The 129,227-nt window shown below is 39.2% G+C and overlaps 9 protein-coding genes, 2 long non-coding RNA genes and 2 pseudogenes across 14 annotated transcripts; 6 read left to right on the plus strand and 7 right to left on the minus strand.

Moving 5' to 3' along the window:
- Positions 1 to 3,313: 3,313 nt before the first annotated feature.
- On the plus strand, positions 3,314 to 7,952 carry LOC116303708 (uncharacterized). Its single transcript, XR_004197987.2, has 2 exons — positions 3,314 to 3,569; positions 7,571 to 7,952. It is a non-coding gene; the product is annotated as an uncharacterized LOC116303708 (long non-coding RNA).
- Positions 7,889 to 13,979, minus strand: LOC116303707 (uncharacterized). The gene is made up of 3 exons (XM_089030706.1): positions 13,732 to 13,979; positions 8,914 to 9,859; positions 7,889 to 8,394 (listed from the first exon to the last, which is right to left on the minus strand). The coding sequence occupies exons 1-3, from the start codon at positions 13,794 to 13,796 to the stop codon at positions 8,110 to 8,112; spliced, it is 1,296 nt and encodes a 431-aa protein (XP_088886832.1). The 5' UTR covers positions 13,797 to 13,979; the 3' UTR covers positions 7,889 to 8,109.
- On the plus strand, positions 12,943 to 17,019 carry LOC116303709 (uncharacterized). Its single transcript, XR_016119877.1, has 3 exons — positions 12,943 to 13,112; positions 14,979 to 15,520; positions 16,884 to 17,019. It is a non-coding gene; the product is annotated as an uncharacterized LOC116303709 (long non-coding RNA).
- Positions 17,020 to 17,211: 192 nt separating this feature from the next.
- On the minus strand, positions 17,212 to 33,792 carry LOC116303705 (PP2C-like domain-containing protein CG9801). Of its 4 annotated transcripts, none has more exons than XM_089030183.1 (3): positions 33,435 to 33,792; positions 19,315 to 20,341; positions 17,212 to 18,813 (listed from the first exon to the last, which is right to left on the minus strand). In XM_089030183.1, the coding sequence occupies exons 1-3, from the start codon at positions 33,536 to 33,538 to the stop codon at positions 18,412 to 18,414; spliced, it is 1,533 nt and encodes a 510-aa protein (XP_088886309.1). In that variant the 5' UTR covers positions 33,539 to 33,792; the 3' UTR covers positions 17,212 to 18,411. The 4 variants fall into 4 exon arrangements, with proteins under 4 accessions (XP_088886309.1, XP_088886308.1, XP_088886307.1 ...); XM_089030182.1 differs by lacking the exon at positions 33,435 to 33,792 and adding an exon at positions 31,056 to 31,360; XM_089030181.1 differs by lacking the exon at positions 33,435 to 33,792 and adding an exon at positions 23,918 to 24,543.
- Positions 33,793 to 34,892: 1,100 nt separating this feature from the next.
- LOC148911035 (uncharacterized) lies at positions 34,893 to 38,094 on the minus strand. Its single transcript, XM_089030185.1, has 4 exons — positions 38,053 to 38,094; positions 37,795 to 37,950; positions 36,954 to 37,013; positions 34,893 to 35,108 (listed from the first exon to the last, which is right to left on the minus strand). Exons 1-4 carry the CDS (start codon positions 38,053 to 38,055, stop codon positions 35,058 to 35,060), a joined length of 270 nt encoding a protein of 89 aa, XP_088886311.1. The 5' UTR covers positions 38,056 to 38,094; the 3' UTR covers positions 34,893 to 35,057.
- Positions 38,095 to 38,323: 229 nt separating this feature from the next.
- On the plus strand, positions 38,324 to 52,854 carry LOC116303711 (peptidylprolyl isomerase domain and WD repeat-containing protein 1). Its single transcript, XM_031713298.2, has 19 exons — positions 38,324 to 38,451; positions 38,594 to 38,696; positions 39,374 to 39,474; positions 40,114 to 40,209; positions 40,412 to 40,499; positions 41,186 to 41,288; positions 41,449 to 41,592; positions 42,095 to 42,169; positions 43,218 to 43,298; positions 43,712 to 43,805; positions 44,853 to 44,906; positions 45,648 to 45,691; positions 46,555 to 46,626; positions 46,921 to 47,039; positions 47,261 to 47,327; positions 47,801 to 47,886; positions 48,085 to 48,197; positions 50,338 to 50,489; positions 51,120 to 52,854. Exons 1-19 carry the CDS (start codon positions 38,346 to 38,348, stop codon positions 51,264 to 51,266), a joined length of 1,845 nt encoding a protein of 614 aa, XP_031569158.2. The 5' UTR covers positions 38,324 to 38,345; the 3' UTR covers positions 51,267 to 52,854.
- A 2-nt stretch (positions 52,855 to 52,856) lies between these two features.
- Positions 52,857 to 71,224, minus strand: LOC116303703 (dynein axonemal intermediate chain 4). The gene is made up of 25 exons (XM_031713293.2): positions 71,100 to 71,224; positions 69,733 to 69,901; positions 68,899 to 68,963; positions 68,735 to 68,783; positions 68,207 to 68,271; positions 67,368 to 67,471; positions 66,713 to 66,774; positions 66,180 to 66,299; positions 65,970 to 66,077; positions 65,402 to 65,471; positions 64,526 to 64,666; positions 64,014 to 64,138; positions 63,258 to 63,360; positions 62,435 to 62,577; positions 62,258 to 62,344; positions 60,315 to 60,392; positions 59,694 to 59,767; positions 58,902 to 59,056; positions 58,495 to 58,642; positions 58,307 to 58,394; positions 57,454 to 57,582; positions 56,893 to 56,990; positions 55,852 to 55,927; positions 55,686 to 55,769; positions 52,857 to 53,233 (listed from the first exon to the last, which is right to left on the minus strand). The coding sequence occupies exons 1-25, from the start codon at positions 71,189 to 71,191 to the stop codon at positions 53,138 to 53,140; spliced, it is 2,529 nt and encodes an 842-aa protein (XP_031569153.1). The 5' UTR covers positions 71,192 to 71,224; the 3' UTR covers positions 52,857 to 53,137.
- On the minus strand, positions 71,127 to 74,530 carry LOC148911036 (uncharacterized). The gene is made up of 3 exons (XM_089030212.1): positions 74,392 to 74,530; positions 73,967 to 74,101; positions 71,127 to 72,828 (listed from the first exon to the last, which is right to left on the minus strand). Exons 1-3 carry the CDS (start codon positions 74,506 to 74,508, stop codon positions 72,736 to 72,738), a joined length of 345 nt encoding a protein of 114 aa, XP_088886338.1. The 5' UTR covers positions 74,509 to 74,530; the 3' UTR covers positions 71,127 to 72,735.
- A 20,736-nt stretch (positions 74,531 to 95,266) lies between these two features.
- LOC148911037 (histone H4-like) lies at positions 95,267 to 95,578 on the minus strand. Its single transcript, XM_089030793.1, has one exon. The coding sequence runs from the start codon at positions 95,576 to 95,578 to the stop codon at positions 95,267 to 95,269; it is 312 nt and encodes a 103-aa protein (XP_088886919.1).
- A 220-nt stretch (positions 95,579 to 95,798) lies between these two features.
- On the plus strand, positions 95,799 to 98,433 carry LOC116303405 (histone H2A pseudogene; annotated as a pseudogene).
- LOC148911038 (histone H3) lies at positions 96,078 to 96,488 on the plus strand. Its single transcript, XM_089030422.1, has one exon. It carries the CDS (start codon positions 96,078 to 96,080, stop codon positions 96,486 to 96,488), a length of 411 nt encoding a protein of 136 aa, XP_088886548.1.
- Positions 97,383 to 97,757, minus strand: LOC116290453 (histone H2B.2 pseudogene; annotated as a pseudogene).
- A 10,752-nt stretch (positions 98,434 to 109,185) lies between the features above and the next one.
- LOC148911039 (uncharacterized) lies at positions 109,186 to 116,270 on the plus strand. Its single transcript, XM_089030165.1, has 14 exons — positions 109,186 to 109,208; positions 109,466 to 109,491; positions 109,740 to 109,787; positions 110,026 to 110,053; positions 110,475 to 110,509; positions 110,594 to 110,662; positions 110,813 to 110,881; positions 111,010 to 111,078; positions 111,219 to 111,318; positions 111,787 to 111,846; positions 112,141 to 113,128; positions 113,477 to 113,826; positions 114,005 to 114,169; positions 114,635 to 116,270. Exons 1-14 carry the CDS (start codon positions 109,186 to 109,188, stop codon positions 115,914 to 115,916), a joined length of 3,312 nt encoding a protein of 1,103 aa, XP_088886291.1. The 3' UTR covers positions 115,917 to 116,270.
- Positions 116,271 to 129,227: the final 12,957 nt, after the last annotated feature.

The following is a 129,227-nucleotide window of genomic DNA, read 5'->3' on the forward strand; positions in this document are numbered from 1 at the left end:
CCGGTAACCATTTAGTAAAGGCGCTATGGCAAAGTATGGCTTCATGCGCTGTGTATTTCAGGAGTTTACGCTCTTCAAAGAACTTTAACAATGGCACTGGTATCCATTCTTTCTCTTGTAGATGCTTCCCGTACCATGCGTAAATTATGGGGTGCAAGTCTTTAGCCAACTTCCAAGACGTTAATCTGACGAACCCCGTAGCTGGCGCGTCGTAGCTGCCGTCTAAGGACACACGAAAGAACTGTGAATCTGGATGGCCGTAGCGGTCGTAATATTCCTTACAATCCCCCAGGCCTTTAAATGACGCAGGATAGCAGTGCTTCATGTCTAAGGACATGTATTCTTCCTCGTCGTACTCCATGTTCCAAAGACCGCCGTGGCCGTGTTCTACGCAGGCTTTGGTTATGTCTTTGAATTCTTTGGGGGTCGGTTTCCACCCATTCCTTCTTTTTGCGGCTAAGAAGTCCAAACTACGAGAGCTGAGGACCTCGTCTGAGAAGTCTTTCCCCAAGGGTTTCACAGGCGCTTTGGATGCGCTGGTGTTCGATTTCCGGGCGATACAAAGTGCCGTCTTGGGTCATAAACTGGCTTCCTTCCGAATCCATTAACCATATTGAGTTCTCATGAATCAAGTTCATCAACGGGGAGGTTTCGTAGACCTTGGTTTCTTTCTTTCGCGGGAATCGAAGTTCTCGCCAAGCGTGTCCGTTATGCTGGTAGATGACTATAGGAGCACCTCTGCCGCCGTATTTATGTGTCCCAGGGTAAATGTACCCGTCTGTGATGTCTTTCACGTGTATGCGCCTTCCTAAGGCAATTTTTAATTTCTTGATGTTGTCTATCGTAGCCCCAGCTTTGTAGGTGGCGTTTTCCCATTTCCTGATGGCTTCTTTTCTTTTCGGAGTTAACTTACCTCCGCGGGCGGAATCTTCAAAGAATTCCCTTACCAGTTTCCCGACGCAGTTGCCGGGATGTCGCATTGGCTTGAGTTTCCTAACGTCTGGCTCTTTGATCTCATACGCACCGTAGATAACTACCGTAACAGGGTAAGCAACCTCGTAGAACAGCGCGTCGATGCCTACCAGCGCTCCGGGGCGCGTTTGCTTATTTAAGACAAACAGGTTCTGCTTACCAGACGCCCGAATAGGGTTACGGCCTCTTTCTATTACCCAGTCGCCGTCGTAATACTTTATAAACGTTAACTGTAAACGGTAGTTACCTTCAGGCATCGGGTCTATTATCTTTTCGGCTCTTTCTTCATCCATGATTTCTTCTGTGTCTCCTTCTGTGAATGTCGTGAAGACGAAGTCGGCGTCCAAACGATCCAATACCTGGGTTCGCAGCTTGCGTACAGTTTTGTTTTGAATGCGCGCGATGTTGCCCATCTATATCTAGGAAATATTTTAACCTTCGTTTAAGACCCTACGCGGACGCATCCAATATTTCATAGGACGACGTCTAAAAGCAGGTTTGGGAACCGCGGGCTTTCTTGTCAACTCCTTTACGTATTCCTCGCGCGTTGTCGTACAAGTCGTCACAATCTCACAGGGATCCTTCCTGCGTAGATGGGAAATCAGACCACACTTTGTGAAGCTCTTGCTACATCTTGGACAAATAAGCTTACCACTCATCGTATACTTAACGATATTTTGTCCTCCATTAGGGGTAATATTTTAACTTAGTAATGTGGGGCACCAGTAAAACCCGTAGAGAGCTTTTCGAATCGAATTACGCAGGTAATACCCAGAACGACCTTACGGGTAATACCCGCGGCCGACGCACGTACGTGAGCGCGGGGAATACCCATGTAATTCCGGGGGGTGGCCGCGAGTCTGCCTTACTGCTGCTAAAGAAATAAAAAACTTGCTTACTGTGCTGTGTGGAGTTATAAAGCACTTGGAGATTGGCAGATCACTCGTGAAGTGTCGAGAACTACTCCGCTACGCGTCGTGCTTCTCCTAAAACCTTCTCTCGTGTTCTGCCAGCCGGCCCCTTGCGTGCTTTATAGCTGCACACAGCACGCACCCGCGTTTTCTATTTCTTCATTTTTCTCATCATCTTCGTGGCTAGTGCCTTCTAAAGAAGCCATAGAAAGTATGCCATTGTGTTGTAAGAATGTCTGTGACACTACACAGGAAGTCAAAAAGTACCTGGCGTACTGAAACTTCGGAACCAATCATCGCTCAAATACACAAATCTTGTATTAACGCATGTGATCAGGAATTAGCCCAGGAAATATACAACTCTTCGTTGATGATCGAAGATGCTCCATTAGATACATATTATTACTGAAGTCAATACTAATAATCCGCCTCCAAACCATGTATAGAGCTCATATTCAGATAGAATGTTAAAACGGTTGAATTTTCAATACTTTGCTTACTCAAAATCAAAGATACTTTTGGATTTGAATGAAAGACATTCAACTTAAATTCGACTAAACCTGGTATTTTATTTTGTTCAGTATCTGTGAGTTATCTTTCGTTTTCCAAAATTAACCAGCAATTCAAATCATAAAAATGAATGTCAGCCATGTTAAACTTTGCCGAAATTTTTCCAAGAACGAAACTAAGGGGGATACGTAGTGGATGGCGGGTTGTATGCATGTGACAATATTCCTAAGTGGGAAAAAAGACCAACGCGAAGAAAATAATGTAGAGCATGTAGTTCAAATATTGATCGATTTAATTATCTTAAAACTTCATATTCATGGATTCTGTCACAGTGCTGAGTTTGAAGAAATATATCGAGCGCAAGTAGTTGTGTGGCAACATGAATAAACCGAGAAATAAAAAAAACTTTTTCCTTTTTAAAAATATAATGCGCTCGATTCGTCAAATTCGGCAGAAAGAATTCATGACCATTCTTTTTATTCGTTAAAGGCTAAATAATTGAGCTAATACAGGTGCTAAACTACGAATATCCGAGTGTTAGTAGCACAATACGAGCAATAAAAAAACCGTTAAATCACACTCGCAATTAAGTCACCTTCAGCGCGAACATGAAACGAAAACCAATTATAAAACTTACAATTCTAGAACTCAATTGAATCGATGAGTACATGATTTATGGACAAATTTAAGTTTGAAATTATCCAACACATTAATGCACGTGTACCGACTTCCTCTAAAAATACTAAGCATTCTATGATAGAGAAAGGAAATATCGACCAGATACTAAAGTGTTAGCCAAACTTTTTAAAGAATTATCATTGGTACCCCTTTCAAAGACCAGACGGACGTAATATTTGAATATTTTAAAATCACTTGTCGCTCGACCAATTGCAGCGCGCGAAACTCTATATTAAGTCAAACATTTATATGATACTATACAGTTAATCCGTCGTAGAGCACGCAGATTGTTGAACTAAAGTCACAAACTCCTGAAGACCAAGATAAACAACTAATTGGGCCAAAATGAAGGGGATTTATTTAGTAGCGTTTCTATTGGTTGTGGAGATGAATTTTAGGGCAGGAGATGGAAGCATAGTATGTTGCCCAAAAACTAATTGCCATTATCACTGTGACTGTTGCTACGGGAGTCATGGTTCGGCTTTCATTAGACGAGACGTAAGTTATCTGTATTTATGGTTATTTAGGCCATTTTGTAGTTCATGAATAGACTCACTCACTATATGTTTATTTTTTTATATTTGACCGCAGCGGTTCAAACCAAACATGAAAAGCTTCTTACTTTGAATCCGAAATGAATTTTTTAAAATAAGCTTCAGCAAGCATCCATAAAATATGGCTTTTAAATTGCAGTATATATACATAGTTTAAAAAAAAACGGTTAATATCAGCACATGCTACAAAAACGGTACTCATTGCTCTAAAAGTTTCAAAAGTTTAATCATGATCGAGTTAAGGGAACGCTATTTAGAGGCCTGCTAATGTCCCGTTCTCACGGCTATGGCCTTCGGATTCACCATTATGTGAGTAGAGTTGCCGTTGGTTCTCTTCTGTTCGTTATGGGTTTTTCTCAGAGTTCTCTTGTTTTCTTCAGTCCCTGTTGGATTCTAAAAGACTCACGTTAAAAACTACGGCGATATGTCATAAGTAGTGTTTAAAAAACGAGTAGGAGTGTTTTATGTACTGTTTAATAAACGAGCAGGAGTGTTTTATCGGGTATAAAACACGAGGCGTAGCCGAGTGGTTTTAGACCCGATAAAACACGATCTGCGAGATTATTAAACGGCTTAGAAAACTCCAGATGTATGTTCTCATATTGTACCGAATTCTTTACGAATTGAACCAAGTTTGATAGAGAAAATCCAAGTTAAAGTTTATGCAAATGAAGACGAATCTTTATCCGATTTAAAATCACCTTCATGGTCATGATTTCTATTGTGTTTTCTTCATGAATGATTAATGAGTTTTCTAACAGGTATGAAAGCACGAGGCGTAGCCGAGTGCTTTTATACCTGATAAAACACGATCTACGAGTTTTTTGAACTGCTTAAAACACTCATGAACAATTTATAAGATTTTGGTTCAACTGGAGCCACCATACACGTCACGAACATGGATTTTTATACTTCGATAGACATTTGACGTCATGGGCATGCGCAACCAGATTCAATAGAAGTTCCCACACGTTGGATATTGCGTGCCAAGGCAAAGACAGGCACGTTAGTCAAAGATCATTAGGGCTGACTATGACCTTGATGAAGCTCTATGTCTTCATCCAAACTTGGATGCATACTTCATCCCTGATGAAGTCATCCTCATAGTATTCGAGTGGTCTTTATATAAAGATCACATGTGTCTTTATATAAAGACACATGTGTCTTTATATAAAATCACTTGAATACTAATGAAGAGGACTTTATCGGGTATAAAGGTTCATGCACGTGACGTGTATGGTGGCTCCAATTGGACCATAAGCTTATGAATTATTAATGAGTGTTTTAAGTATCAGATATACAACCACGAGGTGTAGCCGAGTGATTGTATATCTGATACAACACGGACACGAATACTGTATACACTTATTTCAATAAAGTTAGTCACCAAAAACCTAGAAAGCTGAGATCACTGAGATGCATCATGGGAAACTTTTCATATAAAAAGAGAATATATATACAAAGCTTTTTTGATACAAACTGCAGCTCGATGATGCTCAGAAGAGGTGAAACTGTAACCGGTAAAAGATTGGCAAGTCCATGAACAGTTATCAAGCCGTTGAACGTGTAAAATGAATCTACCCATAATCCTTGTCGGCCTCAGCTTTATAGCTTTTCAGGTGACTAACTTTATTGAAATAAGTGTATGACTTATCAAACGTCTAGGTTAGTTCCTTTGTGTTTCACTAAAATTTTCAAAATTAAAGTGAATTTGGCCAAGAAAATCCAACTTAAAGTTTATGCAAATGAACACAGTTTTGTATCAGATTTACAACACTCTTCACGGTCGTAATTTCTGTTGTGTTGTCCTCATGAATTATTGATGAGTTTGATAAATAATTATTAGCAAACATGATGTAAACTTTAATTTTAGTTTACATTCTTCCAATATTTAGCCATAAAACAAAATCTCCCCTGAGCAATCTGCAATGCGAGGCTGAACGATTTCTATTTTGTATTTTGGTATTTTCTTCATTTCATTAGAAAACGTTTTTGCGATTGGGTATAAAATAGTGCAGAATAATTTTCTTTAAAACACTCATTAATAATTCATAAGCTTATGGTCCAATTGGAGCCACCATACACGTCACGTGCATGAACCTTTATACCCGATAAAGTCCTCTTCATTAGTATTCAAGTGATTTTATATAAAGACACATGTGTCTTTATATAAAGACACATGTGATCTTTATATAAAGACCACTCGAATACTATGAGGATGACTTCATCAGGGATGAAGTATGCATCCAAGTTTGGATGAAGACATAGAGCTTCATCAAGGTCATAGTCAGCCCTAATGATCTTTGACTAACGTGCCTGTCTTTGCCTTGGCACGCAATATCCAACGTGTGGGAACTTCTATTGAATCTGGTTGCGCATGCCCATGACGTCAAATGTCTATCGAAGTATAAAAATCCATGTTCGTGACGTGTATGGTGGCTCCAGTTGAACCAAAATCTTATAAATTGTTCATGAGTGTTTTAAGCAGTTCAAAAAACTCGTAGATCGTGTTTTATCAGGTATAAAAGCAAATGTTTTAAGCAGTTCAAAAAACTCGTAGATCGTGTTTTATCAGGTATAAAAGCAAGTGTTTTAAGCAGTTCAAAAAACTCGTAGATCGTGTTTTATCAGGTATAAAAGCAAGTGTTTTAAGCAGTTCAAAAAACTCGTAGATCGTGTTTTATCAGGTATAATATATTTATACCTGATAAAACACTCCTACTCGTTTTTTAAACACTACAAGACACGGACACGAATACTATATATATTACTTATAATTTGCTTGACTATATACCTTCTTCCAGTTAGGTGTATTCAAAAGACATGTATTTAGCTATAATAGGTATTAACAGGTTTAGTCTGGTTTTGGCTCTAAAATTTAAAGCCTCTTTTTTCTTCAAAGTACGACAGGTGTTTCAAAGTGCCGACACCATGTTTTTTAAATTTCAAAGTGCAAAGTTTTATATATTTAAGAGTGCAACAAATTTTATTTCAGAGCGCAACAAGCTTGATTTGTATAGTTAATTTGCCGAGGCTTAGCCTAGGCGAGGGAAATTACGCAGATTTTGACAAACACAAGTGGAATTTATCCCTAAATTGTCGAGATGCAAATGTGATTACCAATTAATAGTAAAGGACGAATTAAGGCAGAGAGTTCTGGCAGTCATAAGCTTAATTTTATTTCATGGTAGAATTTTAGCCTTATCGATGAACTTGAAAAAAAATTTTTTTCGACCACTTTAAGATATATAGCCACAGCATCAGTATTTTCAGTCAAAGATTAAGCACGCTTTTTATAGTTAGAAGTACAAAAGTCAAGAACACACAAATGTTTTAAAGTTATATTTTTGCAAATGACTATACTTTACAAAAAGTCTAGCTTCTCAGTGCCGTAAAACTTCGGCTCTCAGCTTGTCCAGCTCATATTTTTCTGGGAGTTTCTGACTTTTTTTATCGTCTCACCAGTTTTGAAATACTTTCCATCAATTGTCGATGCTGTTTTTTGGTATTTAAATTTTCTACTGGCTTTTTGGCGATTTCGTTTTCCTCGTCTTCGCACTCGACAATCTAGATAGACGCCATTTTGCTTTGAAAGCTGAGAAAAACACATTACCATGGCAACAGTGAAATTTCACATGCGAAATTACGAATTAAAGCTGTGAGTTATTTGTCACTATAGTATAACAAAATGCAACAAGTTTGATTTCAAAGGATAACAAGTTTGATTTCAAAGTGCAACCAGTGTTATTTCAAAGTGCAACAGATAACATTAGTTAGTATGTAATAGTGAAATGACAACTCTGAAAAGAATACATGGAATTAGGGTCTACTAATTTGTATTAGTATCGTATTGTGTATTTCACAGGTTAATGAAAACCACTCTAATAAGTCGTAAAATTACTAATCTATGCCTACTCTATACCTACTCTACCTAATCTTATACAGAACCAGAAGAAGACCATGGCCAGTCGACAACCCGATCTTTGGTCATTCCTCCAAGGACAAACCTCATTGCAAAAGGACAGTTCAAACTAACAGAAAACAGGAGAGTAAACTAAGTAAACAAAGAACGTTTAAGGAAAGGAAAGTGTACCGATAAAAAAATAAAATAAAATACACTATTCCAAGGACAAACCTAATTGCTAAAGAGCAGTTCAAACTATATAGCAGAAAATAGGAAGAGTGAATTAAGTAAAGAAAGAACGATTTCCTGTTCTTTCCTTAACAGGAAAGGACAGTGTTCCAATAAAAAAGACAAGAAAATAAACTACGAACTTGTGTAATTAGGATGAAAAATTCGAATGAATTAAATTACAATTAAATGAAATGCATGTATTTGGAATTCAATCATTTGTTTAGCTGCTCATGTACACTGTTATGATGCTCTACACTTTCGAATGTGCAGGCACCGAGTCTAAAAGTATAGATAGTCTTGGAGCGCATGCGCAGTAAGTGAGACTGCTTCACGTGGTTATCGTGGCCACCTACGAAACGTGTACTTTGTTTTGACCCGAAGGAACCATCTTCAAAGGTTCTGCCGGGAATTCTCCTACTTCGAATGCAACAACAGCGGCGTGATCAAGTTTTCCTGGCAATTCTCTCATTTCTGTTTGTCTGACACTGCGAAGAGGACCAGGTCTCAATTCTTCTCTATCTACGCGCTCAAGGAAGTTTCGCTTCGAAGCAGTGCACTTACAAACGTAGCTTATCAAGTTAGCACAGAGTCCTTGGGCTGATGGAACATCATCTGGACTTTCTTTTTCAATTATCTGAAAGAAGTTGAAAAAATTGACCATAAGTTTATTTTGCCATTTCAATATTAAATAAATACTTTATCTGCTATGATTACGAAAATAATGAGGTGGTCGGTACAAATATCAAAGATGAATATAGATAATAGATGGTGATGACATGGTCTTAATTCTAGAGGTGCTTGCAATTCAATATTTTGATGATTGATGACGTTTATGGCAATCGGTAAACGACTTCAACGAATAGAAGTGGATAACGGATGCTTTTGGATCATCAAAGTGAATTACGGTGATATAACAAGGATAAAGGAGAGAAAAAAGAAAATACGTAAAAATCCAAATATCCATTTTGAAGTTCCTCAACGACAGTTACATTTCCCCCTCGACCTACCAAGGCCCCTGGATCCACCCCTGTAGTACATCACTGATCATATCTGTGGTTACAGCCCCCTCGACCTACCAAGGCCCCTGGATCCGCCCCTGCAGTACATCACTGATACGTAACTGATGTCAATGGTGTTCTAAGTTTCTACATACCTCTTTCATATCAGACAATGCACGAACATCCAACTCAGAGCAAGAACTTTTATCTACCTCAATAGAATCCATACTCAGACAGGAATTAAGATGTCCTTGACAGTGACTGCATTGAGATACAACCGGATCGAAGTTGTCCGACACACCATCGCTTGTCAAAAATACAATATCTCCGGTAGAAACTCTAGTGTAAGAAAAAGTCAAGTTGCGCAAATCGGGATTGTAGCCATCTACGGGACCTAAAGAGCCACCGGGACATCGCATGTCACGAAGGGTTGCATGTGATCCAATAGTAATCTCACGAACACCGTCCTTTGCATTATAGACATATCCTAGGCTATCTCCTACGTTCACCATGCACAAAGCCCATTCGTCACTGCCTTTGACTTCACAAACAACTGCAGTACAGAGCGTTGTCATAGCAGCTTGCTTTTTGATGATGCACTCTTGTGCAGCTTCGAATGACTGTAGAAGTAACTGCATGACTTGGTGTGTGTTAGTGGCTGTACTTAAGTATTGTTGGAGATACTGAACGGATCCTGCTACAGCACAACGAGCAGCCAGTCGAGACTTCTCGCCCCAGTTCACCCCATCCGCTATTGACAAAATACAACTGTTTGGACGCGCTACGATTGCATAAACGTCTGCAATTGGATCCCCCTCAAAGTGGTTTTTAGTTTGATTGTATTCATATAATGAAGTAGCCATACCGTAGGCTCTGCCATGTCGTTTGGACCATTCACTGATTGGTCTAAAGTGATGGCTCCCACTTGTTTCAGGCCGAAATGCTTCTATACATTCTTTTGGAACTGAAACGTTTCGAATTCCGTCTCCAGGGCCTGTGGTTGCCACAGTGACTTGCTTGCAGAGGGCAGCCAGCTTTTCACAGGGGAGGTCTTTGTAGGCTTTGCTCCAATGCACAATATCCTCCAATTTCATAATATTCCTGAATAAAGATAAAACTAAGTGAGCTACGTACGTCAATACCTTTGGTTAATTAAAATGATCTAGTTCATGTTCTTTTGCTTTAAAAGATCAAAATCAAAAGTATATCAAAAGTATATCAAAAATTATGGGATATCATCCCTGTATCGGATATCATCCCTTTTTTTCCAGTAAATAAACAGTAAACAAGGGGCAACACAGCTGCAAACATGCGTAACAGCCTCATTATAAGTATTCTACAACTTCGTAAAAAAATTGTTGAGAAATGATCGAAATCACTATCTTTCATATACATGTATATATATATCCAAAACATGCCGAAGTATATAATGAGATCCAAGATATCAAATAAGATGCAGAAGGTAAAACATGCTTAAATACGATTGCTTAGTCACGAAATTTTGTGGAAAATACTTTTTAACTTGACTTTGTGCAATACTTATGTCTCTGTTACAACAGAAGATAAATAACACCAAATAAGTTACTTTTTAAGTTTTGCATCTCTACATATCTTGTATCTCATCAGATATTCGTATAAATGTATAATACAACCTTTCTACAATATATATATATACATATCATGTTATTTGTTTTAATCGCCGATTTAATCACGTGTCCTTTTCTTAGGTGTGTCGAAAACGCAGAAGTCGACCACTGACTCAGACATGTACAGCTGACCTCGAAAACACAAACCTCGTGACTCATAATGCTCGTACTTTTCGGCGTGACCATGGCCACGCAAAATGTTTAAATTGAAAATAAAATAACACGTTTCCAATTTGTTTTTCACTAATCTTAGCGTTTCGAGGTCTGCATTTTCGACACACCTATTTAGTTCTCGAGCGTGATTATATCCACATTGCCGGTGTATTTCCGAAAGGTGACCAAGGAAGTCGTTTGTTTTACATTTAGTTCTTGCAGTTAATTGTTTAAATACTGAATCTGATTTTGCCAAACTGAATGGCATGTGTTTTTTAGTTGTTATAGTTTAGAATATCTCTAGAATCACAGTATTCTCCTTTTTGAGAAATAGGAATTGCAATTAACTTCACATTTTTTCGACGATAGCGGCAATTTATTTTCTAATTTTCAGGCATTAGCGCCTACCTTCAAAAGGGCTCTCAAAGACTATAATATATGGTATCATAAAGCATGTTAAGGCCTGGGTTATGAACCAATTCATTATCAAACCATTAAAAAATCATTTCTCTGGTGTTTCTGCTTAATGTATAACCAGCTTTATCAAACTTTCTTAGATCGTGGTTCTTTACAAATTGATTCCAATAAATGGGAAAAATTTAGGTCACGTGACCACGAAATTTACATAAAATTTACATAAAAATTCATTTTAATAGTAGGTGCTCAATTTAAGTCTTTGCTGAACGTTTTCGACTTCAATTTATTTCTTTTCCTGAAGTCGTTCAATTGACGTTGAGAATGGTTGGCTAAAGTTTTGTGTTAAGGAGATATTTTACAAAACAGGTCACGTGACCTGTCAAAATATCCTTTATGCCCTTTTTTCTCCTTTCGTAAACATTTTGGTCAACCATTCCAAACGTGAATATTTGTATCTTTGTTGCTACTCTCAAACAAGCTAAACAAATCTCACAAATAATCTAAAACCATCACCTAGTTTTTAATTTAGCATTTTCCCTCTTTTAAGGTTACGTGACCACCTATTATGCAAATTTATTCATACAAAAAGTTAAGCACCCTAAATAAGGATATCTGTTGCAATCTCATTCAATTACATTTAAAAATGAGGATTCTACAGTGAAAAGTAATTTTTGCCCTTTTGAACAAAATCCCAGGCCTTAACATGCTTGAGGTCATATCATAGTTATGTGTGGTATTATGGAGTCATATCAACTCTCACGTGACCCAGTTAATTTTAATCCATTTTTCAATCAATAATACGGGATCGAACGTCTGAGCTAAGAGCAAATCTCTAGACAAAGGTTAGTCCTGCAATATCATGCTTGCATTAATGTTCCCCCCCCCCAAAAAAAGGTCAAGCCCAAACAATACAAGCTTGCTACGTTCGTGGTGAAATCAAAGTTCAAAAACAAAAGTCAACTCGAAACCATTGATTTTTAGCGGCCCCTCTGGAGGCATAATAATAAGATAGAATTGCTATAGAAGAAATTGGGATCCCGTCCCAAAAGAGATTAAGATATACACTGATACACGTGAAATGGCGAATGCGCATGTGGTAACATGTTTCCGTATCTTGTTACTTTAGTAATAGATCTCGCTGGATCCATCTCCCGTCGGCACATCCCGTGATGTAGTCCCTTGAGAATTGTTCTAAATCATGCGCAATTCGATTTCGTTCGAAGATGCCAATAAGCCTGAAGCGAGATGACGTTTTACCCCCGACTCTATACCATAATAGTCTTATTTCATATTAAAATTTTTGATTCCTTAGAGAATACAGAAACAATAGTCATAATTAAAGAACAAAAGCAGTGTGAAAAGGATTATGGTCTAGAGACGGGGGTAAAACGTCATCTCGCTTCAGGCTTATTAGTGGGAAGGAAATGCTACTCAAATACACGGCTTAAAAACTTAGGATACGTAGAAGTCCACTTTCTTACAGGGGCGGCGAATTTTTTTGCGGGGAATTGCCCCTCCCTCCACAAAATATTGGTTCACATGAAATATAAATGCATAGATTCGATTTTTAATACTGTTATTAAGTTATTGTTGTGATTTTTTCCAGTGCCCCCCCCCCCCAAAGAATTTTTGCGGCCCCCCCCCCCCCCCCCAAAGATTTTCAGCTTCCGCCGCCCCTGTCTTACAGCATCTATGAGTTGTAAATAAAACCTAATAAAACCACTACAAATAAGCCCTTGAAAACGGTCAAATAAATTGCATGCGTAGTGCCCAATGGGTCGTGGGAAAAGAGAAGAGAGTTCCTGGCCCCTCTCTGGCCAGCACTAGCTATGCAAACATTTGTACCAAATTTCATAATTCGTAGAATTGAAGCTAGCCCGAGAGAATGTGGATAGAATGCCCGAATAAACATTCATATGACAGCAGAAACATTTTGTCTGAAAATAATAAACAGTCACGGTACGTAACTCTCTCGTTTGTAATTTTGTACTTTGGGTATCAGTGATTGTCATATTTTCAGCGTGGATCAGTTTGAGAACTTCAGTAAGTCTGTGGGACAATGAAAGCTGCAGACATTCTACTCTTCAAACTGAGGGACATCTTGAACACTTGAACTCGTTGCTTGGATTAACATAAAAGTAAGCTGTCAGATCGATCAATCACGATTAGATCAAATTATATGTTTGGATTATTAACACTGCATGTATTTCATGTTTTTCAGCGCGGAAATTATCTGAAACAAATGACCTGAAAAGTCATTATACTGCCAAGAGTATCTTGCAAGTCTAGTTTAGTCTTGTATATCTTTAATATAATGCTTTAGCCGAATAATCCGCCGGGCCATAACATGTTTTCAACCAAGTCTGACTTTGTTGAGGAAGTTGATAGACGCATAGCGTGACTCACTGCATCTTCGAATTTCAACACCAAGTATTAAACGAGAATGGCGGGTTAACGGAACTAGATTAAAAAGCTACTGTTAAATAATAGCAAGAATGGATCTTTTAAACTGTATTAAAGATTGGCTACAGTGTATATACGAAAAATGACGTCATTTGTACGAATCGTACATCACGTATCCGAGTCCCTAAGTTCATGGTCACATGGATTTCTTATACAGTTATTATTTCATATTCTCATCAGAAGCAAGAACAATATACTGTGATATCATTAGCAACCGATAGATTTTCAATTGGCAACTGATGCCTTCAGATTAAAGAATTATGTGCAATGAATCAACCGGGTGAGTTTCAATACCTGAAAGAAGAAAGGATAGGAAGTGAAAGTCTTCTATGGAGGCTTAATGGATTTGAACTCGCCATCGCCACTTCGGGTATCGACTGAATCTCACATTCCTCAACAATCGATTTTCCGAAAATTCTACCCTATTTAGCCAGTTCAGCGGACAGTAATGTTGCCAGCTACTTGTAGAAAATTGTTGAGTAATGGTTTTCCAAGCGAACGGGAACAGAATATGATTCGTTATAGACAGTGTCAATCTCCCAATCCCCGGCCCTTGGATAAACCATGAGGGGGTCCCGTGACCGAACTCTATACCTCGCAACGACAAAATGAAAAATAAAAATTCCCCTTAAAAATTGCATAGTCTTACAAATTTGAAGTATTTAAAGATTTCACTTGAGATCAAATTATTGGCGACCTTCTATCGTCAGCGATTCCACATATTTTATATATGGGAGAGTAAAGCTCCCATTACGAGGTGACTGCCCGGCAACGGCGCGTCCGTCACTGAATAGCTGCGGCTACACTAGTCCTATGACCTAGACAAGCCCTATTACCAACGACACTGAACACACACTGCCACACTGCACTGCCTGGCAAAGTATTCCGTCATTAACCTTTATGCTTTGTTTCAGGCTTATTTTTGACCTATTAAATTGAAATAAATGAATATTTTTACAATATCTTACAAATTTCTCGAGCGCTGATTGGTTTTTTTTTTTCATCAACAAGACGAATGACAAATAAACGAGCGCGTGCTCTTTCCGTTGGTTGTTTTGATTACTAAAAATGAGAAGTTTGATCGTTTTTGTTATTGTAAAAAACAAATAGACATAATTTTTTTTGTCTGTCCTATTATTGACGATAAAGTTCGTCATCACATTGTCAAAGTATGCGGATATACTAGGCTACGCCTCATGAATCAACACTACTTTAACAATGTGATGACGCAATTATTTATCGTTAATAAGAGGACACACACAAAAAACTGATGTCTATTTGTTAATTAGATGCACTGATTTTATATTCTGCCCTTTAGTGCCATTGACCATTGACTACACGCACTTGAGAGATTAAGGCCTAAGGCAAACGTCGAACTTTCCATGCATCGAACTCATTAAAAACAATGGATATCGGGTAATAATGAGTCGGCATTCTTTGATGTAATTAAGTTCGGTGCATGGAAAGTTCGACGTTTGCCCTAGGCCTTACTGAAATAAATGAATCATTTAGATGCACTGATTTCATTTTTTGCCCTTTAGTGCCTCCGTCTTCAATCTAACGTCGTAACCGATTCCCAAATAAGTGCTTCGTCAGAAAGGAACGTCGCTCACCGGGCAGCAAATGCAAGGCTTCATTTCCATGCCGGTGCAGGGAGTACAGGAACGTGGTCTTCTTGCTACAACAAATTAAGTTGATCAATTGCTCCAAGTGGATTTCAAGACAATTGCTAAAGTAACTAAAATTGCAACTCAAGGTCGCCAAGATGCTGATCAGTGGGTGACCAGTAACTCGGTTTCTTACATCAGAGATGGTGTGTTTTGGAAAGCACTATCGTGAAATAAGTCCATAGAGCAATTCTTAGAGGGGCTCCCGCGCGGGCTGACGTCACTTCCGTCCGTCCGTCCGTCCGTGTACACAAAACAGAGATCCCGAATGATGTCAAAGCAAAACTACTCGCAAATCCGGCTCTCAAATAGGAATGCACAGAAAAAATCGCTTTAGGACGATTTATAGACCAAAAACAAATAAAAAATGTTCATGTAGTCAAAGATGGATCAAGAAGTGTTTTTCAAGTATTCAGGTGTGTGTTTTTTAGCAAACAATCGTACATATATGTTGTTTTTTTTTTTGACAAGAATTTTTCTCGACGAATCGACAAATCAAAGACTTTCTCTCAAAACCTTTAATATTTCTATAGATAAGATTAATTTATAAGTTAATGCCGGAGGAAATATAACACGGAGAGCATATTACGACAACAAATATTCGTCCTTAATTTATCTTTAAATCTTTATCAATTCGGTTGTTTTAAACCAACTATCGCTAAATATGTATATCGTTCAAGAAAAATGCTCCATCGGCAAAACAAAGAAGACTTTCATTTAATAATTTTATATCTTTCTACAGATAATTCATCTAATTGAATGAAATATAAAATTACACCAAACATTCAGCTGTTTATTAAGCTGTTCGACCTAGTATGATTATACAAATGAGCTTAAATTTGTGTTGTTGAGAAAAGTTATTGTATAAAGACCTAGACTTTCACTTTAAAAAGCTAAAAAATATTCAAAAACATTTACAAATGCCAATTTACTGACAAAGAAATTAGTCATGTTGTATTTTGCATTGCAGTTTGCATTATCTTCTATTTTGTCTCAGTTGTTTTTTTAACAAGTTTAACTGAATGTAAACTTTGTTTTTCGAAAACTTTTCGGTCGTTCGTCTTAACTTTCTCGCGCATGAAAACAGATGGAAAAAAAATCGAATTTAAATCGAATTTAAAAATCTAGTATTTACAGCTTAAGTTTTCAAGCTTATCGAAAAGTAGTTAAGGCTTATATAAAAGGAATCTTATTTTCTTAATTTAATTGCGGTAAAAATAGGTTCTTATAAAAACCTAAACTCTTCATATGGATAACCAAACATTGTCACGTAAAAGAAGAAAAAGTAAACTTATGTTTTGCTTACCTTTTCTTAAGCAGTTTTCTAGTCTGTCTTTTATATGCCGTGTTCATTTGTCCATAAAAAGCTAGGAATCTCCGAAATTTCGATTTCAATGAAAGACATCCAAGGGAAATTTCCCTAAACTTGACATAGTGTGTTGGATTGTCCGGTCTGTAGTTATCGTTCGTTTTTAAAAGATGTAGTGCATTTCGATTCGATTTCAATGCATGGTTTTTATTATGGGTATTATTGGGCTACCTGTGACTTTCGCATCGGGAGCTCCGCTTTTAGGGAGTGCCTAAATGTATTATACTTAATGGAACTGCATCTGTGCATAAGGGCTTGGTGCTCTAATCAAGGTCATTAATCCAAAATGTCCATGTCTTAAATAAGGAAATGGCGATGCCAGTGTGTTAGGTGAAATAAAGACTTTTCCGTTATGTATAAATAATAAATGGAAGTATTGATCGAAATCAACCATGTTATTTCTATTCCAGGTGTTTCCTGGAAATTATGATCTAGGTACTGTTGTCAGTCGTGAAATGGAATGAGACATTTGCGCTCAATTTCTGCGCATTCACCCACGAGCATGGCAAGGACACACCCCCTTAAGAGCCGAGGTTTACGGGTGCACTACAGGTAAACAATTAGCAGAGAGTTTTAACGAGAACTAATTGCAGCATTGTGTACATGATGTTTCTTGAATGGTTCGACGTCTTGGCCAAAATTAAGAGGCTTTGCTTCAAGTCATCAATCTTTATATATTCCAGTTAATAATGGTCAACAAACCAGAATTTTTTAACAACAAAAGTAGTACAAATAGTCTTTAAACCCATTGTCTTCTCTTTTATTTTAATCAACTATTACTAACAAAATGATCATTTCTTTCTCGGGTTAAATAAAATCACTTTATAAACTCCAGTAGAGTGCAAACCTTATATCCGTGAAATAGTACCAAACTAATTACTACAAAATACCAATAAAGTAATTGAAATCAAAAGAAATAGATATGTTTAGTGCTATTTAGTAGTTGTGCCATTTCACGAATATATGGTTTGCACTGTATCCTGGTTCAACTAGTTCATGGCCGCCATGTTGGTTGAGTCGTAATTAGAAAATATAAATTGGTGTTGACCAGCATGGCGGCCATTTGGTGATGATTGCTAGCCATGTATCTCAATGTAATGTGAGTAAAACATATCTTACATTGTAACATCTAGTGCTGGCACATGAAACAAATGAACGAAACGGAATTCATCACGAGTCATTATAACACCAGCATAAAAGTAAGGCCCAGGGTTTTCATTACGTTTTGAAATAATAGATTATAAACTGCCGGAGAATCCTGGGGACCAAGTGAATATTTTACAAAGATTAAGATATTAACGGTAGTTTAAGCCGGATAATTTTGATCAGTTACCGGAGCATTCTCATGGTCACTTTAAGCTACATGGCTATCAGTCACACTATTATTATTATTCTTATAATTATTTTTTTTAAATTTAATATTTTGATTTTTACAAATTTTCATTCAATTATTTTTTCTTTTTTTCAATAACTTTTGATTATAATTTTTGATATCTAATATCTCCGATAATATCCCTTTTTTTATATATCTGATAAAAGACCTTAGAGATCCAATATCGCATTAGTTACATCAGGGAGGTATTTTCTACAAACTATGCTACATATATATATATATATATATATATATATATATCAGTTTTAAATGTTTAAATACATTTGAGATATGAATGACAGCTTGCAACAGGCAGCCATTGATTAGTGAGCAAATTGATTGATCATTGATAAGTTGAAGTTAAATCCTGTGGATGATTATTCGGAATATACAGATCCATACAACTGATACTAGACACGTAAATACATATCGTGCTACTTCAAAAACTAACCACATAACATGCAGAATAATAAAACTACAAAATAAATACAAAATGCATATTTTTCAGCATGTCTGCAAAATGATTTTAAAAAGTTATTTCCTTGTTGTAATTTCAGAAATTATTTCTATACTGGCATATTAAACAAATTGACGAGCTCAGTCTTGGCGTCGTCCGGACTGTGGGGGTGAGTAAGATTTTGTACTTTTTCTTTGATCTTTTCCACTAACGATACCCCCTTGTTATGCAAGACAGTCCCTTCAGAAACCATCTTCAAAGGTTCTGCCGGGAATTCTCCTACTTCGAATGCAACAACAGCGGCGTGATCAAGTTTTCCTGGCAATTCTTTCATGACTCGACAGATTTCCGTTTCTTTGACTCTGCGAAGAGGATCATGTCTCAATTCTTCTCTATCTACGCGCTCAAGGAAGTTTCGCTTCGAAGCAGTGCACTTACAAACGTAGCTTATCAAGTTAGCACAGAGTCCTTGGGCTGATGGAACATCATCTGGACTTTCTTTTTCAATTATCTGAAAGAAGTTGAAAAAAAAAAAAGACATTAAATTTCAACATTAAATGAATACTTTATCTGCTATGATTACGAAAGGAATGAGGTGGTCGGTACAAATATCAAAGATAAATATAGAATAAAATACATAAACATCCAAAATATCCATTTTGATTCCTCACTGAAAGTAACCGCCTCTGTAGTACATCACTGATCATATCTGTGGTTATAGCCCCCTCCACCTACCAAGGCCCCTGGATCCACCCCTGTAAGTACATCACTGATCATATCTGTGGTTACAGCCCCCTCAACCTACCAAGGCCCCTGGATCCGCCCCTGTAGTACATCGCTGATCATATCTACTGTGATTACAGCCCCCTCGACCTACCAAGACCCCTGGATCCGCCCCTGTAGTACATCACTGATCAGATCTGTGGTTGCAGCCCCCTCGACCTACCAAGGCCCCTAGATCCGCCCCTGTAGTACATCACTGATGTCAATGGTGTTCTGAGTTTCTACATACCTCTTTCATATCAGACAAGACCTTCCGTTGTCGCAATGCAGGAACATCCCACTCAGAGCAAGAACTTTTATCTACGTCTGTCTTAACTTTCGTGTCCTCTTTAGTAACCGTAGCATTACTTGAAGTTTTAATTTTATCATAGATAGAATCCATACTCAAACAGGGTTTAAGAAGTCCTTGACAGTGATTGCATTGAGATACAACCGGATCGAAGTTGTCCGACACACCATCGCTTGTCAAGAATACAATATCTCCGGTAGAAACTCTAGTGTAAGAAAAGGTCAAGTTACGCAAATCGGGATTGTAGCCATCGACAGGACCTAAAGAGCCACCGGGACATCGCATGTCACGAAGGGTTGCATGTGATCCAATAGTAATCTCACGAACACCGTCCTTTTCATTATAAACGTATCCTAGGCTATCTCCTACGTTCACCATGCACAAAGCCCATTCGTCACTGCCTTTGACTTCACAAACAATTGCAGTACAGAGCGTTGTCATAGCAGCTTGCTTTTTGATGATGCACTCTTGTGCAGCTTCGAATGACTGTAGAAGTAACTGCATGACTTGGTGTGTGTTAGTGGCTGTACTTAAGTATTGTTGGAGATACTGAACGGATCCTGCTACAGCACAACGAGCAGCCAGTCGAGACTTCTCGCCCCAGTTCACCCCATCCGCTATTGACAAAATACAACTGTTTGGACGCGCTACGATTGCATAAACGTCTGCAATTGGATCCCCCTCAAAGTGGTTTTTAGTTTGATTGTATTCATATAATGAAGTAGCCATACCGTAGGCTCTGCCATGTCGTTTAGACCATTCGCTGATTGGTCTAAAGTGATGGCTCCCACTTGTTTCAGGCCGAAATGCTTCTATACATTCTTTTGGAACTGAAACGTTTCGAATTCCGTCTCCAGGGCCTGTGGTTGCCATAGTGACTTGCTTGCCGAGGGCAGCCAGCTTTTCACAGGGGAGGTCTGTGTAGGCTTTGCTCCAATCCACATTATTCTCCTGTTTCATAATATCCCTGTAACAAGATGAAACTTAGTGTGAGCTACGTACGTTCATGTCTTTGGTTAATTAAAATCTTAGGTCACAATTTAAGAACCATACTGTTAGCCTTGGTCAAAATTCTTTCGATATCGACGTGATACGATAATAAATAAATAAATAAATAAAATAAATAAATAAGTGAATAAATAAATAAATAAATAAATAAATAAATAAATATATATACTGCGGTTTGCATAAACTTTGACCATTTGTGCATATATACAAGTATATCAAAAGTATATAAAAAATTATGGGATATGATCCCTGATATTGTTTTCTAGTCTATCACTAGGGCTTTCTGGAAAAAATATCAGGGATGACATCCCATAATTTCTGATATACTTTTGATATGCTTGTATATATATATAAATGGTCAAAGTTTATGCAAACCGCATTTTATATATATATATATATATATATATATATATATATCATATTACTTGTTTGTTGTTCGCTGAATCAATCACGTGTCCTTTTCTTAGGTCTGTCGAAAACTCAGAGCTTTTAAATTCTAAAATAAGACTCAGACCACTGGCCTCGAAAACACAGACCTCGTGACTTATAAAGCTCGTACGTTTCGGCGTGACATTCGGACCTTCGTCAAGCAAGATTTTTAAATTGAAAATAAAATAACACTTTTCCAATTTGTATCCCCCTAATTCTAGCGTTTCGAGGTCTGCGTTTTCGACACACCTTCCTTTTCTAAGCATTCCGATTAATAATAATAATAATAATAATAATAATAATAACAATAATATTATAATAATTAACATTTATATAGCGCCATTTCCAGAAGCTCATAGCGATTATACCCACATTATGTATTTCCCAAAGTTGGCCAAGGAAGTTGTTTGTTTTATATCTAGTTCTTGATTTTGCCAAACAAGTGTTTTTCAGTTGTTGTTGTTCAGAAAATCTAGAATTGTAGTTCCTCCTTTTCAATGATAGGCAATTTATTATCGAGCTTTCAGGCATTAGCGCCAATCTTCAAAAATTACAATGGTATTCTTCCTCATATCATCTGTTACTACCCGGTTACTCGAAATCCGATTTTTTAAATCAACAAAACGGAATCTCAGCTAAGAGCAAATCTATAGACAAAGATTAGTTCTGCAATGTCATGCTCGTATTAATGTTTAAAAAGCTCAAAACAAAAGAAAATCGAATGCACTCGGTGTTAGAATAGCTAAGCGTAGTAGAGCGAATAACAATTTGTGAAATATAGTTTTTACCTGACACTAAGTTTTGGTAAGATTCCTGGCATGGCTGGATACCACCGACAATTTTTATGGTGCTTTGTTTTTTGTTTTTACAGTACTAGCTATTACAGTTTTTAAAAACTGTGGTCTTTGAGTGAATGACTTAAAAGCCTCACAACAAATAAATAAATACGGTATGAGGTTACTATTACATAAGCGGCAAGGCTTTTGATAGTATGTACAGTGAGACCGGTCACGTTGTCTGATGTGTTATGTAATAATTGTCAGCACGAGCACCCAAGCATGTGACAATGGATGTTTTTTTTTCTCCATCCAGCACCCGGTAGCCTGCGCGCAGCCGACCTCTAACTCTAAGGGACGGACCATTAGATAGTTGATGGGAGGGTGGGTGGGTGGGGGGGGAAATCCCTCCAAAAATATCGAGCAAGCACTTAAACCTCAAAAAAAAAAAAAAAAAAAAAAAAAAATCGTGCAACTTCTCCTGCTAGAAGAAAAATATCCAACTGTACGCAAAAAAATAACGTGCAAGGGTTGAGCCAAAGAAATAAATATCATGCAACCAAAATTCCTGCATTCCCCCATCAATTATCTAATGGTCCATCCCTAAGAAGATTTTGCGTCCAAAAAGAGGTTATAAGATACATACACGTGATGGCGAATGCAAGTGGTAACACGTTTTCGTATCATGTTACTTTAGTAATAGATCCTGCTGGATCCATCTCGCATCGGTACATCCCGTGATGTAGCTCCTTGATGATAGACCATTTCACAGATCCCGCGGTTCAACCTCAGCCTCGTCAGCGTGTAATATATTCTTTAGAAATTGCCTACAACCTGTGAAATTTTTGTTTCAATTGTTCGTTGATGTGTAAATTCCTTTCATTACTGCGGACTGTAGTCAAATTCTAAAGAACAATTACACGCTGACGAGGCCGAGGTTGAGTAACGGGATCCGTGAAATGGCCTATTGTTCTAAATCATGCGCAATTCGATTTCGTTCGAAAATGCCAATAAGTGGGAACGAAATGTTAAATACACGGTTTAAAAACTAAGAATACGTAAAAGTCAACTTTGTTACAGCATCTATGAATTGTAAATAAAACCACTACAAATAAGCTCTGGAAAACGGTTAAATAAATTGCATGCGTAGTGCCCAATGGGTCGTGGGAGAAGAGAAGTGAGCTACTGACCCCTCGCTGGCCAGTAGCTATGCAAGCTACACTTGTGCCTCCTTCCACCGGATCGAGAAAGAAGACAACTGATTATATTGACACATAACATGGTCGATCAAATATCTCTCATCGTCTGGCAGAGCAACCTCCGCGGTTATTATCAGTCGCCATTAAAAAATGGCTGAACAAACATTCATATGACAGCAGAAACATTAAAAAAAAACCAGTCACAGTTTGAGAACTTAAGTCTGTTTGACAGAGCTGTCACAGACATTCAAACTGAGGGAGGACTCGAACACTTGAGCTCCTTGCTTGGATTAACATAAAAGTAATCTGTCAGATCCATCAATCACCATTAGATCAAATTTAATGTTTGGATATTGATGCTGTATTTCGTGATTTCAGCGCGGAAATTATGTGACACAAATGAACTAAAAAGTGATTACTATCAAGTGTATTTAAACTAGTTTAGTCTCGTATACACTTAACTGAAGAATCGTTGTCGGGTTCAGAAACATAGAACATAGAAGCTGAGACCGAAATGGCACATGGGAAGTACGTTAACTAGATGCATGCTGTGACCGGCGACCCGTGGCATCATCCTCTGTTTTTAATACGCGTTAGGCATTCTAAACCGACTGCATGGATGGCGCAAATGAATAGATTATAATATAATTATGTCATTTCCCATGTGCCAATCGGTCTCAGCTTTCATATTCTGTTTCTGAACCCGACAACGATTCTTCAAATGAGTGTATATGTAATAGGGCTAGTATGCTTAAAGCTCAGTAATCCGGGATAACATGTCCCAAACCATGTATAACTTCATTGAGGAAGTTGATCGACGCATAGCGTGACTCACTCCATCTTCGAATTCCGACACCAAGTATTAAACGAAAATGCCGGTTTAACTTAACCAGATTAAATAGCTACTGTTAAATAATAGCAAGAACTGTATTAAGGTTGGCTACAGGGTATATTCTTAAATGACGTCATTCTTACAAATCGTATATTTATTTATCTGTATCCCTATAAGTTCTTGATCATCTTAGTATCTGAAGCAACTGTGATATCATTAGCAACCGATAGATTTTCGATTGCCAACTGATGCTTTCAGATTAAATAATTATGTGCATTGAATCAACCGGGTGAGTTTACCTGAGAGAAGAAAGGATAGGAAGTGAAAGTCTTCGTGCATGGCGGGTTCTTGGTACAGAAATATGTTCAAGCTCTTGAAGGCTTAATCGCTTTAGACTCGTCATCGCTTGGGGTATCGACTGAATCTCAGATTCCTCAACCATAGCTTTACCGAAAATTCTACCCTATTTAACCAGTTCAGCGGAGACGAATATAGCCAGCTACTTGTAGAAAGAGTCGACAGGTATGCCCAGAAAATTGTGGAGTAATGGCTTTACAAACGATCGGAAACAGAATATAATTTATTATAGACAGTGTCAATGTCCCAATCCCCGACCTTTCAGTAAACAATGAGGGGGTCTCGTGACCGAATTTGAAACCTTACTTAAAGAAGAAGAAAAAGAAGAAGAAAAAGAAGAAGAAAAAGAAGAAGAAAAAGAAGAAGAAAAAGAAGAAGAAAAAGAAGAAGAAGAAAAAAAACTTAAAATTCCCCTTACAATTGCATAGTCTTACAATTTTTAAGTATCTAAAGATAAATGTAACATTAAGATGCACTGATTTTATTTCCTGCCCATTCCTTGGAATAATCTAAACTAAATAACTAATGAACAAGGGCCATTAACTACACGCACTTGAGAAATTTTTAAGATGGTCCATTAAATAAAAAAATTGACCAAAATAGTAACAGTTCCAATATGACACAAAGTTCAGTGGACTATAAAGGAAGAACAAACGGATCTGCCTAAAGTTAAGCAGACTTTATTATGAAACTAAATCCTTATTTAAGCTTGAAAAGCTTTTTTGTTTGGCCGAACGAAAGTCGCGTACGTTGCGAGGCGCGTGATGTTTTCGTTGTCGTTTTCTAGTGGGCTTCACGTGAGGGCTCCATAGTCACGGGATGTTACCTGTACTAGTCCTGACTTCGCACACTTAAAAGCCAATATGATATTAAGCATTTATCAATTTTAGATATTTTATTTCGCTCAAATCAAAACTGACTTTAAGAGTAAAAAATTGATTAGGTCATTTGACATTTTCTTCAGAAAAAGTTGTCAACTGGTTACAAAAAGGGAAAAAAGTTTAATAAAATAAAATTGAATATTCCCGCGTACAACCCCATTTAAATTACAACCTGTTTTTGAAGCATAGATCTATGAAAGCGCAAAACACAGATGTTACCGAATAATTTACTATTTTAAGGATCTGATGTAGTTTTGTTCAATAGTCGCGTTAAGCTTGTTTCAGCCAGGGAACATGAAACATTCGTATCCGATGAAGCAGGCATACAGCTGTAAGACCTGTAGTAACATCATCACTGTAAGCAGAATACTTGGCTTTGTTGTCTTTAATAAGCTACACAGAAACAAAACGATACAAGAAATCCACAGTATATATCGAATTTAATGTCAAAGACAACTGGTAAAAGCGGCGATACCTAATCTTGATTTACAATATCCTCTTGGCATGGTTTAGTAGTACACGTCACACCATGCAAAAACATCACGTACATGTACAGCGTCATGTTGTAAACACTCTTGAAAGTCGTCACGTACCGGAAAATATAGCACGGGATGTGTTTAGTTGCTGTTGTTGTAGGGGGTACTACATGTTGGAATTTGTTGGTCAAGAAGTGAGGATAAAAATGAAAGTATTTTTGTGGACTTAAATAAACAAATAAATAGATAGAGTGCACGCACTAAACCCATGAATAATATTTAGTACTAATTAGTAGTATTTCATACAGAATCCTTTGTTTCCTATTGTTTGATTATCACTATTTAGTACTAAAAATTAGTATTGGTTTCACGGGTTTAGTGCGAGCACTCTAATGTTTGCAGGCTACTAACGAGAGTCACCAAGCATGTGATGCCTTCTCACATATATTTCTTAGCAAAAATGCTTAGTTTCAAATATTCATATCTTGGTCAGTTAAAGGTCAATGTTTATGAAACTGCATTTTTACTGTTATAAGTAAACTTCTTTTTCTGATAAATCAAATACAGTAAAAACCCGCAAAAAAAAAAAACCTATAACATGTTCGTACTCGTGTTTGTTAAAGCCTCATATTTTTCCCACAAGAACCTGTCTCATTTTTTGGTGCTTTATTGGCTAAATTTCAGCCTGGGGTTCTTAATATAATCCATTGGTTCTTTTATGCGGGTTTCTACTGTATCTTGTTTGGTACCTTGTAACGTCACCCTAGCGTGATATAGTTGTATAAATACGTTTTATGATCCTTTATAAGCTATTGCTTTCAACTATTTTATGGAAGGTTGCTTTTATTACCAACTTTTCTTTTCTTTTGATACTTAATCTATTTTCTCGCGGAAATGTTAAAATATTAGAAACAATGGAAAACAATGTCAGCATAGTTAATAGATGTAATATATTATATATCTTATAGAGTGATTTTATTCAACCCGTGAGAGAAAAAAAGACTATTTAGTTAATTAGTACTCGTTTATAATAAAAAATAAAAGTAAAGGAATAAAAAAAAAAAAAAAAAAAAAAAAAAAAAGCAATGGTTTTAGAGTCTACTACTAACTATTATGCGTACTACTTTTTCACGGGTCTAATATTAAACATGTCACTACGACCTCTAAACTATAATCTACATGACTTCATCCAAAATACTATTTTCCTATCAATACAAGATGTTTTTTTTGGGCAGTCAGGGTGCTGTTCAAAAAATTGAATTCTACTGCAAAACGAAACAAAACTTCAAGTTCATATCAGTAAATCGAGTCTTGCTTTCTTATTGAAGTCATTGTTTGAGTCACGACATTTTAGCAAATACCTCAAGCGATAATATTAACGAAACTATCATCAATAACCAAAACTCTGAATACAATTACATAAGAATCTAACGTTTTTTTAGGATTTAACTATTGTACACACTACGAGGAACTAAATGACGAAGCAGAAAAAGATATATTTTGCCTTGCAAAATTTTTCCAAAAGTTTTTTAAGTGTTCAACTAGAGACATCTTCGCATTAATTCCAATAGAATGAACCACCATCTTTTCGAGTTTTTATGAGAGATGAGAGAGCAGCTTGCTTGTTATTACTTTATTATATAGCAGATTATATATTCTGCTTCCTATAAGCTCCGATTGGCATCCTTTTTAGGCAATATTCCGTCTATTTTCGGAAACGGGCAAATATCCCTTACCCCAAAAATGTTTAAAATACAACTAAGATATAATGGAGAACACCATTTTTTAAAATCAATATTACCTAAAATTTAAATTTAAACAAAACATTTGAATGCTCTGGATCTTTATTTATCTTAATAAAAATATTAATAGGGATTCAAATTTAGCAATGAAAAATAGTCACTAATGGTTAAGAGAAATTGCAATATCAAATATGACAATAATTTGACATTAACAAATCTGAATAAGAATAGACGCCATAAATCATTGCATTTCATTCTGAGCCATTTTCAAAATATCTATAGTTTAGTATATATAATACTAAATAATAATAATATATTTATAATACCTATATATTATCAATCTATTTCATTTTAGTTTTAGGTAGTGTCCTCAAATTAGTTTTTTAAACTAAATCCATTTACACTTTCAATAAAGTTATCATCATCATCATTATAATCATCATTATCAATAAAAATAATGGATGGTGTAGCTGTGAATCAGCACCTGCCTCTCACCAATGCAGCTAGTATTCAATCCCTGGACTACTATATGTGAGTAGAGTTGTTTGTTGGTTCTCTCCTGTGTTTCAAGGGTTTTTCTACAGGTTCTCTGGTTTTTTTCCTCCGCAAAAATCAACTTTTAAATTTCAATAGAGGTTTTACAGCATAACATGCCCATGCCCATACTATAGCTCCGGCTGCCTGTGGTTAGATGGCAGAAAAAATAAAATGCCTTTGCTCTCGGGAATTGAATTCTTTCTCAAGTAAACGATTGTTTTGTCACTGCCATCTAACATGGCTGCTGTCACGTGTTAGTGCAAAACCTCTATTGGAATTTCAGTGGATGAAGAGCCACTCTGTGGAAATGCCACTGCTAAATCCTATTAATCCCATTTATTATTTATCTATATATTTATACATTGTAAAACTATAGACCATTTCCAAATTCCAAATTAACACTGTGTTCCTTGATTGTAGACTCTTTTACCCAGGCTTAGCCTTGTATCAGTGTCTAAATATTCACAAATACCAACGGTAAAGTAAAGAATGCATAACTTCGAAACTACAAACACTTTGAAATTGCACGGACCTTCCCTGGATCACATGACTATTCTACACAAAATCGATACTAATCCTAATAAGCAACAGAGAACATGAAACTGGAGTATTCAATCTAGAAGAGCTTATACACTAAGTAAATTACTTTGTGCAATAATAATTATTATTCTAGTGACTCTAGTTTTTGTGTGTGTGTGTCAGTCTCGTACTCAGAGCCTGCGTTTCTTCTGGTCTGCATCGAAGAACTAGGGCTCTGGCATAATCCATCTTTTGAGACCAGGATTTCTTGGACTTCCGGTTCAAGAGCGCAAGCATTCAAAGACTTGCCATGTTTACTTTCATTTTTACTTCAATTTTTGCTTTGATTTAATTTTTAATTTGATTATTTTGATTGGATATATATCTCTTTTTCGAAAATTGCGTATGCGCCAAAAAAATGGATTATGCCAGAGCCCTTGTTCTTCCCTGCAGGCCAGAAGAAACATGGGCTCTGGGTACGAGATTGTGTGTGTGTGTGACATGTATAGTTTTTTTCCTAGTATGTATTTACAATCAGACCCATAATCCTAATGGTCTACAGGTCATATAAACAGTTTGAAATTAAGTTGGAATAATTGGTCAGTTTAAAAAACAAGCAAGGGCCTAGGATGAGTTTCAAATTTCAAATAATTTGGTAATTGACAAAATAATTGTCATTTGAGAATTAAGGTTATAGCAACTGTTTCTTTTTAAAAAATTATGATCATGAGACTGCACATCCTTCGTGCAGCTTATGTTTTCAATATATAATTTTGGAAGCATCTTAAATTTTTAACTTGTGGATATGTGAATAGTAGAAGTGAGTTATTGTGAGGGGTCTGAGCAAATGTGTCACTCGCTCACTCACTAAGATGTTAGCAGTATAAACACTTACAAACTTCCATTAAAAGGTGGACAAGGAATTTATACAAGAAGCTGGACTGCTATTTATCCATGTGGGATGTTGTCTAGCACCAGGGCAGGCTGGCACTGAGCATACTCACACTCAGACAAACATAGCTTTACCTTCAGATTATTTATATTGAAAGAATCAAGAAAAGATAAATGCACGTTGCATTAGTTTAAATAAAACAAAAATAGGCTAATAAACTAGAGAAGAATGAGTATAAATGAACATAACTGAGAAGCACAAAAATGATTGATTAAATATCTTTATAATGAAAATGAAATAAAAATATTTTCAAACACAATTCAATAGAATTTCTAGGATTTAAGAGTGTATTAGTCTTATCAAACAGACTTTAAAAACTAAGACAAGTCGAATAAAATTTCTAAACGAATATCCCCGACCTTATTTCACAATGTAATCTAAGTAAATAATTTGTCAGATGCACCATGAAGGTCAAGATATGACGTACATTTAATATGCATAATGCAATGCTCTTGTTATAATTGCAATTATTAATATTCCCTATAAAGAGCTAAAGGCTTCTAAATGATAATGATAATGTGATCAAGTCTTACAGTATACCACAGTGTGCAGGGTTTAGTGTATTGCTTATTGTATTACCAAATTAATATTATAATAAAAGCTTGACACCAAATTTGGTTGTGACTGTACCACTAGTTACCATGTGATTCCCCATGCAGTCAGAATGTCTTTTGGTCTCATCATCTAAATCTCTGTTATGAACCACACAATGATTTTGCAATTAATTAAGCATATAGAGCTGGACAATGATTGGTTGTATCATCATGTACATGAATTGTCAGGGGAATTCTATTCAAATTCAAATTTCAAGTAATCGACTTTATTAGTAGTCGTACCCTACGATAGCATAAATTAAACTATAATAAATGTTTATGTGCACATGCTGATGATACATCGTTTAAATATGGCTAAAAAATGAGACCACCCAACCGAATTTGCTTCATGGTCTAGTGGTTAGGTTTAGGGTTAGGGTTGGGGTTGGCATTGTAGTAGTTCATTATTGGTGCCGAAGGTACCAAGTTTGATTCTTGGTGTATCGCTTAATTTTTTTTTCTAAGTGAGGAGAACCAAAATTCCTAAGTTCCACTCGTGTTTTCGGAAACCTATGACATACTTCTTTAATCCGTACCCGATGATAGTACCCAATGATCAAGTGAAATATAAGGAATACATGATCACAGTCTTAACCAATCAGGATTTAATGCTGCTAGTGCAACAGGAAACTTAATTGACATGACTTTTGAAGGGTTAATAAGAAGTCCCTCATTTTCCCTTTGTCCAATCTTTTATCCCACTACAGGCCTTAATTAATTACTATCTTTGGCCTAGCTACTGCAGATAAAACACTTGCTATAAATCCTCTATAGGAACAATAATATGGGAAATAGAGGACCCTATTTGCAGTCTACAGTTGTGTAATGTGTTCTTATTTGCAAGCCCTGTGATTTTATTTGGTCTTGGCCTATCAAAGTTTTCGGTTTCGTCTCGATTGAAAGTAAAACCTTACCAAGATACAAAAGTAGCATCTTGCTTAATTAAAGTCGTACATTTTTAGAACATAATAAACTCTAAAATATAAGATTTTTAATGGTAACCAGGAAGCGAAACCAAGAGACTTCCAGGTTCATGCAAGCATAAAAAGCTTTTTTTCCTAATTCTGGAGGACTCGATGGAGTTATTATTCATCATATTGTTAGTCATCTGCAAACAATAGAAGGTGACGCAACAGTACTTCACAATATTTCGTGACTAGCTACTACAAATTATGTTAGAAGTAAAAGAGTACATTAATTTCTTTTCGCAATACGAAAACACGATACGAATGACGAATGACAGCTGTCGCGCGATCGAGCAGCCATGGCACAAGCTAAAGTTTGAATTAATTTATAACTTTTAAACTTGAATGTAAAACTGAAGCTAATCTAGAAAACCTTTTCGAAGATCTATTTCGTTTTATTTAGACTAGTACATACCAGTACGACCTTGCAAGCCTTTGATCAAGAGTATCTGGGTTGCTTATGTAGTCTAATTCTTCAAAACCACTGTCGACGCTGTCAACGATCTTTTGATCCGCCTCATCTAAATCAGCTCTGCTCACAGCAATCCATGCCATGATTTCTATCTGATTACGGCCTAAAGAATGGATGCTTTAATGCCTTAGCTTAAACTAAGTCGTTGGTAGAACTATGCAGTTAAGGAAGATCAAACTTTGGACAAATTTTTTACGGAGACTTGCGAAAGCGTTATGACAACTCCGTATTACATTACTATACCATCGCCTGACGTGGAGGCAGTCACGTTTACGACGTCATCAGTAGCATTAGATCATGAGGAGCTATGAGATCATCTCTCTATCAGTATTATAGATGTATGCAGTGAGGCAATATATATACGATAGACGTATGTAGACTGTGTATCTTAATATTAAATGAGACAATATATATAGCCGATCGATTCATAAAAATATAATTGAGTATAACAGGTATCTACCGACTTACACATATAACGCATATGATAAATCTGTTAATACAAGACAATATAGCCTCCTTCGCAGCCTTTCTTAGGGAAACGTTGCGTGACGACCCTAAGAACGGCTGCAAAGGAGGCTAAAGACAATAGGGATGAAAGCAAAACAAAAAGAAAATGAAAAGAATGCGAATAAACAATTTGACGTTCTGGTCGTAGTTCATTTTATAATACTACAACCTTCTCGTACAAAGCGGAATTTATAGATACTCGCCGATGTTTTGGAAGCTCTCAAAAACTTTCGAAACATCGTACTCGAGATCGTGCGGTTGGCTAATATTTGCTTGTTGCCACATTCGAAGAGAAGGTTATAAGGCCGACGACCTCAATCTCAACCGCTAGAGGCCGACTAGGTCAATGTTTGCTCAGCATGCATGGCTTGCCGTTTTGTTACTCTACTACTCCTCCCCTTACATGTTTACATGACGTTTTTATTGACGAGACGGATAAGAGAATAGAGATTGCCATGAATCTTTAATGGTTTGCTATTTTGTACAGCTTAGCCTGCGTAGCTGCGCTTTAGAGGATTGGAGAAGGGGGCAGGAAGGAGGAGGAGGGAGCTCCCCCTCTCTCCCCTTCCCTCTCTCTCCAATCCCTTAGAGCGCCGCTACGCAGGCTTATGTACTGCTAGGCTGAGTACTACTTTTCTATACGTTGCTACTCAGTTTTTACGAGCTAGCTGCCTATACATTATAGTCCTGAGGAGGTGATTTGGAGTTACGTGATTAACAGCCAAAAAACTCTTTTACTCTATTCAGTCCTATCTTAGTTGAGAAAACAAATCCTTAATTTAAAACACAACTCTATAAATCAATTAACGCTATTAAAAACCTAATTATACAGCTTCTCATTAATCCCATATAGGTAACTGTCCAATTATTTTCTTAATTGGACAGGTCTTGTTGATATGGGGTTAATTAGGCAGCTATATATTTAATAGGTAATGGAATTTCATGCTCCCCAATCAAGAAATAATTAGACTCAAAAAATTCCTCTGACTGCCAAATAGGACTCGGCCTACGGCCTCATCCAATTTTGTCAGTCCTCGGAATTTTCCTCGTCCAATTATTTCTTAATTGGACAGCATGGAGTCCTATAACATATACTAATAGAATGTAGCGGCGTTTATGGCGGAAGTTTAATGTGATAAACATTTGTTTGAGGTGTGAAAAATAAGTCAAAATTCTCTATTTGCGCATGACCCACAATGCTTTGCACCTTGGAGGTAACCAATCAAAAAAGGCTATATCTCTAAGATCAAACTCCTGAAAAACCATACCCTATTCAGCGCAACACATTCGTATAGGCTATATATGGAATTACCCCCTTCCCCAGGCAGCCCAGAGGGATGGGGGCCGATAGTAAAGTAACTAGGACCAGAAGTTCATAACCAGTAATGGACTTCTGCTTGAACCTGTCAGGTCAATGCCATCCATGAACAATAGTCATCGAAACTAATGCAAGATCGAGGTCATTGCCTTGAATGCAAAGCCCAATAAAACCCCCGCCTAGCTCTCCCCTGGTTAAAAGCCCATCAAAAAAATCCTTATCCAGGGCTTATGAAGTCTTGTATATTGTAAAATCCCGACGACAAATGAGTACTGATAACATAAAGGGTCCCGCCGGACAGGTGTGTCGATCCCAAATTACAAGTACGAAAGAGGGGAGACGTGATTTAGAATAGCTAGAGAACTGAGGGATTCTGTTCAGGTTGTTTCAAATAGTTAGTTGTTGAATTGTTAATGAATATCAAAGGAGGACGTTCGTACACCATGTGACTACTAACATGGATATATTCGCAACATGTAAAACTTTAAAACGGTTACCTTATTTTCCAGCAAGTCCCTAGTAAACCTCTTCTTTTAGCGGCCGTCTTCGCCGAGTAACTCGGCAAGCTGCTCAAGTTTTCCACTTGCACATCGAAACTCATATGAAAGCCGACTTCAGTCTCTCCGCTTATCTAGGACTAATGTCACGGTGAACTTTTATAAGACTAAACCAAAAACTAAAAATTGATCTTGTGATCAATTCTGATTGAGAGCGTTAAATCACGAGAAAGGCTCTAGTCAGAAACAGATGAAACTATGACGCTGTTGAACTGGGAATATTTTAAAAAGAAAATACAAGCCTTTGAGTTTCGTTCCTAGGTATCATTTTCCTGACATGAATTAATTGGATGTTAGAATTTTGAAAAATTAAAATTAAAAATGAATTAAAATAAATAGCACTCAGTTCTAGATTGACGAGCCTTCAAGGCAGAAGTTGACAAGAAATTGCTGAGTTGCACTAGTGACGGGTAATTTCGTGCGGAATGTTCATCAGCTGAATCGCGAGATTTCAATAGACCCCTTGCACTAGGTCCCGAGAGGATTTGTTCTGGGGGACAAAACAATGGTTTATTTTTGCATAAGAAAAGAAGGCCTATTATTTTGTCCCCCAGAACGATTCCTATCGGGACGCAGTGCAAGGGATCTATAGAATTATTTCTGGCTGACAGCACAATGTGGTCAGTGTTTCAGCACCATGTAGAGCAGATGATGAGAATCAAAAACTTTTATCAGCTGAATGAAAGCCAGCGTATTTTTCTTATTCGTAGTTGCCATAAATAGAAGTCTAAATCAGACTTATTTTATTGTTGATGAAGTAATTAGTTAAAATGACTAACCTTTGTAAGCAATTATTCGAATCAATAATTTCTTACCAGGTGTACGTTATCTCAGATGGTTTCGAAATTGGTAGAAAATATCGTATCGTAACTCATTTCCTGCTTGATCTCGTATGATGCTGAAAACTAAAGAAAACCGAAACAGACTTACTGGAAACAAGTTTCGGTTTGGCTTGATCATGGAAGCATGTTGGCCCTGATTAAAACTACGACATATGGGTACTATGACTATGGGTACTAGTACTATGGTACTTCTTCCCTCAACCTTATTCCGTCTCCGATCTAGCTACTTCCTTTGAGTGGTGGCGTATGTTGATGACTACGTGACCACTGCCAAATAAAAAAGCAAATTGCATAACGAGGGACTTTTACTTTAACATTTGAAAAATACCACATTCCAAGGAGTATTGTCAACATTTGAGTGATATTTTGCTGCTATTTTATCAGTTGCTCATTCAATACGTGATTATTTTTCTCTTTGGCAACTTTCCCCAACAGTTATTTTCTCCTGTTTTAAAATTCCTAAAATGGATTTCGAATTCCATGTTTTTTTAGGATGCTCAGGAGTAGCACAAACCCAATATTCACATTTAAAAAAATAAAACTTTTCGTACAATAATTTCAAAAATTATTTGATTTTCTTTTAATCCTGATTCAATAGCTTTAGAATGTTTTTCACAGCAGTAAATAGGCAGTCCCATCACGAAAAATCCAAATGTCACACTGGCTAGTTGTCACTCAAATAGGTATGTACATAGTTTATATCCTGTTCTGTACTGGAAGTTTATTTCCATTTCAATATTCTGTAGTTATCAGGTACACTAGGGTCATCATTCTAAAACAAGACCAATTAAAACATTAGTTCATGACTCTCACACACATCTAAAGTGCCTGTCATTTAATATACAAAACATTGCTGGCACAGATAAAACAAATTTGAAATACCTCATTGTTTCCCCATTGCTGTTATAAAAATTATTGCAAGTTAGTTTTCACACATAACTCGGTGTTTGGAATTACAAGGAATGGAATGACAAATGACCATGAATGCTTCCTCATATGTCACAGCATTAGAATATGGAATTGAAAAACCTTTACAACTTCAAGAAGCCGGACTCAAACTTTGAAATTTTTTCAGGTTATTTAACATTTTACACCATGTACAATCAATACTGTGAATATTGTCAAAAGGGTGATAGGCACTTAAAGTCATATAAGTCCTTTTGCAATCAGACAATTCACTTCACAACCCATATAGTGCACACTTTGTGTATCAAGATGTAGAACATGGCTTCATGATTCAGTAAAGTTGAAGGGTCTTATTTGAAAAAATGATTCTTTTTAGCCTTGAGTGCTTTATAACTCCACACAGCACATCAAGCATTTTTTAATTTCTTCCATAAAAAAATGAACTACCATTAATTTAGTTAAAAATGATGCAACTCATAGTGTGTGTATGTGCTGTGTGCTCTCATAAAACATGCCCTCCCAACCAATCAGAATGCAAGAATCAGAACAACAGTTTAAATCAAATAGCTTACATCCAGGAATGTATTGGATTGTTTGCCAAAAGTTTTCCTCATACGATCCAAACCCATGGGCATTTTTCTATGCTTTTACATTTTAAATTTCAAGCACTTAGCACATAGAATTGTTGCACATTATAACTGCATGGTCACACTATTACCAGCAGATACAGGTCTATTTGTTTCCTGAAAAAGACCCCTTTCATCAATATTCCCAAATAGGCTCAATTCAGAGAAAACAATAAATTTCTTTTTAGATCAGAGTAAAATGCTATTCTTTGGTGCAAAAATTGAGCTGCATTGGAAAATGCAGCTGGTCTATACAACCAAAGCAGAGCACTGTCCTGCAAACTCCATTAGAATTATTAGATACAATTGACACAAAGACAGCATACAATAATTGATGAATTGCACTAATAGGTCACATGACTTCTACCTCTAAAATCAAGCAGCATCGTCAAAATGACAGCTGTGCCAAGTTTTGGTTCATAATGTCAAATATAGAAGAAAATAATATTTAACACCCGAAATTTTATAACAGGGTTCATACTAAGGTTCCACTTAGAATTCAAGAACTATTCAAGGACCCAAAAATGATTGATTAAGAAACATGTTCAGCTAACTAGCCCATGCATGGTTTTACACGTTCTGTTGGTTGCACATTGGCTGACTTTCCTTGTCGTTTCTAGAACCCCTAATTAAAGGGAAGTAATGTCTTAAGGTGGCTATTTTATTTTGTTTATATTGGATGACTATATCTATTTCAGAAACATGCAAGTAACAATCAAAGCAGAAATTCAAGGATTTTTGCTAGAATCATAAAATTCAAGAGTTTTTCAAGTGCGCTTGAAAACGTGAATTAAATTCAAGGAGTTTAATTAGTAGCATGAACCTTGTCATCAGGATCTGCATGGGAAAATTTAATTCAAGCTCTAGTGTGTTCCAGCCAGCACATTTTCCCATGCAAATCTTTATAAGAATTTCAGATTTTAAATAAATGTTATTTCTCCTGTCTCATATGTTATGATCTGAAACTTTCCCTTTCTACTAAAATCAAGGTGCTCTTTTCATTTCTTTCGTTCATTTGGATACAACTTCTTGTTTTAAGGGTATACTGTCACTTGAACTCTTAGTGCAAATGCCCTATTTAGTACCTTGGCATGTTTTGCAAATTTTTGTGAAGGAATGTGTCTGTAAGGAGCTACAGGTCTTCTCTGTTGAAAATAATGATTTAAAATATAAGTATTGAGCTGCCGTTGTACTTTTGTAGGCAGCTCTAAATGAAGTTGTGGATTTAACTTTAACCATATAACATGTATTATGCTTTATATAAGTTTACTAGTTTCAGCGGTCTCACAGTGATATATGAAAAATTATTAGCATATTATTATTGACTAGTATTTTTCACAGTTACTAAAAATAGATACCACGAAGCCTTGTGGGATAAAATGCAGACAAACATTGCATACAAAGACTTAAATATTACAGTTTTTCCATGAGATGGGAACACGAAGACTATGAAACATTTTTGCAGCATGTTAGCATATGCATGCTTAGCTTGGCTTGTCCGCATTTCAATCCCATGGTGCACAATTGTGACATTATCCGTTGAAAGCGCTCTCAGGGCTGGATGTTATCTTCTATTATCATATGACCCCTACGGCCCTGCTCGCGCGCTCTAATAAAACCATTGGAGAAAGTCACGTGATGGGTCATATGATAAAATGCTTATTGACTGAGTTAGGTTGGGCCGTACGACATGACCTCGAGCCAAATATTTTCCTGTCCGGCCCTTCCACTCAGTCAATGAGTACGTAGTATTTGAATGGCCTAGTTAGCTGTACTCCCCCCAACCTGCAGTTGCTCTCCTAGCCATTATTTTTCCATCCTTCCTTGTGCTGTGTGGTTGTTTGGTGAGCTCCGCTCAAATATGAGTACAGTGAGACCAATGAAAATAGAACACTATGTATTAATATGGGTAGTTTAATCTTTTACCTCTAACTGCAAGCCTTTATAAGCTATAGGAAGACTAACTGCAAACAAGGCAACAAAAGCAAAAGCGGTGTTTCTTCTCCAGTTTCTGGGGTTGCACCACCAACCACCGGACGGTGACCACACGTATTTTGGATATTCGAAATGTTTTCCGCCACCCTGAGATGAATGAGTCAATAAAGAACCCTTCAGTAACTTAATATTTACGGAAATAGTCTGATAAATAAAAGAAAACCACTAAAATATAACGAATAAACTCACCATTTTGGAAAATAGTAGGACGAGTGACAAGGATTGTGGGTAATTTATTATCGCTGTGCTACATGGGAACTCAACACAGGAAGACCAATAAAAATATAGACTTGCAAAAAATCCGTTAGTTTTTTTTAGGTGATGTAAGTGTTTCATTGTAAAAAAAAGTCCTGTATTTTTCCTTTTTCTTTTCTTTTTTTTTAATTCGTTTATTCGTTTATTTATTTGCAATATTTTTTAATATTAAAATATTTTCGGTCCTTACTTCACCCAGAGTGCTTTGAGGGATTAAATAATTCAAAATGGCGGACGAAGTGAGTCGTAAACGTGTTGCAGATAAAGAAGAGGAAGATGATGATCTTATTGGCCCTATGCCGGCTCAGGAGCCTAAACCAAAGAAAAAGAAAGGTATTTCCTGAAGGCTCCTTCGGATTTTAATTTTAAGAAACGAAAGTCAAGCTTTTAATAGTAGTATTGTTTGCTGCATTGAAAGGGTTGAAAGATATTGACAGACTGTTTTTAAAACTCGTTGCCTTCATTTGTTTCACAGTTCTGGAATTTGAACACGTTTACCTAAAAAATCTCCCAAGTGCTGAGGCATATGAGAAAAGCTACATGCACAGAGATGTTATCACCCACATAGTAACCACCAGGTAAAGTTTTGCGAATTATTGTGGATTAAAAATTCTGACAGCTTTTTTGTTTGATGCCACTGCATGTTCATTATTAGACTACAAACACTATATCATATGCATGAAGCATATGAAAACATGCAAACCATATATTTATGGAATAGTGCTAACTAATTTGTACAAAATAGCACCAAAGAAACAATTGAAAAAGAAAGAAATTTATGTGTTTAGTGCTATTTAGTTTTTGTGCTATTCCATGGATACAGTGTAAATGGTTCGCACTCTACTATATAACTAGTAAAGGATTGGACATTGATTAGCGTGCATCCATTGAGCTTTGGTTGCACCTGGGAGGCTGCTTATCATGAAGGAAGCGAAAGAGTCTAAGGCTAGAAAAAAATTTGGCCTGCCACTGATTTTTATTATTGACCGGTGAAACAAATTTGGACCTGTTATTTATTTTATGGCATACCACATAGATCTTTTCTGAGATAGTGAACATGGTGCATTGTGGTCTAGTTTCAGTACAAACATCTTGGGGTCATCATTCCTTATATGGTGTTGTTTGTAACGAAGCTAGACCACAATGCATCCTGTTTATGAACTCAGAAAAGGCCTATGAAATGGACAAGACCACCACCACCACCACCATCATCTTTATCTTTCATTATTATTCATTATCATTATTCATTACATAGTACTGACTTCGTAATAACTGCAAGCTGTGATGGTCATATCAAGTTTTGGAAGAAACAAGAGGAAGGCATTGAGTTCGTTAAGCATTTTAAAACCCATCTTGGTAAGTGATGATGACATGAGTTTTAACCTTGAAGGAAACAAATTAATATAATATGTTAACTAACAACTAGTATTGCTAATGATCAATGAGCATGCTTCAGAAATTATCATTGCTTCCCTAATGAAGTCAAATTTAAATTGCATTGCAACTTACAGGTCATGTCTCATGTAAACAGGTCTACAAACAAAGCAGAATTCTGTCCTGTCCATGCATTAAGATAGCATCAAGCAGTTTTCATTTGACTGTGAAAAGCTCAGTGTCATAAGAGTGCCATGCCATGGCCGCGATTGGCTGATTTTTTCTTGCACAATACTGTGATTGGCCTGACAAAGCTGTGACCTTGGTCATGCTGTGTCCACCCCATATTTGTCCTGTGTTCTGGGTATTTGATTGGATCATAGAGAGTAAATTTTTTGGCATTGTGATTGGTTTGATGTATGCCTTGCCATGTCATGGCTATATTCATGCCGTGAGCTTTTTTACAGTCATAAGAAAACTGCTTCACTGTACAATGATAGCTGAATAGTACAGTACACTATACAGTAGCTGTGAGGATTAAATCTTAGGGCTGATATGCGTAGAATTGCTATCTAAAAATACATTGAGTAATTTATTTTCGGTTTAAAAAAATTTCCATAGGTGTTATACACTGTATTTCTGTGAGTCTTGATGGACAGTTATTATGCTCTACTGCTGATGACAAATCAATGAAAGTGTTTGATGTGGTTAATTTTGGTAAGTATGTAACTGGGTGAATGAATGACATAGATGATAAGTTTAGCCCCACCTGGCTGGCTCAGCTGGTTGAGCAACTACTGTAGGTTGTGGGTTAAAACCCCAGCTTGACTGACATTCAGGGTTTTGAAAATGATTAAGGAGAAGCTAGGTGATACTTTGATGATCAGATAATGAAGTCATATTTTACATTATTTAACAGATATGATAAACATGTTAAAGTTGAGCTACATTCCAGGGAAGTGTGAATGGGTTTTCCCAAGAGGAGCTGCTATTGCAGCTATAGCATGGTAAGGACTGGTTGTATGAGTAGAAAAGATTAATTTAGAACCTTATTGGAGTATTAATTTCCTCTCCCTTCATTTTACCATTAACTGTCTTTTTTATATGCACTGAATAAAGACAAAATTCACAACAGAAAAATTAGCAATGCATGGTTCCACTTTCAGTAGATACTGTACCGTCGCTGTGTCCCACAAGCTCAAATAATTATTGGCTAGAATATCTCAGAATCTAAAACTTAGATCATGGAAAATTGATTACACATTCAACGTCCAAGATCCTCCAAGCTTCTGAATGTTAATTGCCCCCAAGTGAAAACAGTAACCTATTGTCAGAGGGGGAACCATGAATAGGCAGACCACCATCAATCAAAAAATACAAGTAGTGTAATTATTACAGTACATACGTATACTGTATACTCTTCCATTTTGTTGATGGATGGTAGATTGTTGCGACATCACTTTTGCTTACACGTAAGTCAATCAACACATAGCAATGAAAACAGTTAGTAGGGTATGGTAAGAGCTATTACCATGTTTCAAGGTTTACATAAATTCCAAGTCTTTTAGCATCTGCCAAGCAAATTATACCCAATTTAAATATCCAATGTGTAAGAGAAGCTAAAGTCTTTGTTAACTGTTCTAGCTTATAATCATTATTACAGTATTTAGTTAACTGTTATCCTTGTTCACAGTGCAGAGGAACAGAGTGGTGTTATACATATCTATGATGGACGAGGTACAAGTGAACCACTACAAACACTCAAGCTTCATTCAACAAGTGTATCTGTGATCAGGGTCAGTGATTATGTTCAATATACTTATTAATGACAGTTGGGCATGCTAACTGCAACCACTTGAACAAAATTTAAAATAAACACTTTAGCCAATCAGAAGATTGAAGGAAGGAAGAATGTTGGTATGATAATTTAACAAATATTGGCTTGTTCTTTTGCAGTATAATCCAGTATTTGACATAGCTATATCAGCAGATAAAGCAGGCATTCTGGAGTACTGGACTGGTCTCAAGAAAGACTGTAAATTTCCTGACAATTTGAATTTTAAGTTCAAAACAGACACAGACCTTTTTGAGTTTGTAATGGTAAGTTAAAGGTAACTGCCAAATGTTTTATCAATAATGATGAGCACTGGAAGTTAAAGGTTCAAGCTTTATAGCCAGAAAGAACACTTATAATATACACCTACTTGCAAGAAGATCGCCATACAAGAATAGAACATTAGTAATTTAGTAAGAAAGGAATATATTAAAAGACAAAAGAAAAAGTTCAGCTTCAGTGATCTTCTTTTGTTTTTTAATATAATTTCTATCCCACTAAATCACTAATGTTCTTCTTTTGTACGACAACATTTAATTCTTGCAAGTAGGTGTACCTGTGGGTAGAAGTTTAAAGATGCAATATGTAAATGCTTAGACCTAATATGCTGTGGCTTGGATGACAATCATTAGTTTGTAAAGTATGGTTCACACTCATTTAGCTCAACATCAAGCATAAGTTAGTGGGATTGCCATCGATAGCTTTTTCATTTGTAACATAATTATAATTTATTAATAATATCATTGTGCTACGTTTTATCTGTTTTAGTGTAAAACATATCCAGTGTCTTTGTCCTTCTCGCCAAATGGTAAACTGTTTGCCACCACAGCTTCTGATAGAAAGGTAAACATTTCTTAGTTGTGGGCCATGCATCAAGATGCATTTATCATGATCAATTTGAATGTAGTTTTGTCAGCTAAGCATTAATCCAATAGCAGCTCACTAACATGTAATGTCAAAACTAAATGTGGTATAACTTAATGTCTTTTTTTAGAATACACAGGATTCGTGCTACAGTACTCCTTAAACTCCTTGAAAACTCCTTGAATTTAATTCACGTTTTCAATGGCACTTGAAAAGCTCTTGAATTTTATGATTTTAGCGAAACTCCTTGAAAACTCCTTGAATTTTTGCTTTGATCATTACTTGCATGGTTCTGAAATAGATCTAGTCAGAAAGATAGGAAAATCTGCAGTCAGCCATGTGCAACCACCGTGTAAAACCTTGGCATATTTAGCTAGACATACTCCTTGAAAATTCATTTTTGGGTCCTTGTATACTCCATGAATAGTCCTTGAATTTTAAGTGGTTACCTCGGCATGAACCCAGAATTCATGTATTTTGTTAAATCCCTCATATAGCTAGGGTCTCTGTCTTGTTATAGAGTTTATATCCAGTTTGATAGCACTAGATTTCACCCTCTGAAAAACCTAACATACTAACATGGATTTAATTTTCAAGTTTGCCATGCCACAGCTTGTCTTGGAAACAATTTTATACAATTATAAATACAGTTAATAATTACAAAATAATTTAAAAATAAAAAATGCTCTTGAGGAAAATAAATGCTAAGAAATTTGTGAAGTCAACACCCTGGGCTGATCAAAGCTAGGACACTGCTACATGTACATGTAACTCACTAACCAAATAATATTGGAATTAAGTGTGTTAGGTTTCTTTGGAGGGAGATCAACTAGATAATCCAGATTCAAAAGCTCTAGAATCAAGGGAGAGACCAACATGCTAGAACACTCCTGAGATCATACAGACAAATGATGAATGACTCACTCAACATGTGTAGTCCAAATTTTAAACAGAAATCAATTTACTTATTGAAGTTTTAATAATGTAATAATAATGTTTCTGATCATGAAAAACTATCATTCTGTAGATAAGAGTATTCAGGTTTTTGACTGGCAAGAAAAGCCTGGTCTTTGATGAGTCATTAAAAGTATTTACAGAAATGCAACAGGTAAGTGTTAAATGAGCTAGAACCAATTATACATTGTATATATATGACCTGACAGCCTGAATATTTGAAAGTTGACCTGCACTGGGTACATTGTAGCTGAGGTTCATATACTTGAAAGGCCTTTCAACCCTTTTACTTCTCTGGAATTTCTCCAGCATAGAGAAATAACATCTCTAAAAATAGCTTATCCTCCCACTTATTCTGAAACTTGGTCAATAAGCTTATTTTATTTAATTACTCTTCATGTAATGGGTAAAGCTTGATAAGGCTATTTTTCCTGGATCCACAACCAAATTGTTGTTTATTCTCTTACACAGTCTCTGTTGCTTGATCAGTGATATGGAAAAGGTTAATATCCTAAATGCATGACTGTACACATCAAATACATATATTATATTATTTTTATTTTTTAGCAAAAGCAACAATTACCTGACATGGAGTTTGGAAGAAGAGTTGCCATTGAAAGAGACCTTGAAAAATCTGATGCATTAAAATACTCCAATGTTGGTAAGCACTAGCTGCTGCTGAATGAACTATGAATGAAGAATTGTCAGAAATGATATTTTTTAATCTGTAGCTTGTCATGCAAATTAAAGAAGTCTGAACATTCCCCCATTATTAATCAGCTTTTAGGTACCCTTCCTTCATCAATCGCTTTCTATACACTGATTCATTATTTTGCAAGTTATTTCCAAATTATTGTTCTAATTTTTACTTTGCAATCTAGAATTGATTCTTTAATCTGTATCTTTTTTTACAAAATGATTGAATTTTTCTAGTAATAATAATGATGATAATTATTGAGAATACCTACGTCACCTGTAATGGTGGTAACAATTATAGAAGGGTCCTCACAAAAATATATAAAAATAAGAACACATATATGAACTATGAATATTGAATAATATATGAAATATATATTAAAAATAGAAATGCTAAAATGTATATGCATAGGTGTATAAAAATATCTGTGTATACCAGGTGATCTCGCGCACACACTTCTGGTTACTATTAACCAATCAGAAGCATTTTTGTTGTATTGCTAAAAGTTCCATATATCATGAATTTCAAAATGGAGTCGTATTCCAAGTAATAACCTTTTTAAAATATGTCCTAAAATATAACTTGATATTGAAAAATTCTAAATTACATGTACCAGAAAAGCTTCCTCTTGTCCTATCAGCAATTAAAATTAATAAAAACAAAGCATACGTGCAACAGGAGATATTATGGAATAGGAGACTGGGTATTAAGAACTGTTGGATTTGACAAATAATCCTTTGCACCCTTCTAGGTGAGATCACCTGGTTAGTAGAAATAAGAAAAGAATATAAAAAATAATATAATATATAATACAAATCATATATTCAAATCTCTCCTAATTTAAAAATGATTAGTATCTATTTTTCCTGTATTTCTTCCTGTTGTGCTTTAATTTTACCATCCCACCCCAGTTTACTCTCTTTACCTCTGATCATATTTCTTACAGTCATACTCATAATTGCATTTCCCTTTTAGTTTGTAGTAAAAAAAATGATTTTTCTAATTTTTCAGTATTTGATGAGAGTGGTTATTTTTTACTCTACGGTACGATGCTTGGCATAAAAGGTAATTATCTATGACTAGGTCATACAGTCAATGTCACTAAGGTTGTCCACCGAAAAATGACATTTACATATTTACACATTTACATGTTTCCTCGAACGTTCTGGCATAAAACAAATGCTGAAATACCATTCTCCATCTTAAATCCTCACTAAATGGTCAGGGCATTCTGGATTTTCGATTAACGAGTTGAATTTTACATTTCAAGTTCAGGCTGACGCACATGAGGCAAAGAATACATAATGAAACACGTGATATTTCTTTTAGTCTAAATGTCTAAATGAGTAAACGTGTAAATGTGAAAATGTCTGTTTTTGGTGGACAACCTTAATGACATTGACTGTTTGTTTCCATAATAACCCTTAAAAATAGTCAGCCAGCCAATCAGAATGCAGGAATGCCACTCTTGATTCCCATCATGCTCAGAAATATTCAGTATGGTGGGTTATGTTTGTCATGATTCAGCATTTATTTTAGAATTTTTATTCTTTTAATATCATCAATTCTGATTTTATTTCATATTTCTACGGCATACAATTAAACTATTTTTTAACTTATAAAAGCCTTTTGAAGATATATAATAGAGTATTGAAAGTTAGCATTGAATTGTAATTTTGAAATATTCAAAAATTTTGATTCCTAATAGTTAAAGTAAAAAAAAAGCATAAGTGGAAATAATCATTCTTGGCTATCAATTGAAAAAAAAGACGTAAGTTGTAATAATATGTTCGTTTGTTGTTTTAGTTGTGAATCTTCATACCAACAGATGTGTCAGGGTGATAGGAAAGGTAAAGTATTTATATCAACACTAAAACTGTTCCAAGTAGGGAACCATTCGGCTTTCAACACAGGGAACCCGATTGAGATCAATGATCAATGAAAATAATATCATGGATAAAAACTTGACTTTGTACTTCATGGCCCAGATGGTGTAAGGCATAATATGAGGCAACAGGGAAAAGAAACGAAAATATATAATTTATTATTGGTGGGGTTTACAAGTATGACAGATGTTCACCTTTTACCACTGTGAGTTGTACATGGATTGAGTCCTTGTTAAGGTTACTGTGGGCACTACCTGTGAAATAGAAGATATTACATGGGCGTGCGGAGATACGAATTTTATCTTCGAGTGTTGAAAAGATCTCTCACGAGTGAGCGTAGTGAACGAGTGAGAGATTTTCAACATGAGAAGATACAGTAAAATTCCTATCTCCGCACGCCCATATAATATTCTGTTTATTATATTTATATCATTATCAATGAAGTATGTTTTGGCTTTTTCAAGCAATTCTTTCCGTGTATTTTTGAATAGCCATCGCAATGGTGTTATTTTCACACTGTGAAAATAACATGTTATTTTCATGTGTGAAGATATCAATATTTCGAAATAGAGAAAAATAGATATTTCATTGATAATTATATAATAAAAATAGATATTTCATTGGTAATTATATAATAAAAATAAATATTTCATTGGTAATTATATAATAAAAATAAATATTTCATTGGTAATTATATAATAATAGAGTTTATTTATTGAGGGGAGGGGGGGGGGGGGTGTCCTCTCTGAGTTGAGAGTTGTGTGATAAGAATGCCGTACATAGTGGATACTGACAACACAAGTCTCTCTGTTCTTTTTTTATTCCAGCTAGAGAATGTTCGTGTTTTACAGCTAGCACTTTATCAAGGTCGACCTTCAAAAAAAGCTGGTTTAACTTTGGTGAGTCCACTGAATTATGCCAGAAGTCGTAGTTTAATGATCACAACAATCTTTTAGTCCAACAAAGGCGTAACGTACAAAACGTATGTAGAGTTACAAACTCTTCTTACACTGTTGATTAAACATTATTTCAATCCAAGACCTGACAATAAGGTAGTATTTCCAATCAAGCCAATTCCACTCAATCGATTACTGAATAAGCTTGGGTTTGCTATGTTTCGGGTTGCTATGTTGCAATATTCTAAAACACATTGAGCTAATGTTTATTCTTCATATTGACTCTTGTTCGTACAGGAGATCCAGGCCGCTGATAATCCTTCATTGTCCAAAGAAGCAACAGACCCTACTTTATTCTGTACTGGCTTCAAAAAAAACAGATTTTATATTTTCTCTTCCAGGGGACCAGAATTAAGGTACCCATTAATAATATATTGCCAAGGTTATGAACGCAAAGTTGTGCAATGCAACTTCCTTCCTTCCCTCCATTCCTCTGTCCCTACATCCCTCCGTCCCTCCCTCCCTCTGTCCCTCCCTCCCTCTGTCTCTCCCTCCCTCCCTAAATCCCTTCCTCAATTTCATCTGTTTGTTTATTAATACTTCACTACTAACAATTGGTTCTTAATATGTTTGTCAGTGAAGAGAATGATCGTGATGTATTTAATGAAAAACCATCAAGAGAAGAAATCATGGCCACAACTCAGGTACACTGTAGAATGACGATTTCACTTGTAAAGTTGCGTCTCGCTCACAGATTTTTCTTGCAAAACTTTTCCTATTATTTTTACGATATTTTCGAGATTTATTTTAGAAGCTTGGAATTCGAGGGTTGATGGGATTCATATTTGAACAGATCATTTATATTTCCCACTTAATTTCTTCAATGGAAAAGCAAACCCTAATGGTTTTAGCTGCAGTTGGTTGTATGTCGCTGCTTATAGTTAGTAGAAACATGCTCAAGTAAAATACACAGAAAGTTCATATTTCCACACACAGAAAGGCTTTGATTAGACAGGGCAGGAATGTTTTCCTTCTTTTTCAATCAGGGTAGATTAAACATTTAGTGGAAAGTAATAAAACAAATGGGAATTAAGAATAATTTCATGGACAAGTGGCTTTTCCACTGGAAGACAAATCTTTTGTCTACATAGCATATTTTTTTTCCTTTCTGATTCAGGGATCAGGAGCGCCTGCTAAACTACCCACCCAAGCTACTATACATACTACCATGGGAGATATGGCCATACAGTTATTCGCCAAAGAGTAAGTTTTATCAATCTGACAAAGTCATGGCTATACATAATGGCTGTGGCTTGTCTCTCTGTGTGCTGTAAGCCGCAGCATGGACTAAAACGCTATAAAGTGATCGTATTTTTAGTTGTCATTTTTTGTCTAAGAAACTACAAAACATGAGTTTGTGTTATAATATCGTTCTTATCCACTGTGGTTTTTCTATCCAAGGTGCCCGAAAACAGTTGAAAACTTTACAACACACTGCAAGAATGGTTACTATAACAACCACATATTCCACCGCGTTATAAAACAGTTTATGATCCAGACAGGCGACCCTCAAGGTAACGTAACCTGATTATTTCTTTGTTTTCTAGTTGTGATTTGTAAAGCGCTATAGTAAGCAATGGAGAGATGAAGCGAATGCGAACAGAAAAGAACGTGTTGGTGCTTTTGTCTTGAGGCCGCTTCGTCTTGCAATCTATTCGTAAATTGCTAAAGACGGTTTTACACGTTTAAGTTCACTTGTCTTGAACTTTTTTTTTCAAAGCAAAAATAGAGTATAATTTAAGATAGCTTTAGAACTGCTTCGTGTCCTGTGACTGTCTGGACAACTGGCTGTTGGCGACAGTGTACTTCTTCGACCATGGCTGCGTAAAGTTGTGTTGCTCTTTCTGAAAAACGAAAAATTCGATAGATTACTTACTTAGCACTCGTGCCGGACGACAACCCCAACAATTTTTTTTTTCTTATGATACCTCTTAAAATCCCTATTCTCTGTTGCGAAGGTTAGCCACTCTCTAGAAAGTGTATAAAAACAGTCAGGGCACGACTATCACACAAGTCGAAGTGAAAAACCCGAAGAAAACCCCTCGAATCAAGGGAGAGATCTAACAAACTCTACTCACATGTCGATACCGAGTTCATGACTCGAACCCAAGAGCCCTGAGGTGAGAGCACTACCGTTATGACCTTTGACCCCAAGCCCCTTCCCGCCAAATAATGACTTTAGCTTACCTTCCGCTTCAAGTTCCTTTTCAAGATGCTTTTTTTCAGCCAACAAACACATTTTTCGTTTTCTGAAATCCTCGATCATATCCTGAGGTCGCTTCGCAATTTCCTTGGGTGATATCTTGATGGTTGCCCAATAACTAGACTTAAGTATTTTTCTCTTTTCAACACCGTTTGTGTTGCGGATTTTTTTCAAGAAAAAGTAATTTCGTGAATTGAGAACATTCCCTACTCTGGCGCTAGAAGAAGCTTCTAACTCGTAACCCAGGAGTGCAAGATTCTCCTGTAAAACATCGAACAAGCGAGGCCGGTTAAGAGTCCTCCACCTCCAAAGAGCTTCGCCTTTTAACTGAAGTATAAACATCGGGTTTGCGTCCTTCATAGATGGTGTTGACATTTGAAGAAATGCTGGATTAACGAGGGACTCATCAGTGAGCTCTGAGGAGAGCTTCCCGTCAATTCTCTGCTTTTTGGTCGAAGAACTCATCGTTTGCCTTTGAGATTGCAGTTCACTCGTCGTGTCAGAAAATCGTGTACAAATGACTGGAATGATATTAGAACGCGGGTTTTATATTCATCCAGGGTTTGAATAATAATCAGTTATCACCCTCGGCCTGCTCATTGGTATGCATCCATAAAACAATACCAGCGCAAATGATTTCGTTCGTGGGATGGAGGAGATTGACGTTTGACGGCAAATTTTAAAGCGCGTCGAGAAAAGGAAAAAAAGCGGTTAACATTCTTCAATGCAGCTGTCTGTGGTCGATGACTGTCGTTTGATGGTTTTTCTTTTACGATTTCTTAAAAGAAGAAAATCCACAATATTAATGCGTCTAACTCAAATGAAAATTTTTTCTCATTTTCTCAAGTCTAGTTTTAATGTTTCACACCGTTTTGCGTCCCTTTTAATCAATCGGCGTCTTTATCCAATCCCTTTTGTTCGCTATATCCCCTTTAAAATATATATAAACCTTTCCTTGCCTATCATTTCTTCTCCTTTACTACAGGCTATATCGGATACCTTAGTTAAGTTGGCATTTAAGTTCGTTATCATTCCTTTATGCAACCGCTATCAGTGCAGCTTTCTATGTAAATGTCCGTAGATTCGGCTGGATAGAAGGCTATTTAACCATTTTACCACAGTTGTGAATTTTCTCGCTTTTTGATTGGTCTAGAGCCGTTGGAAAATTCCCCCTTGTTTTTGTAGTAAAATTGTTAATTTTCTTACCCTGCTACGAGAGGGTGTTTTTTCTTCATTTCCGTAAGTCTGAACGGCAGGCTGGAGGGAGGAGACAGGAGACAGGCCCCGACCTACACCCAAGACGGACGGCAGAAAAAAACTTTTGCTAGACAGCAGTAATTACTGTAGCCTGCACTGCATCCGGAATTTTCTGTCGTAAATTTTCGAGTAAACGTTCGGAGGCACGCAGGCTATAATTACTGATGACAGTGTTTTTCCGTATTCCCTGCTAGGCGATGGCACAGGAGGAGAGTCCATATGGGGAAGAGAATTTGAAGATGAATTTCATCGTAATCTAAGACATGATAGACCCTACACAGTCAGCATGGCTAACGCAGGCCCCAATACTAACGGCTCACAGTTCTTTATTACTGTGGTGCCTACGGTAAGAACTACATTCACTTCAACTCGATTGCAAAATCATTGTGGGCTTTAATTAAGTTTCTGTGGGTTATAATTTTGTTACGATCCTACTTCAGTAACATCGCGCGTCATAGTGTTTCTGGTGCTTGCGTTTGTAATACGGATTTGTGGGGGAAACATACCGTAAAATTCCGCCGAGGTAGTATAGAAGCCATGGCCTTATACTTATTCGTAAAGGTTTTTTTTTCCATGGGCTTATAATAGGGGGGCTTATAACCGGGAGGAAAAGAGTTTGGGATAAAAAAGGAGACGCTTACTTTTTTCTCTTACGTTCCCAGTCAATCCTTATGCTTCATCAACGAAATAAACACGAGATTCCAAAGGAGGGCCTATAACCGTGGGGAAGGGGGAGGGGGGCTTATAACTGAAAGGATATTTGCATTAGCGGACTACGTGGGCTCATGACCGGGAGGCGCGGGGGGCTTAAAACTGATATAAAGATATTTGCATGGAGGGAGGGGGGGGGGGGGGGTGACAGTGTTGACAGTGCGCGACCAGTGCACGACTTTGCTATCCACATTACCTTAACTTTGGAAATACATTCAACAATAGGTGGATATTGTATTACTAATGGATTTTTTTATTTGAACAGCCGTGGTTGGACAATAAACACACTGTGTTTGGCCGTGTTATTAAAGGAATGGACACAGCACAACAGATAGGCATGGTCAAGACCCATCCGAAAACCGATAAACCATACGAAGATATCAAGATTATCAATGTTACTTTAAAAGACTAACATCGACAAACGAGATACCATTTCCAGGAACTGCTCTTAATCACACTGTTTGCCATGGAAATATATAAAGAATTTTAAATACCAGTGCAGAGTTATAAGACATTCATTCTTTGGGAATCCTTAATTCTTGGTTTGCAATCAATCCCAAGAGAGCACAATAACAAAAGGGATGTCCGCCATGTTGGAAGATATAACAAAAGAATTCATTGAAAAATCTTGTCAAATTCTTCCAACATGGCGGCTATGACGTCTATTGCAAACGAAGAATAGAGTGATAGCACATTTGAGTCGTGCAATACAATTACACGTTATCATCTAATACGCAACAGTAGACACTCGGGATGCGTTTACACGGTATCGGACGAATTTTTAACCGGTCAAAAATTTGACCTGTACATAACGTTTACACGTCTCCTTCATTGTATAAAAAATACATTTCCACGGAGCCGGATTCAAATTGGCACGGTTAGGTCTACGAATTTTTAGTTCGGATAGCTCAGTCCCGGGTGAATGGAACCCCTAATAGACTATAAACGTATAGTGTGTGCAACCATGTGACTCAAAATCCCTTGAGATATAAATAACAATGAAACAGCCGCCAACTTGGTTGATCTAACAAGAGAATCTAATGAAGAATGCTTTGTTATCGTCAACCGAGATGGCGGCAATGACACCTGCACCTGCTCTATAGCAGGGCTGTCAACCCCCGAGATATTCAAATCTGGAGAATTGATAGGGAAGGGACACACGTCACATCGCGTCAAAAAGCGCGCGAAGACATCTTTCGCTTTGTAACATTTGATGTGATTGGTTTATTTCTGACTAATCAGATTATCGCTTATATTACAATGGCCTGCTTGCAAGAAAAGTTTATGAGGAACGTTTTGATTTTGTTAGCGATTTAAAATAACACAAACAACACAAAATAATCGGAATTTTATGGTTGTGAAAGTCGAGTCTCACAAGAAATGGTCAGCTTCGGCGATTATCCGGGAGATTTGAGACTCTAATCTGGAGACCGGGAGATACGGTCCAAAATCTGGAGACTCCCGGTTTATCCGGGAGAGTTGACAGCCCTGCTATAGCTAGTACAACTTTTTGAACGGTTACCGTATTATCGGTTAATGTATTCAGTAAATCTCTAAATCTTTATAAATACATCATTTTACAATAACTTACAAATTTTTCGCGCGCAGAGTGTTCCCTTTAAATCATCAATAAGAGGACAGACAGATAAAGCTGACGTCAACGAGCGCGCGCTCTTTCCGTTGGTTGTTTTGATCGCTAAAAATAAGTTTTTATAGTTTTTGTTATTGTAAAAAACAAATTGACATCAGATTTTTATGTGTCTGTCCTCTTATGGACAATACGTTTCGCCATCGCATTGTCAAAGTAGTATGCTACTATGTATACTACTTTGACAATGTGATGACGCAATTTATTGTCAATAAGAGGACAAACACAAAAATCTGATGTCAATTTGTTATTCCGACTGCACGCTACGTAGGCTATCCCGTCATCAACATCCTCGTCAACCATTTTGTGTACTTCTTTACTTAATAACTTATTAAACAAACAGTGAAAAATATATATTGTTTTTTATGTTTTATATTATAATTCGAAAAATTCAGATATACAAGTATAATACAGTCAACTGCCTAACAGTCTAAGACCCGCAAATGCTAATAATTACAAGACTTAAAATTGTTAATTCTTTCATTCTTTTTTCCTTTTTGAAAGAGTTTTTTTAATAAATAACTATAGAATTTACTAGTCAATGGTTGAAAATAACATTCCAATACGTTTGAAACATCTTTGTGTCTGTGTTATACATCGCACAGAACAGCAGTTCAAGGGAGGGACTTTGGCGATTAATCAAATCCATCATCCACTTGTTCTTCTTCGTTTTGCTTGGTTGGTGGGGATGACTGATTGATGAACGTTAACAGCTTACGAAGGAAAGACACCTACAAGATAAATTATATCATAAGCAAGGTAATTTGCCTGAGAATGTTCTCAAAACAAGTGTGTATGTGTGTGGGGTCGCCGGGTAGGGGAGGGGAGGGGAGGGAGAGGGGTAGGAAAGAAACCATGCACCACTGCCATCATTGAGTATGAGAACATAGAGATTCATGGGTGGAGTAGCTGTAGTGCATGCGGGTTCTATCCTTGTAGTCGGCATCACATCCCTTGTTTCACGGATTCTTCAGTTTCCCTACCCTCCTACCACAAAAGCTAACATGCTCAATTTCAATCGTGATCTTTGAGTTAGCTGTGCCTTGACGTTCACCATAGTATTGATGAAAAGTTTTTTAAAGGCTATCAAGGCTATCTACATGAGCTACCCCTTTTCAGGGTTTATTAATCTGTCTTACTTATTGTCCTCTTCCTCTTACATATTTAAAACACCATTACTGATCCTAAAGACATTGGTGAACATTTTAATAACTTCTTCTCCTCAGTTGTTGATCAATATATCTTAAATCAACAGCCTGCAACCAACTTTGATAAACTGAAAGTCATGGTAAACTCAAGGATTAAGGATGATCTGAAATTTAATATTCCTCCAATAACCACAGAATTTGTACACAAGTTTCTGTCTACCATGGACATTAATAAAGCCACAGGACTTGATAGTTTGAGTTCTAAAATCCTCAAATTATCTGCGAATGAAATTACGGTATCCTTAACAAGCATTTTTAATAAGAGTTTAACAAGTGGCAAGTTTCCTACTGTCTGGAAAACCTCCAAGGTCACCCCAGTATTTAAATCTGGCAATCATTGTGATGTTAACAACTACAGGCCAATAGCTATATTGTGTGCAGTAAGCAAGATCCTTGAGCGTTATATTCACAACTGCTTCTACGATTTTCTTATTGGACATAAATTGTTGCATACTTCCCAATCAGGTTTTCGAAGCAATCACTCTTGTGAAACAGCTTTATTAAAGCTTATTGACAGCTGGGCATCAAATATGGAAAAAGGTCTTCTAACTGGAACAGTGTTTGTGGATTTCCGCAAAGCTTTCGACATGGTGGACACAGATATACTTCTTCAGAAACTTGCAATCTATCGTTGTGATAATTTAGTGCTATCCTGGTTCAAGTCATATTTACAAGGCAGACAGCAGTGTGTTCGGATTCAAGGAATCCTGTCATCTACGAAACCAGTCCATTATGGGGTACCTCAGGGAAGCATACTTGGGCCGCTGCTGTTTATTGTATTTATAAATGACCTTCCCCTATACACTAGTTCCAATATCGATATGTTTGCAGACGACTCTACATCTCATTCCAGTGCAAAGACAGTTGAGGAACTCAATGACATTCTAACCGATGATATGTCTAATGTTCACACATGGTGCAATGAAAATAACATGGTTGTTAATCTTGACAAAACAAAGGCAATGTTGATATCAACTTATCAGAAAGCAGCAAGATTAAAGAGTGACCTTGAAGTTTACTACAATGGCGCTAAGTTGAAAACAACTAAAACTGAAAAACTGTTAGGAGTAATAATTGACAAACACCTCTTATGGAAGTGTCATATTGACAAAGTAGCCAAGACCTTAAGTAAAGGAATCTATCTGTTAAGAAGGATTAAGAAGTTCTTACCTTTAGACTGTAGATTGACTTATTATAAGTATTTTCTACAGCCACATATTGATTATTGTTGCACTATTTGGGGTCATTCAAGTCATGCTAAACGTATCCTTAAGTTACAGAATATGGCATTAAGAATAATTTTTGATAAGCCTAAACTGACTTCGGCTGGTCCACTGTTTAACATATCAGGAATTCTTACTATTCATCAAAGAGTAACATTCAGACTGCGTACTTTAGTATACAAGGCCCTTCATAACATGGCCCCCCAGTATATTAGTAATATGTTTAAGCTGAAATCTTCAGTTTGTAATAGGATAACTAGAAGCATTGCAAATAATGATTTATGGCTACCTAAAGTTAAGTTATGCATCAGTAGAAATTGTCTGCCCTATAGTGGGGCAAAGGCTTATAATAATTTACCTACTGCTTTAAGAAATATTGAGCAATTTAAGAGTTTTAGAACGGAACTCTACAAATATATGTTAAATAAATCATAATTATAAATAGTATCTTTTCTCAATAGTTTAGTGTATATTTAAATTTTGTAGTTTAGATATTTATATTAGCTTCACATATTTTTGTATTTTTATATTTCTTGATGACCCAATGTAAGATTAGCTTTGCTAAATTGGTTTTTTATCATCGTTAAATAAAGTTTATTATTATATTATTATTATTATTATTATTATTATATTTGTAGGTTGTTTCAATCGAGTCACGCTATATAATGTGAACATCATGTTATGGTCAAACACGAAAAGAGTCCACTTAATTATTGTTAGTCTAGGTGCGGTAGCAGGTCTTTTTCCATTACCTCGCTATCTGTGCCCTGAGATGTACCCAAGAGTTGATAGACAGTAACCTGACCTTCTGAATCACCCACTAAAATGGTTTGGATCTGCAAACAAAATACAACAATCCAGATTATAGGTTAAGCTGTTACAAAAGCCACATGCTCAATAAAACCATATGCTACTAACCGATGTGTTAAGAGAGAAAATCACGTTTGAAAGCTTGAAGTTCTGCACAGGAACGTACGAAATGATAGGATCTAGACTGTAAGAAGGAAAAGAGCATCTTGTCAGAGTGAAATTATTTCTGGTCCATAATAAAAATTTCGTTTACTGATACGACGGCCATCTTCAAGTATGGGACGCCCAGGGGGCAGTGGAATATGTATAAAGCATAGAATGGCGAGGTAACGTTATCAGATAATTTGAAGTCATGGTGTTTCCCCGGGGGGAGGGGGGTACTCCCCTATATTTGCTATACGGGTATGTACCGCCCTATAGGGTATGGTTTTTCGGCTTTTGGGTCTGGGGTAGGGTATCATTTTTGGACATTTTGTCTGGGATAGGGTACCATTTTTGTCTGGGATAGGATTAACGATTTGTTCGTTTTCGTCTGGCGAATAGGCTACGCTTTCTGACGGCACAAAACAATAAAAACGTTAGTAAATATTGATTGCAATCTATTGAACAACCGTCTTTTCCGTCTTTTAGTCTGGGATAGGGTGTACAATTCTTTGTTTTAGTCTGGGGTAGGGTATGTTAAATCAGAATTTTAGGTCTGAGATAAGGTCAGGGTTCTGAGGTCCTGGCGGCATACCCCTACCTAAGTTGGGGTGGTAGTACCCTCCCCCCCCTCTCCCGGGGGTGTTTCAAATATTGTTCCAATCACCAGCAAATTCAATATCTTTTTAGACGTGCTTCTCATTGAAAAGCGCAAAGTTATATAAAAAGAAATCCTGACAGCTGCGCAGTCTCTAAATTTTCCAATAGTTGCCCACTTGGCATCCCATAATGTCTTAATTAAAAACAATAGAATTCAAGATGGCCGCCATATTGGTCAAAAGGTCTATTTCGCGATACTCTCTTTATTTCTTAGTCACGAGAGTCTTTTTTAGGTAGCCAATATGGTTGTCTGAAGAAAGTTCAGTCGAATAGGGTCTTAGAGACAATGACAATTAAAACGGAAAGAAAGATGCATCAAGTAGCGCAAACTGGTGTAACTCTACTCACATGTTAGCCTTTAGGTCCCAGATCTCTATAGCTCGATCAGTGACACAGGCAAATAAAGTAGCGCAAACTGGTGACCAGCAGATATCGTTGACGGATTTCTGAAATAAAAATGTAATAATGTACTGCGGTTTAATATTCTGCGAACTTAGACACATTTGAAAGGCTTGTTGTGAAATTGTTCTTTCACTGCCGTCAGTCAAGAACATCATAAAAGGTACCGACTGATTATTTTTGATAGACGGCAGCGAAAAACTTAATTCCAGCGTGCAGCTTGCAACTACCAAGTTCGCCAAATACCGAAAACCGCGGTAAAAGTATATGTTGAACAATATGTTGATCCCCTTCTTAACTCTTTTCTTTTTATTTTGATATCTTATTCCAGCCAGCTCAAGTGCACACGTACGAAACTCGACGAGCTGCGTCGGCGTTTCTAAGTGAAACAGTAATGATAAAAAGGTAAAGTTTTTTCATCTTTTCAAGGTGTATAATTTACCTTTTTATCATTACTTTTCAGCCAGGAACATTACAAATATTGAAGTATTTAATAAGCAAGTGACTCACCGTGGATGATAAGAAAGTCATAACTGACTGTGTCTTGTCCTGGTGCCACAGTCTAATACTCCAATCAGCACTGCACGTTATAAAAGCATCATCACACAATGGCGACCACCTTACTTTATAAATAGGGCCCTAAGTAAAAAGATATATGGAACTGAAATGTACTAATTAATCACTGGCCGTATAACCTCCACAAGAGCTAAATGTGGTTCAATAACAAGGTTTGTGCATGATTGCTACGATGTAACTTTAATATAAGTTATTGCGATTTTGATTGCCCTTACGGGTTTGTATGTTCTTCCAGCGCCACCAATATGAACTCGTATCGACGACTCAAAATCGCAATAAGTTTTGTATCGCGATTTTTTGCTATCGCGAGGTAATTTTGAGTCGACAATACGGGTTTACATTGGCAGCTTTCTCCTGATTAAACTTATTGATGGATTGCAAGCATTCCCAAGAGAGTCAAAAGACAAAAGCATGGCGGCCATTGTGGTGCCGTTTACAATGGGTGCTAATGAGAAATCTTTTGTTAAATGGCACCAACATGGCCGCGATGACGTAACGTGCAACCGAAGAATAGGTAAATCCCGATACTAGTTGCTATCGTATTCTCTAGACTTTCTGTTTTCACGAAATATCAATCATTCATCATCTTATGACTTAATCACAAGTGATTTTTTCTTCCAAGTCACAACTATATTTACGACTTCTTCGAGGTGTTTCAGTTCATGCAGTACTGAACCAAGGACTTGTTTCAGCTAAAAAATCCAGTTTTGTTAGACATCACTGCATGCATCAAAATAGATATTTCTTTAGCCCGTAAACTCGGTGTGATCGTCCTTAAAGGTCTCACCGTGTGTCCAAGAAAGCTTTCCAGGAACTGTTCGTTATATGAACACGAACATTTATGAACATGCCCTTCCTCTGTCCCAGCCAAGTATCTGTAATGAGACAACGTAACATTCATTTGTTATCATAGGAAGGAATACAAGCTTCATGATTAAGTTAAAAAATGATACATAGGATTAAAATAGTACTCACATATTCGAATCCTTTGGGTTAAAATCAAAGCAAAAGCCAGCAGAAAACCTTGAAATGAGAGCGTCGCTCTTGCGTCCAGTAGTTCCGCCAGCCCCTCCCCCCTTAGTCGTTTGCTTCGTCACATTTATTCTCTTGAGCTTGATCAAGTCTTTTTAAAATAGAGAAAGAATTATTCAGACAGGTAGCAGCAAATACTTTTATATACTGATTATTGTTTTGCGGACCTTCTCATTAACCATGCCAAAGAGAATGGAATAACAAAAGACACGGTGGTAATGTTGGATGAATTTAACAAAAGAGACTAAAGACGAATCTTTCGTAAAATTCATCCAACATCGCGGCTGTGAAAACCAGCAATTGATCATGGGATATCTGTCGAAAAAAACCTTCTACTTAGTGGTTCTAACCTGCGCATTCGAAACCTTTCCTGATAGACCATTTAGTGACCCTTCCATCAGCAGATATCGATACCAGGATCTCATCAATCTCTTCACCGGTCCCATGATCACGATCAACCCACTGTAGCTGCCATACTGGTGAGGTGTGCTTACCTTGAGACTCACTACAACATGATCCACACAACCATTACAATCATCATGATATCCTGCGCTCTGATTGGCTGAGTTATTAGTAGTCTATTAGTGATTGACCACTAGTAGCGAAAAGTGCAGGTTTTGAAAAACAAAGCCAATGCAAAATATGTATAGATATATTATTTCAACTGAATTTCAAAATTGTTTGTATCCATCTATTTGACCATTTCGAGTTCGCCTTTGCTCAGTTTTAGCCTACATTGTGTACAAATGTGTTCTTTCTTCTTATTAAGGGCCATTGTATAGTAAGGAATGTACGTAATACGGAACAATACAATATTAGAACCACAACCGAGACTAAGGCTGAGCAAAGAAAACTCGAAACTGGAGTATTGGTATATTTATACTAAAACAATTAGACCCGCAGCCCGAATGGTACATGGCCGACTTTCAGTTTCCAATCTTTCTGATTAGATCTATTTTAGAACCATGCAAGTAATGATCAAAGCAAACATTCAAGGAGTTCTCAAGGAGTTTCGCTAAAATCGTAAAATTCAAGAGCTTTTCAAGTGCCCTTGAACACGTGAATTAAATTCAAGGAGTAGCACGAACCCTGTTTGTGCAGTACGCCTAAAACTTAGTAAGCGATAGTAAAATTCCACTTACAAACTGTCTAGAGCTGGCGAGTCTTCTGGACTGCGAACATTATATATTGCTATTGTGCCGTCATACAAGCCAACCTGAATAACAATCAATATAATTGTATTAGAGTAGATAGGTTAACTTTGGCACGCACTTTCTGTGCCTTCGTCATTAAACAATCAATGTTTCTATTTAAAGGTATGAAAAAGCCTTCTCAAAGCCTCTAACTCAACTATGCTATCGCATGTGCTTGGAGATTGTTGGTACTCTCCCTTGACTCGAGGGGTTCTCTTCGGGTTCTCCTCTTCGGGTTCTCTTCGGATTCTCTTCGGATTCTCTTCGGGTTCTCCGGCTTTCCTCCCTCCACAAATTTTTAATAGACCTGATCCGTTGGGTGCAAGGTTTTGGCATTTTAGACCACGTATCATTCTCTTTCAAGAAAATACAGTTTTTGTTCAATTTGTATCCATGCTCATGTGCCTCGCATTCTCAATCGTTAAACAAAGAATTGTTACTCTTGGGAAGGACATGTGGTCTGTAGTGGAAAAAACATCGCATCACCACGAATGTATAAAGATCAACCCAAAGGTCATGTTAACGATAAAATTTGAAGTTCTTGTTTTGTTTATTTGAAGGTATACTTACTGCTAACAAGTTAGGATGTGCTGCCGAGAAGTCTAGAGCAGTAACACCACTGTTGACGTGAAACACTCTCTCAGGATACTACGGAAAGAAACTAGAAATATTACCAACCGAACTGATGGATATCCACATTCTGTGGTCTTCCTTTTCATTCTAATTTAGAAGGAATATCACACTGATTGGTTATCTCGTGGTGATCTTCCTGTGGACTCTGATTGGTTATCTAGATTACTGGTGATTTTCCTGTGGACTCTGATTGGTTATCTAGTGGTGATTTTCCTGTGGACTCTGATTGGTTATCTAGTGGTGATCTTCCTGTGGACTCTGATTGGTTATCTAGATTACTGGTGATTTTCCTGTGGACTCTGATTGGTTATCTAGATTACTGGTGATCTTCCTGTGGACTCTGATTGGTTATCTAGATTACTGGTGATCTTTCTGTGGACTCTGATTGGTTATCTAGATTACTGGTGATTTTCCTGTGGACTCTGATTGGTTATCTAGATTACTGGTGATTTTCCTGTGGACTCTGATTGGTTATCTAGATTACTGGTGATTTTCCTGTGGACTCTGATTGGTTATCTAGTGGTGATCTTCCTGTGGACTCTGATTGGTTATCTAGATTACTGGTGATTTTCCTGTGGACTCTGATTGGTTATCTAGATTACTGGTGATCTTCCTGTGGACTCTGATTGGTTATCTAGATTACTGGTGATCTTTCTATGGACTCTGACTGAGTATCTAGATTGCTAACAGTTTTTCACCCAGCTTCAAGACGATGTTTTGATTTCTTGCGCTTATGAATCATTAATAAGTTTGAGCAGAGAAAAAACTTGAAAAAGTTTCGTTTTTTTTCTTTTCCTTTAGACTCATGCAAGTCGAGGTTCTTACTGAATCGGTGGGAATGGCTCACGTGATCAATGTCCCAACAAGTTAAAAAGCTAAGTAAAAAATAAACTTAGGTTCAGTCAGACGTCTCAAACTGAACCTTAGCTAAAAATTTTCCCTTACCATGCAACTAAAGAGGGGGAAATGGACATTTCGGACAATATGCGGTTTCTTGCGGTTTTAGTTCCATGGAATGTGTGGATTTTGAACATTTTGAATTTTTTTCGACTTTCTTTGCGTATTTCGGTGTTGGCGTTTTCTTTAGAGAAGACAAGACAAGACAACGTATTTTATTGGCTCCGTATAAACATATTTACATTGGATTAATTGCTGCCAATAAAAATATATAATAAGTCCATAAACTAATATATATTGATAGTTCTTGTTTATCAGTAGTATCAGCGATCGCCGCCCATCGATCTATATATATATAGAGGATATTACATGGGCACGCAGAGATACGAATTTTATCTTCGAGTGTTCAATTGATATCTCACGAGTGAGCGCAGCGAACGAGTGAGATATCTAAATTGAACACGAGAAGATAAAATTCGTATTTCCAGGCGGCCATGTAATGTTCTGTTTATTATATAGATATCGATGAAACTTAAATAAAACAAAAGCTCAAAAATTCTTTATTAAAATACGTTACTATGTCAACAGCAATATCTTCACGTGTGAAAGATATGGTATCTTCCACTGGTGAAAGATATCAAGTTTTCGACACTAGAGAGAACCTGGTATTTCATCGATATCTATATAATAAAATGTCTTTTCCTTTTTTCACCAAAATATTAATAAGTTAAATTTGTCAAAGATTTTATTGCTTTAGATTATCCTGTATATATTTATTTATATATATTTATTTTTTGGGTTTATGATAGAATTGAATTTCTCTTTATGTCAGTTTGTTTTTCATGCGAATTTGCGGTTTTTAGCACCCCCCCCCCCCCCCCCTCCCATGTCCTTTTCACTAAGTTTAGATCATATTGTTACTACAACACTTTTACATTCGCTTTTACTAACTAATATGACGGGAAGCGCAAGATCAGTCTTACCTCAGGATTCTTGATGCTCCAGCAACAAGCGAGACCACCCTTTTGTCCTGAATATGAAAACTCGCCATACCCAACAGCAAGTATGTCCTAGAACAGAACAAAGGAGAATAAACTTTTCGCACCATAGTAGAGTATTTGATACTCTTATTGACACTAAACACAACTTAGACTACATACCAGGTTTTTCTTGTTCCATGCCATACAGCTAACATTATTACCCTTGGTTAGACTACATGAATACGACCACAACTTGTTAAGTCTTGGTCCAAGCTCTGCTAAAGTAACTGAAGCACTTTCTTCTTCCTTCTCTGCATCGATGTCTAAAAAAGATATTCTTCTATTCAGCCTGTGCATGGTTTTTATCCAATCACTTTATATATGAAACAAATGTGTCGTAGTAGATAATTTAATCACCGTAAGTACGAAAGTTAGTCGGACTGACGTTTCGGACGTTAGTCGTTCGTCGGAGTCAACGAAGGACTAACGTCCGAAACGTCAGTCCGACTAACTTTCGTACTTACGGTGATTAAATTATCTACTACGACACATTTGTTTCAACTAAAGAAACACCGACGCTAGTTCCAAAACTAGTCGTTATCTACTTTATATATAGACATACATGGGTACAATGAGGGTTAACAAGTTTGGAATATGTCAGTGTATAAGGCGTAAATGATGGATATATTAGAAGAAAGTTGAGCATCCTATCAAAAGATCTTACGTATTGCTATACCTATTTGACTTTTTCGGACGTTAATCCTTCATCAAAATGAGACGTCATGGAGGTCAGGTTTGTTAGTCATAATTCCGTCAGAGCCAAGCTCTGTTGTGCTTACCCCTTCCATGATAGCTTAGGAACTTAGATAATTGTCATGGATGAAGTTATGTAAATAGTTCAATAAAATTCGACCTGATTAAGTAGCTACTGCAATCCTGGACAAATTCCTTCCAGGATTCTACAACCACACACAACAAAACGTTGGATTAGCAGCCTACAAACCTTTAACAACATCCAGAGCTCTGTACTGCGCCTGACGAGGCTGGTAAATGTTCTGTGCGATGGCTCTCTCCATCAGGAAAAGATTGCTCTTCATACTATCAGACTATCATTGACAAACAAGTGCAATTAGAAACAGCTACACTAGGGTGATAACAAGATACTATACATTTTCACATGTCAAAAGCAAAAAGACAAATTTAAGATATAAAGGACATCTCTATATTACGGCCACCTCTATATTACGGACACCTCCATATTACGAACACCTCTATATTACGGCCACCTCTATATTACGGCCACCTCTACATTACGGACACCCCCATATTACGGCCACCTCTATACTACGGACAACCCTATATTACGGCCACCTCTATATTACGAACAGCTCTATATTACGGACACCTCTATACTACGGACACCTCTATATTACGAATACCTCTATATTACGGTCACCTCTATACTACGGACACCTCTATATTACGAATACCTCTATATTACGGTCACCTCTATACTACGGACACCTCTATATTACGTACACCTCTATATTACGGTCACCTCTATACTACGGACACCTCTATATTACGAATACCTCTATATTACGGACACCTCTATACTACGGACACCTCTATATTACGAATACCTCTATATTACGGTCACCTCTATACTACGGACAACTCTATATATTAAGGGCAGTTTTTTCTGGCGTTTCGTTGTCCGTATATTAGCGTGAATCTTTTATACTAGTTTGGCACCTACTCCAAGAATGCGCTCCTTTATCGCATCTGCGATTTCTTCTGCATTCTTGTCACTATCCTTTTCTTCACCAGCTGGCATTTCTTCCAGGGAAGCACTTTTCATGGTAAACATACTGGCTCTACTACCTTGAACAAAATCATTAACTTAATATTATTATTTTTTTAAATGGTATAATAAAGGATAGGAGGTGGATAAGCGGGCAGACAGACAGACAGACAGGAAGGCAGGCATCCAGAACTTACATGTACTAACACTTATTTTATAAAATACCCATTATGAATCTCACCTTCTGATTGGATGGGAGCGCGTGCTTTATGAGAGAACACAGAACGGTTGCGCACTTTCTATTGTGTTAATACCACAGGCCACAATATAACGCGCGCTCTGATTAGCTAATTAGCCAGGACAAGCATGCATCCCAAACTCGATGGTCACGCCATCACAGCGGCACATTTACATTAACATTCAGACAGACAGACCCACAGACAGACAGACAGACAGACAGAACTCACCTGTTACACTTTCAGAAGCAGCACTAGCTGGTCTAATAGATCCTGTGCCCACACTATCACTGTCACCATAGCTACTTGCTCGCTCCCCACTTGCTGGTCTACTCAAGCTTTCAAGCTTTTCATATGAATCAATTTTGTCAGCTAAAACAGAAGAACAACAGATGAAAACATGCAGTTTTTACCACTGGAGTAGGGAGGGGCTACGGAGGGAACAGGGCATTACCTCACCCTAAATGTTTGATAATCAATGTTACTTTACCAAATAATTATAAATGTGTGTTTTGTTTGTTTTTTTTTCAAAAAATAAATGTACCAATTATTTCCAATTTATTTAGTGCTGCACAATTACTGTATAGGTGCTTTACATCACCTGGTCCTGGGGGGGAGGGGGGGGGGGTACTCCCATATATGGACTATACAGGGATGATCCACTGAACAGGGTATAGTTTTTCGAGCTTCTTATCATAAACAGGGTATGCAATTTCACTCAAGTTCCAAGTTCTTCCTGAGTTTCCTGTCATATTCAGGGATTCTACTTTCGTATTGACCGAAACTGGTTATTACGGTCATAAAAAAACGATACGCGAGATGACATGATAATTGAAAAAAAATCTTTTCTCGTAAACAGGGTACACAAATTTGAGTTTTTTATCATAAACAGGGTACCCCTTTCAGAATCCCAGCGGAACACCCCTACCCAAATTCTGGCGAAGTACCCCCCCAGGCACCTGGCCTGGTTGTATGAAGGGTGAATAGCGCTAACTGTCTGGTAGCACTATCCATGTACCCTTCATACAACCAGGCCACAATCTGCATCACTATGAACAGGGTCAGTGAAATGTAAAACATTACCGACACAGGATATTCTTTACCAACCTTCTGCTCCTGTGGCTTGACTGGTGAGAGTGTCATACATGTCCCATGTCGTTGCCATGCAACCCACATCCTGTACAATATACAGCAGCCAGGATTAAATATAAAATAAAACTAAACCATTATAGATTTTACAGCGGGGTAAAGTGCGCACCGTCAGCTTCCATTGATAGCAGTTGAATTTTAACTGAAGGAACTACCAACGTTAAATATAGGTGCTTTACCTTTAACAACAGTCACATTAAACAAACTCACACTACACATGTAAGGCAAGTCTTTTTTATTAGTGACTTTCCTATAATTAGTTTTTTCTTCTTTAAGTGGCTCACTGATGTGTGTTTGAGTGGCAAACATAAAGGATTATTTTTGTAACAAAATTTTGCTTTGTACATAAGCATGTACAAGTATGTATGTTACTAGTAGAGACCTAACCATTGTCACTGTAATGTAACTCAAGGGTAATTTCTTTGTGTAGTAGCTTGTTGGGATGGTTGCATACCTAGTCTAAAGCTCTATTTGTTAGATATCAACAGAAGTAACTGATTAACTACATGTATAATTTTCAACTTACAAAAAGTTCCACCTTGGATGTCTGTACTTCCTTGCTTTTTGGTGCGTCATTAAACGTCTGCATGCCTCTTTCTACATACATGTCATTCCCTGCACGGTTCTTAAGTAACTAACGGAAAAAAAAACAGGCAATGGATGTTTTAGAACTTACATGAACATGACTAAGATTAATAACTAATATCTTTCTAATATCTAAAAATCGCTTTCTCACCTCTTCATATTTCTGTATTTTTTCTTTCTCTTCTATTGCAAATTCATGATCTTCTGCAACATATGTTCCTGGCAGATCCAATAGCCATATGGTGTCTGTCTCCGTTAGTGTCAAATGAACCTGTTGAATGATCATGTTCAACAACAACAGTTATCACACACTGTCACACTGTGCAGAGGTGTGGCAAGAGTACTAGTGCCATTGGAGCTCCAACAAGGGGCAAGCAGAACCATTTTGATGTCATTATATTTATAATTTTTAGACAATTTGAAAGGGTGTGATTGCCTAATCAGTACACCCCCTGACACACTGGATTGTCATGATGAAGAACTACAAAAGGTATCAGTACTTTAATTAGAGGCTTTGCACCGTCAAGTGATGGCAGCCATGACAGCAAGCAATGGTATTTTTCGTATTTTTTCTCCTGGGAAACTGAATTCTTTCTCATGTATTATAAAATTAGACCAGATTCAAGTGTTCCTGCCTGCTGTCATGGCTGCCATCACGTGAAGGTGCAAAGCCTCTATTCATACTTGTTTCTCAAGATCTTCCTCTGTCAGTTCTTCCTTCATAAAAGTTGGTTGTGTGCGTATTTCTATAGAGAAAAAGACACAAGATTGATGGGATATTATTGTGAGGTACAAAACTGAGTTATTAAATAAATACAGCAATGCCACACTAGCCAAGAACCTTATTCCCATTACAGATACGCAAATCATGTATACTTTACTAAAAGAATGTACACAGCTTTAGTTGTTGAAGAAAATATATTAACCCCTTCCTCCTCCCTCCTCCCCCATCTCTACCCCCCCCCCCCCACCCCCACCCTAGCAGAAAGGATATCCTTGAATTTCCAAGGGTACAAAAGTAGGATCTAAGAGCCAAACTTGCCTATGGGCAGGGATCTAACACATCTCTCTCTATTCATTTTTTATTGGGGAGTGGAAAGTAACATTTGCGTGTTACCCCAAACAAGAAATGTGTTGCTTTTATGTTGCTTAACATGGCCTCTCCCTTGATTTCCATTCAGTTTGTTGTAAAAGCACCCTGACTGATTATTTTTATGACCCCCCCACAAATCCCACTCACCAACCCCTCCCCCCCTCCTCCCCAGTAAAAAAAATTATATGGTCCTTCATGTGAGCCTGTGTTAAGAATTGTTATATGTACAGATATATTTGAACTGACCTGCAATACTAGATGAGAACTTGTCATGGTAACTACTTGGTTCAGCTAACTCCTCACTGATTGATTCTGGAGATGATCTTCCAGATACTGAACCAAACACAGATCTTTAATGCAGAAATAAGAATTAAAATAAATTGGAGTTATAAGTATGCATCATTTAGAATAATGTATGTTTTCTAGCTTCCCCCAGAAAAGCAAATTACAAAAATATATATATTTTTTATATTTATATAGTTTTATAATTTTTTTAATATTTAATGTTGTTTTTCTCTGGGGCAGTTTATTTTAATGGTTGTGTAGTTCAAGAAAATATCGGTATCTCTACCTAGGACCTTCTGGAACTAGATAATAAGGAATCTTCTTGTTCTGTAAACTATTCTAATTAAACTATCCTGATATTATTTACAATTATTCTTTATGTATATATTTGTTAAAATTACTAATTAACTTGAGTACATTTTATGAGTAGTTCCAGAAAAAATATCCATACCCCCCCCCCCCCCCCCCCCCCCCCCCACAAGAAGAAAATTGGAAATTCTGGAGGGAAAGGGGTCAGAGGAAGAACAAAATTACAGAGTCTGTATAAACGAAAAGTGGAATTTCTTTTTACAAATTCCCTCCATGGTGGGGTATGGATATTTTCTGGAAGTTCTAGTACACAATATTTTTTAAAAATTAAATATTTTTTATATATGAATATTTTGTAATCACAATTCGTGCCCCCTCCCTACAGTCTTTCATTAGGCTTGCCTTGGCTCTGCTACATACCTGTATCAATGACATCAACTAAATTTATTCTATTACATGGCCTAGAACTGGTTTTGCAATAAATGCCATACCTTGAGAAGCCTCCATACATACTGGCTGTACTGGCAGCATAGAATGATTGACTAACTTCTGAGGGCTTTAGATACAAATATATGTGGGTGGGCATAAGTCATTGACTAAAAATAGCTATGGTAATTCAGAATGAATTATAACAAAATCATAGATGTAAGTATCAAAAGTAATTTACAGATGATTGAGCATTTGCAAACATTGCTAGATTTGCTAAGAAAAAGCTTTACCCTAGTAAATTCCTAAATTAAAAGATTTTTGTGATTTAAAACTTCATAAAGAATTATTTGGGAGTCAAGGGTGGTAGAGCTAAAAGTTCGATTCCTTACGAGGTCCCTCTCTTGATTCAATGGTTTTTCTCCTGGTTCTCTGGTTTTCCTCCCTCCACAAAATCTTATTAAGCTAAATTCCAAATTGAATCATAAGCCTTTTTTTTTTGTTTTTGTGTTGACTTCGATCAGCTCAGAAGGAGTTTCATGGAATTGAAAAAATATGAAGCAAGATGATAAACTAATAGCCAGGATACTTACAGTTGCTATCGATGAACTAGGATCAAAGAATGTATGGCTTTGATTTCGCCTACAAAATCAGAAAAGAGATGTTAATGGACATTTATCTTGGGATTGTGAACCTGTCAAATACTGTATTATGTATTAGCTTGCTCAAACAGTGAATTCAAATGATCAAATCTTACTTTACAGTTGGATCAACTGCCAGGAGACTTCTTGGTGTCACATCTTGGCCAAAGTCATCAAAAACCTTTCAAAATGATAAAAATTATATATAATAACACATGTACTGAAAACATGGACGTATTGATAGTATAATTTTAAGATAATATCTTTTTGGTTAAGGTTAAAATCTAGGACACTTGTCAACAAACAATTGCAGTAACCTTATGATGTTTAACTTTATCATGGACATTCCATATTGGAATAGTTAACACCCTTATTTACTTTTTCTAACTATATTTCTTTCCTCCTTGCTTCCCTGTCAAGCAGAGAAAAATCTCAGGGCTGGAACCATGGTCATCGGCACATCCCATCCCCCTCTCCCCCAGCCTATACAGGACTGATCACATGATTCAATCCTATTTAAGCAGCCATGAATCTCACTGTCCTTTGCTCCTAGACGTGAACACCAAACAGCAAAACATGTTCTAACTGGCTCCTGAAATTTGAATGTTCGTTGACTAAAAATATGTTTGATGATTTCAAAGGTAACCTTATTTGAAATAAACAAACATTAACATTCTTAGCTGACAAACTTACAAGTTTCAGAAGCCCATTAGCAAATGTTTCGTTGTCTGGTGTTCATGCCTAGATGCAATCGACATTTTTTGGGATATAAGAATTATGAATGCTACCCTTGAAAATGATGGTGTTCACAAGCAAATAAAAGAAAGAATGTGTTACATTTTTGATGTCACACATAGATGTTACACATAGATTGTCACAGTCAAATTCACAAACTGACAAACAAGCAAGACTTCATCATTCCTCAGATCCTGATCTAATCTAATCCCTACCTGAACAAGTGGCTTGGAATGCGATTTATCAGGTCGGCTTGAATCAATCACGACACTCTTACGGCTTGTTGAAGCAAATAAGTTACTACGGGAATTGGCACCAATCGTTCTGCGGCTCCCAAAACTGTGACTGCTTTTGCGACTGGCAGTAACACTAGCTGCAGCTTTGCTGTGGAGGTACAAAACAGCGGGGAAAGAATCAATATTGAACATGTTTTTAGTACAAGTACTATTAACTTCTGGTGTCTGTACTGCAATAGTTCATGTTAGCCGCGAAGGGGTTTTAATAATTTATCCATAGCACTTCATACAAATTATATAATTATTTCATTTTTCCTGTAGAACTTTTAATGTTTTTCCAAACACAAGCTTACTCTAAACTTTCAATTCAAAAAGCAAGAAGCATCTTTAGTTAGTAAACATATTTTTATTTTAAGCTTACTTACTTTCGCATGTTTTTTCCTCGATTCCGTGCGATTCATTCTCAAAAAAACACAAACGTGTCTACCACTGCTGCTTGTCACACAGTATTTGATTGTTAAAATCTGTAATTTTTAGTGATATTTTCGTTTTTCAGACAATCCCAACCATTTTCTTGTTTCTAGACGAACCAAGTAAACGTTGCTAGGGCCAAGAGAGAGACTGGTACAAGGAGAACTGCGCAGTCTCATAAAAACCACAGGATTCCCAAATAAATAAAACAAGTATGATGCAAAATAGTATAAAAATAAAATTGTGTAAATCAATGAAATCTTTCAAAATCTTCAAATAATTCCAAATATTAATATATATATATATATATATTTATTTCAAATCTAATGTTTTATTAATATAAGATTTCCAAATAGAAAAATCAGATACTTTGTTGGGTAGCCTGTGTTATTTGTAGCTGTCTTCTAGTTCGTTGCTACCATTTTGTAGAAGAAAATGTTTTGAAGAAAAACAGTTTTCAAGAAAGTTTAATGGCCTTAAGAACCAGAAAAGCATTGCCCACATTGGTAATAATTCCATTTATGCTCGTTTTGAAAAATGTAACTTTCATTTTCAGTTTCTGCCAATGTTAATATTCAAGCTTAAAAATCTTACAACTTTTTTTGTTTTGTTTTTAAGCTTAAGAAGGCTTCCAAATAATATATATTAGAGGGGGGATAAGCACTGGTGCAAACGGTAGGGGAGGGTCATTACTTTAAGCAAATTCATGATCAAAGGTACCTAAAAATTTGTGCATGTATTTGAGGGGGAGGGGGTAACTTATTTTTTGTGCAAAGTTGTAACCTGAGTGAAGGGCAAAAGGATTTGTTTGCAGCATAAAAGGGGAGAAACCTTTCAACTTGCATTGTGCAGATCAAAACTAATATAAACCTTACCTCTCCCTCCCTCTGGTTAATAAATGGTCCCATTTCATCTTCACTTTATTTTTTTGTGTTTCTATTAATTGCACCTTTGGTTTGTCATACATTTAGCTCACTGAGAACTTGACATGATATGGGACTGCAAATAAACGTACAGAAACTACATACATCATATGTCAAGTTCACATACTATTGGGGATTGGCTAAATATTCACGGCCAATTGAAGGAGAGATACAGACCCCTTTGATACAGGCCTAAAATATTGATTAAAAAGTTTAGTATTATAATAAATAATTATTTAGTATATTAATAATTATATTTATATTTGCACTGTTCTAGTTTATTTCAGTGTTGGTGCTAACAGCCTGGGGGTTCGTACTGTATGCTGGGTTTAAAGTTGCAGTTTCAATGGTTTCTTGAGGCATGTTCCGAGGAGTTATTTATGGAGATATGATGTTAGCAACTTTATGTTCACACTACAGATACAATCAATTAGCCTGGATCAAGCTGTTGTATCCTGCAGTATCAAGGACAACCACAACCTAGATTTCATTCTTGGTGTTTGGTTACTGTATTTCATCAACTTCATGAAGCCTTTAAGGCTTTTAGCAGCATTGGAGCATTATTTGAACTCCCAGTGATTGTTTTATTTTAAAAACTGAAACTTTTGGCTTTTTATGATTTAAGACATTACATTGACAACTTCAGAACCCTTATTATACCATCAAAAATGTTCATTTAAAAAACCATAACACAGGAAGCAAACAGTGATTAAAAAAACATAGCATATGTAAACTTTGTATCATAATCTTTTATACAACAAAAATTTGTATGAGGGAATTTGTAAAAATCAATAAAATTTATTTTGCATGGTTCCCTCTAATAGAATTTTTTTTAGATTTTGACTTAAGCTTTTGAAAACATAAACCAAAGCCAAATGCAAAATTTGAAGAAATTTTATTGCACAGATTTGAGTTTTTTTCTTCTTTCTTTCAGTTTGAATATGAAAATATTTGAGGAGATAATCTTCCTTTTGCAAGTTCAAATGCAATGCCTCATAGGATCGACCCTATAGAGCATGAGCTCAAGGACCATTTCAAGTCTTTTTGAATGAAATTTAGGACCATTTCAAGCCTTCTTGAAATTTAGGCAAAGCTAAACTTGATCTGAGTAGCATCGAATAGTCCACAATAGCCACTGTTTACATTCATTGTCTGGCCATCTATGTAGGCGGAACACCTATCAAAAAACATTCTGGTCATCATGCTAGACAAGCATTATCTTTGGTCATCAGCAAGGCCAAGCTAAACTGAAGATAAATAGATAGATAGAAACCCTAGGGTTAGGGTTAGGGTTAAGGTTTAGGGTTAGGGTTAGGTTAGGGTTAGGGTTAGGGTTAGGGAGAAACACTCTACTAATAGGGGACACCTAACCGATATAAAAATTTATAAAAATGTACAATATATATAACTAAATAAAATGATTCAAAAGTATAAATTGTTCTAAAATAAAAATTCTAAAATATGATACATATAAGTTAATTAAATAAGCTAATTATGCCTTTAGTACTATCCTTGTTAACAGAACATAATCCATCGGGCCTGGTTCCTCTGGTGCAAACAGCAGATACGTCCCACTTTTTAATTCTGTTTAACTTTTCTCCATATTTTCTTTATTTCGTAGCTCATTTGTTACACAACCCTTGAAAGAGGTTAATCGAACATCTATCTCACCCTCTTCAAGCTGAAATCAAGTATAACAAAGTGTTTTAGAAACCAGAAATTATCCATGATCACTCCTTTGGAAGACTTCCCGGAAAAAAAAGCTAAATTCATAATGTACAAAAAATTAATATACTCAATAAATCAATACTATGATGCATTGTATGTATAGATGTTATATGGTGGTCAGTGTACAGTACGTAGTGATAGTAGATGTACATTACCTCATCCCATGCATACATCTCTTTATAACAATGAGGTGATATACACTGTCTGGTGCATATGATGGGTGGATGTTATATGGTGGTCAGTGTACAGTACGTAGTGATACTAGATGTACATTACCTCATCCCATGCATACATCTCTTTATAACAATTCTATACTGTCTGGTGCATATGATGGGTGGATGTTATATGGTGGTCAGTGTACGTAGTGATACTAGATGTACATTACCTCATCCCATGCATACATCTCTTTATAACAATGAGGTGATATACACTGTCTGGTGCATATGATGGATGGATGTTATATGGTGGTCAGTGTACAGTACGTAGTGATACTAGATGTACATTACCTCATCCCATGCATACATCTCTTTATAACAATGAGGTGATATACACTGTCTGGTGCATATGATGGATGGATGTTATATGGTGATCAGTGTACGTAGTGATACTAGATGTACATTTGTAACTCATCCCATGCATACATCTCTTTATAACAATGAGGTGATATACACTGTCTGGTGCATATGATGGATGGATGTTACGTGGTGATCAGTGTACGTAGTGATACTAGATGTACATTACCTCATCCCATGCATACATCTCTTTATAACAATGAGGTGATATACACTGTCTGGTGCATATGATGGATGGATGTTACGTGGTGATCAGTGTACGTAGTGATAGTAGATGTACATTACCTCATCCCATGCATACATCTCTTTATAACAATGAGGTGATATACACTGTCTGGTGCATATGATGGATGGATGTTACGTGGTGATCAGTGTACGTAGTGATACTAGATGTACATTACCTCATCCCATGCATACATCTCTTTATAACAATGAGGTGATATACACTGTCTGGTGCATATGATGGATGGATGTTATATGGTGATCAGTGTACGTAGTGATACTAGATGTAGTCATTACCTCATCCCATGCATACATCTCTTTATAACAATGAGGTGATATACACTGTCTGGTGCATTTGATCTGTTTTAATCCAACTTCACTAGAGCAGTTTAATGACTCACAATCTTTCTCTTTTGTGTTATATTGCTTAGTCTGTAGAAAGCACAATAACAAAATATGTAACATGAATTTGCAAGAGTTTGCTGCCCAACTACTCATTTTGGTTGGCTTTGAATTGGTTCATGAGAATCATCAAAGCCCATTAAAATAGTGTTACCGGTACATAATGAATAAAATTATGAATTGGTTAAAGTCATTTTAGATCAAAAGGTTTTTTTACTGTGGTGGTATTATTTTATTTGTGTAATCTTTTTTAAGCTTGCAGCTTTCGAACGTTAAGAGAAGTTCACCATAATACTAGTACAAGATCTTAACATACTTACAAGACGATGTTTTTTTCGGAAGGTATAATGCTTGTAGTAAAACTCTTTGACGTGTGCAAGCTCTAGAAGAAGAGAAAAGATTACGAGAAAAAACAAAGCTCTAATCTTAAATGACATGGTCTAAATACACAACTAAAGCTTACAACAGGTATATACTTCATGCCAGTTTGACACATAGTCGACCTTACCATATTATCGCCCGACAGTATTATCGCCTGATTAGATCTGTCCCTAGCCATGGTCATCTGTCCCTAGCACTGATCATCTGTTCCTAGCACTGATCATCTGTCCCTATAGTACTGATCATCTGTCCTTAGGACTGATCACTGTCCCTAGCACTGATCATCTGTCCCTAGCACTGATCATCTGTCCCTAGTACTGATCACCTGTCCCTAGCACTGATCATCTGTTCCTAGCACTGATCATCTGTCCCTAGCACTGATCATCTGTCCCTAGCACTGATTACCTGTCCCTAGCACTGATCATCTGTTCCTAGCACTGATCATCTGTACCTAGCACTGATCATCTGTCCCTAGCACTGATCATCTGTCCCTAGCACTGATCATGTCCCCAGCACTGATCATCTGTCCCTAGTAATGATCACCTGTCCCTAGCACTGATCACCTGTACCTAGCACTGATCACCTGTACCTAGCACTGATCACCTGTCCCTAGCACTGATCATATGTCCCTAGCACTGATTACCTGTCCCTAGCACTGATCACCTGTCCCTACTGATCACCTGTCCCTAGCACTGATCATCTGTCCCTAGCACTGATCACCTGTCCCTAGCACTGATCACCTGTCCCTAGCACTGATCATCTGTCCCTAGCACTGATTACCTGTCCCTAGCTCTGATCATCTGTCCCTAGCACTGATCATCTGCACCTAGCACTGATCACCTGTCCCTAGCACTGATCACCTGTCCTTAGCACTCGTCATCCTGCCTTAGATTTTACGTGGGAAGTTAGTGCATAGTTAATGAAGCTTAGGATGAGAGGACGAGTAGAATAAATAAGAATGAGAATCAGTAGGTTTGTAATGGACACTAGTGCTAAGATGGTCGTCATTAACGCTGAGCAAGAAAAGGAAAGGAAAGTGACAAGTGACCCCCCCCCCCCCACCCCCCGCCCCCAAACATGCTAAGAAGTTACGTATTCTAGAACAATTTGGTGACAAATTCTTGTTGAGAAATCATATCATTGAAATCGCTGATTCAATAATAGACATTTGAAGTTAAACACACGACCATATCAACACCGCTGTACTGTAAGCTTATCATATTAAAATATGCTGCTTGCCCTGAGAAAATTTTTTTCTATTTGAACAATAATGCGTTTGCCGTTTCTTTGCTCTGCGCCACAATACCCTGTAAACTTATTATGTACGTTTTCGTTTAACATCGTAGTTTTCAAATGTGTTCGTAATTTAGGACTTTGTCCGAATAACTTTATACAAAACTGGCTCCCAGCTATTTATTTTCCATTTTAGGTTTGTATGTGCGGTTTGTTAGAGGTAAAGGTTAAGAGTGGTCCCACTTGCTTTGCAATGGATTTGAAGTACTTCAGTGTCGCCCTTCTTTTAGCAATTAGGTTGGAGTTTACATTTTTATACCACAGGCATCCCAAACTTTAATGTCAAAGTTTTTGAGAAACATCTTTAAATAAGCTAGTTCGTAGTTTAAGAGTGGTTTTCAGCGCGCATGCGGCTTTATCCCGACTTTCTCACCTTCTTTTGTTTAATTAAGAACAAAAGAATGAAGGTTTAAACAAAAGAAGGTGTGAAATTCGTTTTAAATCGCTTGCGCACTGGAAAAGATTAAACTACGAACCAAAACTCGTACCCAGAGCCTGCGTTTCTTCTGGCCTGCGGCAAAGAACGAGGACTCTGGCATAATCTTTTTTCTTTTCTTTTTTCTTCTTTGGCGCATACGAAATTTTCTGGAAGTGAATAATCATGCTTAAAAACAGAGTTCTGTGTTTACTTCCTATAAAAAAAGATTAGAAATCGGGAACATATTTTTTTAATTTTTTGCAAGCAATTGAACGCATGCGCTCTTATACCGGAAGTCCATGAAATCCTGGTCTTAAAAAATCACCTTCAAAATTAGATGTCCGGCAGACTTGCTCGGCAAAGTAAAACCCACATCAAATTACCAATTTGACCACTGAAAATTAAAACGGGGTGGGGCACCTTATAATTCTTAGGAACAAATTTTTAAGCCTCTAAGATTTTAGAAAAATATATTTTAGCCATCAAATCTTTTGCTTCCGTTTTATCTCATATTCAAATTCAAATGACTAAAGACTTGTTCTACATATTAATTTGATTTTGTTTGAATAAAAAAACATAGAAAACACTACCCCGCTCAGGCCAGTACTAGGATGCTTTTTTCTACACTGGGGTAACGCTAGCAAGTTGTGCATGTTTTCACTTCGAGCTGATTGGCTCGTTACTTGTCAAGGATTCAGCTAGTTTTAAAAGTTACAAATGAACATAGTTCTGTTAATTTATGTTGTGTTTTGTCTATATTTGAATATGAAAATTATTTCAATTATTTCTATCAATTATTTCACATCTGCAGAAATAGCTCAGTTGGGAGAGCGTCAGACTGAAGATCTGAAGGTCCCTGGTTCAAATCCGAAGAGTTTGTAGAAACTCTACTGGACAATCTTGACAAAGGAGTTAATGATGTTTATGGCCTTACTGGAAATACCAGTGTTAGGATGGACCTGCTTCATGACTTTGTAGATGTAGATGGGATAGGATTCCTTTCTTCTGGACTTTCTCTTCTTCTTGTCACCGACGGCAGCCTTTTTGCCTGCTCTCTTCTCGCCTTTCTTTTCTACTACGGCTGGTTTAGGAGGCATCTTTTTTGAAAGTATTGAACAGATGTAACGATATAGGGATGATGCTGTAGAACGAATTTATACTGAACTTATTGAAAATTACGAACCGACATTCTAAGGTTTTGATTGGTAGAGCCATAAATATTCAGAGCGCATTCTTCTCGTAGTCTTTGTGTATTGTTGTCAGGTCCGCATCTTATTGGTGGCTTGTGATCCGACCCTCATTATGCCATAACCACACAAGCCAGAAGCAGCAGTAAGGGGGACTCGCGGAGGGGGTACCGGGAACCCCAGCAATTTCCCGCGCCAAGTGACCCCCGGCTACATCCGGTATTACCCGCGTTAGCGCAATGTGTCCCTTACTGCTGCTGTGTTTGCCCCGCATTAGTAAGTTAAAATATTCGTTCTATATACGATGCATGAATGTAAAGAGTTTGTTTATGACTTCTGTGTAAAGTGCTTGAAACCCAAGTTTGTACCTACTAAACCAAATAAGAATATTTGTTGTGGTAAGAAAATGCAAATAGAAGACGACACGTCAGCACAGTGTTACGAGTGTGGTAAGAATATTCGTAATGCCGTACCAAATGCTACCAGAGAGCAGTATTACGCCAATGGAGGTCGTAAGAAAACACCTTATAAGAGAATAAAATACTTTAGGGACTGGATGAGTCATATCCAAGGTTATCGACCGGTATATTTAGACAACGAAGTAAAGAAGAAAATCATAGACCACTTAAAAGAGCCAACACCACAAAGCTTAAGGAAAACGCTGAAAAAATTAAAACTAGGGAAATATTACAAAGGTATTCCCTATCTTTTGTCTGAAATTACCGGTAAGTCTATTCCTGAGGTTTCTGATATGACAAAAGCCGAGTGGATGTTTCGTCGGTTGGATAAGGATATTCCTTATTACCCTGACGTAATCTACGAAATATTTTACAAAATAGACCCCAACCACCCCCTGTTAGGATGGATTCCGAGACGACTGACGCAATAACATATTACGCGTAATTCTTGGAAACTAGAAGATAATATAGGTAAGTTGTAGTGCTTGGGAACGAGGTTATTCCAGGCGAAAGCTCTTGGAATTAAATTCGGAAAAATTAATTTCCGACCTCGCTGGGATTCGAACCCACGACCTTCGGAAGGTCGTGGGTTCGAATCCCAGCGAGGTCGGAAATTAATTTTTCCGAATTTAATTCCAAGGGCTTTCGCCTGGAATAACCTCGTTCCCAAGCACTACAACTTACCTATATTATCTTCTACTATTTCATTAGTGCCACGCGGTCCACATACTCTCATCTTGGAAACTACTTAATTTGCATATGAACCAGACAGCCGGCGTTCAATATGCAAACGAAATCCTGTCTCGCTTTTTTCAAAGCAAATGTTTACTGAGCGAGTTTTCTTTGAAGCTCTTCTTTTGCCTCCTGGTAGATCTTTTTGCGAGATTCCTCGGAAAGATCTTTTACGACTGTTTTTTTGTTCCTTATGTCCGTCTTTAGTTTCTCGTATTTCTCCTCCTCGGCTGAGATAAGCGAGAATTCTACGTCGTCTATCTTTCTGTCACGCAATGCCTTTGAGACAAGATCGGTAATTGTATTTACTTTAGCCCTTAACAGAGCTATTGTCGTGCCATGCTTGGATATTTTGCTTGACAACTGTTTCATAATGCCCGTAGCAACAGCCGAAATGATACCACAGGCTGCCCCAACGCCGGCCAAAGGAACCCCAACAATTATTCCGGGTCCAGTAAGCGAAGTAGCAACGCCGGAGCCCGTTAACACTACGGATATGGATCCTGAAGTTATCGCAATCTTATGTAGCGTACTCCGGGCTCTGACGTATTTCTTCCTAACTTTTTCATAGTGTTTTGCCTGCCCTTCCAAGTAAGCCAGGATTAAGTTCGCTTTATTCAGACGAAAGTTTTCTGCGTTTAGTTCGTTAGGAACATCTGGGTACAACTGAGGTGCTGATGGTATAACATCCATTATATATACTAATGTACGACGCTTTTGGGAATGATATTGAGGAGCAGCCACATTATGATAACCGCGACTACTGGAATTGGAGAGCATTTAGGAAGATGTTTCCGCATGCAGACCCTAGTAAGTTCGAAAGAAGGTCTGATGGGATTTACTTCAACGGCGAAAGAATGTACAGCAATGCGGACTTGGAGCCAAAGCATCCTAAGATTTTACAACCAAAACCCGTGCATGAAGAAAGGCAACCTAATTTTCCAGAGAATCTATTACCGACAACAGAGGATTACCCATTTTACGACAACAAAGGTGGAGCGGATGACTTTGCTAAGATGGTTACCTCTTTGGAGATTCCCGTGGGTCCTACGACTTTCAAGACAAAGGTCAGAGACATCTTTAGAGAAACTGCCATGAAACATAACTCAGGGAAAGAATCCAGAGAATGGTTATCAGGCCCCAACATGCGGTATTGGCCGCAGCAGTTAAACTTTGCTGTCTGGGCTGCTACTAAAGGATGTGGTATAGCCGCGGACATGTTCCATATTTCTTTCCTAAGATTTCATGTTGCTTTTACTATTCGTAGGATATTGTTTGAGTTAGGAGCGCCGCTTCCTGGTGACACTGTCTTTAACCCAAAGGATAACAAATACGACAAAGTCGCATGGGAGCGCCTAAAGAATGAGTTTAAGCTTACCAACCCCGACTTTCGCAACAAAGAGGGTGCCGCCCATGGTTTAGGAGAGACTTACACCTATGCTTCGTATGTTGGCGCCAGCATAGAAACGCCGGGCATGGGATATCCTAGCTCTTACGAATTCTCAGACTTAGGAGGCAGCGGAACGAAGGGTAATCTAATTTACTTTATTCAGAGCAAAGAGAAGTATCCTTGGGCGCCTTTCTTTGCCGCGAAGGGCATTGGCCTGAAGAATCTAGCAAGAATTAATCGAAGCATCGAGGCCTTTGTTTACTGCATTCTAGGAGCGCAGGTTAGTTGATGACTGCATATCATGGAGATACCATATTTCTTATGTCTGCTCAAAAATTTCACGAAATATTGGAGTGATATCAAAATTACGGCATTATCTCTCCATTCATCAACTGAAACAAATTTATTACAACCTTGTTTATCCCTACATATCATATGCAATATTGGCCTGGGGAAGCGCTTATAAAACGCACATTAAGAAAGTGCAAGTCAAACAGAATATAATTGTAAGAATAATGTTCTTTGCTGTATCTTTTGGCGAAAACACCGAAAGCGCTCTTCCCTTGCTAAATCTCTTGGAGCTTCTCACAGTAAATAATATTTATCGTCTTCATGCTTTAAAATTTACTCATTTATGGCACAAAGGTAAGCTCCCAGAGACACTTTCCTCTTTTTTCAAATATGCAAAAGATATCCATCCTTACAATACCAGGTACGCAGCAAAGCAAAACTTGCATAAATCACAAGTGCGTACCAATATAGGCAAGCAAATGACGGCTAATATGGCGATTGAACTCTGGGAACAAATTCCTAGCCACTTAAAAAATGTTAATGTATTTTCGTTTGCGAAAAAATTAAAAAGTTATTTACTTGCCGACCAATTACAGATAAAAATTTAGTTCTTCCTTAGATTTTCCTTTTTCTAAATATTCTATTTCTTTCTTCATATATGTTAATATATACCATACATGTCACTACTCTAATTGTGGATTAACAGTTTTATTGTTCAGTTAAATTGTAATTATTTTTTATGTACTTGGTTCTTCTTCAGTTTACTCCAATGTTAAATTTTAAATTGCTGGGGTCTAACTCGAAAACCTTATGGTTAATTTAGACCCCAGGCTCTGAATTATGTTCTTTTGACAATTATCTATTCTTTATTTTCTTAGTTGTTTTCTATAGTTGTTTTTCACATTTCATGTAAATTTTCTTGTATGAGCAAATAAAATTGTATTGTATTGTATTGTATTGTATTGTATTGTATTGTATTGTATTGTATTGTATTGTATTGTATTGTATTGTATTGTATTGTATTGTATTGTATTGTATTGTATTGTATTGTATTGTATTGTATTGTATTGTATTGTATTGTATTGTATTGTATTGTATTGTATTGTATTGTATTGTATTGTATTGTATTGTATTGTATTGTATTGTATTGTATTGTATTGTATTGTATTGTATTGTATTGTATTGTATTGTATTGTATTGTATTGTATTGTATTGTATTGTATTAGTACCCGCAGCCCCATTGTAGATGCCAGTGGTGCGTCGCAAGAAACGCAACAAGTATTCCTTGTCCTCTTCGAAAGCGCTGTTATCGAGAATGAGATCTCTAAGTCAGTTCAAAGGTATCAACTTGCGGTGCAGCAATCTAAAGTGCGGCTAGATTACGCCTTGAGTCCTGGTTGTTGGTTAATGCCAAGTAATTTGGTTATCAACGCTAATTCCGTTGTGGGTTATAACAACAAGCTGCAGCGAGCAACCAAAGACATGAAGTTTGGGGTGAATGACGTGAACTCTGATACTACCAAGGGCATTCCTAACTTCGTAGAGAAGCCAAAGTAGGTACACGAAGCGAAGCTACCCGTAGTTAAGAAACCATCAAAGAAGGCCCATGTTATGCCTACGATACCCGAGAAATATGACCATAACCTGCTAAAAGCCGGCTTAGCCACCGCAAGCATTGGTCTTAGCTATTATATATGGCGATGAACAACCCCTACGTAGCTGGAGTAGATTGTGTCTATACGACTTACACAGGCGAGAAAAAATACACCCAAGCATCTTGGGTTGATGTCACCGGGATGTCTGTGGATTTAAACTACTCAGGAAAGAAGCTGATAATATGCAGTATTTGCATTGGTACGAGTAGTCACGCCAACTTCGGCTTTAGGTTCCTGGATAACAACGGCATACTGCAGCCTATGCGTACGAAGACAAACAACAGGGAGCCTACGCATTTTTCCGTAGAGCCCAATCCCAGCAGCTCCGAAAATCATTCCGTTTGGACTTTCCACATGGTCGCCGATTGTCATGGAAAGGTAAAGCTGCAAATGCGCGTAGACGATACGGGAAAGGTTACGGTAAATAGCATGGAAAATCGAAGAGATACAGCTTATAACCACAAAAGTATTAGCACTCTTACGGTGCTTAGCCTCTAGAAGCAAACTATGTTTACTGCCCCTTTTAACGAAGGGGACTTGTTCCCTGTAATATATGAATAACCCACACGCGAAGGAATATTGGTTTCTTTATTATTTGGAGGAGGAGGGGTATGGAAAGGGTGACAGTTGGCGCGAAACTGGGTTGTGGGTGAAGGTCGGGGGTTTGGGATTGATTATGTGCACCATTACCATTAGCGGGTGGAATAACTGCAATGCCGGGTTTAGGATCATTGACGAGACCAACACCCCATTATTGCCTTACAGAAAAAAGGCGAATAACAGGGCTCCGGCTCATTTCACGTTTGAGCCCACGCCCGCGAGCGCGGAAAACCTAACGTCGGTGACTTTTCACATGATAGCCAATTGTCAATATGCGAAGCTTCAAGTTTGCCCCAGCGATGCTGACCCATCGGATCCCTCCCAGTATCCAGGTTTCGTTGGGATAAATACCGCCTATTCGAGATCCGGTGCCGTGGCGAATGCTATTTGGAATCATAAGCCCATTTCTACTATGACTGCTATACCGCTAGTTCCGCATTATCAAGGCGGCGCGAATACTATCTTTACTTATCCTAAGTCAAGGACGCCTAGGATGCCCGACGAAAAGGATAAGATCAGCCCTTCATCTTCTTCAGGAGGACCACTCCAATAGCGACAACCAAGATCCAAATGTTGTTGCCCACGAACTTCAACAGTCCGCCGCCGGCCCTAAGTGCCAGGCCAAGAACGCTACCAAGCAGCCCAGGCAAGCCGGCTGCCATCTTTTTTCCCAAGTCCGTTAGTCCATTGCCTAATTTCTTTACGCCTGCGCCCGTAGCCTTAAGCGCGGATAGGATCACGCCTACTACGCTCGAAATGGCGACCGCAAACGCCAGCGGAAGACCATACTTCAAAAGGGCTCTTTTTACCTTTTCCTTGGTGGTAAGCCCCAACTCCTTTTCCAGGTTGTCCTTTTGCGCCCGTAATTCCGCAAGGCGTACCTCAAGGGTTTCTACTTCCTTTTGAGCTGCCTCCCTTTCCTCTTCGGGACGAGTCTGGTCATTGATTATTTCCTGCTGCCGCTCTATTTGCCCCTCCAGGTCTTCAATAGCCTGGCTCATTTGTCTGTTTTGCTCTTTTTTAGTATTGATTTCGGCAACCAACTGCCGCCGTTCCTCCAAAGAGCCGGCTATGGTGACATGCAAGTTTTTGGCTTCTTCCTTGCTCATGTCCAGGTCTTTTAGAGCAAGATCGAAGGCTTTCCGAGCTTGGTCTCTTTCGTCTAAGGCCGTTTCAGCTTCTTGCTTGATTTGCAGTATGACTTCGTCCTTGCCCTTGATTTCTTTCTTTTGAGCATCGGTTAGCTGCCGTATTTGTCTTTCGTAATTTGCTTCCTTTTCTTTCAACGTTTCTTGCAGTTCCTCGGCGCGTTTTTCTAACGCGGCCTTTTCGTTTAACGCCTCCAGCCGGTCTAATAGGCTTCTAGTGGCACGCTGGAAGCCTTTTAATCTTGAGACGTCACCCCTAACGTCACCATTCTCATCAAAGAGGGGTTGCGGTTTCGTCCAGCGGTTTTTGTCAGGAAATCTCAGGTCTTGAACGCTTATGAGAACTTTGTTTCCGCGTTCTGTGAGTTTTACGTCGTCAGCATCAAAGTGGGAATAACGTTGCCTTAGCTCTTGCGTTGCCCACTCTACGGTTTCCCGCGCGGTTGCTCCCTGCTCGTCTATATTTTGTAGTTCCAAGTACTCAGGGAATGGGGCTGACGCGGTTCCTTGATTGCCACATGCGTCTTAGGGCGGCTTTGAAGCTTCTCCATTTGTCACCATATTTGTTATATAAAGCTGCGTCGTAGGTTAGGGCGTCGATCTCCGCGCCTTTAGTCCATGCGTCGTATTCTTCGTCGTTAATGTCGACTTGGCCTTCTTCGGTAAGGGGGTCAAAATCCGTTCCTTCTACTTCCATTATATATGATAAGCTCAAAGTTAAACCCCAACGTATTACCTAAGCAGGTTGGCGGACTAAAGGCAGAACGTACCTTTCACCGGGTCACCTTTACCCCCAGCAGCGCAAAACCAGGAGAAACCTTGTACGTAGGCGTGCCCCGCCTAACGGATAACCTAGTCTTAATACCCGGCACCTTGGCTCTAAGGTTTGACCTAACGGTGCAGCCCAGCACTGCGGATGAAAGGTGTTGCGTCAATAACGTAGGCCGCAACCTTGTCTCTAAGATGAGAATCAAGTTTGCCGGGGAATCCCTTTTGGACTTGAACAGGTACGATCTGTACACCACGTACAAAGACTTATGGTTGCCTGCATTTGACCGCGCGCAAAGGATAGAACAAGGAATTGGTAGCCTCATCCTGCGTAAGGTTCGCACGCCTGTCAAGACGCAGCCCACGGACTCCAGCGGAGAAACGGCAGTAGCAGATGCGAAGCGAATAAAGACGGCCTATGGTAGCAAGTATGTCATCCCGCTTGACTTTGAAGTGATTACGAACCATGGTGTGTATTACCCCAGGCAACTAAGCGAGTTACAGTTCGAAGTAACCCTGGCCGATACGACCAACATCCTTGGAGAGATGTCCACCGCAATTAGCGGGGCCGTCGATCCCTATTCCATTACTAACTTAGAGCTGCAGTACGAAAAGGTATACAGTGAAGAGTTAGCCCGTAGTGCCGGCATGGAATACAGCGCCGGAAAGGCTTTTCTTTACGACCACGTAGTGATGTACAAGATATTTAGCTTCCTGGATAAGACGGATGAGGTTATCAACCAAAGCATTAACCTCCCCCGAAGAAGTCTCACGGGGTTGATGCTGGTGTTTGCCAAACCCTATGAGGCCGGTAAGCGCGACTCAGAAGCCTTTCATAACCCCAACATTACTAACGTCGGCGTGAATATCAACGGAGTACCCAACAAGGTCTACTCCCAGGGAATAAAGCCTGCAGACGTGTACAGGGAGGCAATGCGTAAGTTTGGCGACCAAGTAAGTCCTGAGGAATTCTTTAAGGATAAGTATGCGTTATGGATTGACATGCGCACCACCAACGATGAATCTATGCACGGTCAGGGCCTGCGGCTGGTCAACACCCAAGACGGTATCACTTTGGAGATCAAGCGCACAAAGAATGTCTCCGCGGGCGACGGTGATAAGATAAACGCGTACGTCTTCGTCGTGTCTGACGCGCAACTGAGCGTAGAAATGAATCAGCTAAAGAGCGTTGCATATTGATTCGCTCGCTGCGCTCCCTCATCCTAAAATATTTCTCAGATATACCATGTTACGCGTCTTCGAAAACAACAACACCAAACTGCAATGCATAGTGCAAGGCGAAACTTTGTACTTTAAGGCGAAGGAGGTGGCTGCCGCGTTGGACTATGAGAACACCAAAAAGGCTATTAGAGACCACGTTTATGAGAAATACCAGAAAAGATGGGTCGACATGCAAGGGGTCCCAAGTCGTTCCCCTTCTACTATTCACCCGCATTCCGTGTTGGACTACATCCGCAGGTTTTACCCCCAAATGCTCGTGACCCCTGGCCTAGGTGAACTGCAGGATTCGGACGGTAAACGCATAAAGTGTTGGCAGAAAGGATATCAACGCGGAAAGCCCGACCTTCTTATCTTGAACGCACACGTGCGATACCGTGGTTTCTGCATAGAGCTGAAGACTCCAAAAGGCAACGGGGTATTATCTGAGGACCAACGTCGCCTGTTGCAGCGGTATGAGCAGAATGGTTATAAAGTAATGATCAGCAACGACTACGACGATATCTGCAGAGCCATCGCAGAGTATGCACGGAGAATGCGTTTACCATGTAGGTGGTGCTGCAAGGGCTTTAAGAGCGCGCAGACTCTAAGGACGCATTTAAAGATATTCCATAGAATATATGACGTTTAACGCGGTAAGGCAGATACATTGGAGAGACTTAAAGGAGGGCGTTACCTACGAAATAAAAAATTGCGTAGCCTTTGAAGACAGGCTACGGTTGTTATTGGCGCATGAGGGTGTCACGTACAGCCTGTGGGCGCCAGATCGCGTTCGTTACGTCATCATCGAAGGACAGGAGTTTACGCATCTGAGGTCGTATGGGAAGAAGGATGGCCGCTGGGTCTTTGACGTCGCAAAGTACGTCCTTCCTTCGCCTCTATGTGGTTAGGCGCGTTTAAGTGGGGTTCGTCGACAATGGGGGTCGGCGACTCTTTTTTAACGATGCAGTCTGCGGGGGGTTCGCACGTAATACAGTCCATATATTGAAAGGGTTATTAGGAATCCTCCAAGGAATGCTGATATATCCATCCCAGAATGTTAAATGGTGGTTAAGACTTTGTTAAGGAAGGTCGGAAACTATTTCAAAAGATGCCTCAGAATGTTAAATGGTGGTTAAGACTTTGTTAAGAGACAGTTAAATATGTGTTCCTCCTCTCTTACGCATCCACATTTCTCACATTGCTGCCTCCAATATTCCCTGTTAGTCCATGGGACACCTTCTAACGTGTCAAAGCGGGGTAGCGTCCTACTTATCTTCCTAAAGTAGTCTATTCGATTCCTTAGGTAATCATCCTTATGTTCACAATTCATCAGATCGCCGCACTGGTAACAATCCGCTCCTTCCAGATCGTACTTCTCTGAAAGGTATTGGTATGTCCTTTCATGCCTCTTTTTATGTATCTGAAGACGTTGGCGGCTACTAAGAACCTTATCACAGTAACTACACTGCGTAGTTCTACGGCAAACCCCCTTTTTGACGTGGTACTGCAGCTTCTGAAGAGTGCTGAACTCCCTATTACAGTCATTGCAGACCTTACTGATTGGCTTCTTCGTGCAAACCCCATGCCAAACATGGTATTGCAGTCTTTGCTTGGTACTAAATACCTTCTTACATTTCAAGCAGTCCATATATACTTAACAATATTTTAACCCCTATTTAACATTCTGAGGCATCTTTTAAAGGAGTTTTCGAACCCCCTTAACAAAATGACAACCATATCTTAACATTCTGAGGCATCTTTTGGGAGAGTTTGACGGGGACCTTAACAAAGTCTTAACCACATCTTAATATTCTAAGGCATTTCTCAAAGGAGTTTCCGACCTTCCTTAACAAGTTCTTAACCATATATTAACATTTTGAGGCATTTCTTACAGGATTCTACATGGGATACCTCATGAAGTCCTTAACGGACTCCTTAGCCCAAGTTGCCATAGTTATTAGCGCGCCAAACCGTTCTGCGCGCTTCAGGCCTCACATTTCCTCATATAGCTCCTTTACGCGTTCCTTCAGCCGATCTATCTCCTCCCTTTGCATCTCTATCGTGTCGGACTTATCTTCGAGTTTGTTAACGCTCTGACTGCGTCCACGGGCTCCATATATACCAGGATATATTATGAACCCAGATCACATGCCTTGTAACGCTCTGATAGTAGGACCCACCGGCTGCGGAAAGACCCAATTCGTGGTAGAGCAGCTATTAGGACCCTTTAGATACCGATTTGACTACATAGTGCTGCTCTGCCCCACCTACGTGAATAACCGCACCTGGACGGGCATAGGAGTGAAAGATGACGACTTCTTTGTAGATATCTTAGACCCTAACGAGTTATCTGGGCATCTTAAGTTCTGGCATAAACAATTCCCTAAGGATACGCAAACCTTGCTCATACTGGATGACATCGCCTGCGGGGACGACGTAAAAAGACGCACGTCGGAGCTCGTTAAACTCGCCTTTAGCGGCAGACACGACAATATTAGCGTTTGGTTGCTCTCGCAGCAGCTTACCAGCGTCTCTAAGCCCTTTAGGGAAAACATAGGATCTGTCGTAGTATTTTATGCTCCGAGCAAGTCTGATCTGGAAACCATATCTTAAGCGACTACGGCGGTGAAATATCCAAGGAACAGTTACACGAATACATGCGGCATTTGAAGACGCACCAACATTCCAAGATGATCTTTTCTTTGAGGTTTCCGTATTTAGTAAAGATCTGCGATCTTTAACTCCTAATGTATATGGAGATTGAGCAGTTGATAGAAGTCCCCACACAGCTAGATGAAAGTAACCTTAAGGAACAACTCAACATCCTTGTGTCTTCTGGGAAGTGTAAAGAAATGATAGGCAAGGAACTTACCCATCAGCAGGTTAATAAGTTGTCGGAAGAGGAAGTTAAGAAGTTCCATAAGAGGTACGAGGCCGCCCTTGCAAGTAAGACCACGGACGCCGTAGCAGACTCCGCTATCAAGCTGGCCACCAAGCTTCTCGGACTTGCGCTGCCCATAGACGACGTGGAGCAACTACAGAAGGACATAAGCGAGGACTACGTTATTGCCCAAGAACTTAAGATAACCTGTGGGTGGTTGTCTTTGAAGTGCAGTAAGTTAATGGCAGTCGCCTCTGCGGCAGTTCACGTAGCTCAGCACGTCGACTTGAAGGAACTTACGATGTCTTGGAAGGACTTCAAGAAGGACAGAGACGTTGAAAAGGTCTTCCAGGCGGCACTTGCTGAGGTACCTGGTCAAGTCGCCTCAAGTCCTTCTTAAGTACTTAGTCAAGTCGTCCTTAAGTACTTGCTCAGGTCCTATTAAGTTACTTATCAAGTCCTTCAAGTCCTTAGATATAAATGGAGGCGGAGGAAGCCCCAGAGCAAAAGATTACCAAGGCTAAATCACCAGGCAGAGTCGCGGCGGGAAAGAAGCTCGCCGAGATGAACAGGAAAAACAAAGCCAAAAAAGAGGAAAAGGTGGAGGACGAAGGCGAATCCTTTATTAATGCTGGGTACGTCATCGGCGCGTTGGGAGTTGCTATAGCAGCAGGCAGCCTTTACTTACAATGGCGGGCTACGAAGCCAAAAGTAGAACCCGTGCATGTGACGCAGGAGCCCCGAAGCAAAATACCCGTAATGGAGTAATAACCTTCTCGCTTTGTAATATAATGTCAACCGCGTTATTGAAAACTGTTGAAGAGGCAGCTATTATTACTTCCATTGTTGCGGGTATTGGTTGGGTAGGTAAGAAAGTGCTCAAAGAAGACTTTACTGAAGACCCAAGCAAGAGCTTCTCTAATTTTGCTAAGATGACCGCTGCCGTAGGCGGGGCTATCATGGTAAAGGATTACCTACGGAAGGAAAAGTACATCCCTAATGTATAAATGGCTACTGGCTACCTTGCTCGCAGGCGGACTTATTGCAGCTTTAGCATTTACTGGAGCTAATTATGGTGGTCAATATTTGGATAGATTAGTCCGAGGTGATCACAGCGGAGAATTGGCTGCCGAAAGGAAGAGACACGACTTAGCGCTGGAGAAATATCAAAGGGATGTGGCGGCTTGGAATGAAAAAAGACAAGCTTACAGGGATTGGTTGGATAAGAACTACCAAGACAAAATGCAGGCGGATAAGAACTTTGAAAACACAGACTACGCCTTTAAGCTTTATGCACAGGCGCACCCCGACTTTAGAATGAGAAAGCCTCAGTTCAAGAATTACTACCAGCCTTCTAAGAAACAAAAAGACAATGAGTTGGTCTTCGTAGGAGTTGCAGGGCTGGCAGGAGGCGTAGCTTTGGCGTATCTAATATAATGATTGTCTTTTTGGAAAGCGACAAGAATAACTTTACCACTTATTTGAATCCCCCCATCAAAGCCTGTAAGGTTCGGCTGGTTAGTTGCTCTTTGTACAATTCTTGGTATAACTTAATTGGGGGCATAGTCACTAAGCATACAGGAGGATCTAATTATCAAGCCATAATGCTGCCCGATGGACATTACACGCCAATCACCCTGGCTAAGGAGCTCGCCAAGCGCGGTTATACTCTCACCACGGGATTGCCGCACGAAATGACCCTCAAACATAATATGCCAAACTATTCAGTAACTTTTGGAAAGTTTGACGCATTGGGGTCTTTATTATGTGCCTCGGGCAAGACAATTACCGACACAGCCATACCTGTGAAATGGAAAGTTGCATCCTCTTATGAAGTCTATTGCGACTTGGTTCATAGTTACAGCAATGGAAAAAAGTCTTCTCTTATGTCCAAGTTTCTACCCAAAGGTAATCCATTTGATCTGGTAGAATACACTCCCATTTCTTTGAGCTATGACTTGTCTCATTTGGTAGAAAGCATAAACATCACCATTAAAGTGGACGGAGAGACGATGGACTTCAACGGGCGAAAGATCAATCTTGTTTTGGAATTCATATAATGGGTCGAACTGAGGACAAACTTAAAAGGATTTACTATGGGCCCGAAGGCTATTGGAGAGGAGCGTCGGCTATCAAGAAACTTGCAGCCGCGGCCAGGGTATCAGAAGAAACGGCTAAGAACTGGTTAAAAAAACAAACCCTCTGGCAGGTTTATCTTCCCGTGCCTAAGTACATTCCTAGGCCCAGCTTTACCGTAAATGCCCCCAATGAAGTTCATCAGGCGGATTTGCTTTTCTTGCCGCACGACAAGGTGAGAAGAAAGACCTATAGGTACGCTTTGACCGTAGTCGATATCGCAAGCAGATATAAGGACGCCGAACCCATAACCAGCAAGGATTCTGGGGAAGTCGCAGAAGCCCTAGGTAGGATTTATAAGCGCGTCTTGAAATGGCCCAAGCTGCTGCAAGTGGATGCGGGGACAGAGTTCATGGGCGTGGTTACTAAGACCCTGAAAGACCACGACACCAAGATTAGAAGAGCCGAAGCAAAGTACCACAGGGGTCAGAGCATCGTCGAAAGATTCAATAAGACCCTAGCCGAGCGCCTCTTTGGATACCAGTATTGGAAAGAGCTGGAAGATCCATCGAAACGCAACAGGGAATGGACTCAGAGGCTCCCCCAGGTTGTCGCGGCTTTAAATAACGAGGCGGCCAGGGCTACGGGAATAAAACCCAAGGATGCTATGAAAAAGAAACACGTGGAACACAAGTCCTACGTCAGAAGTTCGAGGGCGATCGGACTGAAGGAAAAAAAGCTACCCCGCAACATAGTGGTCAGATACCTCTATCAGCCGGGGGAACTTGAAGGTGGCAGTAAGAGAGCCACGGATCCTAACTGGTCTTTGGAAACGTATGAGATTTCGAAGTCCGTCACCAAGGAAGGGCAACCCGTGTTGTATTACCTAGATGGCCCAAGTCGTGGATTTGTCAAGGAAGAGCTGCTCATAGTCCCCAAAGACTCAGAGTAGTGCTGCTCCACGCGCCCGATTACACTCTAGGCATGTCAGTCTTACGTTGCCTCTGCAATGCCCGCGTTTGTTGTTGATACAATCCACGGAGAACTGCTGATCGTCATTTGGGTCAAATCTCCATAGTAGTGGTATGTTACACTTGGCACACCTTGCCCCTTTCTTATAGACGTCGTCCACACATAGGTCGAATTTGACCCCTCTTTCTTCGTCGTGCCGCTTGTAGCGAAGGAGTTTCTTAGCAATGTTCTCTTTGGCTACGTCTTCGGGGGTGCGGTCATAACGCAGTTGCGGACCCCAGGCTCTTTTTAGTTGCTTGGCAAATTCCACACGGCTTACGGCGGTGTAGATAAGGTTGCTCCAACACAGCCGCTGGTCTATGATCCATAAGGTTTCCTTTATGGTAAGTCCTTGCGCGCTGTGGACTGTCATGCAATAGCCTAAGCGCCAGTCTGGATGGGAGGTTATTTTTTCCACCTTTTCTATGGGTACCCAGGCTTTATCGTGCGTTACTGCGTTCTGCAGTTGGATGTCGGTACCGGGTACGCAAACGTCGCGGCGCTGCATGCGGGTGTCGTGGGGTTTATAACAAACGGGTACGGGATGCGTAGGGAAGCGCTCTTGGTGTATTTTGAGTAAGTCTTTCTGTATGCGAGACTGTGCTGCGCGCTTACTACTTAGCACCAGATCTTTAGGATGCCAGGCGTATAGAAAGTCCTCGTAGGACTTCGCTCGTACGCGTTTGCGCAGTGTCTTGCATTGCTCGGCGTCACTGAGTCCCCTTAATTCCGCTTTCAGGTTTCTTACTTGATCCTTGCTGCGGTAATCTGTGTTAATTTCTTCGGAGTGGTCTACTAGTTCTTTTAACCATTCGTGGGGCATTTCTCCGGCTATTGGAGGAGGCCGGCATGGATCTCCGGCGAATACCACTTGACATTTCCCTCTTAGGAATTCTACGAATTCTTGTAGGATTTCCAAAGGAACGGTGCAAATCTCATCCCAAAGTATCACCGGAGGTATGTCGTGGATTGCTTCCGGCACCCACTTTTGACCATTCCAGCGAAAGAAGCTGTGGTAGGTTTGTGCGTCGTGGCCCATTTCTTTCAGTTCCCTTTCCAAACGATACGTCGGCGTTAGCACCTTTATTTTAGGGAAGAGTTCCAGCGCGCGCGTTGTCTTACCGCTACCACCCATTCCGTACAGGTAAGAGAATCTCTTATAGGAAATGGGGTCGGCAACTGAAGGAAGTAGATCCTCGGTTGGTTCTACGCGTCCCTTTACGTGATCGCCGTGATATTCTACGCGGCCTATCCAAGCTTTGATTTCTTCATCTTTGACGCGCCATTGTCCACTTTCTGCTAACTCATCTGCAGTGTAGAATTCTTTCATTTTCTCTAAGACGTGCGGTTTCACGTATAAGGAATCCGTAGCTACGCGCGGAACGTCTTCTTTGTCGAACCGTAGGAGCATTGCTAAGAGGTTAATGTGCGCGTATGCGAGCATGCTGGCACGCAGATGGTAATACTGTGGTCGATGATCCTGGTAGTAGCATAAAGCATTCCATTTGCGTGTCTCCTCGCCTTCTACTAGGTAGTCCCACTTCTCCACAGATACCATCGTTCCTTGTTCATGAGCACGTTTTATGAGGAAGCTTAGTTCGCCTGCGTCTGTTATCAAACGACGCTGCATATGTTTCTCGGCCTCCTTGGCGCCCTGGGTGAACTTTCCTATGACAATCCTCGCGGTAGGATTATGATCTGGTAACCACTTTGTAAAGACGCTATGGCACAGGATGGCTTCATGCGCTGTGTATGCGAGTAACTGGCGCTCTTCGAGGAACTTTAACAAAGGCACCGAAATCCATTCTTTCTCTTGTAAATGTTTCCCATACCAAGCGTAAATGATTGGATGCAGGCCTTTGGCTAACTTCCAACTGGTCACCCTAACAAACCCCGTAGCTGGCGCGTCGTAATGACCATCTAAGGCAACGCGAAAGAACTGCGAATTCGGGGTGTCCGTAGCGGTCGTAATATTCCTTACAATCTCCTAGGCCCTTGAATGACGCAGGGTAGCAATGTTTCATATCAAGCGACACGTATTCTTCTTCGTCGTATTCCATATTCCAAAGACCACCGTGGCCGTGTTCTACGCACGCCTTAGAAATGTCTCCAAACTCTTTAGGAGTTGGTCTCCATCCATTCCTTTTCTTGGCAGCTAAGAAGTCCAAACTGCGGGAGCTGAGGACTTCATCTGAGAAATCTTCTCCTAAAGTCTCGCACGCACTTTGGATACGTTGGTGTTCTACTTCTGGGCGGTATAGGGTACCATCTTGCGTCATAAATTGACTTCCTTCTGCGTCCATTAACCATATCGAATTCTCGTGGATCAAGTCCGTCAATGGGGAGGATTCATATACTTTTGTCTCCTTTTTTCTGGGGAATCTTAACTCTCTCCAAGCGTGTCCGTTATGTTGATAGATGACTATGGGAGCTCCACGGCCTCCGTACTTATGTGTCCCGGGGTAAATGTACCCGTCTGTGATATCCTTTACGTGTATGCGCCTTTCTTAGAGGACTTCTAGCTTTTTGATGTTATCTATGGTTGCTCCGGCCCTATGGGTAACAAGCTCCCATTTCCTTATGGCTTCTTTCCTTTTCAGAGTTAAATTTCCGCCGCGGGAAGAATCCTCAAAGAATTCCCTGACTAATTTGGCGACGCGGTTACCAGGATGTCTCATCGGTTGCAATCTTCTAACGTCTGGCTCCTCTATTTTGTACGCAGCATAGATAACTACAGTAACGGGGTAAGCAACTTCGTAGAACAGCATGTCTATTCCTTCCAACGCTCCTGGTCGCGTTTGCTTATTTAAGACAAACAGGTCCCGCTTACCAGACGCCCAGATAGGATTGCGCCCCTTTTCTATTATCCATTCTCCGTCGTGGTATTTGATGAACGTTAATTCTAGCCGGTAGTTACCATCGGGCATTAAACGGATTATCTTTTCGGCCCTTTCGTAGTCCATTGTCTCGTCTGTATCTCCTTCCATAAATGTCGTGAAGGCAAAGTCAGCATCTAAGTTATCCAACACCCGAGTTCGTAGCTTCCGCACAGTCTTATTTTGAATTCTTTGGATGGCATCCATCTATATCTAAGAAATATTTTAGGCTACGTTTGCGACATCATAGATCGACGCAAACACAGCAGCAGTAAGGGAATTGGCGGGCGGGTAATACCGGATGTAGCCGGGGTTCACTTGGCGCGGGAAATTGCTGGGATTCCCGGTACCCCCTCCGCGAGTCCCCCTTACTGCTGCTCCAGAAAAAAAAAAATTTATAACTCATCATTTTTTCGTTAAAAGCATTTTGCTCTATGTCTTGTAAACAAACGAATAACGCGTACCGAGCAACTTCCATCCTTATAACCAGGGGTTATACATTCCATGTGTCTATAAGAGAAAGCTAAGTATTTGGCGGTTTTATCCCGATAAGGACTATTCTGACATCATCATATACGAACATTTCTTTTCTTATTGCGACTTTTGATGCGGGAAATAAAGAACTGTTTCAGGTTGAAGTGAAGTTATTATTATTATTTTTTTTTTATTTTTCTTTGCAATTAAGATTCATTTACTGTGGATGTTAGCTGTGTGTGTGTGTGTGAATCATATCAATTCAAGCATACAGTCATGATCTTTTTAGCATGTGGTGGCTCTTAAAAGAGCCGTTGTTTTTATAAAGTTCCATTTTAACCGCCAAATCCGTACAGGGTACGTCCTTGGCGTTTCAAAGCGTAGACGACATCCATTGCTGTGACGGTCTTTCTCTTGGCGTGCTCGGTGTAGGTGACAGCATCACGGATGACATTCTCAAGGAAAACCTTGAGGACACCACGGGTCTCTTCGTAGATCAGACCAGAGATTCTCTTGACTCCACCACGACGAGCAAGACGACGGATGGCGGGCTTGGTGATTCCCTGGATGTTGTCACGAAGGATCTTACGATGACGTTTGGCGCCTTCCTTTCCAAGGCCTTTTCCTCCTTTACCACGACCAGACATATTTAGCTCTTTAGATATTTCCGATGATGAATTGATTGACACCGAAATTCTTTCCCTAAATATCAAGAAAACGAACCTCTTAGGAAACAATCGTGAAAGGAATATTTGAATATGAAAAGAAAATCATCATCATGAATTAAAATATGTAAGGCTAGCACTGCTTGTCCGATTCGGACACCAAAACGGATGTCTTTTGTAGACAAAATAATCATTTTTAGTATCAAACATCTATACTTTGTCTCAAACTTCTCGATTTGTGGGTTCCAAATTTCGTCTAAAGAAAGAATTCTTATATATACATACAAATTCTTGGTGAACGAATTTGTTTTGGCTCGAAATATTCAAGTTTTAGCGGTTTCTAGTAGACAAAAGAAAAGTATTGCACAATCAGCCAATCACGGTCTCAGTCGGTTGTAGCCAATCAAATTATTTGGCGGCTGGTATAACATCTTGGTTGTTATCAAAAAAGATATACTCGAGAAATTCAGAAAATACTGAAATGGCTCGTACTAAGCAAACCGCACGAAAATCTACAGGAGGAAAAGCTCCCAGAAAACAGCTGGCCACCAAGGCAGCACGTAAGAGTGCCCCAGCAACTGGTGGAGTCAAGAAGCCTCATCGTTACAGGCCCGGTACCGTCGCACTTCGTGAGATCCGTCGTTACCAGAAATCAACCGAACTGTTGATCCGCAAGCTGCCCTTCCAGCGTCTTGTCCGTGAGATCGCTCAGGACTTCAAGACAGATCTCCGATTCCAGAGCTCAGCTGTGATGGCCCTTCAGGAGGCTAGTGAAGCTTACTTGGTTGGTCTGTTTGAAGACACCAACTTGTGCGCCATTCACGCCAAGAGAGTCACCATCATGCCCAAGGACATTCAGCTTGCCCGCCGAATCCGTGGAGAGAGAGCTTAAACACTCTACAAATATTCAATCTAACAACGGCTTCTATAGAAGCCATCAAATGCCACAAAGCCATGGCCATATATGCGTTACCTTTGTCACTCCCTGTGTGATTACATTCCCATACAACATTTTTATTTCTCAAAACTAAAACGTTGATAAAAACAAACATTTTCCTTTTGATAACACGCTTCATTCTCCTCCCTCGCCATAAAATGACCGCTGACCGCCAAACAACGCCGGCCATCTCAGAAAAACAAACAACCTAATTATTTCACATCTGCCGAAATAGCTCAGTTGGGAGAGCGTCAGACTGAAGATCTGAAGGTCCCTGGTTCAAATCCGAAGAGTTTGTAGGAACTCTACTGAACAATCCCGGGTTTCGGCAATTCAATTTTTCGTTTTGCTTTTCTTATTGCAATAAAGTATTGGGGCTTCAATTGTTTTTGTTTTGCTTTGTTTTGTTTTCTATCTAGAGGTGTTATACTAGAATTAAACAGCTTTTACTAGCTAGGGATTAAACAGTTTGTATGACGTTATATCATGTTATATATATTTGTTTGCCATGATGCTATAACGACATATATTTGTTTCTGTTAAACGATACCGGGTTTCTGCAATTCATTTTTTTTCCTTTTGGTTTTCTTATCACATTAAAGCTTCATTTGTTTTGTTATCTATGTTATACTAGAATTAAACGGTTTTTACTAGGGATTAAACAGTTTCTATGATCTTAATCAAGTTATATATACTGATGTTTGCCATGCCGTTATAGGGACATGTATTTGTTTGTGTTTGGTTTGGAATTGTTTGTTGTCGAGACAGCATAGTAGTCATGACTTTTGATTCATTTGGATGGCTCTTAAAAGAACCGTTGTTTTTGTGTAGCAAACAGTTCAAAACTGTTTACTTGCTGCTGGTGTACTTGGTGACAGCCTTGGTGCCTTCACTGACTGCGTGCTTGGCCAGTTCACCAGGCAGAAGAAGACGAATAGCCGTCTGGATTTCTCGAGAAGTGATGGTGGATTTCTTGTTGTAGTGAGCAAGTCGGGAAGCTTCACCAGCGATGCGCTCAAACACATCATTGACAAAGGAGTTCATGATGCTCATGGCCTTACTGGAAATACCAGTGTCAGGATGGACCTGCTTCATGACTTTGTAGATGTAGATGGCATAGGACTCCTTTCTCCTGGACTTTCTCTTCTTCTTGTCACCGATGGCAGCCTTTTTGCCTGCTCTCTTCTCGCCTTTCTTTTCTACTACGGCTGGTTTAGGAGGCATCTTCTTTGATGGTATTGAACAGATATAACGATATAGGGATGATGCTGTAGAACGAATTTATACCGAACTTATTGAAAATTACGAACCGACATTCTAAGGTATTTATTGGTAGAGTTATAAATATTCAGAGCGCATTATTCTCGTAGTCTTTGTGTATTGTTGTCAGGTCCGCATCTTATTGGTGGCTTGTGATCCGACCATCGTCCAGTTTGGGCTATAAAATCTGATAGACGCGTTTGTTTCGGTATTTTCGCGCGAAATCTAATTAAGTTAATTGAAAAAGAAAACTTTCTCCAACATGTCTGGTCGCGGTAAAGGTAAAGCAAAGGGCACCAAGTCCAAAACACGTTCATCCAGAGCAGGGCTACAGTTCCCCGTAGGGCGTATACATCGTCTTCTCCGCAAGGGCAACTATGCTCAACGTGTTGGTGCTGGTGCTCCAGTCTACATGGCTGCTGTTCTTGAATACCTGAGTGCTGAAATCCTCGAGTTGGCCGGTAACGCTGCTCGTGACAACAAGAAGAGCAGAATCATCCCCCGTCACTTGCAGTTGGCTGTCAGAAACGACGAGGAGTTGAACAAGCTTCTCGGAGGTGTTACCATTGCTCAAGGTGGTGTGTTGCCCAACATTCAAGCCGTTCTTCTGCCCAGGAAGGCAGAAAAGAAAAGTTCCTAAGCTTAGAAAACAGCAAACAACGGCTCTTTTAGGAGACACCAAATGACGAAAAAGAAATGATTATATGCTTATATAACAAAAATAAACACTACACTTAGTTTTCTATAGACCTTACCACAATCACACGGGTTTCACTATCTCATGGTAAACGCACACTAGACAATCAAGTACACGACCCTCATTATGCCATAATCACACAAGCCAGAAAATAAAACTTTTATAACTCATCATTTTTTCGATAAAAGCGTTTTGCTCTATGTCTTGTAAACAAACGAATAACGCGTACCGAGCACTCAGCACCATTAAGGCATGGCTCTTTTGAGGAAGTGATGGAAAGTCAGTTATTTATTCATATCTTTGACAGTTTACTATGAATCTTTCCCAAATTTGGCTCGTAGTAGTAATTCTTCAAGGCAAGCAATTACCGCATATCTGTTACCATGGAAACCAGGTCACGTGACCACAAGGCCGCCATCTTGGATTTTTTAAACAAATCGTTTGTAATCGTATTGAAACTACTTCAAAAGACCTGAAAATCCATATTCCTTTTTATATTTGCAATACCTATATGGATCTAATTGGATATCTTGCAAATTATATTAAGCTAAATTTTTAGAATATTTTTAATTTTTTGGAAAAAATAGAAAATATTCTAAAAACTAAACTTAAAATAATTTCCAAGATATCCAATTAGATCCATATAGGCATTGTAAATATGAATAGTAATCTGCATTTTCATGACTTTTAAAGATGTTTAGGTACGTTTTCAAACGGCTTGTTTAAAAATCCAAGATGGCGGCCTTGTGGTCACGTGACTTAGTTTCCATGGTAACCAAGGCTCTAAGGTTCCTACTTTTCACAAAAGACATTAACTTGCCAAGTTTGGGGAAGATTCTTAGAAAACTGGCTATGATATAGCTAAACAGTTTTTCATCTGAGAGCCATGCCTTAATGATGCTGAGCAACTTCCATCTTTATAACCAGGGGTTATACATTGCATGTTTTTATGAGAGAAAGCTAAGTATTTGGCGGTTTTATCCCGATAAGGACTATTCTGACATCATCACATTAGAACATTTCTTTTCTTATTGCGACTTTTGATGTGAGAAATAAAAAGAAAGAAATAAAGAGCTGTTTCAGGTTTAAGTGAGGTTGTAGGTTTTTTTTAATTTTTTATTTTTTAGACTGCAATTCAGATTCATTTACTGTGGATGTTAGCTGTGTGTGTGTGTGTGAATCATATCAATTCAAGCATACAGTCATGATCTTTTTAGCACGTGGTGGCTCTTAAAAGAGCCGTTGTTTTTATAAAGTTTCATTTTAACCGCCTACTCCGTACACGCGCTTCAAAGCGTAGACAACATCCATTGCTGTGACGGTCTTTCTCTTGGCGTGCTCGGTGTAGGTGACAGCATCACGAATGACATTCTCAAGGAAAACCTTGAGGACACCACGGGTCTTTTCGTAGATCAGAACAGAGATATTAAGAAATTAATAGAATATTGAAATAGCTCGTATTAGGCAAACCGTGTTTGAAAGGTGAAAAGGTCTTGAAATGTAGTTCTTAACCGGAAAAATAGAAAATCGCGCCGTTCTCCTAAGATAAAAATCGGATATTTTTAATATTTTACCCATTAATAGTTCATCTGGGCCTACATTTGGGCGTAGTAAGAAAATTTTCGATTTTTTGAATGTTTCGCACGTTTGGTCGATTTTTACATACCTCCGCTCTTGAATACGGTCATTCGAATATACTTTTTTTTCCTTTCATTAAAATGACCGTATTAAATAGTATGGTCCTTTATTCGAATGACCTTATTTAAGAGTTCCCTTTTTTCAAATGGCAGTATTTACCGGATATAAAAAGGATACTCTTAAATACGGTCATTCGAAAGAAGATACTCTTAAATACGGTCATTCGAAAAAAGGACACTTTTAAATAGGGCCATTTGAAGAAAAAAAAAAACAACTCTTAAATACGATCAAGGATACTCTTAAATATGGTCAAGGATACTAACAATGCATTGCTTGTTAGTGCCAACACTTCCTGATATCCAAATGGTGCCTAATCCTATTGCATAACCCACGCAGGATAGATAGATAGATATATAGATAACTTCATTTAATCTCGATATGTATAATGAGACGGAGATTCGTGCTAAATACATTCGAGGAGCTATATAAAATCTAATTAAAAATATAATAAACTATAAACCACAATGCTGCGATGCTACATGATTGAAAAACTAGATATATATACCACATAGATAAAAAGTGGATAGTAGTATAGGGCATACCAGTCCTGATTCACCCGACTTTACCCCATGATTCCCCGAGTTAATCAAATTCGCGTAGTAATGAAATTCCAAAAACGCAGTAAAAGCTACGGCACCAAAAAATGGTCCTCGGGGATTACAGGGGTCTCAAAAAGCGGGCATTCATGGGGTCAAGAATAATCCTACGGGTATTCTCCATGTTGCCTTCCAAAAAATATTCCTTATATATAGACAATGGACTCGCAATACAATTTCGAAACTTACGCCATCGCTGGTAGTTCTGCGATAGATTTGCGGAGGTATTGGGATACGAACGCGAGACGCATACAGCGATTGATAGAGAGAGGTATAGAAGAGTTAGGAGCTGCAAAAGTATCTATTGTGGTGGAGGTTAATTTGATGAAAGATGAAACGGAAACGACAGTTTGGTTGCGCACCAAAACGCTAACAGTCTTAGAGTCGACGGATTTGGATCAAAGGGTGTCCTCACAAATCGAACCAATTTCGGAATCACTTGCCAAGTACACCCGAGAAGGATCCGGATGGACTGTAACAGCTATCAAAGGTGCTACGATTAGCATTGCCCGTTACGTGCCGATTCGTGGTGGTTCTTACGTGCCACTGCCAACTTTCATAGAGCGTAAGAAGGCAATTATCAGTGTGCGTAACAAAGATAACAGGTGTTTTCAATGGGCACTGCGATCAGCGTTGTATCCAGTGAATCAAAATCCATTCAGAACGTCTAAGTATCCACACGACGACCTAGATTGGTCTGACGTAGAGTTTCCAATGGAAATACGATGCATACCCGACTTTGAAGAGCGAAACGAGCTTGCTATAAATGTTTACGGTGTCCGAGAAAAGACCATAGTTCCCCTACATGTTTCATGTAACAGAGGAGAGCGCATAAACCTTTTCTACCATGGTGAGCATTATTCGTGGGTGAAGTCGCCAAGCCGCCTATTTGCCATGCATAGTAAAGTATTGATCACCGATGAGTATGAGGAGGCTGGTAACACGCAAAAGAAAGGGCTACACGAGATTTGCTCGTATGGTTACGTAGTCGTTCGCTGCGACGGTGAAGCGGATGAGCCAGTGCTTTACCGAGGCCCTAACGCTGCACGGAATTTCCTCACAGCTTTAGAAGAAGAGGAAGAATACATTCGACGCCGGTTAATGAATGAAAAGAAGGTTAAGTTGACTAAAGAGCAGTTAGGAGCATATCACGCACCACAGAAGAGCTAGGTGTTCTAAAGTACGGACGCCGAGCAAAGAAAGCCTGGGATAAAGATGGGGCTTACTTAGGAGAAGCGCACCCCACATGTGGACGTTATGCAAAAGACGGAGATAAGCCTGGCAAGCCTTCCACGCACTGCTTTCACTGCGGCGAACCTATAGAGGAAGACTTTTACACAGACAAAGTGATGGATTGCTGTGAAATCACTGGTGAGTTTAAAGGCGCATCGCACTGGAAATGTAGACAACGGATAGACCCAAACATGGAGATTCCTGTGTTCTTTCACAACCTCCGCGGGTACGACTCCCATTTACTATTGCAAGGTGTGGAGGGGCACGAAGTAAAGTGTATACCTAACAACAAAGAACGGTATATGTCCGTAACGATGGGCAAGCTAAAGTTCCTGGACTCCCAGCAGTTCATGGCAGATTCCTTAGCCAATCTAGCCAAGTACAATGAGGATTCACCGATATCCGACGAATACGGCGCGGAAAGGAAAGGCGTGTATCCATATGAATACATGAATTGCTGGGGGCGCTTCGAAGAAACGCAGCTTCCGCCTAAGGAATGCTTTTACAGCACTCTAAATGAAGCGGGAATATCTGACGCTGAGTACGAGCACGCAAAGGAGGTTTGGAAGCGCCACGAATGTAAGAACATGGGAGATTACCACGACGTTTACCTGTTGTCAGACGTCGTTCTACTAGCAGACGTCTTTCAAAGCTTTCGAAAGATGGCTATGTCTTACTACGGGTTGGATTCGGCGAACTTCTACACGGCTCCTGGGCTTTCCTGGAGTGCGCTGCTAAAGAAGACAGACGCACGGCTGGACCTCCTAACCGATTATGAAATGTACCGCTTTATGGAAGACGGTATCCGTGGTGGAGTCTGCGGACCCAGCAGGCGTTACGCCAGAGCGAACAATCCCCAGGTGGAGGGGTACGACCCTGAAAAGCCAAACACCTACATCTTTTACCTGGATGCTAACAACCTCTATGGGTGGGCAATGTCCCAGCACCTACCCGTGCGCGACTTTGAGTGGACAGAACCACGCGAGTCAGAGTACTACATGCGGATAAGACCTGACAGCCGCAAAGGCTTCATCCTGGAGGTGGATTTGGAGTACCCCGAGCACCTACACGACCTCCACAATGATTACCCGCTTGCCCCGGAAGCAATCGAAATACCTTTCGAACAGCTATCACCACTACAAAAGCGTCTATGCCCCAACTACAAGCCGTACCGTAAATTAACGATGAACTTGATGAACAAGAAAAATTACGTTGTTCACTATCGCAACCTGCAATTCTATGTGCGCCACGGAATGCGTGTGACAAAGGTACACTGCGCTTTGAAGTTTCGTCAAGAGCCGTGGATGCAACCTTACATAGATTTCAACACGGAAAAGCGCACAGCAGCAAAGAACGATTTCGAGAAGAATTTATTCAAGCTGATGAATAATAGTGTTTTCGGAAAGACCATGGAGAACATTCGCAAGCGTGTTTCCATAAAGATTGCTAACACTCGCGAAGAAGCAGAGGCGTATGTGTCGCAACCAGGGTTTGTCCGCTATGTAGATATGTTGAACTTCTTTGTAATTCATATGAAGAAGGCAAACCTTTTCTTAAACAAGCCTGTATACACCGGATTTACCGTCCTGGAGCTGTCAAAACTGCTGATGTATGAGTTCTACTATGACAAGCTAAAGCCAAAGTACGGAGACCGCTGTCACCTGCTATACACGGACACCGACTCTCTGATAATGGAGATAGAGACACCCGACGTTTACGCGGACTGCTTGGAGGACATTGACGAATACGACACGTCTGGTTACCCGAGGGATCACCCACTTTACTCTGCGAAGAACAAGAAGGTTATCGGGAAGATGAAGGATGAAATGCTAGGCAAGCCAATCGTGGAGTACGTCGGGTTAAAACCGAAGATGTACAGCGTACTAAAGACAGACGGCGCAGATAAGAAAGCCAAAGGTGTAAAAAAGTACGTGGTGAAGAAAGACTTGACTCACCAATCGTACGTGGATGTGCTTCAAACTCAAAAGTCTCAGAAGCACCAAATAAACTCCCTGCGGTCATTTAAGCATCAGATACACAGCATAACACAGGAGAAGGTGTCACTGTCCGCATTTGACGGCAAGAGGTGGATGTGTGATGATGGCATCCATACGATAGCATTCGGACATCACACGATAAGCAGTTCTTCTTTGACAAACCCACGTGTGGGACCATCATGAAGATAATACAAGATGGGCTGACCCTTCTTAGCTATCGCACTTCGGATCTGGTAAGTGTCCAAAGACCAATTAGGATCCGTAGCTCTTTTGGATCCTCCTTCTAATTCGCCCGGCTCATAGAGATATCGAACCGTGGCATTGCCTAATCTCTTTTCCTGGGGGAAGACCGCCCTCGAACTTCTGACGTAGGACTTGTGTTCCACGTGTTTCTTTTTTATGGCATCCTTGGGTTTTATTCCCGTAGCCCTGGCCACCTCGTTGTTCAAAGCCGCGACGACCTGGGGGAGCCTCTGAGTCCATTCCCTGTTGCGCTCGGAGGGATCTTCCAGCTCTTTCCAATACTGGTATCCAAAGAGGCGCTCGGCTAGGGTCTTATTGAATCTTTCGACGATGCTCTGACCCCTGTGGTACTCTGCTTCGGCTCTTCTAATCTTGGTGTCGTGGTCTTTCAGGGTCTTAGTAACCACGCCCATGAACTCTGTCCCCGCATCCACTTGCAGCAGCTTGGGCCATTTCAAGACGCGCTTATAAATCCTACCTAGGGCTTCTGCGACTTCCCCAGAATCCTTGCTGGTTATGGGTTCGGCATCCTTATATCTGCTTGCGATATCGACTACGGTCAAAGCGTACCTATAGGTCTTTCTTCTCACCTTGTCGTGCGGCAAGAAAAGCAAATCCGCCTGATGAACTTCATTGGGGGCATTTACGGTAAAGCTGGGCCTAGGAATGTACTTAGGCACGGGAAGATAAACCTGCCAGAGGGTTTGTTTTTTTAACCAGTTCTTAGCCGTTTCTTCTGATACCCTGGCCGCGGCTGCAAGTTTCTTGATAGCCGACGCTCCTCTCCAATAGCCTTCGGGCCCATAGTAAATCATTTTGAGCTTGTCCTCAGTTCGACCCATTATATGAATAGAATCGCGCTTCGCTTGATTTAAGCGAAGGATAGGACAAGATTGATCTTTCGCCCGTTAAAATCCACCGTCTCTCCGTCCACTTTAATGGTGATGTTTATGCTTTCTACCAAATTAGACAAATCATAGCACAAAGAAATGGGAGTGTATTCTACCAGGTCAAATGGATTACCTCTGGGCAGAAACTTGGACATAAGAGAAGACTTTTCTCCATTGTTTAAACTATGGACCAAGTCGCAATAGACTTCATAAGAGGATGCAACTTTCCATTTCACAGGTATGGCTGTGTTGGTAATTGTCTTGCCCGAGGCACATAATAAAGATCCCAATGCGTCAAACTTTCCAAAAGTTACTGAATAGTTTGGCATATTATGTTTGAGGGTCATTTCGTGTGGTAATCCCGTGGTGAGAGTATAACCGCGCTTGGCGAGCTCCTTAGCAAGGGTGATTGGCGTGTAATGTCCATCGGGTAGCATTTCACCTTGATATTTGCCAGGCGCCTTAAGTACGGTGACCAAGGCATTGACTAAATTATACCAAGAATTGTACAAAGAACAACTAACCAGCCTAACCTTATGGGCTTTGATGGGGGGATTCAAATAAGTGGTAACGTTATTCTTGTCGCTTTCCAAAAAGACGATCATTATATTAGATACGCCAAAGCTACACCTCCCGCCAGCCCTGCAACTCCTACGAAGACCAACTCATTGTCTTTTTGTTTCTTAGAAGGCTGGTAGTAATTCTTAAACTGGGGCCTTTTCAACCCCGTTAATGCCGCGGGGTGTGCTTGCGCATAAAGTTTAAAGGCGTAGTCTGTGTTTTCAAAGTTCTTATCCGCCTGCATTTTGTCTTGGTAGTTCTTGTCCAACCAATCCCTGTAAGCTTGTCTTTTTTCATTCCAAGCTGCCACGTCCCTTTGATACTTTTCCAGCGCTAAGTCGTGTCTTTTCTTTCGGCAGCCAATTCTCCGCTTTTGTCGCCTCTAACTAATCTATCCAAATACTGACCGCCATAATTAGCTCCAGTGAATGCTAAAGCTGCGATAACTCCGCCTGCGAGCAAGGTAGCCATTTATATGTTTGGCAGGTACTTTTCCTTCCGTAGGTAATCCTTTACCATGATAGCCCCGCCTACGGCAGCGGTCATCTTAGCAAAGTTAGCGAAGCTCTTGCTTGGGTCTTCAGTAAAGTCTTCTTTGAGCACTTTCTTACCTACCCAACCAATACCCGCAACGATGGAAGTAATAATAGCTGCTTCTTCAACAGTTTTCAATAACGCGGTTGACATTATATTACAAAGCGAGAAGGTTATTACTCCATCAGGGGTATTTTGCTTTGCGTCACATGCACGGGTTCTACTTTTGGCTTCGTAGCCCGCCATTGTAAGTAGAGGCTGCCTGCTGCTATAGCAACTCCTAATGCGCCAATGACGTACCCAGGATTAATAAGGGATTCGCCTTCCTCCTCCACCTTTTCCTCTTTCTTGGCTTTGTTCTTCCTGTTCATCTCTGCGAGCTTCTTGCCGGCAGCGACTCTGCCTGGAGATTTAGCCTTGGTAATCTTCTGCTCGGGTTCCTCCGCCTTCGATTCAGCTTCACTCATTTATATCTAAGGACTTGAAGGACTTGATAAGTAACTTAATAGGACCTGAGCAAGTACTTAAGGACGACTTGACTAAGTACTTAAGGACGACTTGACTAAGTACTTGAGGCGACCTGAGGATGACTTAAGTAAGTACTTAAGAAGGACTTGAGGTGACTTGATCAGGTACCTCAGCAAGTGCTGCCGTAAATATCCTTTCGACTTCTCTGTCCTTCTTGAAGTCCTTCCAAGACGTCGTAAGTTCTTTCAAGTCGACGTGCTGAGCTACGTGAAGTGCCGCAGAGGCGACTGCCATTAACTTACCGCACTTCAAAGACAACCACCTGCAGGTTATCTTAAGTTCTTGGGCGATGACATAGTCCTCGCTTATGTCCTTCCGCAGTTGCTCCACGTCGTCTATGGGCAGTGCAAGTCCAAGCAATTTAGTGGCAAGTCGGATAGCGGAGTCTGCGACGGCGTCCGTGGTCTTACTTGCAAGGGCGGCCTCGTACCTCTTATGGAACTTCTTAACTTCCTCTTCCGACAACTTATTAACTTGCTCATGGGTAAGTTCCTTACCTATCATTTCCTTGCACTTCCCAGATGACACAAGGATGTTAAGTTGTTCCTTAAGGTTACTTTCATCTAGCTGTGTGGGGACTTCTATCAACTGCTCAATCTCCATATACATTAGGAGTTAAAGATCGCAGATCTTTACTAAATACGGAAACCTCAAAGAGAAGATCATCTTGGAATGTTGGTGCGTCTTTAAATGTCGCATGTATTCATGCAACTGTTCCTTGGATATCTCGCCGCCGTAGTCGCTTAAGATGGTTTCCAGGTCAGATCGGCTCGAAGTATAAAATACTACGAGAGATCCTATGTTTTCCCTAAAGGGCTTAGAGACACTGGTAAGCTGCTGCGAGAGCAACCAAACGCTAATGTTGTCATGCCTGCCGCTAAAGGCGAGCTTCACTAATTCGGAGGTGCGTCTTTTTACGTCGTCCCCGCAGGCGATGTCATCTAGTATGAGGAGTGTCTGAGTATTCTTGGGGAATTGTTTGTGCCAAAACTTAAGATGACTGGATAACTCGTTAGGGTCTTAGATATCCACAAAGAAGTCGTCATCTTTTGCGCCTACGCCCGTCCAGGTGCGGTTATTCACGTAGGTGGGGCATAATAGCACGATATAGTCGAAACGGTATCTAAAGGGTCCTAATAGCTGCTCTACCACAAACTGGGTCTTTCCGCAGCCGGTGGGTCCTACTATCAGAGCGTTACAAGGCATGTGATTTGGTTCCATTATATTTAATGGAACCCATCCATATATTTTAGAAAATCACAGGGATTTTCACTAAGGTAATTTATTACCTGATATTTATGGAGCCCGTGGAAGCAGTCAAAGCAATGGTTAACGTCGTCAAAAGGAAGTCAGACCTGGAGAGGACGGTCGAAATGCAAAGGGAGGAGATAGACAGGCTGAATGAACGCGTAAAGGAGCTATATGAGGAAATGTGCGGCCTAAAGCGCGCAGAACGGTTTGGCGCTTTGATAACGATGGCAACGTGGGTCAAGGAATCCGTAAAGGATTTCATGCGCTACCCCATGTAAAAGGGTCAATAATGTTGCGTAGAGGTTAAGAATCTTGTTAATGACCTCGTCAAACTATTTCAAAAAGTGCCTCAGAATGTTGCGTAGAGGTTAAGATATTTGTTAAAAGGGGACACAAACTATCTCAAAAAAGGGTTGATAATGTTAAGCTGAGGTTAAGGAATTTGTTAAGAAGGGCTGCAAACTATTTCAAAAAAGTGCCTCAGGATGTTAAATAGAGGTTAAGATATTTGTTAATATATATGAACTGCTTGATGTGTAAGAAGGTGTTTAGCACCAAACAAAGACTCCAATACCACGTTGGACATGGAGTTTGCACGAAGAAGCCCATTGAGAAGACCTGCAAAAACTGTAACAAGGAGTTCAGCTCCCTTCAGAAGTTACAGCAACACGTAAGGAAAGAAGTTTGTTATAAGACAAAACGATGTGGTTTCTGTGACAAGGTCCTTAGCAGCCGCCAACGTCTTCAGACGCATAAGAAAGTGCATAAGGAAGCATATCAAGTCCTTTCAGAGAAGTACGATTTGGAAGGGGTGGATTGTTACCAATGCGGCGATCTTATGAGTCGTTGTGAGCACAAAGATGATTACCTAAGGAATAAAATAGACTACTTTATGAAGATGAAAAGAGTCTTACCAGGGTTCGATAAGTTGGAGGGAGTACCATGGACGAATAGGGAATATTGGAGGTGTGAATGTGAGAGGTGCGGATGCGTAAGAGAGGATGAACACATATTCAACGAGGTTCGCTATTCTTCGAGTCGGGAGCCGAGTCTGGAGCCGAGTTGGGAGCCGAGTTAGGAGTCGAGTTAGGAGTCGAGTTAGGAGTCGATAGGAGCCGAGTTATTTAACTGCTGATCAGTGTACCGCAGGCTCGAAGTTTCAAAATGGAGGACAGCGACTGTGTGAGGTAAGAAAATAAATTATTCAGGAATCTGCTTTTATCATGCAAAATACTTGCCATCGTGAATATATTAAGTTTACAAATAAGTCCCAAGACTGTATAGGTTGTAAGTGCTCATTTCTTTTTCGTGAAAAAGATGTTCGGGTGTAAGAGAATCGTAAGCGGAAAGCTTCGAAATCTCACGGCATGGACGGCACGTATGTTTCAACGATAAAACGTTTATAAAAAACAATATTGAAATGTATTATATTCTTTTTTTTTAGCAAAGAAGAATGCATAATTATCGAAGGTATTTTAAACCTATTTTATGTGGTGTATTTGCTGATTTTTTACCTTCTTTTTACTGATTATGTTTGTCATGTGCGTCCACGTTGTCATCTCGAAACTGTCATTCCATTTAGATTCTCCAGTGAAAACGCCTATAGATGCACAGTGCATCACAATATCAGGCAAGAATAAATCATAACTTCTCTTGCTACTTCTGAAAACTTTCTTATTCGATTTTGCTATTTATAATTCTGTCATTCCATTTTATAGATTCTCCAGTGAAAACGCCTATATCTACACGGTACATCACAACATCAGGCAAGTATAAATAACTTCTCTTACTTTCTTATTTGATTTTGCTGTTGATTGTAGGTTCTTAATGTGTTATAATATGAGGTATAGTGTTTTGTTTATATCGTTTCGTGCATGTTTTTGCTTGTCCTTTGTTTTTTTCTTTTCCTTTTTTATATTCATGATAATAATAGTACTCCCAGCACAAATATTAATAGAGTCATATTAATATATTTAATAATTGGTTTGTGAATTTGTGCCCTAGACTCTCCAATCAAAGATTATCCACAAAGGTAAGAAAAACACACTTTATTGTTGTTGTTGGTTGTCTCAGTGCAAAATTTAAACCTCAAACAAAATCCTATTATACAAGGCAATACTACATATGACTAATGATTATAGAAAATGATGTACTTTATAGGTTGTTTATAGCATTATTATATAAACATTATTCGATTGATGCCTTTCATGACTCACTTCTTTCTGAACTTCTCTTTGTGGATTAAATGTTTCATTGAGATAGAGTGCTTGCAATAAACTTGTCAAGGCTACTTTAGTAGCAATTAGCACATAGTTAGCTGTGCTAAATGCTTTTGTTTTGACTATTGGTTTCAAAGATTTAGTTTGTGCACTCTATTTGATATAATTAATATTTAGATCTATTAACTATAACTTCCATTTGATGAAATGGTTCCATTGGCTTGATGATTGCAGATTTAAAGAGGATGAAAAGCCAAAGCAAGTTTTAGGTATGTAATATTTTAGATTGCATATAAGGTCTTCCAATAATTGATATTTATATATTATTGATATATTTATTTATATAATTATAGCAGTGTTAGAAGGATTAGCAGAATCAAAGTATATTGGCATGCCTCAATCTGATTCAGAGGACAATATAGGTAAGCTACTGATTGCTTTGTTTTTAAGTTGATGTTTAACAATACATATATTAAATCCACTGTATAATGGTACATAATTATATAGCATAATGCTTACAATGAAAGTGTTCTTGTTGTCAAAAACCAAAAATTGATATTTACATTATTTAGCAGATTTAGAAGAATTATCAGAATCAAAGTATATGGAGTTGTCTCAATCTGATTCAGAGGATGATAAAGGTTAGTAATAAAAATAATATTATTATCAATAATAAAAATAAATACAAATAATATATTTTAGAGTTCACATAATGCTTACAATGCTTATTGTCAAAACAAAACCATTAATTTATGTTTACATTATTTAGCAGATTTAGAAGAATTATCAGAATCAAAGTATATGGAGTTGTCTCAATCTGATTCAGAGGATGATATAAGTAAGCTTAGCTATTGAATGTTATCTTGACAGCTGTAAAGATGTTACATTAAAATCCATTACATGTATATAAATAGTTATAATGTCAATCCATGCAAATGTGATGAAAATTGTTAATGTGAAAATTACTATTTTCTCAAGGTGATCCCAAACAGTGTCCTGATTGTAAAACTGTCTTCTCAAAAATAAGCAACAGAAACAGGCATGTAAAAAGAAAACTGTGCAAATTTAAACAAAAAAGGTATGTATATGCTTATATTAAATACCAGGGATGCTCGTCGAAAATTTTCAAAAAGACCCCTAAAATATACCGAAAGTTTCGATCTACCAGATCAAATAATTTTACTTATAAAAGCCCCCAGGTTAAGAAATATGGATGCGCTCTTTCTCTTATTTTCTGGCACCCTATGAGATACCAGAAAATGCTGATCTTCAAAAATTCCCTAAAAGACCCTAAAAGATACCAAATCACAAATTTTTACCCCTAAGAGATATGACAAGCATCCCTCGTAGTTTTGTACAGGATTCCACCCCCGCCCCCCCCCCCCCCCCCCCTCCCCTCTTCCCCCCATCCCCGGGCGTGCTGGTCACTGCCATTTACTTGCAGCTGTAACAAAACTTATAAACTTTGCTAATATTACTAATATTACATGGTAAACATAGTTTACAATATACTTGTATAATGAAGCTATTAATAATATGTATTTAGGATGTCAACAGTGAAATCAACTAAACGAAATACTGGCGAAAGCACTTCAACTAAGGATATGTAAGTATCAATTGCATCTTACATAAATATTACATTATGTACTCTATCATGTAGCTTTTTTTTTTAACTTTACAATCACTTTCACATGATACTTCAATGTGATTGGACCATTATCTATTTTGACTTGTACATTTCTGGAACTGATTCTTTGACAGACGTGCATACACAGTAGTGCCAATTGGAAAATTACTGTAGTAGGAGTGAAAGGACTGTTTTTAATTTAACCACAGGAAAGTCTATACAACTGGTATCAATAAAAAGCTAGTGTAATAATAATTTATATTTACATTACAGGACACGAAAAAAGTTGACCCCAGAAATTTGGGCAGGTTGTGATATGCAGGAAGTTACTACATTGCCACATGACATTGATGGGACTTGTTGCTATAAACTCCAGTACGACAAAAATGCCATGATGAAAAGCACAGTTGATGGCAGACCCTGGTGTTCTTGGATAACATCTAACAGATCCAACTTTCAAGGAGTACGTCGTATAGCATCATGCAGCGGAACATATGAATGTGTCAACGAGAAATGCCCATACAAGCACTCATTTACAAAGAACAACAAAGTTAACTTTGACAGACAAGGAGAAAATGTGAATTGTGCATGTTGTGGGTATGTAGCCAATAGAATTCCGTGTCTTGCCAAGAAGGTTTGGGAGTTTAATGATGCCTTTGTCAATGTATACCATTATGGAAACCATACATGTATCGCAAAGAAGATAACCCCATCAATCAGGAAAGAAGCTGCAGAGTTCTTCAAAGCAAATAATTCAGCTAAACCATGTCAGTTTCCTTATGAAAGTCTACGTAAAATGCTAAAAGAGGGCAAGTCTGTTACTGAAGTGTATGACAATGCATCAAAGATGGCAAAGCTCAAAGACATCCAAAATGTAAAGCAGCAAGTTATGAAGGAAATTAATCCAGCTGGTCATTCATTTGAGGCACTAGCAAAAATCAAATCAGAAAGTGACAAACATGATAAATATTTATTGTGGGCTGTCCAAGATGGCCGATTGAGCAAAAACAAATTGACGTATGTGTTTTGCACTAGCAAGGAGCGTATTGAAGTTGCTGCATTAATGCAACGAGATGGTATGCATCCCCTTGCTAAGGAGTTTTGCTATTTGGATGCAGAGCATGATAAAGTGTTAGGAATGAAAACCATCAATCTAAGTGTGCAACATCCTACACTTAAAGAGATGGTAACTCTTGCAAGTATGGATTGCGACACAGAAAGTAAAGAAACCCTTTGTGAATTTTGGAGTCACCTGAATAGTGTAAGTTTTTTAACACAAACTGCATATTGTTCAGCGCAATCTACCATTTTCTTCAAACTTATACAACCTGCCCAAACATTCCTGCATAATTTGAGTTTTTATAGTGACACTAATTTGGACCCCTTCACGAAAGGCCACACATTATCTTCTAACCCTTTAAAGTACTATGACCCTTAATCATTCTGTTTATATCTGGAATTAATTGTCGGGGTATAAAGGTCATGCATGTGACCAAATTGGGAAATCCTGCTTGGACTGGTAGCTTATGCATTGTTGATGAGTTTAATAATGTAGAATAATTTTTGTGAAATGATTGTTTATTAAGGGATTTTGTTTTCTTTGTTTTAGGCCTTAACAGAATTCACTGGCAATGCTCAGTATATTTTCGATCCGCATGGAATTGTCAGCGATGAGCATGGTGGAAATCGTGCAAGTATTCAGATAATGCTCAAGGAAGAATTGCTTGAGAGGTCAAAGTCTTGTGAGGTTCACTTTTATGATTGTGCTCACAAGGTTTCTAAGGGTACTTGGAGTCCACGATCAAAAGCGGAATTTCTGGAAATGGTTCATGCTATTTACTGTGCAGAAACACCAACTGCATATGAAGTGAAGCGCCGCACTCTGATGGACTGGGCCAAGGAAAAAGATAAGAGAAAGCATGTTAAGAATTGGTTTAACAACTTCTGGCATGCAAGAAGGTACATAGACTTTTATTGATGTCTCTGTAATGTGCTTTTTTTAATTGAGATGTCCACCTTGAGCATAGCTAAGCTTAGCGAGTAATGATCTGAAAAAGTCATGAAACTGCACACATTTTTTGTGGATATACACATGTTTTGATATATGTTAAATACTTTGGTAATATTTCTATTGCAGATTCCATGTGTTCAGAGCATTTAAAGGACCAGATGCACCAAATACCAACATGGCAGAAGTGGGCCATTCACGCAATGCAGTGCGTGGAGCCAAGAGGGATTCGCTGTCAAGAGTAGCAGAGGATCACATTGTTGAGAGTGCCCTTTTGAAGGCAAAGTTAAAAAGGTATGGACATAAATAAAGTGTGGTTGAGTGATATAAGCACTAGTGACTATAGTGTGCCAAACTCACTGATCATGAGTTTCCATGAGTTTTATTTACTTTTTTATAAGTGCATGAACCAGTGGACATATTAGTATCACTTGGGGGAATGGGGGACAAAAGCTATCATATATCAAATTAAAGCTTATCATAAAAAGATTCCAAAATGTATGATAGTATGGTGGGCGTGGCAGATGAGGGCTGTTGAGCTTATTATATGTGATATTATAACTGTCAAAACAAATCAATGATAAAATTTTGGTTCTTTGGTTTATACTGAAAAATACCAAAATCTAATTTTTATGAAATTGAGCTTCGTAACATTGAAGGTTTTGTAAAACATTGTACATTACTTGTTTTAAGATCCCAACTCACCTCAATGCAGTTGAAGTAAGTAAATAATGTTGTGCTTTTGTTTTTGTTTGAAAGGTTTGAGGAAGGGTCCTACTCTGGGGGTAATTGCCATAACCAAAGGCAAAAAGACATGGCCACATTGAGAAGGCAATTGGATAGAGCAAGCCAGTTCGCCAAGGATCTCGGCAGTAACAATTTGAATACAGAAGCATACAAAGCAGGGACACACATTGAAGAAAGGTCATCCCATAGAGTCAAACAAAGGGCTGTTAGTATGCAAAGCATTGTTGACGATCTGAGTGGCTCTGATGATGACAATGATGATGGGGGTGGACAGACACCCCATATTCGCAGCACCCACCGAAAAAGGAAGACGCGTAGTAAAGCATTTCATGAATCGCTTAAGAAGGCAAAATATGCCAATATCATGTTAAAGAATGTTCACCACATTAGTGATTACCATAAAGTGTTCGAGGTTGAGCAAAGTCACAAGACCAGACTTGTCCACATCGGAGAAACTGTTGAGTGTGATTGCTCTTTTGCCGCAGGAGGGGACATCTGCCACCATGTGGTGTGGGTGATGCTGAAAGTACTGAATGTACAAGAGCAGGACACGACTCTACATCAAAAGGTGCATACAAAGGCAAGTCTTAAACAATTGTTGCACCACATGTGCAGCAACCAAAATCCTACCACCACCCACAGTCCCAGTACCTCTGATGGACTCAGCTCCTCCAACCATGACGTCAACATGGTCACACAAACTCTTGGTCCCAGTACCTCTAATGGACTCAGCTCCTCCAACCATGGCATCAACATGGTCTCACGAACTCTTGGTCCCAGTACCTCTAATGGACTCAGTTCCTCCAACCATGGCATCAACATGGTCTCACAAACTCTTGGTCCCAGTACCTCTAATGGACTCAGTTCCTCCAACCATGGCATCAACATGGTCTCACGAACTCTTGGTCCCAGTACCTCTAACCAAGGACAGCCTGTTTCCAGCTTTCAAAGCACTGGTGGTTATCGTCAGCCATGGCATAATAGCCATCCTTTTATGATAACCAGCATCACAAACCGAGTTAAGAAGTGTGCAGGTTGCCCGTATTACTTCCGGGATCCAATGGGACCACCTTTTCTTGGATTAGTAATCCAACACTTGGAGAAGGATGTTTATATGAAGAATGGAGTGAAGCATATATCCACAGAAAGCAACCGCTACTACCACTGTCTGTGGGAGTGTGTAAGAGCACGTCATCCTTACATATCTCCATCTATGATACACTGTGCTCCTGGGTTAATGTTAGATGCATTTCAAGAGGAGTTCCTCATGGACATCAACATGTATACTCCTTAAGTGCGGAATTTATACATTATAAACTAGTAATAATGACAGCAAGTTCTCGAAATTCTGCACTTAAGGCGTATAAAGTCATATAATGTGATCTTTACTACTGTATAGAACTTTATCGCGTTTTTTATTGACATTATTGTTTTATAAGATATACACATCGAGTTAATGTTTGTGCATGCATCTAGCTGTACTGTATTTTTCTATGCATAATTACTGATCAGCAGTTGCAGCAGTTGCCGAACCATAGTGATAACGCAAACAAACATTTTTTTTCAAATAATTTGTTTATGTTCCTAAAAAGATTATAATTATAATTTTTCAAAAATTAATTTCAATAAAGATGATGATTATACTAAATAATTCCCAAAAAAATTAATTTAAATTTTTAAATAACTCGGCTCCTAACTCGGCTCCCAACTCGGCTCCCAACTCGGCTCCCAACTCGGCTCCCAACTCGGCTCTCAACTCGGCTCTCAACTCGGCTCTCAACTCGGTGTTTAGTTTGTCTCATATTCAACTGCCTCTTAACAAGAAGTTAACCTCAGCGCAACATTCTGAGGCCTATCTTGAAATAGTTTGCAGCCCTTCTTAACAAATTCCTTAACCTCTACGCAACATTCTGAGACCTATTTTGAAATAGTTTGCAGGATATATGCTAGCCTACGCAGTCGCCTTCTTTGGAGGTTTCAATATATGGACTGTATTATCTGCGAGATATCCAACGACTGCATAATTACCCCTGAGGTCATAGAAGTCGTTAAGGAGCGCGCCAAGAAGATTTAAAAAAAGTCGCCCTCTCACCCAACGAGAGGTACGACTGTCTCTGCTGCCGCCACACCTACTTAGGCGACGACTTTACCGACCATTGGTGCAGCGCAGACCCTAAGGCGCTACGGACCGTCGCCGACGCTTTATTCTCGGCGTCTGAGGAATGAAGACGCACTTAACTACAGAGGGAAGATTGAGTAACCCTCCTTTCTATGTCAAACGCCCATCTACCGTTCTGCTTACCATGTGAACGCAGGTGGGTAAATTCTTCACCTTGCAGTATGTAGCGAACCCTGTCAGGCGCCCATAAAGAATACTCTACATCGTCGTATTTGAGAAGTAACCGCATTCGGTTCAAATCCTCAAAGACGACGTAATTTTTTATCTCATATGCGATGCCTTCGATCAATTCACGCCATTGCGTTTGCACCAATTGCCCTTTCGATGTAAGCTGGTTCATATATTCTATGAAATATCTTTAAGTGCGTTGCCAAAGTCTCAGAGGTCTTAAAGGCTTTGCAGCACCACCTACAGGGAATCCTCAATTGCTCAGCGTATGCGGCAATTGCGCGGCATATGTCGTCGTAGTCGTTGCTTATGAGCACTTTGTAGCCGTTTTCCTCATATCTTTGCAGGAGCAGCTGTTGATCCTGGGAAAGTATCCCATTGCCTTTTGGCGTCTTTAATTCGATGCAAAACCCGCGGTAACGAACATGCGCATTCATGATCATTAAGTCAGGCTGACCACGTTGGTAGCCCTTCTGCCAGCACTTGATACGCTTACCGTCGCTGTCCTGCAATTCTCCTAAGCCTGGCGTTATGAGCATCTGAGGGTAAAACCTGCGAATATAGTTAACCACCTTCTTATGCAGATCAAATTCGTTTTCAATTTTGAAAACCAGCTTGTTTGCGCCGTTAAACCGTCGCTCTACCTCATATTTACCTGCCTTCCTGAGTTCAGGCAGTACTTCTTCAAAGACCCAATCGCGAAACTTCGCAGCTTGAGGCAACTTAGAGCTAAATATCAGCTCATACAACCCAGGCTCTGAGATGAACACGGAATGCGGTTGGATATTAGAAGCGCCCTGTTTTAGCGCCTCCTTGAGATCAGACAGCCTTTTCTGGTACTTCTCAGAAACGTGCTCCCTAACTGCGTTTCTCGTTTTCTCATATCCTAATGCGGCTGCCGCCTCCTTTGCTTTAAAGTACAAAGTTTCGCCTTACACTATGCATTGCAGTTTGGTGTTGTTGTTTTCGAAGACGCGTAACATGGTATATCTAAGAAATATTTTAATTTTTTTAGGGTAACTGAGGCACGAAGTTATCAATAGGCGACGCTTTTCAATTGGTTCCTTTCTACACTCAGTTGCGCGTCAGACACCACGAAGATGTACGCGTTTATCTTATCGCCGTCGCCCGCACTGGTGTTCTTTGTGCGCTTGATCTCCAAGGTAATGCCATCCTGCGTATTCACTAGACGTAAGCCCTGACCATGTAGGTCTTCGTCGTTGATGGTGCGCATGTCGATCCATAACGCGTACTTATCCTTAAAGAATTCCTCAGGGCTAATTTGGTCGCCAAACTTGCGCATGGCCTCTCTGTACACGTCTGCGGGCTTTATCCCCTGGGAGTAGACCTTGTTGGGTACTCCGTTGACATTCACCCCCACGTTCGTAATGTTAGGGTTGTGAAAGGCTTCGGAGTCGCGCTTACCGGCCTCGTAGGGTTTGGCAAACACCAGCATTAACACCGTGAGACTTCTTCGGGGGAGGTTAATGCTTTGGTTGATAACCTCGTCCGTCTTATCCAAGAAGCTGAACGTCTTGTACATCACTACGTGGTCGTAAAGGAATGCCTTGCCGGAGCTGTATTCCATGCCAGCGCTACGGGCCAGCTCTTCGCTGTATACCGTTTCGTACTGCAGCTCTAAGTTAGTGATAGAATAGGGATCAACAGCCCCGCTAATTGCGCTGTCCATGCCTCCAATGACGTTCGTAGTGTCCGCCAAGGCTACTTCAAACTGTAACTCGGATAACTGTCTGGGGTAATACACACCATGGTTCGTAATCACTTCAAAGTCCAAAGGGATAACGTACTTGCTACCATAGGCGGTCTTTACCCTCGTCGCGTCTGCTACTGCGGTTGCTCCACTGGAGTCCGTAGGCGCCGGGTTGGTATCGCTGCGAAGCTTACGAAGGATAACGCTTCCAATTCCCTGCTCTATCTTTTGTGCACGGTCAAAGGCTGTTAGCCACAAATCTTTGTACGTGGTGTACAGATCGTACCTGTTCAAGTCCAAGAGGGATTCCCCGGCAAACTTGATTCTCATCTTAGAGACGAGGTTCCTGCCCACGTTATTGACGGTATAGCGCTTGTCCTTGGTACTGGGCTGCACCGCTAGGTCAAACCTTAAAGCCAGGGTGCCAGGAACCAATACTAGGTTATCCGTTAGGCGGGGCACGCCTACGTACAAGGTTTCTCCTGGCTTTGCGCTGCTGGGGGTAAAGGTGACCCGGTGAAAGGTGCGTTCTGCTTTTAGTCCGCCAACCTGCTTAGGTAATACGTTGGGGTTTAACTTTGAGCTTATCATATATAATGGAAGTAGAAGGAACTACTGACTTCGACCCCACCACTGAGGAGGGTAAAGAAGACATTAACGACGGTGACGAAGAACCGCTGCTTCCCGCCCCCGACGATTCCCTAAGTAGTAGAATTGCAAGGGCCCTAAGACATCCCCGAGCACGTGAGTACGTATTTCCGCGCGAGCACATAGAGCTAGAGGACTTAGGCACCGTAAACTCGGCCATGCAGCGGCTAAAAGATACGTATTCCAACTTTGACTCAGATGAAGTAAGGCTTACCGAGCGCGGCGGTAGAGTCTTCATAAGCGTCCAAGACCTGAGATTTCCTGAGAAAAACCGCTGGACGAAACCACAGCCCCTTTTCGACGAAAATGGCGAAGTTAGGGGTGACGTGGCGAGATTAAGAGGTTTTCAACTAGCTACCCGGAGCGACTTAGAAAGGTTGGCAACCCTGAATGAAAGGGTCGCGCTAGAAAGACACGTCAAGGACCTACAAGAAACGTTGGAAGAAAGGGAGGCAAAATACGTGAGACAAAACCAACTACTCCTTGATGCTCAAAAAAGAGAAATCAATGATAAAAATTAGCGAATGATAGAAATGAGAGAACAAAAAGACAATGCCCTACGCGATAGAGACCAAGCCCAAAAGGCCTTTGAGCTTGCCCTACGAGACCTGGACATGAGCAAGGAGGAAGCCAAAAACTTGCATATCACCATAGCCGGCTCTTTGGAGGAACGGCGGCAGTTGGTTGCCGAAATTAACACCAAAGAAGAGCTAATCCGGCAAATGAGTCAGGCCATCGAAGACCTGGAGGGGCAATTAGAGCGGCAGCAGGAAATAATCAATGACCAAACTCGTCCCGAAGAGGAAAGGGAGGCAGCCCAAAAGGAAGTAGAAACCCTCGAGGTACGCCTTGCGGAATTACAGGCACAAAAGGAAAACCTGGAAAAGGAGTTGGGGCTTACCACCAAGGAAAAAGAAAAAAGGGCCCTTTTGAAGTATGGTCTTCCGCTGGCATTCGCGGTTGCTATTAGCACCGTAGTAGGAGTAATCTTGTCCGCGCTTAAGGCTACGGGTGCAGGCGTAAAGAAATTAGGCAGTGGACTGACGGACTTGGGAAAAAAGATGGCAGCCGGCTTGCCTCGGATGCTTGGTAGTGTTCTTGGCCTGGCACTTAGGGCCGGCGGTGAACTGTTAAAGTTCGTGGGGAATAACATTTGGATCTTGGTCGTCGCTATTGGAGTGGTACTCCTGAAGAAGATGAGGGGTTAATCTTATCCTTGTGTATTACTGGGGGCTTGTCGTCGTCAGGCACCCGAGGCCTCCTCGACCGGGAATAAGCAAAGACAGTATTCGCGCCGCCTTGATGATTTGGTATTAGGGGTATAGCAGTCATGGTGCTAATGGGCTTATGATTCCAAATAGCATCAGTCGGGGGATTTTTTGACGGGGCGGCATTTATTTGAACGCGGCCCAGCTTACCGGCATCGGCGCCCGACGTAATCTTATCACTGGGGCCAATCTGTAACTTCGCATATTGACAATTAGCTATCATGTGAAAAGGTACGGGCGTTAAATCTTCTGGGGTACTTCCGTTGGCTTCAAATGAGAAATGAACTGGGTTCCTATTGTTGTCTTTTTTTCTGTAAGGCTGTAATGGTCGGTTACTCTCATCAACGATCCTAAACCCAACATTACATGACCACCCCGTTGAAATACTAATAGTACACATGATTAATCCCAGGCCTCCAACCTTTACCCACAGCCCGGTATCAAACCATTTATCATTCACGTAGTCCTTCTCCTCCAAGTAATAAAGGAACCAATCTTCCTTCGCATGTGGATTCATATATTTCAGCAAACATAGTTTGCTTCTAGAGACTAAGCACCGTAAGAGTGCTAATACTCTTGTGGTTATAAACGTAGTCTCTTTGATCCTCTATGCTATTTACCGTGACCTTTCCCGTGTCGTCTACGCGCATTTGCAGCTTTACCTTTCCGTGGCAATTGGCAACCATGTGAAAAGTCCAAACGGAATGATTTTCAAGGCTGCTGGGGTTGGGCTCTACGGAAAAATGCGCAGGCTCCCTGTTGTTTGTCTTATTTCTCATAGGCTGCAGAATGCCATTCTCATCTAGAAACCTAAAGCCCACGTTCGCATGGCTGCTCGTGCCAATGCAAATACTACATATTATTAGCTTCTTTCCTGAGTAGTTCAAATCCACGGACATCCCCGTGACGTCCACCCAAGATGCCTGGTTGTATTTTTTCTCGCCTGTGTAAGTCGTGTAAACGCAATCTACTCCAGCTACGTAGGGGTTGTTCATCGCCATATATAATAGCTTAGACCAATGCTTGCGGTGGCTAGGCCGGCTTTTAATAAGTTATGGTCATATTCCTCGGGAATCGTAGGCAAAACCTTCTTTGATGGTTTCTTAACTACAGGTAGCTTCGTTTCGTGTGACTTTTTTGGCTCCTCTACGAAGTGAGGAATGCCCTTGGTAGTATCAGAGTTCACGTCATTCACCCCAAACTTCATATCCTTAGTAGCTCGCTGCAGCTTGTTGTTATAACCCACGACGGAATTGGCGTTGATAACCAAATTACTTGGCATTAACCAACAACCAGGACTCAAGGCATAATCTAGCCGCACTTTAGATTGCTGAACCGCAAGTTGATACCTTTGAACTGATTTAGAGATCTCATTCTCGATAACAGCGCTTTCGAAAAGAACAAGGAATACTTGTTGTGTTTCTTGCGACGCACCACTGGCATCTACAATGGGGCTGCGGGTACTAACCTGCGCTCCTAGAATGCAGTAAACAAAGGCTTCGATGCTGCGGTTAATCCTTGCTAGGTTTTTCAGGCCAATGCCCTTCGCGGCAAAGAAAGGCGCCCAAGGATACTTCTCTTTGCTCTGAATAAAGTAGATCAGATTACCCTTTGTTCCGCTGCCTCCTAAGTCTGAGAATTCGTAGGAGCTAGGATACCCCATGCCTGGAGTTTCTATGCTGGCGCCAACATACGAAGCATAGGTGTAAGTTTCTCCTAAACCATGGGCGGCGCCCTCTTTATTGCGAAAGTCGGGGTTGGTAAGCTTAAACTCATTCTTTAGTCTCTCCCATGCGACTTTGTCGTATTTATTATCTTTTGGGTTAAAGACAGTGTCGCCAGGAAGCGACGCTCCTAACTCAAACAATATCCTACGAATAGTAAAAGCAACATGAAATCTTAGGAAAGGAATATGGAACATGTCCGCGGCTATGCAACATCCTTTAGTAGCAGCCCAGACAGCAAAGTTTAACTGCTACGGCCAATACCGCATGTTGGGACCTGATAACCATTCTCTGGATTCTTTCCCTGAGGCATGTTTCATGGCAGTTTCTCTAAAGATGTCTCTGACTTTTGTCTTGAAAGTCGTAGGACCCACGGGGATTTCTAAGGAGGTAACCATCTTAGCAAAGTCATCCGCTCCACCTTTGTTGTCGTAAAATGGGTAATTTTGGGTGGTCACTAATAGATTCTTTGGGAAGTTTGGCTCCTTTTCTACCGTCTTCCTATATTGAATCTTAGGATGCTCGGCGGTCGCCTTTGGCTCCAAGTCCGCATTACTGTACATTCTTTCGCCGTTGAAGTATATCCCATCTGGTCTTCTTTCGAACTTTCTAGGGTCTGCATGTGGAAACATCTTCCTAAATGCTCTCCAGTTGGCATAATCCCTGTTATCATGATGTGGCTGCTCCTCAATATCATTCCCAAAAGCGTCGTACATTAGTATATATAATGGATGTTATACCATCAGCACCTCCACTTTATCCTGAACTTCCTAAGGATGCCGAAAACTTTCGTCTGAATAAAGCAAACTCAATCCTGGCTTACTTGGAAGGGCAGACAAAACACTACGAAAAAGTTAGGAAAAAGTACGCCAGAGCCCGGACTACGCTACATAAGATTGCGATAACTTCAGAATCCATATCCGTTGTGTTAACGGGCTCCGGCGTTGCTACTTCGCTTACCGGACCCGGAGTGATTGTTGGGGTTCCTTTGGCCGGCGTTGGGGCAGCCTGTGGTATTATTTCGGCTGTTGCTACGGGTATTATGAAAAAGCTATCCACGAAAATATCAAAACACGACACGACAATAGCTCTGTCAAGGGCTAAAGTAAATACAATTACTGACCTTGCCTCAAAGGCTTTGCGTGACAGAAAGATAGACGACGTAGAATTCTCGCTTATCTTAGCTGAAGAAGACAAATACGAGAAATTAAAGTCGGACATAAGAAACAAAAAAACAGTCGTAAAAGATCTTTCCGAGGAATCTCGCAAAAAGATCTACCAGGAGGCAAAAGAAGAGCTTCAAAGAAAGCTCGCTCAGTAAACATCTGCTTTGAAAAGAGCGTGACAGGATTCTATTTACATATCGAACGTCAGTCTGGAAATTACGCGTAACCAACGTCTTATGGCATAAGATTTATGCTAATTCCACTATCTTCTTGGAATCCATCCTAACAGGGGGTGGTTGGGGTCTATTTTGTAAAATATTTCGTAGATTACATCAGGGTAATAAGGAATATCCTTATCCAACCGACAAAACATCCACTCAGCTCTTGTCATATCAGAAACCTCAGGAATAGGGTCGCCGGTAATTTCAGACAAAAGATAGGGAATACCTTTGTAATATTTACTTAGTTTTAATTTTTTCAGCGTTTTCCGTAGACTTTGTGGGGTTGGCTCTTCTAAGTGGTCTATGATTTTCTTCTTTACTTCGTTGTCTAAATATACCGGTCGATAACCTTGGATATGACTCATCCAGTCCCTAAAGTATCTTATTCTCTTATAAGGTGTTTTCTTACGACCTCCATTGGCGTAATATTGCTCTCTGGTAGCATTTGGTACGGCATTACGAATGTTTTTACCACACTCGTAACACTGTGCTGACGTGTCGTCTTCTATCTGCATTTTCCTACCACAACAAATATACTTATTTGGTGGTGGGGTAACAAGCTTGGGTTTCAAGCACTTTACACAGAAGTCATAAACGAATTCTTTGCATTCATGCATATATATCTGGCATATTTTTACTTGCTTTTTGAGACCCCTGTAATCCCCGAGGACCATTTTTTGGTGCCGTAGCTTTTACTGCGTTTTTGGAATTTCATTACTACGCGAATTTGATTAACTCGGGGAATCATGGGGTAAGGTCGGGTGAATCAGGACTGGTATGCCCTATACTACTGTGGATTGAAAAAAAAAAAATTATAGCCCCCCCCCCCCCCCCCCCTTCATCTCCCCAAAAATGAAAAATAAATTAATAATGAGAATCCTTAATGATAAAGAGAGAATGAAAGTGGAAAAACGGACAGAGTTATAACTATAACTGGAATTAGTAAACTTAGGTTAACTAATGATAGAAGCAATATATATAGAGAAAGAAATATATTGTAAGAAAAAAAGAAGGGTTAAGAAAATAAAAATGAAATATATGATGCTATTAATAGATATATCTAAAAGTGTACATATGAATGCCTCACACGTCCACCTCCAGTACATTGACCCCCGTACAGCTGACAGAGTAGCCACACGAAGGCCAAAGGAACGAGACAGCAGATGAATGAAGCACGCACAGCAGCTATTGGATAATTAAAAAAATCAAATCTATTGTCCACAAATGTTGCATTTGCAAAATGTTCCACTGGTAAGTTTATCTTTTTTTAATAGCGTTTTTAAAACTACTCATAGACTCAAGATGTTTAATAAGTTCAGTGGGAAGATTGTTACACATGCGGGTCACCAGATAAGTGAATGATCTGTGTGTCCATTTACTATTCGATGTAGGTTGAGCTAAACGGAGGTACCCCCCTCCCTTCTTAAATTATAACATCATTGTTGAATTTGATACAGTTCCTTTCCACGAGTAGGGGCTAAGGCTTGGTGAATCAGGGACAGAGAATAACATGACAAAAAAATAGCAGGACAGGATAAAATCAGCCTTGTGCGACCATTTTTCTCTAGTAGGTTCGGGCTCCGGGATACCCGCAGGATAAACCTTCATTTCTACATTTTAAAACACCACATCCGTGCAACTGTGTTCAACAGTACGGCTTAATAAGATAATTACTATTACGTCATGAATAGCATTGTGTTAATGAGAAATTGACGTCACTTTAATCTTTTTCTCGAATGTTTTCTAATAACCACTGGAATTTAAACTAGGTTTTTTTCTTCTGTTATTTTACGACAGTAAGCTGGATTACAGTTACACACAAATCTCTGGCCCTGGCACTACTTTTTTCAAAATCATCTCGAATCAATATTATAAACGGAGTTTTGCAAAGTATATGGAAAAAGAAACCATTGTTTGTTACTAATTACTCTGATGGGATAATCCCTGCCTCTTGTATGCTGGTTATCTTAAGGTGGCTGGACCCCCTTACGCTTGACCGCTACCTTCCACTTTTGGAACGCTGGTGCATAAACGTGTTTTATCCGATTGCAAATCTTTTTTGCACATGAGTCATATAAAGATTGAATTAATGTTTGATGCAGTTTTTAGTGAGATCGGACGTCATAACACGTGATTATGATGAAATATTTGTTTTCGTTTAGAAACTAATTTTAGCCTTGCAGAGCGTTCAACACTAAAATGCTTCGTACCACATAATTATATACTACATGCCTCCATTTGTAGGGATTTTTGAAAAAATCTATCTAGCTAATTATGAGATATTTGAGATTATTTAAATATAGTGCGTAATCTACTTCAAAACTAAACAATGGATTACATACGGCCGAAATTAATATTTCAGAGCTATATATTCACAAAAGTCATTGCTCATTTAGTTTTACTCTGTATCTAGTTTTAAAAGGAACATTTTGAAGGTAATCGACTTATGCGATTTTGTGAAAACGTATAGTGCAGTAGACGGGGTAAGCATTTGAAGCGCACTTCTCATCGCAGTTTTCTAGTCAATCTTACTAGATCTCCCATTTTTCTAAAATTCGCTGATAATTTCTCTCAAAACTACGTCAGGATACAAATTAGAACGTAAACTAATATTACACAAAATTGCACGACTATTGAACTCATTTAAAGCTGTCTAAAGCGAACGAGAAATGCAGAAAACATTGATTGTTTCCCAACGATTTGATGCTCTGGGAATTCTATTGTTTGCTAATGACCATAACACCAAATTCTTTCGCACCATGCACGGTCTGATCTCGCTTGGCCGCTTTCCGATTTACTCCCGAAGCATGGTAATACACAGTTTTTTTTATCCAAACGTGGGACGTTTGTCACAACTCTGTATTACCATGCTTCGGGAGACATTACATAATTAATTAGATACATTAGATAATTAATTCCAAAATAGGAAAGAGAAAAAAACTAGTGCCTTCATGCCATACCCCGAGACATCCGCTGGGTCATCGTATGGACTTCGGACATGACGGCAATTAAGTCCCTCTGCCCTTGGGTGTACGGATTACGCAGGATAGTGTTCTAGCCGAAGCATCAGGGGAGAGACTAGCCGGCCCCCAGACCATATGTACAGCTAATCCCTTGCACTCTGCCACGCACTGGCACGTTGATTTGAGATAGAAAATAATCTAGTCTATCTTGTGCATTGTTCTCATGGCTATTGTTGTGTTAATTTCCTGAAATCGTGGCCCAGTGGAAAAAACTAGCGCTTTCAAGACACTGATTCAAGCGCGGTTGAGGGAGATCAGTACTTGGATGGATGGCCTGAAATTCATAGTTACCCAACTCGGTTTTTTTTTTTTAATTTTATTTTTAAGATTCTTGTTTGTTATACCTATCAATAGTACAGGTTTAAACAAAATAAAGGAGTTACACATATCAGTCGATTTTGTCAGTCAAAGTCAGTTTTTATCAGTCGATCAGTCGACACTGGCTAACATTCCTTTCGCTATCACACCACATAAGCTATGATGGTCGAGTTTGGTCGAAACAGTATTCATATTTAATTTAAGTCTTCAGCAATCAATCCCAATAATTGATCAAAACAAATGATTAATTAAATGATTGATGATTGATTAAATGATGATTAAATGACCTAAATTCAGATGACTTTGCAAAGGAAACTTCTTGTGTTTTCTCTTTAAGTGCTTTCAAGGCCATTATAGTCTCAGGGCGTACAAGAAGTGCAAGCAATTTAAATCTATCAGCCAATCGCTTCTAAACTTCCTTGTTTAGGGACTCGTTCTTTAACCGTATTGTTATCTTGTGGAATGCACTTCCACTTCATATACGTAAAGTTTCCTCTGTAACTTCTTTCAAGAAAATGCTCTATGAATTTATGAATTCTACTTAGACAAGTTCACCTGTTTTTTCGACACTTCTAGAATTTAGACATGGAAATCTAAATGTCCTCACTGTAGATCGGTTAATAGCTTTAATTGTTGTTAATATGTGTTTTGTACACCTTGTATTGACTTTTTTCTTATCAACTTTTACTTAGTTATTATTTTGCTTGTTTTTATTATTATTGGGGCGGGCTTCGTTGGGACTACGAGTCCGTTCGCTCTGTCCTTCATGTAGTTTCCATTTTTTTATTATTTATGTAATCTGCATGGAATCACTAATAAAAAATAAATGAATAAATGAATGAATGAATAAATGAATGAAGGAGGTCCATTTAGGGCCGAGCTTTTATATATGTGGGCCGAGGCCGTTGGTGATCCTTTTTCCATGTCGAGGGTAAAAGTTTCTCTTTATCTGGATGACTTTATGCCATTGTTACCTTATCTACCTTATCTACAAAGCAATCCTGCAGGTCTGTCGTAGCTTTGAGCTGGAGCCATGGCGTGCAAGAACACTGCTTACCTATAACTGGGGTGTTACATAGTACTACACATCTGTGGCCTAGCAACTTATGCCATGGTCTACATTATACTGTCCTATCTACCATGCATGCTGGTACTAATGGTGTGGCTTGGCCTGGAAGTGATAAAGCTAATTTTTGTCATGACTTTACTTGCATATAATTACAGTGGTGAAGCTAGTTTTTGTCATGCATTTATTTGAATATAACCGCTGCAGCAACTTGGCATCTGATAATGGCAAGCAGTTCTGATTTTTCAAAACTACAGATATATTTCCTGTAAGCCTAGAGGCAAAAAGAGACATTCTGAAGAAGCAGAAGGGAAAGACGAGTAACGTGACGGAAAAACCAAAGAAACAAAAACTGAGCGATGAAACAACTGTTCAGCCACGCCCTGAGACAGGCAAGCAGACGATCAGAGAGAAGGAGATTGACAACATTAGAAGAAGGTAAGGCTTGTAACATATCTAGTGAAACATTTATGTCATTCAAACAATTGACTCAAAAATATAAAAGTAGCTTAAAATTTGGTTCCAATTGTTTTAACGTCTTTAATCACTCTTATATTTTCATGGCAAAGAATTGCGTCAGCGTCTATAATATACCTCGTTAACATAAATTTAGAATATTTCCTTGGCATTTGAAGCCAGTTTCGGTAAGGATACAATATGTTGAGAAACACTGGAACATTCAGAACGAGGATTAATCTTCTTCGTCATCGACCTTCTTGTTTTCGATCTGAATGCCGCTGACCACTTGAATCGTATTTACTAATTACTACAGGAAGACCATTGCTTCAAAACGTGTATTCAAATACTGTACAGCCTATTATCAAACAGCATTTGAATCGTTGCAGTAAAAGAAACTTTTTTCGTTGCTCTTATTGGGCCTGTTAATTGGTTTCAATTCGTGTAAAAGTTAAAAAAAAGAACAAAGTTGATCGAAAGTGAAAAAGTTGCACGAAAATGGAAAAGCCCTACTAAGGACGCCTACAAAGGAGGCTAGAGGTTGCTATAAAGAAGATAAATGCAAATCGCAAAATGCTTAATGAAATCCTTCGCAAAGCATCTTGGCAGTTGGAGTCAAATGACGCCATCATGCAAACGTTCTATTAGATTTTTATT

Source organism: Actinia tenebrosa, unplaced genomic scaffold, assembly GCF_029948245.1.
Source record: "Actinia tenebrosa isolate PJP-AT-01 unplaced genomic scaffold, QUT_ActTen_1.0 PGA_scaffold15__27_contigs__length_11533743, whole genome shotgun sequence".
In the NCBI taxonomy this organism is placed as follows: Eukaryota; Metazoa; Cnidaria; class Anthozoa; order Actiniaria; family Actiniidae; genus Actinia; species Actinia tenebrosa.

Bases quoted from the DNA above. Each gene is read 5' to 3' on its own strand.
- LOC116303707 (XM_089030706.1), bottom strand. From the start codon at position 13,796: ATGGCGAGTTCAAATCCATTAAGCCTCCATAGAAGACTTTCACTTCCT. The intron at 9,860-13,731 runs GTATTGAAACTC...ATCTTTATTCAG, and splicing joins CCTATCCTTTCTTCTTTCAG to GAATATTATGAAATTGGAGG. The intron at 8,395-8,913 runs GTATGTAGAAAC...AACTTCTTTCAG, and splicing joins CATTGTCTGATATGAAAGAG to ATAATTGAAAAAGAAAGTCC.
- LOC116303705 (XM_089030181.1), bottom strand. From the start codon at position 24,060: ATGGTTGAGGAATCTGAGATTCAGTCGATACCCCAAGCGATGACGAGT. The intron at 20,342-23,917 runs GTAAACTCACCC...ATCTTGTTACAG, and splicing joins CCTATCCTTTCTTCTCTCAG to GGATATTATGAAACAGGAGA. The intron at 18,814-19,314 runs GTATGTAGAAAC...AACTTCTTTCAG, and splicing joins TCTTGTCTGATATGAAAGAG to ATAATTGAAAAAGAAAGTCC.
- LOC148911035 (XM_089030185.1), bottom strand. The intron at 37,014-37,794 runs GTAAAAGATTAA...TATTTTCAACAG, and splicing joins ATAAAGGCTTGCAGTTAGAG to AGAAGACCTGTAGCTCCTTA. The intron at 35,109-36,953 runs GTACTAAATAGG...GTCTTGTTTTAG, and splicing joins AATTTGCAAAACATGCCAAG to AATGATGACCCTAGTGTACC.
- LOC116303711 (XM_031713298.2), top strand. From the start codon at position 38,346: ATGGCGGACGAAGTGAGTCGTAAACGTGTTGCAGATAAAGAAGAGGAA. The intron at 38,697-39,373 runs GTAAAGTTTTGC...TTCATTACATAG, and splicing joins ACCCACATAGTAACCACCAG to TACTGACTTCGTAATAACTG. The intron at 43,806-44,852 runs GTAAGCACTAGC...CTAATTTTTCAG, and splicing joins ATTAAAATACTCCAATGTTG to TATTTGATGAGAGTGGTTAT.
- LOC116303703 (XM_031713293.2), bottom strand. From the start codon at position 71,191: ATGTATGACAAACCAAAGGTGCAATTAATAGAAACACAAAAAAATAAA. The intron at 68,784-68,898 runs GTAAGATTTGAT...CTGATTTTGTAG, and splicing joins GCAGTTGATCCAACTGTAAA to GCGAAATCAAAGCCATACAT. The intron at 66,775-67,367 runs GTCAGTTCAAAT...TTTTCTCTATAG, and splicing joins GTTCTCATCTAGTATTGCAG to AAATACGCACACAACCAACT.
- LOC148911036 (XM_089030212.1), bottom strand. From the start codon at position 74,508: ATGTCATTTAAGATTAGAGCTTTGTTTTTTCTCGTAATCTTTTCTCTT. The intron at 74,102-74,391 runs GTAAGTATGTTA...TGCTTTCTACAG, and splicing joins TCCGAAAAAAACATCGTCTT to ACTAAGCAATATAACACAAA. The intron at 72,829-73,966 runs GTAATGACTACA...ACTTGATTTCAG, and splicing joins AGATGTATGCATGGGATGAG to CTTGAAGAGGGTGAGATAGA.
- LOC148911037 (XM_089030793.1), bottom strand. From the start codon at position 95,578: ATGTCTGGTCGTGGTAAAGGAGGAAAAGGCCTTGGAAAGGAAGGCGCC.
- LOC148911038 (XM_089030422.1), top strand. From the start codon at position 96,078: ATGGCTCGTACTAAGCAAACCGCACGAAAATCTACAGGAGGAAAAGCT.
- LOC148911039 (XM_089030165.1), top strand. From the start codon at position 109,186: ATGGAGGACAGCGACTGTGTGAG. The intron at 109,209-109,465 runs GTAAGAAAATAA...CTTTTTTTTTAG, and splicing joins GAGGACAGCGACTGTGTGAG to CAAAGAAGAATGCATAATTA. The intron at 111,319-111,786 runs GTATGTATATGC...ATATGTATTTAG, and splicing joins TGCAAATTTAAACAAAAAAG to GATGTCAACAGTGAAATCAA.